The sequence below is a fragment of the Garra rufa genome, chromosome 8 (assembly GCF_049309525.1).
Source record: "Garra rufa chromosome 8, GarRuf1.0, whole genome shotgun sequence".
Lineage (NCBI taxonomy): Eukaryota > Metazoa > Chordata > Actinopteri > Cypriniformes > Cyprinidae > Garra > Garra rufa.
This window is the reverse complement of record NC_133368.1, coordinates 1,261,018-1,371,234: the sequence shown is the minus strand read 5'-3', so window position 1 is coordinate 1,371,234 and position 110,217 is coordinate 1,261,018. Positions and strand designations below refer to the sequence as shown.

The 110,217-nt window shown below is 38.7% G+C and overlaps 3 protein-coding genes and 1 long non-coding RNA gene across 5 annotated transcripts in view; 2 read left to right on the top strand and 2 right to left on the bottom strand.

The window, feature by feature from the left end:
• The first annotated feature begins 17,255 nt into the window (after positions 1 to 17,255).
• Positions 17,256 to 75,633, top strand: map4k4 (mitogen-activated protein kinase kinase kinase kinase 4). The gene is made up of 27 exons (XM_073845673.1): positions 17,256 to 17,616; positions 17,873 to 17,938; positions 37,935 to 37,991; positions 38,455 to 38,580; positions 42,143 to 42,253; positions 42,340 to 42,430; positions 44,932 to 45,062; positions 45,168 to 45,222; positions 48,798 to 48,876; positions 48,955 to 49,130; positions 49,215 to 49,287; positions 52,173 to 52,383; positions 52,567 to 52,728; positions 54,323 to 54,409; positions 54,972 to 55,121; positions 56,032 to 56,210; positions 58,370 to 58,478; positions 60,786 to 61,016; positions 64,154 to 64,259; positions 65,248 to 65,415; positions 67,601 to 67,744; positions 69,264 to 69,398; positions 69,519 to 69,619; positions 71,258 to 71,407; positions 71,502 to 71,661; positions 72,756 to 72,895; positions 73,615 to 75,633. The coding sequence occupies exons 1-27, from the start codon at positions 17,560 to 17,562 to the stop codon at positions 73,696 to 73,698; spliced, it is 3,339 nt and encodes a 1,112-aa protein (XP_073701774.1). The 5' UTR covers positions 17,256 to 17,559; the 3' UTR covers positions 73,699 to 75,633.
• A 10,858-nt stretch (positions 75,634 to 86,491) lies between these two features.
• On the bottom strand, positions 86,492 to 87,559 carry LOC141340300 (uncharacterized). Of its 2 annotated transcripts, none has more exons than XR_012356550.1 (4): positions 87,335 to 87,559; positions 87,173 to 87,238; positions 86,934 to 87,095; positions 86,492 to 86,848 (listed from the first exon to the last, which is right to left on the bottom strand). It is a non-coding gene; the product is annotated as an uncharacterized lncRNA (long non-coding RNA). The 2 variants fall into 2 exon arrangements; XR_012356551.1 differs by having other exon boundaries at positions 87,173 to 87,231; positions 87,335 to 87,558.
• Positions 87,560 to 93,117: 5,558 nt separating this feature from the next.
• On the top strand, positions 93,118 to 101,125 carry LOC141340800 (interleukin-1 receptor type 2). The gene is made up of 10 exons (XM_073845892.1): positions 93,118 to 93,135; positions 93,341 to 93,407; positions 96,291 to 96,555; positions 97,989 to 98,154; positions 98,238 to 98,415; positions 98,492 to 98,554; positions 98,675 to 98,740; positions 98,885 to 99,020; positions 99,903 to 100,036; positions 100,851 to 101,125. Exons 1-10 carry the CDS (start codon positions 93,118 to 93,120, stop codon positions 100,988 to 100,990), a joined length of 1,233 nt encoding a protein of 410 aa, XP_073701993.1. The 3' UTR covers positions 100,991 to 101,125.
• Positions 101,126 to 105,415: 4,290 nt separating this feature from the next.
• LOC141340327 (guanylate-binding protein 4-like) overlaps positions 105,416 to 110,217 on the bottom strand; it is a 14,174-nt gene continuing 9,372 nt past the window's right edge. The window contains exons 7-10 of the mRNA XM_073845257.1: positions 107,589 to 107,869; positions 107,138 to 107,350; positions 106,535 to 106,637; positions 105,416 to 106,281 (exon numbers count right to left, since the gene is read on the bottom strand). Coding sequence (XP_073701358.1) covers positions 105,785 to 106,281; positions 106,535 to 106,637; positions 107,138 to 107,350; positions 107,589 to 107,869 — 1,094 coding nt within the window. The 3' untranslated portion in view covers positions 105,416 to 105,784. The remainder of the gene's footprint in view (positions 106,282 to 106,534; positions 106,638 to 107,137; positions 107,351 to 107,588; positions 107,870 to 110,217) is intronic.

Here is a 110,217-nt window from a genome sequence, read left to right as displayed (position 1 = left end):
TGATCTATCCTGAAACTTTCATAATCTAAACATGCACTATTTTCCATAAAATATATGCTTCAAGAGTAATGCAACAGTTATTTATCATTTTAAGCAGATATATCAATTGATAGTTCGATCTTTGTAATGAAATGAATACACACTCAACTCAGATGTAATGTGTAAGTTGCATTTTGAAATAGTAATACTTTGATGTTAAGTTGTGTCATTTTGAACAGGTGATTTAAGTTCAATGAACAAATTATCTTTGGCTTATGTGTATTGTATCCAAGCATTTGAAAAATGTGTTAATGTGTTAAGACATTACGGTTCTGTTATTAGTGCAAAAACGATTGTAAAAAACTGTAAGTAAATTAAAATTTGTAAATTGACTAATCTAAAAATTATTTTAAGTTGACAACTTTTTGAAACAATTTTTTTTTTTTTTTTAAGGTTTTTTTTTTTTTTTTTTTTAAATGTGCTGGAAAATGTTAAAAAAAGTACTGATACACAGACTGAAATCATTTCACCAAGTTTCACCTACTTTTTGTTTTGTCTTCACGTGACATGATAGTCAGCCTGGATGAAGCTCTGAACATATTCTCCCAATAATACCCCAAAAGAGTGGAACTGAGCAGTGCTCTCATTCAGTAAGTGTCAAGACAGATACAGCAAGTCAACTCAGTGAACAGTGAACTCAGGCTGTGTGTTCAGACTGAAAAAGGTGGTACATGATCTTGGTAAGCAATTTAAGCAAAAAATACAAAATATGCAACATACCCGTTCTTAAGTGTAGGATAATTCAGGTTGTTGCTGTTATTATTAGATGAACCAAAATGTACCTTTACAAACAATGTTAAGTGTAAACTCTTGGCACCAACATTTTCACTAAACAGTTACACAAGCTAAATAGTGCTTGTTTTGTTCATGAGTAATCTGAATTACTGTGACAGAAACTTTAGTGAACACCTCTAGTGAAAGTCGCTATGTTTAGTCCTTGCTTACTAAAGGTGCCAAGTCTTTAGTTTCAGTTCGTTAATTATTTTCACTTCCCTATGTTTTCACAGGTCGTGTACCCAAGTACTGCTGGTACATTACTGCTGACCACATGAAGCTGAATGTTGTGCTTTTGTCTTCTGTCTGAAAGTTAGTTGAACTTGTCCCACAGACACCATCTAGTGGCAAGAACATTGAGTATGTTTCTGGAGTTTTCTTTGAGTTTCCAGGGCCTTCAACTCACTGTCTCATTTCAGTGTAACACTTTTGCTGTTTATATGCAGGATTTCAAGTGTGTTGTTTGCATGCTAGTGGTTCCAACATAGAAATCATCTTGCTCTACTGCCTCTATTGTTTTGGTGGAGACTTACGCACATTTTTGCCAAATGTTGTTTTTTTGCGTGTTGCGTGCTTTGCATGTTTGTCCATAATTTGGCTACATTTTACATTCATACTAGTAACCACTCATTGAACATTTCATGTTTGCTTTGTGGAGACTTTCCATTGCATGTGGTCTGCTGTACTATTTTGCTTCCTCGTTTGTTTGTGTTTTTGTACTTCAGCTTGTTTTTGCTTTTGATTATTAAAGTTTTGACTGCTTGGAAATATCGAAAAGAAGACGAATAATGATCAAATCCTGGATGAAGAGTTAACTTGGTTTGACTGATACACCCCAGTCATTTTTCTTCATCTTTTTTTATTAAAGGGGTCATCGGATGCCCATTTTCCACAAGTTCATATGATTCTTTAGGGTCTCAAGGAAACGTATCTAATATACTTTGGTTAAAAAATTCTCAATAGTAGTGTAAAAAAAGACCTTTTTACCTTGCCGAAATCAGTTCTGCAAAAAAATCTACTCATTTTATTGCATGAACCTTTAAATGCAAATGAGCTCTGCTCGCCCCGCCCCTCTCTGCTGAGGGATTACGAGCCGTAATGTTTACTTTAGCCTCGTTTATCGGCGAAACTTGTCAACAAGCACATTATTAAGAAAGGCCATTTGCATAGATGCATAAAAAACCCTTATCCTGACTTCTGCAGTGGGTGAAGCTGCACCAGGAACGATTCACACGAAGATAGACGCATATGTAGATCGGGATCGGCGCTTTCCTTTTATAAATGAAAGTAACGTCGTGTCTGTACGCTGGAAGTAGAAAAATATTGACCACACAGTAAAAATATCAAAGCCAACAATAAATAATGAATGTTATTTCACAAAGTAGAATCATTAAATGGCATCCTTCCTATAGGAAACATAACTCATCATCTGATGAAGCTCAGATACAGAGAACAGGAATTGTTCTCATGCATTTCCTGTCTCTTATAGAGTCTTAAACCAGACCAGATTGCAGCACAGCTCAACTTTGACTAAGATTCAATAAGTGTTATCACCTAATGAACATAAAGACCACACCTGAAACACCTTTTCAATAACATTCCTTCCCCCTAGACTGCAAACTGTGGGCTTCGGCTCACTCTGGTGTATTTTTGACTCCTGTCTGAAGGTGATTTTGTTCCTTTGTTCCTGGTTTCCCATTTCCTGTTCAGCTCTTGTGTTTAGTTCCTGTTTCCTTAGTTGCTAGGTTACTAGGCCTGTTGTCAGATGTTTGTGTCATTACTGATCGAGTTCCTGTGTCTTGTTTGTTTGGAGTACATCACAGGTGTCAAACTCAGTTCCTGTAGGCCCACAGCCCTTCGGAGTTTAGATTCAACCCTAGTTAAACATACCTGATCCACCACACCGCTCTCAGGTCAGTTCATGTGTCTTCCTGCTATTGAGCTGATGATCTGAATCAGGTGTATTAAACAAGGGAGGCATGCAAAATATGGCACTACATGACTTGAATTAAGAACCACTATTGTAGAATGGCTGCATGGAGCGACGGTGTTCATCAACAACATGTTACTTTTGCAGGTCTGATTGAATTTTTGCATCTTCTAAAGGCTAAAGACACAAGGGAAAAATGTGCTTAAGTGTATGATTGCAGACAAATATATACATTTGTATTAAATGTTTATGGAGCAACAGATTTTGTGTGAAAATACAAAAAGTAATTTATTTTGATTAAAAATCATATAAATGTATGAGGTGGCAAGGGGGGCTTTTACCCCACACATGGGGTAAAAGGCACACAGTACAAATACTTTAGCTAAAATAATGTTTTTTTAAATAATGAATTAAAATTGGTTCAAAACAATCAGCAAAGTTCGAATTATTTTCTGCTTATTTCGATAAGTAAAATAATAATTTTTTGTTCAAAATACGTTAAAATAAAACATTTTAAAATACACACTGTAAAAAGTTTTCACCAGATTCAACTTAAAAACCTAAGTTCAGTAGCTGCCTTAAAATTTTAAGTTACATCAGCTTAAAACTACAAATCATTTTAACTCAAATAAAACAAAATGAGTTGAAATGACTTAAGTTGATTTAACTTAAAACTTTAAGGCAACTGCTAAACTTAAGTTTTTACGTTGAAACTGGTGAAAACTTTTTACAGTGCAGAAACAAAATCATTTTAAAATGTGAAGATTGTGAAAGCATTGAAGGAGATCACATTGTAATTTAATTTAGATTTATAGAAGTAGCAACAAATGATATTTTATTATATATGATTAATAGCATGTTTTTAAATATGATGGTTTCATTCTGAACATGGTGATTATCTTTAAGATGGACACCCAACATAATATATGATATTTACCATCTGAATCCAACAATGGTATGTCAACAAATGGAAAAGTCAGCTTTCTATTAATGATCATGTTAATTATTGTGCCTTTTAGCCCCAACGGCAGGGGTGTTTTTTTACCCCAAATACCATACTTTTACATATTCTTTTTATCAAACTGTTGCTTTAATTATCTTAAAAACCGAAAATCATTATGATGACCTTTGTCTCAAGAAATGTAGTGATTCTCGTTTGCTACTTAAATCTACAACATTTTTTAAAACATCAAATATTAGCTAAAGTAAGCACAGAGTCAACTTTGCGCTGCTGCCCACAATTGCGTCAAGTCAACATTGCATGTGTATCTTGAAAAGTGGATGTTATGGAAAGTGCTACAAACATGTTTCTGCCATCTAGTGGTTTAGAGGAAAATAATATCAAAGGAGACTTTTACCCTACTAGTTACTTCTCCCAAATAGCAACTGAGTTACTAACTGAATTGCATCATTATAAAAGTAACTAATTACCAGAGGTGGGTAGTAACAAATTACATTTACTTCGTTACATTTACTTGAGTAAATTTTTGGGGTAACTAGTACTTTTAGAGTATATTTAAAGATAGGTACTTTTACTCTTACTCAAGTACATTTATAGTGAAAAAACTTTACTTTTACTTCGCTACATTTGATGGCGTTCCTCTGTTACTGTCGTCAGAAACGTGTCGTTGGAATTTTCATTTCATGTCTGATAAAACTGTGTTAATGCTGCTGTGTATACAGCTGTTACTATGGAAACCGTAATATTTCAGCGCTCCTAAAGCGCCCCCTCCTGACAGAGAGTTAATTTTTAATTTCCAATACATTTTTTCAGCTGTTTATGGTCAAATGATTGCAATTATCGACCCATGTTTTTATGCAGCAAACACAGAGTTGTAAATGTAAAAAGTTAAGGTGCCTTCTAAAAATATAAACAAGTACAGTAATATTTTAAATAAATATAATACATTTTATACTCAATTTATCCCTTTTAATGTTATAAAGGATGAAATGCCATAGTGTAACATATTTTGTTTTTGTGTGAAACTGTATCTGAATGTTAAATCATGCCATTTTATGGCTTAATATTCTACTTTACATTGTCCAATCCCATTACTGTTTATTTTAATTTTGCAGATCTTAAAAATGGTTATGAATTGCTTTAAATTAAAATTTAAAAATTCTGCAGATACACTAAATGAAATAAATATAATGAAATAAAATTACTTCATTGATATTTGTTTATATTTGTGTATTAAAAACATTTTTTAATTAGACTCTTATCTGATTTTCTATATTACAAAAAAAAAAGTTTTTTTTATTTTATTTGGGCTAGTTAAATTAATTTTCAGGCTACCAAAATCTGAAGAGTACCTGCCCGAAGGGCTACCAGAAATTTAAAATTTTGCGAGCCGTGTATATATATACACAAACGAGCAGAGGAAGTCCATACATGGGCAACGGAAGAAACCAATGCAACAGAACAACGGGGGAAGACAATAGGAAAAACCAAAACATTCAGTCCATGGGGGAAGAAACACTAGGAGACATGTAGCATAAACCAGCAAAGGACCAGCATAAACCAGCTAAGGACCAGCATAAACCAGCAAAGGACCAGCAAAAACCAGCAAAGGGCCAGCAAAAACCAGCAAAGGACCAGCATAAACCAGCAAAGGACCAGCAAAAACCAGCAAAGGACCAGCAAAAACCAGCAAAGGGCCAGCTAAAACCAGCAAAGGACCAGCATAAACCAGCTAAGGACCAGCATAAACCAGCAAAGGACCAGCAAAAACCAGCAAAGGGCCAGCAAAGGGCCAGCAAAAACCAGCAAAGGACCAGCATAAACCAGCAAAGGACCAGCATAAACCAGCTAAGGACCAGCATAAACCAGCAAAGGACCAGCAAAAACCAGCAAAGGGTCAGCAAAGGGCCAGCAAAAACCAGCAAAGGACCAGCATAAACCAGCAAAGGACCAGCATAAACCAGCTAAGGACCAGCATAAACCAGCAAAGGACCAGCATAAACCAGCAAAGGACCAGCAAAGGACCAGCAAAAACCAGCAAAGGACCAGCATAAACCAGCAAAGGACCAGCATAAACCAGCTAAGGACCAGCATAAACCAGCAAAGGACCAGCAAAAACCAGCAAAGGACCAGCATAAACCAGCAAAGGACCAGCATAAACCAGCAAAGGACCAGCAAAAACCAGCAAAGGACCAGCATAAACCAGCAAAGGACCAGCAAAAACCAGCAAAGGACCAGCAAAAACCAGCAAAGGACCAGCATAAACCAGCAAAGGACCAGCATAAACCAGCAAAGTGTTAGGAAGCAGACGGGACAACAGAGGAAAGTGAACTGATATTAAAGTTTGAGCAGCAGAGCAGAATGGCGTGGATAAACTTGAAGAAAGGTGAGTATGACAGGCGTGGAGATGTGAAGACGTGGTGATCAGGTATGCAAGGCTGATGGATGTTTCCGTTACAGGGTAGAACTTCGAGGATGATGTTGGCTTACGGCACACACCACTGCGGGCAGACGGTGGTGGACAGATGGCGAATACTCGGAAGACTGGAACTTGGAAGACAGGAACTCGGAAGACTGGAACTTGGAAGACTGGAACAGGATAGAGATCAGGTTAGTAAATTCAGGTAATCGTATTTTGAATAGCGAACCTCTTGAAGAGAGACACTACAGTCCGCTTCGTTTCGACGAGCCCGGACCATGAATGGTGTGTGGCGTGGGTTCTTATAGTGAGGAGGATGATTGCGGACAGGTGCGCGGGTGATTGGGTCCAGGTGACGGTGATTTGTGAAGATGAGTTGCGTGAGGAACGGCTGATACGTGACATATGGCCCCCCTCCCGGAACGGCGCGTCCTCGCGCCGAAATGGATACACCAGCGGAGGGAGGGTGGGGGTTCAGGAGGCGGGTGAGGAGCAGGTGACGAACTGGAGATGGACATATGAACTGGGACGTGAGGCCAGGGTCGAGTGGAAGGAGGAAGGAGCCAGAGTGTAGTCATAAGTAGGAGGAGCCGGATGATGGTCCAGAGCCCAGCCAGGAAGACACCCCAGGGCGGAGTCGAGGGAGGGAGGAGCCATGGTGGAGAACTGGCCCACGACACCCTGGGGACGAGCGACGGAGACGAAGTTTCTGGGGAGGATGAGCCAGGAGTAGCCGAGCAGACGGAGAGCCAGGGTGACACCGCAGGTATGGAGGGCCAAGGTGATGCAGCCGGCTCAGGGGACCGAGGCAGAGCTGGGGCTCCGGAAGACCGCAGTGACACCGGAGCGACAGAGGACATAGGCGGAGCTGGAGGGAAGGAGGAGCCTGACGGAGCCAGAGGGACGGAATGACGAGGTGAAGCCGGAGGAGTGGAGTCCTGAGGCGACGGATGGTCAACGACTGACCAAGGCGGAGCCGGAGAGACGAGGGAGCCCGGTGGAGCTGGTGGGATGACGAGCCACGGTGGAGATGAGGGAGCCAGGAGCCAAGGCGGAGCCGAAGGGTCGGAGGACCGAGGTGGAGTCCAGGACTCGGAGGATGTAGGCAGGGACTGGGGAATGATCCGCCTTGGCGCAGCTGGAGCCTGGATGTCCCACGATGGCACCACACTCCTAGGTGGCGCTGCCTGAGGGTGAGCTGTGGGACAGACGGGCGGCAGCGGAGACAGGGCTGGAGGACTGGCTGGCTTGCGTGGAGGCGGGAGAGGGAGGCTGGGTGGGAACTTTGGAGACCTTGGAGCATTTGACGGAACCAGCGGAGATTCTGGAGAACTGGACGAGACCGGAGAAGACTCTGGATGACTGGACGGAACCATCGGAGACTCTGGAAGACTGGATGAGACTGGCGGAGATTCTGGACGGCTGGGCGGAACCAGCGGGGACTCAGGACGGCTGGGCGGAACCAGCGGGAACTCAGGACGGCTGGGCGGAACCAGCGGGAACTCAGGACGGCTGGGCGGAACCAGCGGGGACTCAGGAGGGTAGGACATTATTTCTCCAAACCAGTCAATTAAATCTGCTTCAAATATCTCCAATAATTCCTCATAATATCCTCCACAGCGCAGTCTCAGCTCACCCTCAGGGTTAGGAGTGTGGGCGGGGCTTTCCTCCAAGCCCTCGATCTCCACGAGTACTCCCACGGTGACGCTAGCCGGCTCACACACCTGGTCAGTCGCGACGTCCTCTGTCGCTTTAAATACGGCAGATCTTTGCGCTGCGGCTGCGGCGGGCTCTGGCTGGTGCTCCGTGCTGTAGGGTGATAGCTGCTGGCTGGGCTCTGGATCGGGGTTGCACATGCTGCTTTCTGTTTTCACGGTACGGGCTTCTGTTAGGAAGCAGACGGGACAACAGAGGAAAGTGAACTGATATTAAAGTTTGAGCAGCAGAGCAGAATGGCGTGGATAAACTTGAAGAAAGGTGAGTATGACAGGCGTGGAGATGTGAAGACGTGGTGATCAGGTATGCAAGGCTGATGGATGTTTCCGTTACAGGGTAGAACTTCGAGGATGATGTTGGCTTACGGCACACACCACTGCGGGCTGTCGGTGGTGGACAGCTTACGGCACACACCACTGCGGGCAGACGGTGGTGGACAGATGGCGAATACTCGGAAGACTGGAACTTGGAAGACAGGAACTCGGAAGACTGGAACTTGGAAGACTGGAACAGGATAGAGATCAGGTTAGTAACTTCAGGTAATCGTATTTTGAATAGCGAACCTCTTGAAGAGAGACACTACAGTCCGCTTCGTTTCGACGAGCCCGGACCATGAATGGTGTGTGGCGTGGGTTCTTATAGTGAGGAGGATGATTGCGGACAGGTGCGCGGGTGATTGGGTCCAGGTGACGGTGATTTGTGAAGATGAGTTGCGTGAGGAACGGCTGATACGTGACACAAAGGACCAGCAAAAACCAGCAAAGGACCAGCATAAACCAGCAAAGGACCAGCAAAAACCAGCAAAGGACCAGCATAAACCAGCAAAGGACCAGCATAAACCAGCTAAGGACCAGCATAAACCAGCAAAGGACCAGCATAAACCAGCAAAGGACCAGCATAAACCAGCAAAGGACCAGCATAAACCAGCAAAGGACCAGCATAAACCAGCAAAGGACCAGCAAAAACCAGCAAAGGACCAGCATAAACCAGCAAAGGACCAGCATAAACCAGCAAAGGACCAGCATAAACCAGCAAAGGACCAGCAAAAACCAGCAAAGGACCAGCATAAACCAGCAAAGGACCAGCATAAACCAGCAAAGGACCAGCAAAAACCAGCAAAGGACCAGCATAAACCAGCAAAGGACCAGCATAAACCAGCAAAGGACCAGCAAAAACCAGCAAAGGACCAGCAAAAACCAGCAAAGGACCAGCATAAACCAGCAAAGTACCAGCATAAACCAGCAAAGGGCCAGCATAAACCAGCAAAGGACCAGCATAAACCAGCAAAGGACCAGCAAAACCAGCAAAGGACCAGCATAAACCAGCAAAGGACCAGCATAAACCAGCAAAGGGCCAGCAAAAACCAGCAAAGGACCAGCATAAACCAGCAAAGGACCAGCATAAACCAGCAAAGGACCAGCATAAACCAGCAAAGGACCAGCAAAAACCAGCAAAGGACCAGCATAAACCAGCAAAGGGCCAGCATAAACCAGCAAAGGACCAGCATAAACCAGCAAAGGACCAGCAAAAACCAGCAAAGGACCAGCATAAACCAGCAAAGGACCAGCATAAACCAGCAAAGGACCAGCATAAACCAGCAAAGGACCAGCAAAAACCAGCAAAGGACCAGCAAAAACCAGCAAAGGACCAGCAAAAACCAGCAAAGGACCAGCATAAACCAGCAAAGGGCCAGCATAAACCAGCAAAGGACCAGCATAAACCAGCAAAGGACCAGCAAAAACCAGCAAAGGACCAGCATAAACCAGCAAAGGACCAGCATAAACCAGCAAAGGACCAGCATAAACCAGCAAAGGACCAGCAAAAACCAGCAAAGGACCAGCAAAAACCAGCAAAGGACCAGCATTAACCAGCAAAGGACCAGCATAAACCAGCTAAGGACCAGCATCCCAGCACCAAAACATACCTAACCAGCATATGCTGTTTTTTTCAGCTCTCTAGTTAGAGACTCTAGTTAGAGCGCACACTATGTGTAGTTAAATACATAAACATTGCAGGCTGATGAGAAAAGAAACCCCAGCATCCACCTGAGCAAAATAGCACAATTTAAAGCGATAGTTAATGCAAAAATGAAGTTATTAAAAAATGTCTTGGCTCTTCCAAGCCTTAAGGTGCGTTCACACCGGACGCGAATGAAGCGGCAAGCGCGAGTGATTTACATGTTAAGTCAATGCAAAGACGCGAATAGCCATCCTGCGGCGCGAAACGCGCGAATGAGGCGGCGCGAAACGCGCGAATAGCGCGAATGGCGCGGCGCGCATTGAGCGTTCAAGCGAATCGCGCGAAACGCGCGAGTTCAAAAATCTGAACTTCGGCGGAATTCCGCGCGGCGTTAACCAATCAGGAGCTTGCTCTAGTAGTGACGGAGGCAGAAATCCGAAACAACAATGGCGGACAAAATCACCATCATAAAAAGGATCTTGCTAAGAATAAAGTGAGTGAAGAGGTCGGACAATCTGGTTAGTTTTAAAAAACGCTCTTTACTCAATTTGACCTACATATACATACATATTGAGACTACAAGCAAGCTAAAGCTGGCAAATTGAGCTCATTCATCTATTTTACAACTACTTTCCCGCTGACGAGTGGCAGAAGCCCCTCCCTTGACGCGAATTCGCGTCTGTTGTGAAGAAATTGTCACGCGCGAATGACGCGAATTTTACCGCGCGAATGGCGCGAGTAAACTCAAATGTTCAAGCGTTCAACTACGCGCGAATAGCGCGTTTTTTCCGCGCAAGTCGCGTCCGGTGTGAACGCACCTTTACAGCTGCTCCATGTGGATGATATGGTGATGTTTCATGACAGAAGTTATTTAGTGGTCATATTTTGTATTTAAATTGTCTCTCTTGAAACTCTGCAGTGTATACACGTCTGTTGGACCTCCTAGCATCATGAAAAATAAAACTTATATTCAAATTCTGAATAGTACGGTGCCCGCCAGGGGACACCTTCGGTTCACTTATGTTTGTCGTGGCCACGACATAATATCACGTTCCCACGAGTTAATATGATGTTCCCACGAATTAATATCTCGTGGCCACAACATAATATCATGTTCCCACGAGTTTATATGTCGTGGCCACGACAAACATAAGTGAACCGAAGGTGTCCCCTGGCGGGCACCGTAGAATAGATTATTTACAGTAAGCAAACGATTAGCACTCCCTTTATCACAAGCTGTTAGTCACTACAGTTCCAGTGCCACTGTACAATGCTACACTGCAACTTGTGTTGTAAATAGAAAAAACTGTTCTGTTAAAAAGGTAATTAAAGATCATTCTGCTTTGCCATGGGTGTTTCAACATCCCTAGCTTTCACCAAGATTGACACAATGGACCATTCACTTACTAGATTTTGAGTTGACTGTTAAATATGGGACAGTGTAATGTTATTGTCCAGACACTTTGAACTCAGTGTGACCTTAGCGATGTTAATCAAAGCCATGAAATCCAGAGTAAATCCAGCAAATTTACCAATAGAGTCATTTTATGCAAATGTCCATTTTTTTATCCCTAGCCTTTACAGAAATACACTTTAGGTTTGCAATTTCTTAATATTTTAAAATTAAACAATATGTTGTTTGAACAATTACACCTTCTTGAGCCATCACTGTGGCAATATTTATTTTTAAAATAAATACATAGAATTCCAAGCACCACAAAACCACTCGTCCCCGCAGCCATATACAGAGCGAGAGGGCTTTATTTTGAGCTCAAAAACAGTTTTTTTTTACCATTTAGAATGCAATAATGTATTTATAACTATCAAATATATGATATAAATGGCACACAAAAAAACTAAATGCTGAATAAATATTTTAAAATATATAATAAAAGTAGTGGTCCCTTGGAGTTGTGTGACTAGTGTTACCGTTTAACAAAAATGTTTTATTTTGAAATAAAAATCACACTGATGACTTCACTTGACTTCATTCTTCCTTCTCCTAAAGAGATCTATGAAGAAAGACCCACGATAAATCCACTGGCTCTCCATATGAAGCTTTGGGTTGAACTCCCTTATGACCTGCTTTATTTTTAGAAAATTGTAAAAACTAGTTTCCTTGCAGCAGCCATTCTGTAAAGTGCATTTTTCGCGAAAATTGTCACTGGTGTCACCTTCCTTATGGGTAAATAAATACACAAAAAAGATAAAAAAATATTAAGCTTCATTTGCATGGTTATTCATAAAGCCAAAATGTAATCTAATAATGTGGTTTAAGTTTAAATATTAGAAAAATAAATATGTTTTAATTCACCTTCCCATTCCAAAAGTGGACATTTCTGTAGAAAGGCCCAGTACAACAATCCCACCTTTCTGCCACACAGTGTGATGATTCTGAAACACAAGAGCTCAACCAGAAGAAGAACTGTGATCCCACACGACTATGTTCGAGAAAACAGACCGTTGTTCCAGGACGCTTTCCAAAGAGCGTCAAACTGACTTGGGAGTTGTGGATAATTACTGGGTAGAGCTGTTCCCTTTATGAGTTGCTGAGGCTCCAAAAATAGTGCAGATCTTAGTGGCAGAAATATTCCCAAGATGGGGAACACCTGCCTATCTCGTGTTAAACTGTGGAGCACAGTTTATGTCTCATTACGTTAAAAAGGGAGTAACTCAGAAACTTTCCATCCACATCCAACAAATTTCCACAGCACTGTATTTACATCGCAATCTGATTGGCTGATAAGAGTACGGTATTAGAGCAGTATCAGAACTCCAACAGCCGTCACAGTTTGCAATCGTATCACTCCGCTTGCGGTACTTCTTACAGCGAGTGTGATGGCAGACGCCCAAGTCCAGTATCATTTTATAAATATTGCTGTTTTTGTGTCACGGAATGTAGTTTTAAGAGGTATTCAAACAAGAACGTACTTGTTTATAGTTCAAATATGCAGTTTGTTAATCAGATAAAGTGTATTTGTAAATTAGCTTTGACATTTTTGGGCATGAGAGCTCCAGATGTTCAGCAGCCATTCAACGCTCATGAGAGCCTCATCTGCCTGACAGCAAACTTAATACGGCCAGATCTTCTGGAACTTACCGCTGGCTCTAATGTCTCTCTAGTAGTTAAACATGAGACATAATTTACTACGGGTAAAGCTAACAGTAGTCTTTGGTCTCATTAATCTATTATTTGTTCCAGAGAAGATAGTTTTGGCAAAATCTCATCATGCTTATGAAAATTCAGTGCTGTATATCAGAGCGCTGCCTTTGTACTTTTGACTAGCAACTTTTGTAATGGCTGTTGTTGTTTATTAAATATTTTTACCCATCTGATGTGTTTGTTGCCAAAAAGCTATTTTTTTTATATTTTTTTGTAATCTGACCATAGAAGCCAGTCCTGTCTGGAGTCCCAATTATGTCTGACAAGTGAATATGCTGGAGTGAAGAAGATTTTTCTTGAAACCCTCTGGAACAACATGTGGTGATGTAGAGGCTGTTTGATCGTTTTATTTTAGGCTTTCTGACCCCAACACTCAACAATTCCTTGCAATTCTCCAACTGTGATCCAAACTCTCCTCCTTATGGTGCATTAGGATGATACAGACACATGTCCTCTTCTAGGCAGATTTGCAACATCTTTAGTTGATTGTAATTTCTTAATTATTGCCCTGATGGTGGCATTTAATGCTTTAGCTCTTTTCTTACAGCCACTTTCTATTTTGTGAAGCTCAACAAACTTGTTCTGCACATCAGAACTACATTCTTTGGTTTTACTTCTAGTGATGGATGATTAAGGGAATTTGGCTTTTGTGTTCCTCATATTTATGATCCTGTGGAACAGAAAGTCATGGCTGGACAATTGTAGCCACCCTGGTGTGCCAAAAGAAACTGTAATATTAATGTGAGTACACTTCAGAGATATTTTACTTAGACAAATTCCTAGGGGTGCCAATAATTGTGGCCAATGCAAACTAGAGAAAACTAGACTAGACACATTTTTTGAATAAAAGATCTAAAGGAGAAAAGTTGCAGATTTATTTTCACAGCCACTTTTGCTAATATTTACCAAAGGTGCCAATATTAGTGGAGGGCACTGTAAGGTACATATACAAAATATTATATTATTGTGTAATTACTATAGAATATATAATGACGCAGTTTACATCACCTTCATAAACTGAATAAAAACTGAAAAAAGCAAAAGCACATTGATGCTCATTCTAGTTTGACACTTGTATTTTATTGTAAAGAGATTTCGGTAACACTTTACAATAAGCTTCATTAGTTAAACATTAGTTAATGTACTAACTAACATGAACTAACCATGAGCAATACATTTGTTACTGTATTTACTGATCTATATTAACATTAGTTAACGGAAATACAGTTGTTCATTGCTCATGTTAGCTCACACTGCATGATTTTAATAATGCATTAGTAAATGTTGAAATTAACATTAACAAAGATTAATAAATGCTGTATAAGTGCAGTTCATTATTAGTTCATGTTAACGAATGTGGTTAACTAATGTTAACTAAAGAACCTTATTGTAAAGTGTTTCCGAGATTTCTGAGGCATATCCTGCACTCTGTCCCAGACGATGTGATCTGACACTCCTGTTAATTGACTTTCAGGTAAGTGATGATTTATGAACAAATGTTTCAAACACACTGAGATCAATCTAAGAATAAATCTAAGATCAATCTAAAAATCACTGTGTCAGCATCTACGGGTGCGGTGTTTATGCAAGTGGTACATGGTGAAAAAAATAGCCTTTAGGACAATATAACGTTGCAAACAAATGAATAATAATAAATGCGCTCAGGCAGTTTGCCGTGGCTTGCCTGGAACGCTACAAAGTCGTGGTTTGAAGTCGTGATTTACGAGCTCAAAAACCTGCCTGGGACGCAGCATAAGTGGGACACAGGATTTCTTAGAGAGAGAAAGGGCGTGGCCTCACAATGAAAGGAGACGTGACGTCAGCAGAGGTCACTCATTGTGTCCAAATGAAAAAGGAAAAAACAAACGTTGAGGATTTTTCCGCCTCATTTCAGAAGAGCAGCGCACACCACTGCTCTGCATGTAAACAATGCTTGTGTCACCATACTCTCTAGGATTCAGAGGAGACGAATGGTTGAATAAGGGTTTTTGTTTTTTTTTTGCGTACAGAAGTAGAATAGATAGAATTACGGTTGGTTGAACCACTGATGTCACACAGACTATTTAATGATGCCCTTACTACGTGATTCTGTGGACCCTTCAGGGTCAGAAAGCTCTCAGATTTCATCAAAAAATATCTTTTGTGTCCAGAGATGAACGAAAGCCTTACGGGTTTGGAACAACATATAGGAGGGTAATTAATGGCAAAAAAAAAAAATTATTTTTGGGTGAACTAACCGTTTAAAGGAACACTCCACTTTTTTTGGAAATAGGCTCATTCTCCAACTTGAGTTAATAAGTTGAGTTTTACCGTTTTGAAATCCATTCAGCCGTTCTCCTGTTCTGGCGATATCAGGCAGATATCAAGCAGGCAGAGTATTATCAGAAATGAGTTCCCAGCTAGTTTAGCATTTGCACATGTGCTGCGTGATATTACTGCTCCTGCTTCGGCCATATTACGGCAGCAAACTTCCTTGACTATTACGCCGGAATGGAAGTGCAGTTCCTAATCTTATCAGCCTAGAAAATCGCAGCTTTACATTTCCACCGGTCTTAGTACACGATATAACTACAGAAGAGTCAAGTTTTAAATAGGACAAATATGGAAACTCGTTAATCATTTTTGAACGTGATGCTATTGGTCTAATAGGATTCAATGATCTATGCTAAGCTATGCTAAAAGTGATATCGCCAGAACAGGAGAACGGCTGAATGGATTTCAAAACGGTAAAACTCAACTTATTAACTCAAGTTGGAGAATGAGCCTATTTCCAAAAAAAGTGGAGTGTTCCTTTAAAGCTGTGACAATAGAGTATATGAAGCACCCAACACTCCACACCTAATTTGTTTTGAGTTAATTAAGCAGTGTCTAGCCATCAATAGTGCACTTTTTCATACTGAACTTTAAGTGTAAACACACTATTGACATTATTTAGACTAATAACCAGCATAGTGCATAAGTATGTGAGCTGGGATGCACTTATAGTTTGAAAGAAATACTATGTGCCAGTTTTGATTGTTTATGTTGTTAAGGGTGTGTTCAGTGAAGCATTATAGCCATGCTTTACTGTAAATAAACGCACAGCTATTGACCAATCAGCATCAAGAAACATCTTTTTATAATGTATATTAATGAATTCATCTTTGTGTTTTTCACAATGTTTTTTTTGTTTTAATCAGTATAATGAGATAAAATATATCAATAAGGGTTAAATTTGGAGTTCGAATGAAACCAGATCTTTTTATAAAATCTTGGAGCCCATTTCTGGAATACTTTAAGGATGCAGGTTTTGGATAATTTTTTTTTTTTTGTCTGTTGTTCCTTATCTTTTTTTCCTCTGCTTGTTTAGATGATTATTTGTATGTTTATATTATTGTGATTATATGTTCATATGAATGTGGGCATTTAATATACCCACTTATTTGTGTATGTTTTATTTAATTTTTTCCCCCATTTTTTTGTTTTGTAATAATTTGATTGACAATTGTGCCTTGAGATGCTTGTGTATTATCTTGAAAAAAAAAAAAAAAAAAGATATCAATACGATATGATGTCCTACTTATTTAAAGGAGTATTTCAATTTCAGAGCAAATATTTACAGATAATGTACTCACCCCCTTGTCATCCAAGATGTTCATGTCTGTCTTTCTTCAGTCGTAAAGAAATGGTGTTTTTTTGAGGAAAACATGCCAGGATTTCTCTCCATATAATGGACTTCTATGGTGCCCCTGAGTTTGAACTTCCAAAATGGAGCTTCAAAGGGCTCTAAACGATCACAGACAAGTAAGAACGGTCTTATCCAGCAAAATATTTGGTTATTTTCTAAAAACATTTACAATTTATATACTTTTCAATCTCTACACTGAGTACACACAGAGCTAGACAAGATGAGCATTTGTGGTTAAAAAGTATATATATATATATATATATATATATATATATATATATATATATATAATGTTTTTAACACATCACAATCGTTTGGCTAGATAAGACCCTTTTCTCCCTCATCTGTGATCGTTTAGAGTCATTTGAAGCTGTATTTTGGAAGTTCAAACTCAGGGGCACCATAGAAGTCCATTATATGGAGAGAAATCCTGAAATGTTTTCCTCAAAAAACATAATTTCCTTACGACTGAAGAAAGAAAGACATGAACATCTTGGATGACAAGGGGCTGAGTACATTATCTGTAAATTTTTGTTCTGAAAGTGAACTACTCCTTTAAGTAAATGTTTTTGTATTACAGTAAATGCATTATTGTGATGTATATATATATATATATGTGTGTGTGTGTGTGTGTGTCATGTATTGTGTTTTTTGGAGTGTCTGCTCGAACAGAGTCCCACCCCTCTCTCTCTCTCTCTCTGCCCACTCCTCCGCCATGGACTGACCCAGACTCAGCTGCACTTCATCACCACCGCCATCATCATCATCATCGTCATCGCGAACAATAGAGCGACCGCTGCAGGGCCTGCGCTCTCTCTCAGGATTATCGACACAAATCTAACGATGATCAGCGGCGTCGAGCGCGCGCCACACGATTGAAACGGACGGGAATAAACACGGCATCGCTTTAGACTCGAACAATCGGTGAAAGATGGCGAACGACTCTCCTGCTAAGAGCCTGGTGGACATAGACCTCGCCTCTCTGCGCGTAAGTGCATCCTCTGGCCGCTCTTCTGCGGGTGTTCAGCGGTGTTTGGGGCTCGCTCGTGCGGTCAGGGCTGTGTCCGAGCTCCAGTGTGTATTGTCTCGGCGGCCCTTTGTCTGTTGGCCGCTCCTCTCGCGGAAAGCGGAAAATACAGCGAGCGGCTCAGCACTTTATCAGCACTCATAAACATTCAATACAACTCTCAGAGCATTGAAGTCTGTCTTATTAACCTCTATGATGGACATTTGTGTGATTTCAGGACCCTGCTGGCATTTTTGAGCTGGTGGAAGTGGTCGGCAATGGCACCTACGGACAAGTATACAAGGTCGGTGTCGTTTAACATCATAATGAACCTTACATCATCCTCAATGCTACTCCATTGTTGTTTTACACCAGAATAGCCGTTTGTATTAAACTATATTAGCGGTTTGATCAGAGACATTGAGCCCTGCTGATGGGTGTGATCTGCTGCGCATGCGCAGATGCACTCAATGCGACAAAAAACGACATTGATTATAAACTGGCTTTGAAGCAGCATCACGAGCAGTGTTTCACACACACATATAAACGAGTCCAGCTGTGTCATGGACATTACTACACTGCTGAGCCTGAAGACATGCTACTGTAATAGAGCTGTTTCTGTTCTGTTCTGACAGAGGTTCAGCCATGATTGTTAGCATCTATCTTTTAGCTCTTTTTTTTTTCTTAATCTGACTGCCAAAGGTTGGTTACGTTTTGATCTTGCACAATACTGAGTAAAGTGTTATAGATAATAAGCGGATATCAGTCATATCGCATGCATTTTTCCCTACGGATGCTCCTCATTAGAGTCATTATGGGCCTCAGCCTGATATGAAGCTGCCGCTTGAAGAAAGAAGTGCACTGATGGTGATTTTGTTCAGAAAAACCTACATCACTGCTTTCATTCTTACAGTTTGAAGTCGCCACAGAGTCATTCTTCTCTTTCTGAATCATTTAGTTAATTCGATTTAACCATAGTGCTGTCGGTGCCCAGCTTTAAAGTGATAGTTTGCCCAAAAATGAACAGTTTGCCATCATTTACTCTCCCGCATATCGTGCCAGAAGCGTAAGACTTTGACTTTATTTAGAGCTTTTATTGAAGCCTCAAAGATTTCTATCCATTGAAAGTCCGTGCAATCAAAATGGTCAAGCTTCAAAAAGTACATATGTGACCCTGGACTCAATAAATAAGCTTTCTATTGATATATTGTTTGTTAAAATAGGACAATATTTGGCTGAGATACATCTGTTTGAAAATCTGGAATCTGAGGGTGCAAATAAATCAAAATATTGAGAAAATCACCTTTAAAGTTGTCCAAATTAAGCTCTTAACGATGCATATTACTAATCAAAAATTACATTTTGATATGTTTATAGTAGGAATTTTACAAAATATCTTCATGGAACGTGGTCTTAATTTCCTAATGATTTTTGGCATAAAAGAAAAATCGATCATTTTGACCCATACAATGTATTTTTGGCTATTGCTACAAATATACCCCAGTGACTTAAGACTGGTTTTGTGCTCCAGGGTCACATATGCGATCATGGACCACAAAACCAGTCATAAGGGTCATAAAAGCTGGATAAATAAGCTTTCCATTGATGAATGGTTTGTTAGGATAAGACACTATTTGGTTGAAAAACAACTGTTTGAAAATCTGCAATCTGAGTGTGCAAAAACATCAAAATCTTGAGAAAATCGCCTTTGAAGTTGTGCAAATTAAGTTCTTGGCAATGCATATTGCTAATCAAAAATTAAGTTTTGATATATTTATGGTAGGAAGTTTACAAAATATCTTTATGAAACATGATCTTAATATCCTAATGATTTTTGGCATAAAGAAAAATAATTTTGACCCTCATCCATGTATGTGTTGTTGGCTATTGCTACAAATATACCCGTGTGACTTAAGACTACAACGTTTTGTGGTCCAGGATCACTTATAGACGTTGTCCGCTTGCTGTGATCAACACATGTAGTTTAGGCTTTTATTGACATACATGTAGCTGACGAAGCGTGATGAACAGGAACTGTGGCGTGTGGTTTAATGCATGAGAAGTGCTGAGGACTGTGTGACTGCTGCAGGTGTTCAACAGAAATGAAGAGAAGAGCTCTGGAGTCTGTCAGCCACAGAAACTCCCATCAGAGTTCAATTAAAACTGAAAATCAAACGCTCAGATGCGTTAGACTTCATTTCTTTAAAGCGTGACTCAAAGAGCTGGTGCTCTGTTTACTAGGTGTAGTGTACTGTAACTACTCTATGCCATCTATATGTTTTAGTTTGTTTTGAACCATAGTATGTACTGTTGTTGTCTCATGACTTCATCATGTTCAGCATGAGCGCCCCCAGCTATCATCTCACAAATGCATTAGTTTACGTTAAAACAGCGAATTGACTTTCAGCGGTCGGATCCAATCATGACTCGAGAGAAGGAGATGGTAATAATTGCGTCTGACGCTACTGTGCTTCACTGGATTTTACAGCAGGAAGAGCAGAGACACGTCATCCCATAATGCACCACACTCGCCACAGCCACACATTAGCTTGAGAGCGAACACAGAGACATGATGGGACAGAGGTGTGGTCCTGAGAGAGCAGACAGTAATAGATTGGGTCAAACGCAGCAGCGCTGCTCTGGGACAGACCGCAGATATTCAGAGAGATTTCAAATGCATGCAAGACTTTTGGGCCTGAAATAACGAGGGATGTAACTATATCAAAACCTCACTGTGTGATAATATCTCAATATGACGTCCGCAATACAATATTTATTGTGATAAAAAAAAAAAAAAGACAAATGAAGACTTGGAAAAAAATGAAAAAGTTTTATATGGTAAAGTTAAATTCTTCTGTCTAATGCACAATGAAAGATCACAATTAAAGGAGTAGTCCACTTTCAGAACGAGAATTTGCAGATAATGTAGGCACCCCCTCGTCATCCAAGATGTTCATGACTTTTTTTCTTCAGTCGTAAAGAATGGTGTTTTTTTTTTTTGAGGAAAACATGTCAGGATTTCTCTCCATATAATGGACTTCTATGGTGCCCCTGAGTTTGAACTTCCAAAATGCAGCTTTAAATGGCTCTAAACCATCACAGCTGAGCAAAAAAAGAGTCTTATCTAGTGAAACGATGGGTTATTTTCTTAAAGAAATTACAATTTATACAAATTTTAACCTTAAATTTGCATCTTGTCTAGCTCAACAAGACAAGAGTTTGAGATTAAAATGTATTTAAGTTGTAAATGTTTTTTGAAAATAACCAATCATTTTGCTAGAAAAGACCATTCTTCTTCAGTTGGGATCATTTAGAGTCTTTTGAAGCTGCATTTTGGAAGTTCAAACTCGGGGCACCATAGAAGTCCATTATATGGAGAGAAATCCTGACATGTTTTCCTCAAAAAACACCATTTCTTTACGACTGAAGAAAGAAAGACATGAACATCTCGGATGACAAGGGGGTGAGTACACTATCTGCAAATTCTTGTTCTGAAAGTGAACTGCTCCTTTAAGAGCTCCAACCCATGTTCTTAACTAAGAAAATTTGGGAATTGACTTGTACCTGAGTTTTAAAGGGGACTCAGCCCTCGTTTTATTTGTGGTTTTCTGTCTCTGACGCTACAGTAGGCAAATTACAGTACTTCTTTCTTAGTTTCTACACTTGAAAGAGGTGTTTTGAACTTGGACTGCAGTAACGTCACCCATTTAAACCACTCGCTGTCAGCAACTCATACTGCACTTCTAAACTTTCATTTTGATGGAAAACTCCAGCTTTAAGCGAAAGCAGGCTCACAAAAACACATCTCACTACAAATCTAGTGAAATGCTGTAATCATCTGGCGTGAAGCATAGCTGGTGGCCACTGCGTTCCCAGCAGATGCAATAAAGGAATTCACTGCGTTCATTCACTGTGAACAGAGCCGTTCTGAGGCGGGAAAAACACCGGATCATGAGCTGATCGCCTGAATGAAGTGCCTGCTTTGCTTTGAAACGACTTGATGAAGGGATTAAGATGTACTGGGCTTTCGGTTTTACTTTGTTCAAAGACCTTTTATGTTAGAATAAGAAGTTTAAATATATTTTAGAAATTATTGTCACGTGACCACGATAATATCAAGACAGTTTTGCTATCAGAATGTCACAAAATTGAAAACACCCTTACATCCCTAGAAATGATCTGACGTGTTTAGCTTCTGTCACCTAATGGCTTTCTATGTGTGTGTTTCAGTGTGTGTCCACTTTTGTCCTGCTGTTTGTAATGAGTTTTTAGTTGTTATTTTATTACTGCCTGTTCACACGAGAGTGTTTGCTTTAGTCAGGCTAGTATCAGTTTTGTCTGGGATGTTAATGTTGGCATCTTAACAAGCTTACATCTAGATAGAACTGAGATGTCCATTGTGATGGTGAACTGAATTGCTGATGTTGTCCAGCTCTAGCCTGTGTTTATCTTTCAGAGCCCTTGAGAAAGCAGCAGTCGTGACCTATAGTGACATCTTCACTGACACTGACGGACAAAATCTGAATCTTGGGCATATCTGACTCAAACACAGTTTCATTTCTCCAGGCAAAAGCCACAGAATCAGATTTAAAAATCAATCCATGCCACATTCAGAAGTGGTACAAATGAAGATTATTGTGGTCCACACTCTCAGATTGTAGTTCAGGTGGTTTTCCTGTGTGTGTGTGTGTGTGTGAGTGTGTGTGTGTGTGTGTGTGTGTGTGTGTGTGTGTGTGTGTGTGTGTGTGTGTGTGTGTGTGTGTGTGTGTGTGTGTGTGTGTGTGTGTGTGTGTGTGTGTGTGTGTGTGAGTGTGTGAGTGTGTGTGTGTGTGTGTGTGTGTGTGTGTGTGTGTGTGTGTGTTCACCCGTTTGCAGCGGGGGCCGATATAGGAGAAATGTTGGGTGTCCTCATCCTGATATCATAAGGGAGCAATTCCTCCCATTCAGACCTGAGATTCTCGCACCGTTTTCCTCATGTCAGTGTGATCAGCAGGATGAGAGGCCATGAACCAAAGGAAGTGGTTATCTGCTGGTTCTGATGAGCGGTAGTCATTTGGGAGCACTAAGGGACTGTTTCCACCTGTTCACATGCGTTTTCTCTGATCGGATGGCTATATGATTGTGAAAAGATCAGGTGTAAATGATCACTCAAAGCAGATCCAGATGTGATCTGGGACACATTCCAGATGAAACTGGACAAATGTCAATGCATCTGGTTGTTGAAACCACATATGTCGATTTTACTCCTCCTAAAGTATTAAAATAATTAATGTGTTCTATAGACTTCATGACATGTTATAGTCAGATTTGACAGCGCTAATGCAATATACATATGTGTTCACGCTTGTTGACGTGAACTCTGTTAAACTTGTGTTTAGTTGGTACAGAAAAATGCTTCCTTCCGATGCATAAAACGTCCTGTGTTCCTTTTGGCAAATGAATGACGCTGCATTTTGATTCACTTCCATAACTATGTTTCATCATTGTATTTTTATAACCATTCAACTTTGGGTAAAACAAAGTGCTCATCCCTGGCACTTTTTACTCAGCCATAACTGTACAACGACTGAACAACAATAGAGAAGTTAAAGGGTTAGTTCACCCAAAAATGAAAATTAGCCCATTATTTACTCACCCTCCAGGCATCCTAGGATATGACTTTCAGATGAAAACAACCAGAGATATATTAAAAATTATCCTGGCACTCCCAAGCTCTATCACGGAAATGGGTGGGTGTTTCTGTTCATCAGTCCAAAACAAGTCCAATAAAGTGCATCCATCTATAATAAGAAATAAGAAGTGCCTCAAATGGCTCTGGGGTGTGAATAAATGCCTCCTGTAGTGAATCCATGCATTTTTGTAAGAAAAATATCCATATTTACACCATATTAGTCACTTTAATCTAGCTTGCGCCAACAGTTGTACACAGAAGCAGCTCCGCGCAGAGGATTTCGATATAAGCCAAGAGGAGACTTTGCTTCCTTTGCTCCTGTAAACAAACGTTGGTTTTCAGGAGACTCCTTGGCGCATACGCGAAGCCAACGTCCGACGTCATCCTCCCAGAATGGCTTTCATGTACAACAGTTTGCGCAAGCTAGATTAAAGTGATTATTATGTTTTAAATATGGATGTTTTTCTTCCAAAAACGCATGGATTTGCTACAGAAGACCTTTATTCACCCCCGGAGCCATTTGAGGCACTTTTTACTATGGATAGTTGCACTTTATTGGACTTGTTTTGGACTGATAAACAGAAATACTCACCCATTGCCACGATAGAGCTTGGGAGAGCCAGGATAATTTTTTAAATATAGCTCTGATTGCATTCGTCTGAAAGAAGGAAGTCATATGCACCCAGGATGCCTGGAGGGTGAGTAAATAATGGGCTAATTTTCATTTGTGGGTGAACTAACCATTTAATTTAGCTGGTTACTGCGTTTATAAATTCAGTAATGTTCTTCAACATTAGATATATTGGTTGGCCATTTTCAGAAGAGAGTGGACACACTATGAATATTTATTGTTGGGCATATGGGTTTATTAGTCTTTTTTTTGCAGTATACTGGAGCCAACCCTGAGAAGTCCAGAATATTCCACTGCTTTCTGGATAAAACAAACGACTAAATCTGAAGTGTTTTAGAATCCAGAGGAGTCTGTTTTACGTGCAAATTACTCTGAATTTACTTGTATATTGATGCAAGTTTCAGGAACGAGGCCCATTAAGTGACCAGGTGTAAACAGGCGCTCAAGGTTTTATGTGTTCATAGTTGCCCTAAAGGCATGTCAGTTCCTGAAAGGTGTGCTGAAGCGTGGGCTGCTCTGCATTAGTGAGTTCTCTGGAGGATTGAGAGCCGAATCATCTGAAGAGCCTCCTGCAGTGTAAACAGCACTGGAAATCTGGAGTGGACACGCTGTGTCGCCTGTTAAGGGCTAGTGCTCTGGATCACCTCCTCTAATCTAATATCATGTGCGACTGTACACAAAACAGAACGTGATGCGCACAGGACAGATTTAAACATGAGAGGGGGAAAACAATTGATCGTTTTGTCGTGCGCTTCCAGTCAAAAGTTTGTGAACAGTAGGATTTTTAATGTTTTTTAAAGAAGTCTCTCCTGCTCACCAAGCCTGCATTTATTTGATCCAAACTACAGTAAAGAAACGACACAATTTAGAAATAATAAGTGGTTTTCTAGTTGAATAGATTTTCAATTTTAATTTATTTCGGTGATCTCAAAGCAGATCTTTTTCAGCATCATTACTACAGTCTTTAGTGTCCCATGATCCTTCAGAAATCATTCTAATATGATGCTTTGCTGCTCAAGAAACATTTATTATTGTTATGTTGAAAACAGCTGGCTAGAATGTTTTTTCAGGTTTCTTTGATGAAGAGAAAATAATCTTTTGTAACATTATAAATGTCTTTATCATCACTTTTGATCAATTTAAAGCATCCTTGCTAAATAAAAGTATTAATTTCTATCATTTCTTCCCCCCAAAAAATAAAGCTTTTTTTTGGCATAGTGCAGGGGTTCTCAACTTTGGCCATTTCCATCCATTTTCCTGAGTTTAGCTCCAACTTTGATCAAACTCACCTGCCTGGAAATTACTAGCAAAGCCACTAGAAGGTAATCCTGATACCATTAGACAAAAAAAGCGTAACGGTTAAAGCTAATGCTTCTGATCTGGCAGTATGTGGAAAAGAAGACAGCTTTATAGAGGAAACGGCTTATCATTGAATAAATCGACAGCCTATCTGCTAATCTTCAACATGTTTTACACTAAACAATAGGCTACTTTTGGATTGAACTATATTTAGAGTTTACCATGCTGTTTCATAAGAGACAGATGGGATTCAGCTTAATGCACTTCTCATTCATTTCTATGGTATCCATAAACGGCGACTGAGTGTTGTCAAAGACTGTAGAATACTCAAGACATGTCACTGGTATAGTTTTGAATGGGGAAAATGCAATGTCATTATGGCCGTGAAGCCCCACCTTCTTAATGAAGGAGCTTGTGTGCACTGGCTGATTTAGCCTAAAAATAAGCTTTTTTTAACGCTATTGAAGGACAAGGAACCATATTTATGAGGCAGTTTTTAGATTTCATTGGTGATTTCAAATAAGAAATTTGGTGAGGAAAACTTTGATTCCCCATTCAAAGAGATTGCGTTTCAAAGATGGCCGCCAAGTGACATGAGTTGCGTGAACACTTTGGTGTTGTGCAACTCTGAAATCAGTGACGTCAAGGCTGTAATGTGATTGGTTATTTAGGGACACGTGATCCAAGTTAGCCGTTAGACTTTCTCCAATAGTATACAGACCCTCTCATCTCCCTATAATAATGCTGCATTCAGGTCCTCCTGGGACGTTAGTACTTACGAGTTGACAAGTCTTCAATACAACATCACTTTGGTCGGAACAAGATGGTGATTTACCTTTTCTACAGAAAATTAAAAAAAAAATTTTTTAAACTGCATCTACAAAATGACAAATAAAGAATGTGCATCATTGTGTTTTAGCTGTTTTCTGTTTTTGTTCAGTTTAAGAAGGTGATGTAAACTGAACAAAATAATGATTTTATTCATTTCAGTACATTTACCACCGTGTATTTATTGTCTTTGGCTGCGTCCATTGCATCTGACACGTTTGTTTCACTGACTCGGAAACTCTGGGCTTAAAGACAATTTTGAGTTTCCCACTCGTATCCGACATGACTTGAACACACCATAAGACAATCTCTGTTTCTAGTGGTCCTGAAGACCTCGATTAACTTGTTGAGGTGTGTTTGATTAGGGTTGGAGCTAAACTCGTGGGCCAGAGTTGAGAACCACTGGTATAGTGTATTATGTTACAACAGCTTTTTATTTTATGTGATGCTTGGATCATGTTGGATATTTCTATTCATCAAAGAATCCTAAAAAAAATGTACTCATCTGTTTTAAATATACTGATGATGATAATAATATTAAATGTTTTTGAGCATCAAAGCATCATATTAGAATGATTTCTGAAGGATCATGTGACACTGGAGACTGGAGTAATGATGCTGAAAATTCAGCTTTGAAACCACAGGAATAAATTACATTTTAAAATATATTCAAATAGAGAGCAGTTATTTTAAATATTAAAATTTTGATTTTTTTTTTTTCTGTACTTGGGATCGATTAAATGCAAGTTTTGGTTTGGTTTTCTTTTAAAAAAACATTAAAAATCTTACTGTTCAGAATCTTTTGACTGGTCGTGTACATGTGTTTGCAGTGCTCTGGCAAACCACAGTAGAGACAGAAGCAGTGATTCACAGTAATGAACTCACACATTTCACAACAGTTACACTCATTTGTAACGAGAAGCTTTGAAGTGAGAGTCCACCCAACAACAAACACAATTCTGTCATCATTTGCTCTCCCTCAAGTTGGTCCAAACCTGCAGGTGTATCTTGGCAAACATACGACAACCACTGGCTTCCATAGTGTTTTCTTTCTATGCTGTGAAAGTCAGTGGCTCCCGTCAACTGTTTGGTCACGAGCGTTCTTCAGAATATCATCTTTTGTGCACTGCAAAAAATAAAGAGTTGAGAAAACGTAAAAAAAAATAAGACAACTTGAGAATTTAAGTTCTCTCAACACTAGTATTTTAGTTGTTCTCAGTAACGATACCTCGTTTAACCAATCTACATTTGTTCATGCAATGCTGATTGTCTTATTTTGCCAACAGAAACATTATTATCTGAAACAACAATTTCTCCCATTGAGGGAATTTATTTTTTTCTGTTTTCTGGATTTAAAAAGTGTGTAAAAAGTCACCACGTGATCTATTTTGTGTTCATTTGCAAAATGACAAACAGTGATTATAGTTGTAGGAACCTAATGGATGCTTTAGTCTAACATGCAGACAACATTCCCCCAGTTTGACAGATACAGTTTAAGCCTAGTCTAGACTAAAACGTAAGTCTGAGCTGTTTCAACTGAAATACAATTGCACTGATTGATTGAAAATATACCAGTGCCTTTGTTTTGTCTTAAGATGCACACCAGTAATGTTTTTTTTTCTAAGCACCTTTATAAAAATGACTTAAAAGTCCTAATTGAACTATGGCCTAATCCTGGCTTAGTCTAAGCCCTGTCTGTGAAACCGGGCCGTAGTCTTTGTTTGTAAAACATCTTACACGACTAAGATATCCAGAAAATGGATATAAGTGTAGGCCTCAAAGCTATAACAAAACTAACAATATGAAACTCTTTGTTCAGTCAAACCGTGTTTGACTAGTTGGGACAACATTTGGGGTAATTGTGTTGGTCTGACAGGAGTTTTTATGTAGTTTTAAGAAAATAATATTTTTTTAGTATTTACCCAGCAAACAGAACGTTCCCATATGGTTCCCATTTGGTTATTTGTTTTGGGAACCCAATGAGAACATTCCCAGAACATTTCCATTTGGTTATTTTTAGTAGTCATAACCATGTAAACTAATTAAAACTTTGCAGATGACTCTGATTATTCTAATGCTGAAATGTATATTTATATTTTATCATAAACTATTTTTTGCAAAATTTCACTTCCGAAATAAGCTTTTAATAAAGTATAGACATCAAAGTGGTGTAATCGCGTTATAACGGTTATATAATTCCAATTATATAGCTAAAAATAAGACAAGGTTGAGCGTAGTCTGACAATCAGATCATAAACACTGGGTTTAATAAACTAATCGAAGAGAAAGTGATGTTGACCGAGACGGGAAGCACGTCATTGTTAGTTCAGTGGTAAGAAACGGATGTAATGTTATCCTAGTTAAACTTAAATAAATGTTATTCATATTAATGTCTGTAAAATAAAATACGTATTTTTAAAAAAGTCATTGTTTTTATGTTGCTTAAATAAACATAAACTCAGGGTTATTATATGGTACTTCTAATAGTAACGAATAAGAAATCTAACATAGTAAAGGATAATTCAGTCCTTCTTCTGTGCCGTTTACTCCGGGATGACGTACAGAAACCTTCAGAGAACTTTCAGGGAACCTTCTAGGAACATAAATAAAGTTTTCCCTATTGGTTAGCCAGGAAAGTTTTCTTAACGTAAATAGAACGTTCCCCTAACCTAAAGGCATCATTCTATTTACTTTAACATTAACGTTCCTGGCTAACCAATTGGAAACGTCCTGGGAACCAAAAACTAACGTTCCCAGAACGTTCTAGAAACCAAAAATTGTTAGCTGGGTGAGACTCAAAATGTTTTGTAAAGTGGAAAATACGCAGTTGCATTATTGTACAGTGTGTTAAACAGAAGAAATACACAGACAGGGCTGAAAAGGGCTGTAGTTTTATACTGAAATATCAATAATATTCATAATTCTTTTTAAATAATGACAAATAAAAAAATCACTTAATTGTTAAACTATACTCAAAAGATGTCATGGCTGAAGCTCTGCCAGTCCTTGTATACTATAATTCTGTATTAAAAAGATTGAAATATTAGCATAATTTCTTGAATTGGCTCCAGAGAGGGGTTGAGCTGATAAAACAGTGCTCTAGTTCATTTCCTCTTGTGTTTGGTGACATGTTGTCATTTAACTTTTATGCCATAAAAGCTGCATTCATACCAGGATGAATCTGAAAAAGCATGAAAAGGCAGCAGCCGTCTTATGTGTTTTCTTTCTTCATCCTGAATGCACTATTCTTTATTAGAAGAAGCTTGATGTCCCATCACATCCACTGCTGTATGAGAGGAGGCCTGCGGACACGCTCTGCACACGCAAAATGGAGCTCTCGCTCGCTCACTCTCTCTCTCTCTCTCTCTCTCTCTCTCTAACCCATGTTCGCTCATCCTCATCTTAAAGAGACAGTTCAGACAAAAATGTAAATTGTGATACACAGATGAAATATCTCTCAGAACATGGTCATTCAGGTTTGGAGTGGCACTGGGAATAAATAATGGCAGATGTGTGTTTGGACAGATGATGAGATGTGAAGGTGTTGCTGTTCGTCCAGCAGGATTGTGAACAATGGCTTCTTGTGGAGCTGCTCATGTCAGCAGCGAACATCTGCCCTCTGACTAAACGCACTGTGTTTTCTCTCCAGTGTGTGTCTGGACTGTTTTCCTTTGTGTCGGCCAATCAGGCGTCAGTTTTAGGTCACGTGTCCAGATCCGCTGCAGACACACACATGCAGCTCTAGGTGGCGCTGAAACACTGAAACCTGATTAAACGTCCAGCATGGATGTGAACACTGAACACATGACTACATGTGAAACGCTCTCTTTAGTCCATTAGCACTCCTCAGTGTCAATCTTTCAGAAGTGAAAGCCAACATGAACGTGAAAGCTCTTCCTCAGGTTATTTGAGACGGACTGGATGCTGTTCTCTCTCCTGTAGTCAACAGAGCGTGATGCTGTGGTGTGTTTGAGTCCAGCACTGCTGTTGTGGCGTCTCATGTTAGATAGAAGCTCGTTCATGTATTATTATATATGATTCACAGCCCCCAGAGAGCTGCTGGTCATGTGACCTCAGCGTGAGGCTCTGATTGGCTGTGAGTGTGTAACCGGGCAGACTCGCACATGCAGCAGAGCACAACTCTCACAGACAGAGAGCCAACGCAAAACTGTCTGTAGAAACAGTCGAGTCTTACTCTGTATCTCTCATATGCCTGGCTCACATTAGTTCTGTTATTAGGTTGTCTGGAGAAATCCAACCTACTGATCTGCTGCTTAAGCTTTTTATTCTTCTTCTACTTAGACTACATTTCTGAATGCTGCTACTAGAGCTTTCAATCTAGAACCACCAAACTTGGTCCAGCTCTTCAGACTGATCTCACTTGGAGTGCTTTATCTTTTCAAACTGATCCAATTTATAGTTTTCATCAAATTGAAGATTAAAAATCAGAAAAATCCCATAGACTTACATTGAGGGAATGTTCAAACGAGCCAACACTATTCAAACTCCAACTGTCAAAATTCAAACTCCAACTGTCAAAATTCAAACTCCAACTGTCAAAATTCAAATTTAAACTGCCATTCTATCTAATATTTCTAATCTATTTAACTATCTTGCCTAGCCTAGCAACTACAATCATGCTAGTAGCTTGATAATCATGCTAGTAACATGCTTATCATATTAGAAACATGCTAGTAACTTGTCAGTCATGCTTATGTCATGCTAGTAACTTGTCAGTCATGCTAATGTCATGCAAGTAACTTGTCAGTCATGCTAATGACATGCTAGTAACTTGCTAATCATGCTAGCAACTTGTTGATCATGCTAGCAACTGGCTAATCCGGCTAGAAACTTGTTAATAACATGATAGTAACCTGCTAATCATGCTAGCAATTTGCTAATCATGCTAGAAACTTGTTAATGACATGCTAGTAACTTGCTTATCATGCTAGCAACTTGCTAATCCGGCTAGAAACTTGTTAATGACAAGCTAGTAACTTGCTTATCATGCTAGCAACTTGCAAATCATGCTAGAAACTTGTTAATGACATGCTAGTAACTTGCTAATCATGCTAGCAACTTGCTAATCATGTAGAAAGATGTTAATGACATGCTAGTAACTTGATAATCAAGATAGCAATTTGCTAATCATGTTAGAAACTTGTTAATGACATGCTAGTAAATTGTTAACCATGCTAGCAACTTGCTAATCATGCTAGAAAGATGTGAATGACATGCTAGTAACTTGCTAATCATGCTAGCAATTTGCTAATCATGCTAGAAACTTGTTAATGACATGCTAGTAACTTGCTTATAATGCTAGCAACTTGCTAATCTGGCTAGAAACTTGTTAATGACATGCTAGTAACTTGGTAATCATGCTAGCAGCTTGCTAATCATGTTAGAAAGATGTTAATGACATGCTAGTAACTTGCCAATCATGATAGCAATTTGCTAATCATGTTAGAAACTTGTTAATGACATGTTATTTACTTGCTAATCATGCTAGCAACTTGCTAATAATGCTAGTAACTTGCTAATCATGCTATAAACATATTAAACATGCTAGAAAAATATTAGAATCATGCTTACTACATTCTTATCATGCTAGCAACATGCTAATAATCTAATCTATCTATATAACGTTCGAAAACTTCAAGCTTTTACAGCTGCTTTAAACTTTCAAGCCAGGCTTTCTCAAGCCAACCTTTTTTATCCAGTTAGTTGTGATATTTAGTAAAGCTGATCATGTGCGCATGAGGAAAGCTCCTCTTCCCGGTCTGTGACAGAGAGCAGCACTTTCTTTACTCCGTTTCCTCACTCTTACTGCCACAACATCCCATAATGATAATCACGTCTCAATATCACGTCCTGATGATGAAATTCAGCTTGGAGATTCATATGTTCATATGTTCGTACGTCACACAGTTTCGTGTGAATGTGTAATGACAGAGATGTCTTGGATATGCAGCTTCAGAAAGAGCCTCTTACTGTCTTTTGAAGTTTGAGTTTTTATGGAATAGGGGCTTGAAAGGGACAGTTTGCCCAAAATGACAATCCTCCCTCATGTTGTTCTGTTTTGTGTTCTCATTTACTCACATAGCAAAAGAGAAGCTCCACAATAGTGTTTTTTTTTCACTATTGATTAATAATAGCAAAAGATCCGATCGTAATGCTCTTTATTTGAGCTTGTGAAGGTTCTGCAGGATGCTCTTGAGTTCGAATCTTTCTCAGAGTCTGAATCCGGCAAAATATACTCTAAGCAGATGAAACCCGCTGCTATGGTAACTGGCGTTTCCAGAACACGCTCTGAGCGGTTCACCAATCACAACGCACACACACTGAGCCAGCTAACCAATCAGAGCACAGTCAGTGTTTTCGGAAGGAGGTGAAACTCAACAGTGTTTGAGACAGACTGGAGAGAGAGCTGCAGCCATAATACAAAATATGTGAAAATACTGTCATTCTGGGACACTCAGGAATGGAGACTATCCTAGCACACACCAAAACCACACCAAGACTTCATTGGACCCCTTTAAATTAGGGTTTTATTGATGAGTGATGTGAGAGCCATCGAGGTCCGTTCTGACGACTCATGTTTGGGTCAACTGACCTTTCAAGATGCCATGATATAGCCTGATACAACAGCAAACAGTGGAGTACAGTTGTAGTTCCTGAGGGTAAACTGGGGCTGAATGTTGAGTTAGGGACAGCTGGGGGATAAGGCTAGCGGAGCACTGTGTAGAAGACATTTGAGGCGGTGAAGCTGTGGTTATGGGGTTGGTTTATGGTGGTGCTGTGAATGGAGGAGAGATTTGAAGTATTTCCACTTCTACACAGCCTTATGACATTGTGTACAAATGAAATGCTTTTGCTGCTCTTTTAAATCTTCAAATACTTGAACTAAGGTTGCAGCCTATGATTATCTAACTAGTAACTGATTATTTAACTACTTTTTCCTGTAAGAGTGGGTGTGGCCATTTTATGAGTCAGGCTTCTGGTGTCATGCATCCAGCTATTTTTAGCTGTACAAAACGGCTCATTTGGCTGCTTGATATTGCAAATTGGTGTGTCTTACCATATTATTTTAAAGTATTATCTTATTTTGAACACACTGGCTTAGAGCTGCACAATTAATCGTTAAAAGATCTTGATCTCGATTCGACCCCCCTCACGATCTTAATCCAGCATTTATACGATTCAGCCAATTATATTTGATTTATATTTGGCAAAACTTTTGCTGGCCTAATTACTGCACAGACTGCTGTGAGCTGATGCAGTGACAGGTTTGCCGTTCTCTCCTACATTACATAACCATTTAAACCTCATCTTCAGCGCACATTCTGTCAGATGCAATTCATGGCGCCTCTGTCTCAATGTGCTGTTCAACGCGGCATTCATTCACATCAGATGATCATTCAGCGGCAGAGATCCACTCACAGGGGCATAATTTCCACTGGGGACACTTTTCAAAATCCCGTTGGTGTCCACCCACTTTCAAATGGTTTTGTTAAAGTAATCTCTTATACTGTAGAATGGACGTTCAGCGCCGTCGAGAGTTTCGCGCGGTCGTTAAAACGAAACCGAAAGTAAAACCCGGACGCGCTTTCAAAAGCAATTTTAATACTCCACGTTTAGAGAACGACTCCCCAATGCGCTCAAATTAAGCTACATGAAATATCTAGGCTGTTATTAGTATGTGGGCTATAAGTTGTTTAGTTGTGTAGATAGCTCTGTATCATATGCTTGGAAAGTTCGGTCTCTATTAGCACTTTGAATATTGAAGGAGAACTTTGATGGTGCCAGATTTATGGACCGGCAGAACAATGGATCCATATATGAGCATGACGATCCATTAACCCCTCAACTGTTACTGCCATTTCTGAACAGAGACGTGAAAATGAAGAATTGAATCTTAAATCTTTATAATTCATGGACAAGAACGTTTAGTAATATGATTTTGATGTACCATGTTAATGCAATGTCTGATTTTAAAATGGCATTCCAAAGGATGAATTTAGAAATGGTAAGTTTTCATCTGATATATCATTTCTTAGTATTTCTAATGTGTAATAGGGGAAAAGGCAACAAGAAAGTCTGTTTGTGAAAAAGGTCAGAACTCCTGTTATGAAGGAGATTTTTGAGGTGCACTCTTGTCATAAATGAATCTATGAAACTCTTGTCGTAAATAATTTTCCTACATAATTTGTAACACAAAAAAATATCAGTTCTGTCATCATTTAACCACCCTCGATTTTTTTTGAGAATAAAACTTATTTTGAAGAGTGTGGCTAACCAAACAGTGGTTGGTCTCCAGTTACATCCATAGTGTTTGGTTTATTTTCCTCCACTATCAGAGTCAGTGGGAACCAGCTATTGTACTGTTATCCACATTCTCCAAAGTGTATTCTTCTGTGTTTAGCACAAGAAAAACAAATAGAGATTTGGTAAAAAAGAGATGAGTCATTTTTGGGTGAACTGTCTCTTTAAGAGCTGCACGCATCTAATAAATCTACAGCCGTGCATCCCTTTTTCTCGTGAAGGAGTTGTTCACTTTCAGAACCAGAATTTGCAGATAATGTACTCAACCCCTTGTCATCCGAGATGTTCATGTCTTTCTTTCTTTCAGTCATAAAGAAATTGTGTTTTTGAGGAAAACATTTCAGGATTTCTCTCCATATAATGGACTTCAATGGTGGCCCTGAGTTTGAACTTCCAAAATGCAGCTTTGAATGGCTCTAAATGATCACAGCTGAGGAAGAAGGGTCTTATCTAGAGAACTAGACAAGATGAGCATTTGAGGTTAAAAAGTCTATAAATTGTAAACGTTTTTAGAAAATAACCAATCGTTTCTAGATAACACTAGATAAGACTCTTCTCCCTCGGCTGTGATCGTTTAGAGCCCTTTAAAGCTGCATTTTGGAAGTTCAAACTCAGGGCCACCATAGAAGTCCATTATATGGAGAGAAATCCTCAAAAGTGTTCCTCCAAAAACATAATTTCCTTACGACTGAAGAAAGAAAGACATGAACATCTTGGATGACAAGGGGCATTTTTGTTCTGAAAGTGAACTACACCTTTAATTGTTTGCTTTGACTGTAGACATAACCGTCTGTGTTCATATGTAATCGTTGTGTGTTTTCGACAGTATTAGCGAATCAGACGCCAAAGATAGCTTACTCCAGTAATCAGGTGCTGTTTGCAGGCGTTTAGCATGCGCTATAGGTTTACACGCTCATGAAGAGCATGCCAGAACAGCGCACGGACAAAATAATGTTATTTAACCGGCAAGGCTTTAAAGCACATGCAAATAATGTAATAAGTTGTGCAGTATATTGAGACAAAGGCACACTGTAGCTCAATACTAGCATATTTATCTAAAAGCAGATCGTGGAGGTATTTTAATCGTCCACAGTCAAAAGTTGTCATCACCCAGAGGCGTATTTGCTCATTGAGGAATAAGGTGGATGGCCTTAGTAATCCTGAATCCATTGATGAGCTTGTTCAGGTGTTTTGACTGGGGTTGGAGCGGCTCTCTGGGACCAATAATTGATGAAGGCCAGTTGAATTGACTGTGAATGCTGACTGAATGTGGGATTGTCTTCTTCCATAAGCATCAGTGCTTTTGTGCTGCTGCTGTTGTATTTGACATTTATACTCTCACCTCGCTATCTTCCATCTCATGGACTCTGCTGGCTCAGACGTGCGTTGGGTTTAGTCAAAGTCAAAAGTTTGATGGTCTGTCCATTTTAAATGGTCCTTGTCCACTTCCAGATTAGTGCAGATCAGCCCTTACTTTCTAGCATCAGTTTCCTGTTTACATTTAGTGCTTTGGGTATTAGAAAAGTGCAGAATGAATCAAAAGTATTAGGGATGCACCGAATGTTCGGCAACTGAAATTAGTGAATAAGCAAAAAGGCTGAATAAATCTCAGCAAACAATGATGTGACGCCATCAAACAGAGGCGCGCACTAATGCAGCTGGTTACTTTCTGGTTATGTAGTGGCTTCCCTTTTCCCCATTTGAAGAAACATTCTGGGCTCTTGGGTTTTGATGCCAAAAGAGACTTTATTGTCAGAGACAACAAGGCTGAGAGGACTCTGCAGAGCAATCTCCCGAACCCTTGTTCGTATCCTCTTTTCTACAGTTTTCTTCTAGGCCTGTTCTATACATTTCATACATATGGCCATGGAAAGAGGCCTTCTCTTGGTTAGTGATTAGTTCACATTTTGACCAATAAAACCCCTCAACAGTTACTGTATGACGACTGAAATCATCCGTTAGTCAATAATCTCCAGAACGTTCTGTTGTCTAATACACCAGACACCAATTGTGTTTATTCTGACAGCAGCTCCTTAGCCAGGGTTCAAAGCCCAAAGATGACAATCATTCACAAATCTGCTGCTGCCAGCAAACAGTAGGACTGAGCTCTTCTTGCGGGTTTACCACTAAACAAAAGACAACATTCAGAAATGAAAGTATTGGCATTTTACTGTTGTTCTGTCAAATAAAATAAAAAACTAAGACAAAAATAATGATAGCAATCATTCCAACAGCTCTATTAATTACATAATTACATTAATTGCATTTATTTGCACATTAAAACACATGCCTGATTCAAGAAGGGGCTCTTAAAAACGGCCAACGAATATCGTTTTACCAACTTATTAATTTTAAGGTCATTTGTGGTTGATGGTAGGCTAGAATGTCTACTAGCATGTTAGAAATGTTTTGTTTGTAAATTGTTGTTGTGTAAGTTGTTTTTTTGCAAAGCAAGACAAAACTGTAAAAAGCAGATGTTGGCTATTTAATTTATGTAGTGGTTAGGCTTGCCACGATAGACGGTGTTGACGGTGTTACCGGTTTTAAGACGCAACACCGGTGACATCTCTTTTCCACCGTGACACCGTCCCCACATTTATTTTTTTTATGTATGCCTATTCGTTTTTTTTATTAAATATTTATTTGAATTAAATGGAAAATATAATTATAAATTTACTCAAGACGAGAGCATGCACTATAATTAAAAACTGAACATAGCTACAATGCGTCATATTAAATTTTTTTTATTACGTGAGGAGAACGAGGAGTCGAATTTACAGAAAGAGAATGGCGGATGATTTAGTGTCAAAACGCAATGCAAAAGCGCCTGTTTGGCAATAAAGAGCTCTTTTCCTCGTTTGTTCTGCTTTTAAATAGCTTATACAGCTTATAACGGTTTTGCCGGTATTGGAAATTCGGCGTCAATTGTTTGAATGGACGACAACGAAACTACTAAAAAAAAAACTTTGAACCCAAAATATTGCCAAACGGGCGCTTTTGCATAGCATTTTGACACTAAATCGTCCGCCATTCTCTTTCTGTAAATTCGACTCCTCTCGTTCTCCTCACGTGATAAATGAAATATGACGCATTGTAGCTATGTTCAGTTTTTAATTAAAGTGCATGCTCTCGTCTTCGTTCCTAGGAACCCCCACCCCCACGGTGATACCGGTATTACCGGTGTTGTCACATGTCAATTAACCGGTGGGGAAATTTCCCCATCGTCACAACCCTAGTAGTGGTGAAAAAAAATTGACAAAATACATGGGGAAAAAGACGAAAAAAACATGTTTGGTATCCGGCCTTCAGTCAAGTGTTTAATTTTGGTTCAGCTTCGCCCAAGAATTTCCATTTGGGTGCATCCCCTAAAATGTATTATTATTATTATGATTCAGTGTCATTAATCTCATACGAACCCTGCTTTTATCCGTCTCCATGTTCGTGTAGTTGGATCTCTGTCAAAGTTGAGAAACACAGCGGTGCATTAGCGTGTGTATCATGTGACAGTGATCACTTCCTCTAACTGATCTGCTCTGTGTTTCCCATCAGGGTCGACATGTCAAAACCGGACAGTTGGCAGCCATCAAAGTCATGGACGTGACTGAAGTAAGTGACCACGGGTCATAGAGAGCAACGCTGCGAAAAATGCTTTTCTTACTTTGATTTTTTTGTCTTGTTTCCAGCCAAAATATCAAAAAAATCAAGAAGGGTTTTCTAGACCAGTAAAAACTATTGTCTTGTTTTCAGAAAAACCAAGTCCAAATTAAGTGTGTTTTTGCATGAAACAAGCTAAATAATCTGCCAATGGGGCAAGAAAAATAATCTTGTTTTCTGTTTGAAATTGCTAAATAATTTGCTTCTTCTAAGCAAAACTCGCTTAATTTTGACTTGTTTTTTCTTTTGGAAACAAGACAAAAAATGGAAGTAAGAAAAGCATGTTTTGCAGTGTGTTTTCCACATCAGCGTGTTGAACAAAATGTCAGGAAAGGCACTATTTGAGTCCATATGAACAACAGGAGCTGGAGTGGTGCACATCTGTACTCAGAGTGCTTTATGTGTGTGTGTTCAGGATGAAGAGGAGGAGATTAAGCTGGAGATTAACATGCTGAAGAAATACTCTCATCACAGAAACATCGCCACGTATTACGGCGCCTTCATCAAGAAGAGTCCTCCAGGACACGACGACCAGCTGTGGGTCAGTCTGACGCTCACACACACACACACACACACATGCACACACACTTCATGGGTCACGCTTCACCTGCTCACCCACAGCAACAAATGCTGGCTAGATCAGATTCTACTCTTTAATAGCCGCATTCAGTGTAGTGACCATCTCTGACCTCCTTCCTGTCTACATTGTGTCCAACATTTAAACGTTCTGTCTTTTGCCTATGGTTTTACCAGAAAAAACAGTTCAAACAGTAACAAGTAATAAAATAGGAACAAACGAGAATCAATTAGCAATAGCATAAATATTAATATTACCAAACAAATGTCAGGTACAGAAATTGAAATCAAAAGTTTGAAAACACTGCATAGTTTTCTTTTCATAAATGAAATATTGATTAATCCTCATTCAATTTCTAAAAGATATTCAGTCAGGTAATGATTTTCTTTTGGGCTTTGATTAACATGAATGACAGGCGGCACGTTTATTAGACGCTGTCTCTTTAACACCGAACACAGATCTAAAAATACTCTCTTTCTCATCGGTTTACCTTCACTCAAGACCAAAAACGCTGTGTTTATGAGGATACGCTGACTTCGCTTCTTGTCTAATATATTTCTGTCCTATCCTAAAAAAGGCAGAAATGCCCCCAAAAAGTCTTAAAAAAGACTTTCAGCAAATGCTAAAAACAATATACAATTATGAAGCATTGAACAAATGATCAAACATGTAGAAGGCGACATGAAAACATTGTTTACAAAATTACACAAGACAGACATGAGCTTGCAAACATTTTTTAGATTACAAGTTTTCTAAATGTTAGGTTTAAATATGCAAATGAGCCACTATTCAATGAAATAAAATAAAATTGCACTAATTAGCACAAACAATGGATAAAGCCAGTTTCAAAGCTCTATTTTTTTGACATATTAGAGTCAAATGTTTATACTGAGGGGATTTGGGGTATGTCATTTTGCCACTCCATAATCATATCCAAATATACTTAGAACAGATAGAAAACCATGTTTTTTTTATTTATTTTATTTTTTTTACCATTTTTGGGTGAAAAAAATGTATAAAATCAAGCAAATTCTACAAGAATACTTCTGTAAAAACCTTCAGGATATAGACAGGAATAAAAATGTCAAGTGGTGTGTGTAAGTGCTGCTGAAGTGGAGATTTATGGCTCAGTGTAGGAGAAAAAAAACTCATTTTGAGAAAACAGCCTTAAAAATATGGATTGAAATTGAAATCTAATAGATAAAGAAATAGATAAAGTGCAATAAAAGAAACACTTAACAGTGTCCAAAGAAGCCCAAAATCTCAAATTTGACAGGTGCATGAAAAAACTGTTTTTGCCTGCAGTGTCTCCCCTTAAGACTGATATTAAAGCTGATTTTTTATCAGCTGCATTTAAAGCTCTGTTGTAGGGAAGATAAAACACATGCAAAACACGTGCATTTTTAGAAAGGAAGAAAGTAATTAGTGCTAATGGATGTTAATGAAATCTATAGCTGGAACCAGTCATTAGGAAATGAATTTAGTCGGTCCAGTTTTTCCAGCTTAATGCGTTGTTAGTGAATTCCTACTGGACTGATTCAGTTATGATCAGAAGACATGAACCCGTTCTCATAAAATCTGCTGTATTATTTGATTTTTAAAAACATTTTTGAGCTAAATGTCAAAATTGTCTTGTGGTGTGACCGTCTCGAGCATGGTTCAATAACAACTTTCATAAATTTAAAAGAAAATCATAAAAACGTTAATAATTGTACAAGTGTCTATTTCAGTAAATAGCAATTATTTTTTCGTTCATATGTTTCTGAAAGCGTAGGAACTTGATACATTTTGTCTTTAAAGCCATGTCCTCTGGTGTGACACCATATCCTTTAAAATCGGCCAAGTCCACAGAAAACTTTGACCCCGTTCTTGACCATGTGACTGAAGCCCATGTGCATATGGTAAATGTTTCTCTCAGAATTGTTCAAAAATGTAACTTTTTTGAACCACTATAACAGTGTTACGTTTTGTTGTCTTTTGGTCTGACACCCACAAATTATATTTTTGAATTAAAAACTGTATATTAATCTACATAATCATATAAAGTTACGCTAATGTGCCTTACTAAACACTAATGACAATTTAGCTCGGTCACAAAAAGCTGAAACGTCCTTTGGTGTGACAGAAAATGTCCACAATTAAGATAAATCTCTCTTATGCTGTTTGTATATTATTAAAGAGTTTTTTTTTTGCCATTTTTATTGTCATACCATAGGACAAATTAATGGTACAATTAAGGAAAAAGGTAAAAATTAAAAAAAAAAGTTTGTGACCCTTTATATTTCCTCAAAGATCAGACTTCACACTACATAAATATATGCATTTCTTGTAATTTTTTTTATTATTATTAATTTTTGTTTTTACAAAAAAAATCATTTTTACTGGCTAACTATTCTGTGTTTTTTTGTTTTGTTTGTTTTTTGAGCCAAATCTCAGAATTGTCATATGGTGCGACTGTCTCAAGCATGGTTGAAAAAATAACTTTTATAAATTAAAAAAGAAAAGCATAAAAATGAATACCTCTGACATAATTGTAATAATATTCAACTTTTTTGGAACCACTATAACAGTGTTACGTTTTGTTGTCTTTTGGTGTGACACCCCTAAATTAATTTTTATATTTATATATATTATATTTTTAAAAACTGTATATTAAACTACATGATCATGAGAAATTACGTGCTTTGCTAAACACTAATGACAATTAAGCTTGGGCTTGCAAGGTCATTAGTTGACACAAAAAGCTGAAACGTCCTTTGGTGTGACAGAAAATGTCAGAAAATACACGTGAGCTGTCACGCCAGAGGACAAGTCTCTTTAAGAAGCATTATAAATAAATAAGATGCCTGTTTTTCTTTTTTGATCATTTTCAGTGTTCCTGAATGCAGTAAGGACAATACTTCAATTCATTCTGGTGTTTTTGCAGAAAACTTGTACTGTTGTAAAATGTCATGAAAATGTGAATTTTCTTTCAAGATTTAACTTTCTGTCTCCTTTGACATTTTCAAAATGAAACAGAAAGACTTTAATAGCTACCATTTCTTTCCTTTAGTGTGACATAATGTCTTATGGTGTGACACACAAGTGTTTTAGCTCAAATAAACAGTAATGCAGTAGGGGAGATATAATCATCACTGCGTTTTAAAATATCATTTTCAACAGTTTTGAAGTTTCTTGTTGTCAGATTTTGTCTTGAAGTTGTCCAACAAAATTGAATTACAATTTCATATGAAATAAATAGCACTATATGAAAAAAATATATTTCTCATGCTATTTTTATATTAAGAGTTGTTGTTGTTTTTTTGTTGTTGTTTCTATGTCACTACTTAGGACAAATCTATGGTACAGTTAATTAAAACTGTTAAAAAAGAATGAAAGAATTGATAAAGATAGTGATGCTTCATATTTTCACACTACATAAATATATGCATTTCTTCTTCAAACGAAAACAAAAAAAGCATTTTTTAGTGCCTATTTCAACTAGCCATATACATGTGTGCAGTAAAGCTGTGTGTTTGTGTTGCAGCTGGTGATGGAGTTTTGTGGAGCTGGCTCGATCACAGACCTTGTGAAAAACACTAAAGGGAATACACTGAAAGAAGACTGGATCGCGTACATCTCCAGAGAAATCCTCAGGGTACGGCGCACTCACACACACTGATATCAGAGCTGATGTTTGCGTCTCTCTCTCTCTCTCTCACACGCGTGTGCTCTCTCTCTCAGGGTCTGGCCCACCTGCACGCCCATCACGTCATCCACAGAGACATTAAGGGCCAAAACGTGCTTCTGACTGAGAACGCAGAGGTCAAGTTAGGTGAGAGGTCCACCTGCTGTCTGTGCACCTGACACACTTCTCAGTGCTCTGACATTGTTCACTGTGTTGGAAAACTTGACTCCTTCAGCTTTGAATCATGTGTTAGACAAGCTGACAATACTCTCCCTTCAACAAAATCAGTTACTATTCCTAGTTACTTATCGATTCTCAGTTTTCACAGTCGTGTAAATCTGTGACAGTCCACATCTAATGCAGTTCAGAGGTGTTTTGCCCCAGCGTACAGTAATAATGATTCCCGTATGAAATGTTTAACCCTCTGGTTGTGTTCGGGTCAAATTTACCCGGAGAACTTACTGACTTGGTGCATACAAGGTATAAGTACTTCTCAGCATTGTTTTTTAATTTTTTTTTTAATTTTCGTAATTTATTAATTATTTCAGCCAGTCACATTTGTGGTGTTCCCGGGTCAAAAATGACCCGACTCCAAACAACTGCTTATAAATCTCTCATTATGCTTTATAATAACCAGATACTGGATTCAGTCTTTTTGTCAACTGGTTTTCTTTCATTTAGGACTGGTTTTGTGTTTCTATTTGCATCTGATTAATCATAGGCCTTGTTTTTTAAATAGAAAAAAATAATTTTTATGAATAATTTTCACAATATTAAACAAAACATTTGCACTGTTTATTGCACTAGTGTCCTTTAATGTTTAATCAGGACGTTTGCTTTTAAATGCTTTTATTTTGTACAAAATTGCAAAAGGTCACACTTGTGGTGTTCCCGGGTCAAAAATGACCCGACTCCAGACAACTGCTTATAAAACTCTCATTTTTTTTTTTTAATTATCAACAAATATTGGACTCATTCTTATCAACTTGTTTACTTTCATTTAGGACTGGTTTTGTGTTTCTATTTGCATCTGATTAATCATAGGCCTCATTTATCTGAAAGTAGGCACCTTGTTTTTGAGTGAAAGAAAAGCATTTTTATGAATAATTTTCACAATATTAAACAAAAAAAAATAAAAAAATTTGCACTGTTTATTGCACTAGTGTGCTTTAATGTTTAATCAGGACGTTTGCTTTTAAATGCTTTTATTTTGTACAAAATTGCAAAAAGTCACACTTGTGGTGTTCCCGGGTCAAAAATGACCCGACTCCAGACAACTGCTTATAAATCTCTCATTATTCTATATTATCACCAAATATTGGATTCAGTCTTTTTGTCAGCTTGTTTTCTTTCATTCAGGATTGTTTTTTTGTTTCTGTTTGAATCTGATTAATCGTAGGCCTCATTTATTTGAAAGTAAGCGCTTCTTTTTTTGAGTGAAAAAAGTATTTTTATAAATATTAATCACAATATGAGATTCAGGACGTTTGCTTTTAAATGCTTTTATTTTGACCAAAAATGCACAAAGTCAAACTTGACAAAAATGGCCATTGAGAGTGAATGGGGAAGATAACATAAAACCTTTTTTTTTAAATGCTTTTATTTTCTGAAAAGGGGTAAAAAAATATAATTTTTAGTTTAATATTGTGAAAATTATTCATTAAAAATGCTTTCAAGGTGCTTACTTTCGGATAAATGAGGCTTATAGTTAACCAGATGCAAATAGAAAGACAACACCAGTCCTAAATGAAAGAGAACCAGTTGACAAAAAGATTGAATCCAGTATTTGGTGATAATGCAGCATAATGAGAGACTTATAAGCAAGTGCATGTTTGAGCGGGATCCTCCAGAAGTGTGAGAGGGATCCTCCACAAGCAGAGGGTTAAAGGAAGGAGTGTCAAGTTATCTAAGGACAGCAGAGCCTGCATCAGTGCCAGCAGAATAACCTTCAGTCCTGTGTATTCTCTTGCCATCTTGCCACCTCTCATATGTGCAGGTTCTGTTCATACGCGAGAGGCGTGTTCCACATGAACATGGACACGCAAGTCACTGTTGAGGTGATAAATGTTAATGTCTTCTTCTGATGGAGAGGCCATCACTAAATATCAAGAATAAAAAATAAGGAAATCAGCAAGTATTATTTGCATCACATATGCACACTCACCTCAGGCTCATGGTTCATCTTTCCACATCGATTCGAAAAGTGTGTAAAAATAAGCTTTTTGTTTGTTTATTTAATCGTTTAGTTTGAAAGTGTCCACTCCAGCAAAATGAGCACAGATGAGCCCACAGCACCACCTAGTGTCCAACCAGCGCTAAAACTCAAAATCATGACGTCACGTCTAGTGGATACTCAGTTTGGCCTTAAAGAACAGGATTTGCCAGCTGGATTTGATGATCTCCACAAACAAATGAATACCCAGAGTAGCGAGTAGACTGAACACACACACATAACTGAAGCTGTAGTCGTTGTAATGGGATTAACTGCTCACAGAGATGTAGTGTAGTTCAGCCTGAGAGTGGCGCTCTAATGTTGATCGTGGCTGAAGCGCACTGATGGCTTCTGATGTTTAATGGCGCAGGTCTTTGTTAAAGGAGTGTTTCTGCAGTGTGCGGCGTTTCAGCCGGTTTCTCTTGTTCCTCCGCAGTGGACTTTGGCGTCAGCGCTCAGCTGGATCGAACCGTGGGCCGCAGGAACACCTTCATCGGGACGCCGTACTGGATGGCCCCCGAGGTCATCGCCTGTGACGAAAACCCAGACGCCACTTACGACTACAGGGTAATAACCTCACAGACTCACGGGCCTCTTGAGCTCATGTCCAGTGCAGTGTGTGGAGTCGTTTAGACACGCAGTGCTGAGTCTTTATGTGTGAATGTGTTTCAGAGTGATCTGTGGTCGTGTGGGATCACCGCCATAGAGATGGCCGAAGGCGCTCCTCGTGAGTACTGCTCTTCACACATCCAATATGTCTTCAATTCACCATTAGTCCAATTTACAGAAAATTTATACATTTGAAGGAAACCTTCTGGTGAAAACTGAAAACACAAAGCTGTTTTTATCCTTACTGGGTCATTCAGTGTCAACTCAACCAGAGCTCCCCGGCTCAAATTTTTGATTTTGCTAATATCTATATCTATACAGGCTTCTCGAAAGTGCTTGAATTTCAGATATATGGATTCAAATCCTGGAAAGTACTTAAAAACAAACATAGGTCCCTGAAAGTGCTTGAATTAAATTGTAAATACATTTTTTTTATGGTGCTATTTCAAAAATGATCGTATGTATGCACTGCTGTCAAAAACAGAATGATTGTGGGGGTGGCGAGAAAAAACACTTGGGCAGCCTTGAGCCCTCTGTGGGACAGTTTTCTTAAAGGGGTCATCGGATGGCCATGCTCCACAAGTTCATATGATTCTGTAGGGTCTTAAAGAAAAGTCTCTAATATACTTTGGTTAAAAATTCTCAATAGTACAGTCGTGGCCAAAAGTTTTGAGAATTACATAAATATTGGAAATTGGAAAAGTTGCTGCTTAAGTTTTTATAATAGCAATTTGCATATACTCCAGAATGTTATGAAGAGCGATCAGATGAATTGCATAGTCCTTCTTTGCCATGAAAATTAACTCAATCCCGAAAAAAACTTTCCACTGCATTGTTAAGAAGGCTTCAGGGCATTCAAGAAAGTCCAGCAAGCGGCAGGATGGTCTCCTAAAGAGGATTGAGCTGTGGGATCGGAGTGCCACCAGTGCAGAGCTTGCTCAGGAATGGCAGCAGGCAGGTGTGAGCGCATCTGAACACACAGTGAAGCCAAGACTTTTGGAAGATGGCCTGGTGTCAAGAAGGCAGCAAAGAAGCCACTTCTCTCCAAAAAAAACATCTGGGACAGATTGATCTTCTGCAAAAAGTATGTTGAATGGACTGCTGAGGACTGGGGCAAAGTCATATTCTCCGATGAAGCCTCTTTCCGATTGTTTGGGGCATCTGGAAAAAGGCTTGTCCAGAGAAGGAAAGGTGAGCGCTAGCATCAGTCCTGTGTCATGCCAACAGTAAAGCATCCTGAGACCATTCATGTGTGGGGTTGCTTCTCATCCAAGGGAGTGGGCTCACTCACAATTTTGCCCAAAAACACAGCCATGAGTAAAGAATGGTACCAAAACACCCTCCAACAGCAACTTCTTCCAACAATCCAACAACAGTTTGGTGAAGAACAATGCATTTTCCAGCACGATGGAGCACCGTGCCATAAGGCAAAAGTGATAACTAAGTGGCTCGGGGACCAAAACGTTGACATTTTGGGTCCATGGCCTGGAAACTCCCCAGATCTTAATCCCATTGAGAACTTGTGGTCAATCCTCAAGAGGCGGGTCGACAAACAAAACCCCACTAATTCTGACAAACTCCAAGAAGTGATTATGAAAGAATGGGTTGCTATCAGTCAGGATTTGGTCCAGAAGTTGATTGAGAGCATGCCCAGTCCAATTGCAGAGGTCCTGAAAAAGAAGGGCCAACACTGAAAATACTGACTCTCTGCATAAATGTCATGTAATTGTTGATAAAAGCCTTTGAAACGTATGAAGTGCTTGTAATTATATTTCAGTACATCACAGAAACAACTGAAACAAAGATCTAAAAGCAGTTGAGCAGCAAACTTTGTGAAAACTAATATTTGTGTCATTCTCAAAACGTTTGGCCACGACTGTAGTGTAAAAAACACCCTTTTACCTTGTTAAAATCAGCTCTGCGAAATTTCATCTTATTTTGTTGTACGGACCCTTTAAATGCAAATGAGCTCTGCTTGCCCCGCCCCTCTCTGCTGTGGGATTATGAGCCGTAATGTTTACTTCAGCAGCATTTAGCCTCGTTTAGCTGCATTTAAGCCACGTTTATCAGCGAAACTTGCCAACAAGCACATTATTAAGAAAGGCATTTTTAATGTAAATGTTGTGTTAGTGAAATGTTCAGTACAGTAAGCACTTTCATGATGCCACATATGCTGGGGGTCTGAATTTGATAGGTGCTTAATATAAAATAAATGGTGCTTAAAAAAGTCCTTAGAAGTCCTTGAATCTGGTGTTCATGAAGGAGTGGGAACCCTGTGTATAGTGATGCAAGCCAAAATATTAAATGCCATGGATGAATATTTACAGATTAATCCAGTATTTTGTAGAGAGAGGTCAAAATGGTTACGGGGGGTAAATGACTTTAGAAAGATGACAGCATCATTATCTTATTTTTAAACACAGATTGGTAGCTCTATTAGTAAAATCAGTTGACTTTAGCAATCTTTGTCACATTGTGTGCCAATGGTGACCATTTAAAAATGGGGAAACAGCACTTTTCAACTTTTTCTCCAAAGTTTGCATGCCTGTAACTCAAGAAGTATTAAAGATATTTGAATGTCCTTTTAGATATTGGGTCTTAACAAACTTTCCTTTTGCCATCTTTATCTTTATGATCTTTTTAGTGCTCTATGAGATTCGGTTCCAGAGATATTGGAACTTCAATATGGCTCCAGGAGTAAATCATTAAAATGTCCACATTTTCAGTGATCAAACACCAAATGTGGGCCAGTTTGAACAAATATGATACTGATGTCTGAAGAACAGTTAATGTTGAAACTAGATATGTATCTCATTTCTTTCTGTCAAGACAACTGCATTGAACACACCATAAATATTCTTTTTCCAAAGTTTGCATGTCTGTAACTCAAGAAGTATTAAGGATATCACAATATGATTTTAGATTCTAGTTGTTAACAAACTTTTCTTTTGGGATATTAATTTTCAAGGCCCTACATCATTCAGTCCCTGAGATATGGGGATCTCGACGAGGCTCCATGTCCAGATTGTTGAATGCTACCAATTTCAGTGGTTATAGGCACGCAAATATGGAAACATGAATATTTATGGCACTCAGACAGGTATGTTTAATGCAGTTGCCTTGACAACATAATGTTTCAACATTATTTGTTATTCAGACGTTCCTCTTTAAAAGACCACTGAAAATGGCTACATTGTAACGATTTAAATGATTAAATATGAAGATGCCAAAAGGAAAGTTTACTAAGAACCTACATCTAAAAGGTCATTAAGATTTCTTTAATACTTCTTGAGAAAAACTTGAAAAGTGCTGTTTCCCCATTTTTGAATGTCAGCACTGGCACATAATGCAACAAAGATTGCTGAAGCCAACAGGTTTTACTAACAGACATACCCATCTCTGTGTAAAAATCATATTATGATGCTGCCATCTTTCTGAAGTCATTTCCCACCCCCTGTAACTTGACTCTGAATCTGAGGCGAAAATTGCCATTTTGACCTCCCTCTACAAAATAGTGCATTACTCCGTAATTATTCATCAATGATATTTAATGTTTTGGCTTTCATCGCTATACATGTCTGTCTTTCCTTAGAAAAAAAGTATTAGCATAATCAAAAATTTTGACCAAGGAAGTTTTTTGAAATTTGGTCGATGATTGTGTTTGATTTGAGCGTGTGTGTTGGTGTTTTGCAGCGTTGTGCGATATGCATCCCATGCGAGCGCTCTTTCTCATACCCAGAAATCCTCCGCCCAGACTCAAGTCCAAGAAATGGTCAGTACCTTCATCTGGGCTGTTGTGGGTGAAAGATTGCACAGACATGTTGAGGACACGCTCTGCTGTTCTCCACAGGTCTAAGAAGTTCTTCAGCTTCATCGAGGGCTGTCTGGTGAAGAACTACACCCAGCGGCCGCCCACCGATCAGCTGCTGAAGCACCCCTTCATCAGAGACCAGCCCAACGAGAGGCAGGTGCGCATCCAGCTCAAGGACCACCTGGACCGCTGCCGCAAGAAACGAGGAGAGAAAGGTACGGCCGCACCGCAGCACGCCGACCGCACAGATACCGCTCGATACGTTCAGTGTGAGTGACTGTGAATGTGTTCTGACGCAGATGAGACCGAGTATGAGTACAGCGGCAGTGAGGAAGAGGAGGAGGAGGCTCAGGAGCAGGAGGGAGAGCCCAGGTATAACTCACACACACATCTTGATATTTAAGACCTAGAAAACCCTTGAAAAAATAGGTACTGAAACAGTGATAGAATTTTTGAAAGACAGTGTGTCTATGAAATAAGTGTTGCGTTTTGTTAGTAAGCACATATCTCCTTTCATGCAAAATTCACGCAATTCAAAAAACATCATATCCTCATCGCTTATTTCTGGTAATGTCAGAAAACAGTACTGACAGTGTCGAGTAAACATGCCTGAAGACGCAAAAAGAGGAATAGAACATCTCAAAACCAAATCAATTGAGTCATTTACGCTGGAACCGCTCTAAATGAATCAAACTTGTGACTTGGATCATTCATTTCAAGCGATTCACTAACAAAAACCACAACAAATTCAAAGAGCCATTCGCTTGTAACGATTTTAACAAACAGCTATAGGTGAAACTGAGCTTTTTAAACTCTGAATCAGTTAAACCATTGCATCACGTTGATTCACTATTTTAAAGTGCTTCAATCTGATCGCATTTCGCCAATGATTTGTTTCAGATTAGAACTTTAAACCACATATCATTTGATTTAAGTTACAACTTTGTGTATCACGAATTATTTGATTCAGGGCAGGACTTCGGAGCGTGTATTGTGAAGCATTTGATTTAGAGCGGGTTTGTGAATCATTTAGCCAATTTAATTATTCAAAGCAAAAGATTTGCTAAATGTGTTTTGAAGTCCTGATATATATCAAATTCAGATTGAGACTTTAGAGCGTGGATCGAGTATCATTTAATTTAGATTAGAACTTCGGAGCGTGGATCACGAATCATGAATCATTTGATTCAGATCGGAACTTTGGAGCATGAATCACGAATCATTTGATTCAGATCGGGACTTAGGTGTTGGTTTGTGAATCATTTGATTCAGATCGGAACTTTGGAGCATGAATCACGAATCATTTGATTCAGATCGGGACTTCAGAGTGTGAATCACGAATCATTTGATTCAGATCGGGACTTAGGTGTTGGTTTGTGAATCATTTGATTCAGATCGGGACTTTGGTGTGGGTTTGCAAATCATTTGATTCAGATCGGAACTTTGGAGCATGAATCACGAATCATTTGATTCAGATCGGGACTTCAGAGTGTGAATCACGAATCATTTGATTCAGATCGGAACTTTGGAGCATGAATCATGAATCATTTGATTCAGATCGGAACTTTGGAGCATGAATCACGAATCATTTGATTCAGATCGGGACTTCAGAGTGTGAATCACGAATCATTTGATTCAGATCGGGACTTAGGTGTTGGTTTGTGAATCATTTGATTCAGATCGGAACTTTGGAGCATGAATCACGAATCATTTGATTCAGATCGGGACTTCAGAGCGTGAATCGCGAATCATTTGATTCAGATCGGGACTTAGGTGTTGGTTTGTGAATCATTTGATTCAGATCGGAACTTTGGAGCATGAATCACGAATCATTTGATTCAGATCGGGACTTCAGAGTGTGAATCACGAATCATTTGATTCAGATCGGGACTTAGGTGTTGGTTTGTGAATCATTTGATTCAGATCGGAACTTTGGAGCATGAATCACGAATCATTTGATTCAGATCGGGACTTCGGAGTGTGAATCACGAATCATTTGATTCAGATCGGGACTTCGGAGTGTGAATCACGAATCATTTGATTCAGATCGGGACTTAGGTGTTGGTTTGTGAATCATTTGATTCAGATCGGAACTTTGGAGCATGAATCACGAATCATTTGATTCAAATCGGGACTTCAGAGTGTGAATCACGAATCATTTGATTCAGATCGGGACTTAGGTGTTGGTTTGTGAATCATTTGATTCAGATCGGAACTTTGGAGCATGAATCACGAATCATTTGATTCAGATCGGGACTTCAGAGTGTGAATCATGAATCATTTGATTCAGATCGGGACTTAGGTGTTGGTTTGTGAATCATTTGATTCAGATCGAAACTTTGGAGCATGAATCACGAATCATTTGATTCAGATCGGGACTTAGGTGTTGGTTTGTGAATCATTTGATTCAGATCGGAACTTTGGAGCATGAATCACGAATCATTTGATTCAGATCGGGACTTAGGTGCGGGTTTGGTGTAGCTTCGGAAAAAATTAGTTTCTGATCAGGAGTTCGGAGCAATTTCGCAAATCTTTTTTTTTTCAGATTTTTTTCTTAAACAGTAGAAAACATCAAACCATTAATGCAGTACAGTTTTAAAAAACAAAAGCAAATAAAGAAAGTATACACATACAAATCGTTTAAGCAAATAAACAGTGGTCATACTATAGTAAAAGTGTAGTATACGTTTTAATACTTTATTAGTAACACTTTGCATGTGCTTCACTTTATTTTTGTATTTTATTAATGTATTTTTATTTACCTATTTCCCTTTCTTAAGAGTTTGAAATGGAAGACATTGTTTGATAAATGAGATCTGATTGAAGTCCTTGAAAATTAAAAAGTAGTGCTTGAAAAGTCATAAAAAAGGCCTGGGATTTCATTTTACAGAACCCTGCACACACAATGTGAATATCAGGAATTGTCCACCGGCCAGTAGTTATACTCTTTCAAATGTATTGTGTTTGTATTTATTGATGAAACCGTTTGATAGCATGAGCCTTGTTTAAACATGTCTGATGCACACACCTCTGGCCAGACTACTCAATGAAAGTAGTTTACTTTGAAATGTGTGGAAAAGACTTGCCCCATAGAAACACGTGAAATCAGGGAATAGAAATAGTTTGTTTTTTAATGTTCAGTTTTTCATTGGCTAGAAGTTGCTTGTTGTGAGAGACAGGAAGTGTCATATATCTGATTTCATTCTCTGAGCTTGTATCTGTTAAACATGAGCACATGTCCTGTGTGTGTGCCGCAGCTCTATCGTGAATGTGCCGGGCGAGTCGACTCTGCGGCGGGACTTCATCCGTCTGCAGCAGGAGAATAAGGAGCGCTCGGAGGCCCTGAGACGCCAGCAGCTCCTCCAGGAACAGCAGCTCCGCGAGCAGGAGGAGTACAAGCGGCAGCTGCTGGCCGAGAGACAGAAGCGCATCGAGCAGCAGAAAGAGCAGAGGAGGCGGCTGGAGGAGGTGTGCATCACCAAACGCCTGCACGCTGTTCTTATAGACCACTTATAGACTTGTTTTGACTAAAATGTCAAGTGTTTCTGTCTCTTAGTACTTTTATTATGAAACATAACAGCTGACACAGTTAGTGAGCTCAAAGAAAACGAAACCGTGATGATGATTGTGCGTTGGCCTCGTGTCCCACAGCAACAGAGACGAGAGCGAGAGATGAGGAGGCAGCAGGAGCGAGAGCAGAGGAGGAGAGAGCAGGAGGAGAAGAGGCGTCTGGAGGAGATGGAGAGGAGGCGCAAAGAGGAGGAGGAGCGCCGAAGGGCAGAGGAGGAGAAGAGGAGGGCCGACCGCGAGCAGGTGATTGTGATGTGTCTGTGTCAGCAGAGGAAGAGGAGGTTGTTCGCTCAGTCAAAACCTCAGTCAAGAGCCTCAGAAATGATTTCCTATCTGTAATCTGTCTGACGGTGTCTACACTCATAGTGGACATTTCCTGCCAGGGTTTGATTGCGCAAATCTAATTGATTCTGATTTGCACACTCTTGATTCAGTTCAGTATCGATTTGCTTGTATAAATTACAAGCGCATGTTATTTTTCTCAAAGAGCAAAATCTCTGAAGTAAAGCTATGAACTCTGTCAATTGATACATTACAGTAATAATATGTGACCCTGGACCACAAAACCAGTTTTAAGGAGCACGGGTATATGTGTACCAATAGACGACAATACATTGTATGGGTCAAAATTATGCATTTTACTTTTATGCCAAAAATCATTCGGATATTAAGTAAAGATCATGTTGCATGAAGATATTTAGTAAATTTAATACAGTAAATATATCAAAACAATTTTTGATTACTAAAATGCATTGCTAAGAACTTCATTTGGACAAATTTAAAGGCGATTTTCTCAGTATTTAGATGTTTTTGCACCCTCAGATTGCAGATTTTCAAATAGTTGTGTCTCCATACATCAATGGAAATCTTATTCAGCTTTCAGAAAAAGTATAAATTGACCCTAATGACTGGTTTTGTGGTCCAGGGTCACGTGTATTAAATGCAGACATTAACAGCAGATTCTAAATCCAACAGCTGTTTATTTTTTTAGATATATTAAACACTTGAGTTGAGTGAAAACATTTATTATGCACATTTTTTTATATATATAAAATTTTCAGTGATATAGTTATGTTTCTCCTCTTATTTTGTTGCTGAAATATAAGTAGTTAAACATTGACTGTCATTTAAACTTTGTGACAGATGTATTCACAATTTCTGATTAGTTATGATAATGTCTATATTCATTATGACACGACAGAGTAGAGGAGTGTTTAGCAAAATACTTTTATTTTTGCTGTTTGATGTGGGAACATCTCAATTTATTCCATGGTCTGTCTGGATACTGGATTCTGATTGGCTGGCAGGAGTGCAGTAAAACCGTTTAACGCACAGGAAGTTCCAAATCAGTTTAATCACTGCTCTAAACGAATGCACTGCTTTAATTGATGCACACTAACACACACATCACACAGAGAGCGAGAGAGAGATCACACACACACACACAGTTGTTGTCAACACTCCCTCTATCTCTCGATCAATAGTTAATTGAAATGAATGCTATAATTCATTCAAATAAAATGTGATCTCACGGCACTGTTTCATGTGTGTGACTGATTTGAAGCGGGCAGAATGCAAAAGTTAATGAGCCGTAACTGATGAAAATAACCACCATTTTTACCAATTCAGTCAAACACTTTTAACTTGACTCTAACTTGGGAGGGCAGTTTTATGCCTCCATGTTGTGCATTTAAAATTCTTTAATGCATGGCAAACCGTTGTTTATCCCTTCTGTATTATGTGTTTTTATGCTTTTGCATTCAAAAGATAATTTTATGTAAAACAAAAGTTCATTGTGAAGTCCACAGTAAGGAGCGCTGGTGTGTGTGTTTGACAGGAGTACATCCGCCGGCAGCTGGAGGAGGAGCAGAGACACCTGGAGATCCTGCAGCAGCAGCTGCTACACGAGCAGGCCATGCTACTGGTGAGAGACGTCCTGCACCACTCTCATGAGCAGTGTCTCACAGATCACTCACACATTCCTGCACTCAACAAGAGCTGCTTTATAAAGACGCCATGAACGGACCTGTTACGGAGCAGTCTGGCGACATGACAAAGAACGTCGATCCTGATTGGTCCTCTTGTTTGCATTCGAAGTGCTGATTGGCTCACAGATTGAACCTTATAGAACCAAGTTAGAGTTCGACTCTGTAGATAAAACCTGTTTTCTTAATAAAACGTCCTAAAATGTACACAACTTAAAAAAAAAAACCATTACATAATGTAAATAAGTTGTCACAGAATAAGAATATGTGAATAACTCAATTTTGACAAAAATGTCCGATAGAACCTTATAATTCCAAGGCGAGGAAATGAACTCCGCTGGTGTCTCTCTACAGCACAAGCTCTGCTGAAAGCGTTTAGTTCTCAGATGTTTAGAGCTGCATGATGTAGGGTTTCTCAGTTCGAGATGAACGGATGTCAGCATTAAGCGAGTCCATCATGGTGTCGATTGAGCGTGTGAGCTGTAACGGTGTTGTGTGCAGGTGGACGAGCGTCACCGGAGGAACGTGCAGGGCTCTCCTCAGGCCGCAGTCATGCAGAAGCAGCCTCCCCCCGTGCCGCCGCGCTCTGAGCCCTTCTCCAACGGCAGCAGCGCCGTCGAACAGAGCCACCGGCCCGCCGCCGACCCGCAGGTACACCTCACAGCCCACCCCATTTCATCTGAACAATATCACAAATACAACTGCAGCCCGTCACCCTTTAAATAAATACCCAATTTAGTGAAATAAAATCAGCTCTTAACCCATTCTGTGTAAGTTTTGAAGATACAGTGCAAACATAGAAACCAAAGACAAGCAAAGCACCAGTCCAGATGAAGAAGGTGTTTGGTTTTGTCTAGAGGTGCTCCAATCGGGATTTTTTTAAGCTGATCACAGGAAGCGGTATCTGCCCATCCGATCACCGAGACCGATCTTTTTCAAGAAGTCAAAGAGTGTCGATCTCCGAATGCGAATGAATGGACTCCATAGGACGAAATATTAGGCTTATATGAGGCTCTTTTTACAACTAGAAGGTTAATATTGTTTTTCACTTGCGACAAAACAACGAATTAGCCGTGCATTTATATGGAAATATGCTTTAGGAGCTATCCATCCTCGCACTCGGAGATCGACACCCTTCTTGACTGGCAAGACGGCCGCGAGCGGAAACTCAAAACAGTGAAAGTGAGTTGTTCAAAAACTTTCTTTTTAGTAAACTCTGTGTACTCAAACAATGTTCTCAATGCTGGAGTTCATGTGTAGAGACCCAGGCCATACTTCGAGCAAAGTTTCATGGTGTGTCGAGTCTTCTTAGTGTTGGAAAAATATAGATTTTGATGCGCTCAAAGATATGCCCCTAGTTCCCCATTTACCGGCCACTGACCACAAAACTAAATCACGGTCAGTCTAAAAAACGCCTCATTTGTCGTAATTATGCTTTTAGATATAAGTTTGTCTCGTTTACAGTAAAAAAACAGCCCAGGTTGCATTTTGGCAACAGTTATCCTTTAAGGGTAAATGAGCTGAAATCACGGTTTAGTGTAACGGAGAGTAATGTCGGCAGGATTTGACGGCCCTGGCTAAGGAGCTGCGTGCCGTGGAGGACGTGCGGCCTCAGCACAAAGCCACAGACTACTCCTCCTCCAGCGACGACTCCGGCACCACTGACGATGAAGACGACGAGGAGGTGGATCAGGACGCGGGAGAGGAGTCGACGTCCGGCCCGGAGGACTCCCGCGGAGGGTAGGCATATCTTTGATCATCACAGACGACCTTCAGCTCACTGCCCAGAGACGTGCCGCAGATGTGGGTCAGTCTTTAGAAATGCCTGGTTTCATGCAATATTTAAAGGAACACTCCACTTTTTTTGGAAATAGGCTCATTCTCCAACTCCCCCCGAGTTACTAAGTTTACTTTTACCGTTTTGAAATCCATTCAGCCGTTCTCCTGTTCTGGTGATATCACTTTTAGCATAGCTTAGCATAGATCATTGAATCCTATTAGACCAATAGCATCGCGTACTAAGATCGTCGGAAAATGTAAAGATGAGATTTTCTAGGCCGATAAGATTAGGAACTACACTCTCATTCCGGCGTAATAGTCAAGGAAGTTTGCTGCCGTAATAAGGCTGAAGCAGGAGCAGTAATACCACGCAGCACATGTGCAAATGCTAAACTAGCTGGGAACTCATTTCAGGTGCTACGTGATATTACTCCGCCTGCTTCGGCCATATTACGGCAGCAAACTTCCTTGACTATTACGCCGGAATGGAAGTGTAGTTCCTAATCTTATCGGCCTAGAAAATCGCAGCTTTACATTTCCACCGGTCTTAGTACACAATATAACTACAGAAGAGTCAAGTTTTAAACAGGACAAATATGGAAACCCGTTGGTCATTTTTGAACACGATGCTATTGGTCTAATAGGATTCAATGATCTATGCTAAGCTATGCTAAAAGTGATATCACCAGAACAGGAGAACGGCTGAATGGATTTCAAAACGGTAAAACTCAACTTATTAACTCAAGTTGGAGAATGAGCCTATTTCCAAAAAAAGTGGAGTGTTCCTTTAATGACCAGTGATGATTAGTGTTGTTTTTGGCGGCCGGTTTTAATCTTAGTTTTAGTCTAGTCTTTGTGTGAAGCTGTCATTTTAGTTTTTATTAGTTTTAGTCACGTTCACACTCTTTTTAGTCGAGTCAAGTTTTAGTCAACTACAAACCTGAGCATTTTAGTCTTATTTTAGTCAGAATTACCCATGACTATTTTCGTCTAGATTTGGTTGATGCAAACTGATGACATTTAGTCTAGTTTTAGTCAATGAAAATTGTATTTAAGTGTCTTTTAGTATAAGTACCTAGTAGTACAGACGAAACCAACATTTTATTTTAGGCAAACCATTTCAAACAAGGTTATCTTATATTATTGTTACCTTATAGACACAAGAATACCAATTACCATTACAACATTTATTTTACCAACCAAACTTTTTTTTTTTAATTTAGAGCTACAATAACATACTAAAAAGCAGTGATGTGACACTCGACACCGAAGCTTTGAAGCTTGTATCAAAAATTAATAATAGTATTAGTCAACTTAACAGTATTCTTCATTTACATTAATCATATATGCCTACATGAACCATGCTTATACTTTTAAAAGTTTATTTACAGATTAATTCATTTATACCTTGTGTAAGTAAAATTACTTCTTTTTTTTCTCCTCTTTTTTTCGTAGCACAAATAGATTTATTTTATGAAACTGTCCAAAAATCGCTCGGACATCTTGGACGCAAAAGCAACTTTTTCCACCTTTGACCACAAGATGTCATTAGCGTGCAACGAGTCGAAAAGCTTTGACTAATGAACCCTTTTACAATACAGCTGAGGTACTTTCCCATCACTACTAAAAAGTGCAAATAAAATGTGTGTCGTTTCTTCTTTTTCTTCCAAAGACGAACCACAGCTGACAGAAATACTGCAAAATAATAATAATAATAACGTGACTAAACAAAACAAAGCAACGTTGTTACATTACATTTCGTCTCGTTTTGGTCGACGGAAATGAAGAGACATTTTAGCGTGGTTTTTATTTTGTAAACCACATTTAGTCTTGTTTTTATTCGTCAACGATATTGCATTATACATTTAATTATAGTCATCGTCACATGATCAGCATTTAGGTCTCGTCTCATTTTCGTCACGTGATAAAGGTTCGTTGACGACGATATTTAGTCATAATTTTCGGTGACGGAAGCAATGCTAGTGTTAAATGAAAACAATGCAGTCGCCTTCATGTTGTTCCCAGTCAATGAAACACAAGAAGAAGGATGTAGATGTAGAGTAGAAAGAGATCGCATGTGTTCACCTCATCTAAACAGCAGATCATTCTCTGATCCACAGCTCGTCCAGACTCAGTAATGGTGAGGCGGAAGCAGCGAAGACCATGGTTGTCCAAGACGAAGACGCCTCCTCTACGCCGTGCAAAGACAGCACGCTGGTCATGCGACAGGTGACACACACACACCTGATGAACACCGCTTCATGACCGCTGCATATCTGCACTTTATAACAGGTGTCTGTACCTGACATCTGCACAGTATGTATCTGGACCCATATTCACAAAACATCTTAAGGCTAAAAGTAATGCCAGTTTAGGAGAAAATCTTAAAAATAATGGCCGTCTAAGTCCTAAATTTAGGACTCCTAAATTTTACTCTAAGGTCGTGTTCACACTTGGCCCCTATGGAGGAAACAATGTTTTCAAAAAAGTCCTGAGCGTTTTTTTTTAAACGGCATCGCCGGCGTCTTTTTCAGCAGCCCAGAGCGTCTTTTTAAATTGAAAAAATGTGAACTTTTCTGAAGAAAACGCCCTACGTCAAGCGCTTTTTTGACAGCTGACCAATGACAAGCGAGTAGCGGGACCTGTAGTTTCCATAACGACAAGACAAAACAGGAAAGGTGCCGTTATATAGACTTTTTTTATTGTTGTGAACCGGATTCGCCTCCGCGTTAACTTCACAAACCGACCTGCGGCGTTGCTGGCTTCTTGAGCCGCACATCGACACATACAGTAGCACCGTTGCGCTTCGGGTGTCCTTTTTTCGAGCCCCGGCACTGTAATGTTGTACATTCCCTGAACTACGTTTTTGCAGCTATTAATGTGTTTAAATGAAAACGAAAAGAGGCGGTGGTTGATATCATATTTCATCTTATTGTAAATCCATACAGTGAAGCAGTGAAGATAACTGGAGTAGAAAAGGCGAGCTGACTGACGTTATCAAGTACACTGCTGTTCCATTCGCAGAATTACAGGACTTGCATCCTCACGTTTGCGTACTAGGTATTGAGAAACGGCCATAGGCTACTGTTGCTGCTGTTGTTATAGCAACAAAAAGAAGCCCTCTGCTGCAAGGCTGACAGGATTTTTTGTAACTAAAAAAACGCGCTTGTCAAAAAAGACGCCAATTGTGAACACGGCATAAGAGCATTTTAGCACTTCAACTAGCTCCTAAATCTGTGAAACGTTAGGAGTAGTGAAGAGGACTCCTAAGTCACCAAGACCAAATCACAAACTAGGCCTATCCTCTCTGCTGGAAAAAACAGTCATCACAGAAATTATAACTGTTTCCACTAGAAATACCATTGCAGATATTACAAACCACCAACTTTTAAACCATTAAAATCATTAATAATTGGTTTCCTGTACTGTTTGGGACATATTCCATCAGGATTTAGTGGTTTTAACAAGCCACCAATAGAAGGTGACCAATTATGAGTAGAGATTAACAGACACCATTATAGTTACCATTAAAACCAATACAATGTCTATTATAACCAGGAAAAACATTAAAAACATTTGTGATGGTTTCCATTTTATTTCTATTTTTAGCCAGGCTATAATGGCTGTTGCCGGCAATCTGCCTCATAAAGCAGGAACATGTTGCATTTATTGGCACACATATGTTTTCCTACGCATCTTTTTTGGTTTGGGGCTTATCCATACTCCAGATTTTCCTTTGATTATATTCTTGTTTTCATTAACAGGTTTTTTAAACCTTTATTTGAAAATGGCAGCATAATATTGCCCTAATAATACAATACAATATATAATAATACAATGCTTCTATGAGTAAATCTCTGACAGAGACCCCTCCCCTGTCAGCCAATCACGGTGTGCATAGTTAATGAGCATGCTGACATCATCCACAGGAACGAGGTCAACCCCGCCTTTACTCTCGGCTTAAGACGTAGTAAAAGTTGGTCTCAGCAGCTTTGGGAATAGGTTTTTTGAGAGAAAACTCTTAGCTAAAAACATTTACTGCTATTTAGAGATCACAGATCAAATGTTTTGTGAATACGGCCCTGATGTATGTATCGATACTGGCATCTGATTACATTTGTTGAGCCTAAAGCCTTCCGTACCCCAGCCTCAGAGCTGTACCAAATGCACTTAGTGCAGGTAAAGACACCTAAGTGTAAACTGGGGTCGTGTATTGATGGAATCAACAGCTCTGGCCAGTTTCTCAGTTTCTCATCTCATCCCATCTCATGTAACAGCAGAAGTACAATGCAGTGCCATAGTGCTCACATAGAGTATGCAGACACACAAATGTTGGACATTTATTATTTGTGTTTGTGTTGTTCTGTTCATTCTGTCTGGCCATTGTTCCTGTTCTTTTGTTTCTGTGATTTATGAATGTTTTATTCATGCCAAAAATCATATTAGAATGTTTTATAAAGAATGGCAATTGCATGTTTACCCCAGCAAAAGAGACCATCAGCGTTGCACATGCATGGACCCATTTACCTTTCTCAGTTCCAGAGAGCAGGGCCTGTGACAGTGTTGGGTTCAGGCTGGAAAGAGGCTCCTAGTCCCAGTCCTGTAGAGCTTGTGCAGAGGAACTGCATTAGGGGTCGAAACCCCCTGCTGCCCGACCTGCTCCAGCAGAGTCAGCGCTCTCCCCCTTCCTCCTCCTCCTCCTCCTCTCCCAGCAGCCCTGCCCTGTCCCCCCTCAGTCCCTCGGACAGGGCCCCGTGCCCAGCGGAGGTACGTCTGCCGTGAGCCGCAGCGACGGCCCTCAGCCCTGGCTCCAGTGCAGTAGAACTGCGGCGTAGTGTTTCTCTGGTGTTTTGATGGTGGGAGGTTTCAGCTGTCTGTTAATGAGACCGCCTTCTATGCTACTAATTCTTCAGCACACTTCTAACTGATTAACCAGCATTAACTGCTCAATAACACTGAACTAATGAGCCAGACAAACATGATAACACATGCTCAAGCAGAACGGCTGAGATGACGCACGCACATGTCTAGCAAAAGTTATTATTTGAACATCTGAATAAAGAAATAGAAGAAGCTAAGACTTAAACATAAATTTAAGCAATAAGGTACGAGAGGCCGTGCTGTATCGTGAATAAATCACGGCTGAAGGGCGTTGTTAGGCACGACGCAAAGCACAATAAAAATATTAATATTAAAAATATATATTAATTTATATACATTAGGTTGTACGTTTTCATAAAGTAAAATCATTAACTGCCTTCCGCTGTACAAAGTAGTCCCTAACTGCTAAAGCTTTGTTTACGTTGCTAAGGGTGGTTGCTAAGGAGGTTCAATGATACACAGAACGTTGAGTGAAGCGGTCATAGCAGTGCTGTATCATGAATACGACACAGCTGCTGACCAATCAGAATTGAGGAATGGCCAATCAACAGAAGCAGTAGAATTCGCCAATTTGAGGTGGATATGACCACTTGACCGTGACCTTTTTTATTATTCCAGTGCGTTCCTTGAGGTTTGCTTTTGTTAGTTAGATATATAAGACCAGGAAAGTCTATTATTTGTAAAAACTGATTTTCTTAAAGGAGTAGTTCACTTTCGAGAACAAAAATGTACAGATAATGTACTCATCCCCTTGTCATCCAAGATGTTCATGTCTTTCTTTTTTCAGTCGTAAGGAAATTGTTTTTTTGAGGAAAACATGTCAGGATTTCTCTCCATATAATGGACTTCAATGGTGCCCTGAGTTTGAACTTCCACAATGGAGCTTCAAAGGGCTCTAAACGATCACAGACGAGGAAATAAGGGTCTTATCTAGCTAAATTATTGCTATTTTCTTAAAAAAAAATGACAATTTATATACTTTTTAACCTCAAATGCTCATCTTGTCTAGCTCTGAAGTATATAAATTGTAAATGTTTTTAGAAAATAACCAATCGTTTCACTAGATAAGACTCTTCTCCCTCATCTGTGATCGTTTAGAGCTCTTTGAAGCTGCATTTTGGAAGTTCAAACTCGGAGCACCATAGAAGTCCATTATATGGAGAGAAATCCTGACATGTTTTACTCAAAAAACACCATTCCTTTACGACTGAAGAAAGACAGACATGAACATCTTGGATGACAAGGGGGTGAGTACATTATCATTTCTGAGTACATTTTTGCTCTGGAAGTGAACTACTCCTTTAGCTTAGCTAAAACACATTTGAAACAGTACAGATATACAGTGGGCTGCCACGTTTTTCAACAAAAGTTTCTTGGGGTCCTGCTGTCAAAACAAACGCTTCACAGAGATCATTACTGACTCCCTAATGTCAGGACTGGGTCCAGCAGTGATCTGGCCATATCCAGTGTAGTCAGTGTCATGGATTATAATGTGTGCCGCAGTGTAGACATGCTCAACTGACCACAAACAGCACAAGATCTTCCCAGCGATCTGAATCGTTGTGCAGCCGCAGTGAGCTTTAGATGGCCGTTAACCTGAGGAGCTCTTCAGCCTCGCTCATCCTCCACACGATGAGGGAAAGTGGGCGTCGAAGCTCTGTAATGAAGGTACAGTGGGTGTCGAAGTGTCCTGACAAGGTAAAGCGAACGTTAAAATGTTAAAATGCTCGTTTCTGACTGGGTCTAGGTGATATTTGAGTTGACATTAGCTTTTTGAATACGTACAAAGGCAAGGATGGAAACCTAATTGACTGTTTGGATGTCACTTACGCTTCGTGCAGATCTAGTATGTTACATTAAATTACGTAACGCATACATTTCTTCAATTTCTGTCACCTTTCCCCTTACATATGTGACCCTGGACCACAAAACCAGTCATAAGGTTACATTTGACAAAACTGAGATGTACACATCATATGAAAGCTCAGTAAATAAGCTTTCTATTGATGTATGGTTTGTTAGGATAGGACAATATTTGGCCGAGATACATCTATTTGACAATCTGGAATCTGAGGGTGCAAAAAATCAAAATACTGAGAAAATCACCTTTAAAGTTGTCCAAATTACGTTCTTAACAATGCATATTACTAATCAAAAATTACATTTTGATATATTTATAGTAGGAGTTTTACACAAAATCTTCATGGAACATGATCTTTACTTAATATCCTAATGATTTTTGGCATAAAAGAAAAATCAATAATTTTGACCCATACAATGTATTTTTGGCCACTGCTACAAATATACCCCAGCGACTTAAGACTGGTTTTGTGCTCCAGGGTCACATATTTCATATGACAGTACAATAAAGTTAATAAAACCATCGGTATTGATGAGGAACATAGGTGTTTATTTATATTTAAACTATTATTAAGTTATTACGAAACATTCTCATAGTACTAAGCACTATTGGACTATTAAGTACTTTTATTTATTGTAGTATTTTATTATCATTATTTATTAACACCTTTTGGTGATGTGACCCCATCTGTACAGGTTGCATGATATTTAAAAAGCAATAACACTCATTAGATTCATTTTTATTTTATTTTATTTTTTTGGTTTGAAAACCAGAAAGGTTCAAACAACATAGCAAAGTATGAGGGAGGGTTTCTCCTTAACTCATGAGAAGGAACTGTTGATAATGTCAAAGGTCATGTAACTGAGCTCCAGAAACCAAGAATTGATTTCCTCAGAGGAGTTTGCTTGCATCAATTTCTTCCGCTTTTCTCTCTCTTTCCTAGAGTTGTAATGCTCATTTTTTCCATCAGTCAATTCATCTTTTTTTCCACCAACCACCATCAAGTCATTCAGCATGTTTTGTCATCTGTGTTTAGTTTTAGCTGTTAGATTGTTAGTCTTAAGCTTATTACAATTAATAAATTAAAGAGCGCTTGCATTTTCAGTGCTTTAACTGTTCATTTTTGGTATTTTCCCGTTCTTTGCTCATGATACTGTCACAGACTCCCACCGTGCCGAAGCACAAGTCTTCCTCGTCTTTCACACCCTTCATTGACCCACGTCTCCTCCAGGTCTCTCCGTCCACCGGCAGCGCGCTCAATAATGCTGGTAAGTGTGTGATGCTGCAGCTCCCTGTTTGGCCACAAGAGGACAGTGTCTTTGCTGGAGCCTCCTCCAACCCAGCCTCTAGTTTAGCTGCTTTTGAGAACACTTGATACAGTATTTTTTGTGGTAATCAACACTATGCCACAGAATATTTCTTGATTTTTTTCCCACATCAGTCTACATTCCCTACTCCATAATGGCAAATCAAAAAATAGGTTTCTAACATTTGTGCAAATTTATTAGAAATAAAAAGCTGAAAAGATCCCATTGCATAAGTATTCATACCCTTTTCTGGGACACTCATTCATATTGCTTCTAGATGTTCCTACACTTGGAGTGGAGTTAAACTGTGGCAAATTCATTTGAATGAGTCTGATTTAGAAAGACACACACCTCTCAGAAAAGGTCTAACAGCTGAAAATGCATATCAGAGCAAAAACCAAGATAACTGCCTGTAGAGCTCAGTGACAGACTTGTGTTAAGGCGATGATCTAGAGAAGAGTTCAGAAACAAATCTGCTGCATTGAAGGTTGACAGAAGCATTCTCCATAATGGAAGACGACTGGAACAACTAGGACTCTAGAAAATGTCTGACAGAGATGGAGAGGTGAAAAGGTGAGGCGAAGAATGGCAGATAATTGCCAAATGCAGATGTGCAAAGATGCTCACATCAGACCCAAAAACACTTGAGGCTGTAAAGCTGCTTCAACTATGGACTGAGTTAAGGGGATGAATACTTATGCAACATACTTATTTCAGTGTTTTATTTTTAATACATTTGGAAAATGTGCACTCCATACACCATAATAATGACAGAGCAACAACCAGATTTGTAAATTTTATACTGTAAGTCAGCAAGAAATTCTAAACAGTAACTTTGTTTTTTTTTCCATTGTGAAGGTGCTTTGAAATGATGTGTGCTGTGAAAAGCGCTATATAAATGAATGTGGCCTGACTTGATTTGCGTAAATGTTGTCTCCGGTTTTGTCAGGTTACAGTAACGACGCTCGACTGCAGGAGGCTCTGCGGCAGGACGCGTCCCGTAAGGGATCGGTGGTCAACGTCAATCCTGTCAACACACGGCCCCAGAACGACACTCCAGAGATCCGCAAGTACAAGAAGAGGTTCAACTCTGAGATCCTGTGCGCTGCTCTCTGGGGTGAGTGATATTAAACTACAGAGACAGAGAGTGTGTCATGATTCCTGACCCAAAGTGCACAACACCACAGTCGATGTCTATTCTGATATGCCAGTGCACGTTTGCATTGATTTCTTACGTGTGCAAAGCATTACTTTGATTAGAGCTGACGCTGCCTCTCAAGCCTGAAGTGGTGAAGGGAAAAGCAGTGAAAGAAGTGCAGCTCAGTCTTCAATCACAGCCGTTTACTAGATGACACTACAAGCTTTCATCTTCTAAAGTCACAGAAAAATCTGTCAAAAGATTACACACACTGTACAGAATCTGCTACGTTTTACCAAAATAAGAGGAATCATACAAAATGCATGTTATTTTTTTTATTTAGTACTGACCTGAATAAAATATTTCACATAAATGATGTTTACATATAGTCTGCAAGAGAAGATAATAGCTGAATTTATAAAAATGACCGTGTTCAAAAGTTTACATACACTTGATTCGTAATACTGTGTTGTTTCCTGAATGATCCACAGCTGTGTTTTTGTTTAGTGACAGTTGTTCTTGAGTCCCTTGTTTGCCCTCAACAGTTCAACTTCCTGCTGTTCTTCAGAAAAATCCTTCAGCTCCCACAAATTATTTGGTTTTTCAGCATTATTCAGGGCTCTACGGGGCACCATGTGCGACTGACCCGATCAGTATATTTGTGTTTGCGCTCAGCGGCGCTTCAAAGGTTTCTACGTGTTTTTGCAACGTTGAGTAATGCATCACAGACATTTCTCACCAATCCTTTCAGAAACAAAGTGTAGAGAGAGTGTGAATAAGAGACTGATTGTGCTGTGGAGAGAGCTTCATTGATTATAATAGAGCTTTGTGAAATCGCGAACTAAGATGAGTGACAGCTTTTAATAATTTTTAAGAGTTTGTCAATCAGATGTTGATTTACTACAGCAGTTAAATAAATAAAAGCTATTATTAAGTGACTTACATTGCCTGATTTTGCTCTATTTTGTCGTCAAAAGTGATCTGAAACAAGTCACAACTGAGCCGCTGCGCATCTCCACTCAAACACAGCGGTGTTTCGTTTACGAATGAATGTGTGTTTTTAAACGAATCTAGTGAAATGATTAAATTTTCGCATTCATATAGACATTCACTTGCTTTATTCCTGAATGAACCAGCCGTTTGAACGAGTCAAATGAATGATATGATTCAGTATTAAATCAGTGTCTTAGATCGTTTCAGTTATTTCAATCTTTAATATTCTGTATTCAAAATGTTATATTTAAAACATCTCAACATGAATTTATGCAATTTTGATCGCACTCATGCCACTTTTGAGTCTCATTAAACATATGAACATGTGAAAACAAAATTCCCCTGTAAATGACTTTAAGGAGTCAAGTTTAAACCCTTTAAATCAGATTTTTGGATTATGGTTCAGAATGTGCTCCTGAAATTTTGACTGTGCTCCTAAATAATAAACATGTGCTCCTAACGAGAAAAGTAAGCGTAAAGCCCTGATTTTTGTGTATTTGAACCCGACAATGACTGTGTGATTTTGAGATCCATCTTTTCACACTGAGGACAACTGAGGGACTCATATACAGCTATTACATAAGGTTCAAACACTCACTGATGCTCCAGAAGGAAAAACATGCGTCGAAAGCCAGGGGTGAAAACTTTTGGAATTTGACGATCAGGCCAAATTTAAGTTATTTTGTTTTTATGGGAAACATGTAAGTATCTTCTGTAGCTTCTGAAGGGCAGCACTAAATGATATGAAAAAATGATATTTTGGCAAAATAAGAAAAATGTGCTCCATCTCCATTCTGTTCAAAAGTTTTCACCCCCGGCTCTTAATGCATGGTTTTTCCTGCTTAAAATCTCTAAAATCATACATCTAAAAAAAAAATGCTGAAAAACCAAAGAATTTGTGGGAGCTGAAGGATTTTTCTGAAGAACAGCAAACAGTTGAACTGTTCAGGACTCATGAACAACTATCACTAAACAAAAAACAAACAAAAAAGTGTAGCTGTGTATCATTCAGGTAACAATCTGTAGGTGGTCTGAATGCTTTGGTGTGATTCGTGGACACTGGACCAGCGCTGAGTTTCAGTGGTTTTGGACATGCCAGTGTGATCGGGACATCCGGAGAAGCAGAGGACTGTTTGAAGTGGTGTTTCCCTTTCTTCCTGTCTCGTCTCAGGTGTGAATCTGTTGGTCGGGACGGAGAGCGGCCTCATGCTGCTGGATCGCAGCGGTCAGGGGAAAGTCTACCCGCTCATAAGCCGCAGACGCTTCCAGCAGATGGAAGTTCTGGAGGGACTCAATGTGCTGGTGACGATATCAGGTAAGGCCCGGCTGCTGTAACAGGCGTGATCTCTGGAGACTGAGGAGCACAGGAGGCAGAGAGGAGGTTTCAGCCTGTTGGTGTGACAGCAGACGTGTTTCAGCATCACCGTTATGTAACATCCTCTCGTGTGATCTGCTTCTCTTGTATACATACACAGTAAAGTTCCTGTTTTTTCCTCTGTTTCTGTCTGTCTCTGTGGTCAGGTCTCAGACATGACACGGAAACTATGATCAGTTCAAAACTGAGAAATTGTGCAAATGCTGTTTTAATATTGCGCTGACACACGCTGTAGTTTATCATGTTTAGACATGGTGAAATGTTCCATTACACACACAGACGCTTTTGAAACAGCTGTGGCGTTTAAGAAACTTTCATAACACTCAATGCAAATCAACCCCCGATATCCGCTCAAAATATTTGGCGAAAGTTGTGAAATAGTGCCAATAAGCTGTCGTTCATCATTTACAATGAACTCTAAAACTGCATTCTCCCAAATGTTGAAATGTCAAACCGAAGTTGTTGTGTTAGTTACATCTGTCTGGCTTAATAAACGTAAGAAATGTATAGAAATAATCTAGGTAGTAGTTCACTTTAAGAACAAAAATTCGCAGGTTTTGTACTCATCCCCTTGTCTTCCAGAATGTTAATGTCTTTCTTTCTTCAGTCGTAAGGAAATTGTTTTTCTTTTTTTTTTTTTTTTGAGGAAAACATGTCAGGATTTCTCTCCATATAATGGACTTCTATGGTGCCCCCGAGTTTGAACTTCTTAAATGTAGCTTTAAATGCGGCTTCAAACGATCCCAGCCGAGGAAGAAGGGTCTTATCTAGTGAAACGATGGGTTATTTTCTAAAAAAAAATTACAATTGATATACTTTTTAAACCTCAATTTGGTCGTCTTGTCTAGCACGGCAAGACGAGTGTTTGAGATTAAAAAGTGTAAAAGTTGTAATGTTTTTATAAATAACCAATCGTTTCACTTGATAAGACCCTTCTTCCTCGGCTGGGATCATTTAGAGCCCTTTGAAGCTGCGTTTAAACTGAACTTCCAAAATTCAAACTCGGGGGCACCATAGAAGTCCATTATATGGAGAGAAAAAACACCATTTCTTTGCGACTGAAGAAAGCGACATGAACATCTTGGATGACAAGGGGGTGAGTACATTATCTGTACATTTTTGTTCTGAAAGTGAGCTACTCCTTTAAGTACTCAGTACTTAAATGTATAATTACACTGTTTTAAAGATACCTTAAAGTAAAGTGTAACCATAATTATACTGCTAATTCTTAGTAAATGGTTGCTTTTCTTTTCTTTTAATTGGGAAGGGTTTCTAAATGATATTTTCCCACACATTTCATAAGCTCTTTAGAGTAAATAAACTAATACAGCATAGCACCATGTACTGTACAACGAGCACATGTATCCCAGCATACGCCATTGATTTGGATGTTCTGTAAGTTTGGTCCGGACCAAAAGACCAAGAGAACTGAACTGCAATATTTTTTATTTTTTTGTAGGGAAGAAGAATAAATTGCGGGTGTACTATCTGTCCTGGCTGAGGAACAAGATCCTCCACAATGACCCTGAGGTGGAGAAGAAGCAGGGCTGGACCACCGTAGGGGATCTAGAGGGCTGTGTGCACTACAAAGTTGGTATGTGTCCATATCTGAATGATTCTGTGCAGCTTCATGATCTCTGCTCCTTTATCCGGCATTGATCTGGTCATTTGCTGTGCGGTACTTGAACTGACGTGTGGTTTGTTTCGTCTGTAGTGAAGTACGAGAGGATCAAGTTCTTGGTTCTGGCTCTGAAGAATTCAGTAGAGGTGTACGCGTGGGCTCCCAAACCGTACCATAAATTCATGGCTTTCAAGGTGAATAACCTAATATGACCGTGAGCGTTTCAAACCTTGCAGAAGCTGCTCTTGTCAACCTTGGGCTGGTCTTGAGTGACTCGCAGTGTTGACTTCTCCAGTTCATGAAGCGTAGGAGAGCATTAACATCAGGTCGTTTCCCTGCAAAAGGATTCATTGTTTTTGACTTTTTGAGTGACAAAAAGCATGCTTTCATCTGCATAAAAATGCAGGCTGTCCAAATAGGTGCATTTGTACGTTTTTAGCATTCACACAACAACTTACTGACTAAATTTCGCAGCAGATAAATGATAAAAACACTGGACAAAAACTGACATTAAACTGAGCGTTTAACGGCAGATTAAACTGCAGTGCTTAATAACAAACAGAACGTTATCATTCGCTGGTCTGGATGCTTATGTAGTTATCGTTTCTGGTGTGAATGGGCTTTATATGAGCAATATCACACGAGTAGACATGAGATATGGCTATATATCGGCACATATGGCATTTATACAACAATTTGAAAGCACAAGAGTGTAAATGCATAAAAAACAACAGCAGAGTGTCTTTAAAAGTCCTCTTTTCTGCCGACCTACTTCCTTCCACCACGGATACAAATCTCAGTTTGACGGTTGATCAGCTGAGCTCCAGCCTCTGTTGCTAATTCTAAAACGTCACTTTAGAGCTAGTAACGATGAACGATAAATTCTTCATTGAAAACCTACTGTATTGTGTCGACTAAGAGTCTGAGTCATCGTGATCACCTGCATCTGATACAGCGTTTGTTCTTCATATTCACTATGTAGTTTGAATGTCTGCAGAGGAAAGCGTTATCTTTATCATAACATTAATATCCTTAATATTATCTGTTAAGGGTGATTTCATTGCATTTGTTAGCTGCGGAACTAAAAATAACTTCTGTTTCTAATTTTCAGTATAAAAGTTTTTGCTGCTGACTCGTAAAACAGTCTCTTGTCGCCATCTAATGGCACTAAACACTTTTTAAATACTAGTATTGTTTCTATAACAATTAAAATTTAATTCACAGCAACAGCCATTATAAAAGCTGCTAGGCAATTTAGTCAAAAGTACACCGGCAGCGCTCTGATATACAGCATTGAATTTACATAAACATGGTGACATTTTGCCCAAACTATCTTCTCTGGAACAAATAATAGATTAATGAGACCAAAGACTGCCGTTAGATTCACCCAAAACAAATTATATCTCATATTTAACCACTAGAGAGACATCAGAGCCAGCGGTAAGTTCCAGAAGATCTCTCGTGCGGGTTCATGAGTGCAGAACGATCCAGAGCTCTCATTTCCAAAAACGTCAATTCAAATTTTCAAATAGACATTATCTTTATTTACAAACTTCATATTTGAACTATAAATAAGTACATTTTCGCCTGAAAACCTCTTAAAACTACATTCTTTGACACAAAAACAGTAATATTTATAAAATGATACTGGATTTACTGCTCTAATATTACACTCTTATCACCCAAATAGATTCGAGGACTTGAAAGAACTGTTGTGTAAAACTAAAATAAAAAAAAACTAAAATAATTATAAAGCTGATATTTATTGTGATCTTGAAGACTCCCAGTGAATGAATGAATGAAAAATCTGAGTTTTCCTCTTTGTGCGTTAGTCGTTTGGTGATCTGGTGCACAAGCCGCTGCTGGTTGACCTCACAGTTGAAGAAGGCCAAAGGTTAAAGGTCATCTATGGGTCCTACTCTGGCTTCCATGCCGTGGATGTGGACTCGGGAGCCGTCTATGACATTTATCTGCCAACTCACGTATGTGCTGAGCACTCATTGAAGCTTATCGATGTCAGTTTGTGCGGCGGTGTTTTCCTGACCCTTCATCGTCATCTCTCTTGGTTGTTTTCAGATTCAGACCAGTATTCAGTCACATGCCATCATCATCCTGCCAAACACTGATGGCATAGAGCTGCTGGTGTGTTATGAAGACGAGGGCGTGTATGTCAACACCTACGGCCGCATCACCAAAGACGTGGTGCTGCAGTGGGGCGAGATGCCCACGTCTGTCGGTATGTTAATGACGCCTCTATTCAATCATTACTGTGTCATAATATTTCATTGATCAATATCTCTTAGTATGTTTGCATGCAGTTATATTCAAGCTGAGGCAGTCTTTGCATAGTTGATGCATTATTGAATACTTGAAGCAGTAAATGCACGTCACGTATCAGTCACTTTAGTTTGCTCTTGAGTGTTGTTTGCATTGAATCCCTGCCTTTTGCTGTGATTGAAAGCCTGACTTTTGATAACGAGTGATTAAATATACAGGGCAAATGGCCAAAAATGATTTTTAGGGGTCCAAGAACTAGGTGCTGGAAACACCTATTGTTTGTACTGATTTTTTTCTTATTATTTCTGCCATGAAAGTTCATGGGCATGAGAGACCATTGATTATAGAGACTCCAGACTTGGGTGGATGGTCGCAAACGTGCACATCTACTCGGTCGCAGACACACTGTCCAACTTTGGGAATTTTTTATTTAAGTATTTATTCAAACTATTTTTGTGACTTTTAGACGTCTTGTGCCCCACTGATGACAATGATTCATAGCTCCATCACAGTATCTTAGTGTGATGCTGCTGCCATGAAGCAGCAAGTGGCCGGCAGAAAGTTTTGATGCCACATGTCTGTTCCCCCACAACCTCCCCTGGGCATCTAGAGTCTCTCAAGTGTTTCCCAGGTAGTCTGGCCTTAAGGAGGGGTTCAGGTGAGCCTCCTCATAAGTCCTACAACAGGGCTATTGAGCTACTCCTGGGGTGTACCGTGCCATGTTTCCACTGTCTCTTCTGAGGCTTGTTCAGGCCTCTTCTGTGCCTCCACTTAAAATGTGCGTGGTCCTAACAGCTCAACCGTATCTTGAGCACTGCCGCTGCTTCTGTTTTTATTTGAGAAATGTACGAAAAAATTCTACTCAACCCATTTGTGCTTATGTTTTTTCATTTGCAATATCTGCTAAATGAAAAGCAGTAAGGCATTACATCGGTTAGTTGTCCCAATCAACAACGAGACTGAGAGAGACTCAATTTAGCCTAGTCAGTGTGTATTTGTGAACACACAGTTCTATATATTTCTCACCTGTATTCTGTGTCTTTTATCCTGCAGCTTATATTCGTTCTAACCAGATCATGGGCTGGGGAGAGAAGGCTATTGAGATCCGCTCCGTGGAAACAGGCCACTTGGATGGAGTTTTCATGCACAAAAGAGCACAGAGGCTCAAGTTTCTGTGTGAGAGAAATGACAAGGTGCGTTTTGGATCTTCTTTTAGTGTTTCTGCTGTACAAGCAGTTCCGGTCCTGAATATTTATGATATTTGTATTATTGTCTTGAATTACCGCAATAAGAATGAGATTATTTTTGCGTTAACAAAGATGAAAGGTGTGTTATTTCCATGTTTAACAGTAATAACCCAGCAAGCAATAGTTATTTTTGGCAAAATAACTAGTTAGATGTATGATATTCCATCCTGTAAGCAAACTCAGCAGTGTTTACAAGGTTTAATGGTGTAATTTTTATTTTTTACTTTTATTGATGACTAGTCTAATATTGGGATATGTTTAGACGTCTATTAAATTTTCACTGACAGCCCAAATACAAACTTGTTTTAGCCCAGACCGTCTGGGCTGTGTTTTCACGGCTAATAGACGTCTTTTAGACCAAAAATTGCTTGCTGGGAAGAGTCTGATGGGAACCGTCAATTAGAATAACATCCAGACTCTTTGCAGCAGTGAGATGTTTTTGGTCAAAAACGTGTTCTCTTGTAATCGTGTAAAAAACGTTGGGTCCTAAAGTGGGCTTCGCTTTCGTTCTGCCAAATATAATTGATTCAAATCTGTCAACAGGACATGGTCTTGAGAGGTTTTGTGAGACTGACCCTGCTCCATCTATTGGAAGTTGACAGTAAACTGATCTGTGCACAGTAAGCTGCTGTTGTAACGCATCTCTGTTGACTCGTTTGCCGCAGGTTTTCTTTGCGTCTGTGCGTTCCGGAGGCTCCAGTCAGGTGTACTTCATGACGCTGGGCCGCACCTCCCTGCTCAGCTGGTAAAGCACAGCGCGGGACGACACGAGTCTGAGCTGCCGGCGGAGTTTCTCGACGTGATCAGCTGAGGCCAGGCCACACGAACGGCCAGAGCCCGCTGAAGGACTGACAAACCGACAAACACACTAATTGAAACTGCGTCCTTGTGCAGCGTGCTGCATGAGGAACGGGCTTGAGTATCTACAGTATTATTGCTAGTCTGTGTAAATGTCTTTCTCTAGAGTTTAATAAAATCTGACTCGGCTGAGAGGAACGGTGACATCCTGCTGTTGTGTCTCTCAGTCACACATAGTGTTCTGACAATGGTGAAACACAAAATGGCTTTGTTTTGTCATGTATTTTTATTTATGGCTTGTATTTATTTCTAGGTTGTTTTGTTTTTTTTTTTGGTCAATTTTTCTAAGCAGAGTAGTTCCAGTAACATGAAGGATTCCCGATGGTGTTGCCAGTGTGCTCTGTATGGAGCGTCTCATGAAGTCAGCTAACGGTCATGACGTCGACCGGAAGCGGACACCTGCAATAGCTTCAGTTTTGCTTTTGGCACATCAAACACGTGGATTTGGATTCATTAGTTTGCTCAACGCGACTGTCCTGTGGCTCTTCTCATCTGCTCTCATAGCATCTCTTATCTCCCCCTCGTCTCATCTCTACTCCTTTCATGTTTTATTGTCTCTTATCCTCTTTTTTTCTTCTGCCATATGTCTGATGACAGTGGCTTCATTCCTGTTGTTTGAATTTTGCATCAAAAAGACCAGTGAAGAAGTCTTAAGCTGTTTAACAAGCATCTCCACTGGCTTTGAGGCGTCTGCATCCAAACTTTGTGTGTCCCATCCTTATGTTTTAAGGACGTCTTTGTGAAACCATAAGTGAAAGCTTGTTCGGGCATTTTTACGCATTAGACCCGGAAAATTGAAACCGAATGGTCCGCTTTCTATGCTCTTGACGCATAGATTTTTTTGGAGATGCATGAATTTCATCGGGCGGCACCCAAAGCAGACCATCACAAACGGAGTTAGGATCCCCGTGATGAAACACTACCTTTAGTCCAATGTGAAAGACTGTCTTGGTCATGGACTATGAGTATGATGATTTGAAACTGAACTGTGTGTGATGAAAGGCAGGACTGGAATGAAGCGATTGAACCAAATGAAAGGGATGAGCGTGCACGAGTCGACACAACGTTTTTGCTGTCACTGCTCTTGTTCAGTGTTTCCTCTTCCTGTTTTTAAAGTTTACACACACACACACACACTCTTCTGATTGGCTGATGTCTGTTATGGTTACTGGAGGTATCTTCTCTGTTTAGTTCATCTCTTCCCACATACACTATAGATTTATATGTTCTATAAGTTCTATATTTATGTTACTTGTGTTAATTAGTATTAGATCATTTTAAGATTTCAACGGAGCTGTTGAACTTTCAGTCAGATTTGTGATAAGAAGAACGTGAATCATGCCAGTGGCAGAAACTAAAAGTGAAGCGTACATGTTTAGAAACAGCCACAAATTGAAAACTGCTTTGGCGCTTTTTTTTTTTAAGCTTTAACTTTGAGAATTTCTCAGTCCTTCACATAGTTAAGATTCAACTAGCGATTGTGATGTTTGAGTTATTGCCCTGATATAGTGACCTTAAATTCACCTAAAAATAGAAAAAAGGTTTAAACAAGCAAGTTTTGTAAATCTAATGTTCATTGTTGTGTTTTATTTTAAGATTCTTTTGATTTCAACCATAATTCTTTGTTGATTAATCAGTGATAATAATTCAGATGGTGTTTCCTCAGCGCTGCTTTGACTTTCTGAATCTGTTCTTGGCTGACTGGTTGTCTGTTTTCAGTCGTGGCACTGTATCGTACGTCCTCTCTCTATATGACAGGAAGTCCTGTATTTTCCTGATGGTCCTTTGTTTTTCTTTGAAAATAAATTGGGTTTACTTTAAGAAGTGATGCTTGTGTTATGTCATGTTTGGAAAGAGATTGTGTAAATTATTTTTCTTCATTCTGCTGTTCCAGTGCATGTCTGTTGTTTGTGAAGGATTTCTGAGAGTCTGGGAAAGTCTTGAAGTTGCAAAAGAGGAAGGTCGGTGTTGCACGGTGTCTCAGGCTTCTGCAGATAGAGAGAAATTCTCTGTTAATAATAGAGAAACAGCTCTGTTTAATAGCTCTAACCATAGAACTTGCAAGTGTCTTGGTGGAAGAGTGGAGTAGCATCTCACAGCAAGAACTGGCAGATGTTTCTCAGGTCATGAAGATGAGGTGCTCTGCAGCTGACAGACTCACCACATGCTACTGTCGATTACTCAACTTACTTAGCTTTCTTAGAGAACGAACATGCGTCATTTTCATTAAAAACCTTCTGAAACTCTGAATCTCTTCATTTTATTGAATCATTTCCCTCACAATTGCTCAGTTTTACAATTACTAGAAAGTGATTCATGGTCATAAGGTGAAAGTAAGATGAACTTCTAGAGAAATGCATCTCAGGGAACTCATCACTCATATATACAGCATATGCAACATTTTAACTCATGCTCGCCAGTATTTAAAAAAAAAGTTTCTAGCCACTTCCAGGATTTTCAACATTTTCACTAGATTGGCCCTTTGATATTTTGTTGTATGAATATCTCAACATGAAATATGTCAACAGAGCCTCTGCTTTTAAACACAAAACACATTTTATTCTTTTTTTTTTTGGTAATCAAACCATTAAAAAAAGCTAAGAAAACTCTGGTTCCACGGTTTCCCAAGAGGGAACCGGCTACTATAATAATAGTAATGGACACTTTGGGGACTTTCACCAGCAGGACCAGTGTCTGAAGCACATGTGAAAAAACTCTAATCCTATTGATCCACGCACCCCGTGATCTCATAGGTGGGTACCTGGTTTTATAAAAGAGGACCTGCTGAAGACGTCACCAACTTCGTTGTCTGAACGAGATATACACAGGCAGGCTGAATGCATGGCAAGGGGACGCAGCATCTCATTCCCTCTTGGGAGACCTTCTAGGGAACTTCTGCTGCATCCTCTAGTGCAGGGGTGCCCAAACTCACAGCAGAAGCTTTTAAAGGGTCTGTACCCTTTTCAAATTGTTCTGCAAGTTTGACCTGCGAATGTGAACCCCGCGATCTGAGTCTTTGCCGTGCCTCGGCGGCAGCGGGACCTGAACCGCAAGGTGAAAATGCTCATCCCCTATCCCTCGAGAAGAGAGACAAATGCAAATGGAGCTTTGGAAATACTCTCAACGAGCGCATTTAGAGCCGAACGCACAAACTCCTTACCGAGCACAGTTCACAAGTTCACCCTCACATAGAATCTGATTGAGCAAATAGTAAGCATGATTGTCATGCTGTCCTGAAGGAGGGCTTTGAGCTCAGAATATAGCCCAAACCCAGAGAACTTCCCCTGTCCCTAGTATGAATGAGAATAGATTAAGAGTGAGCAGTTAGGGTGGAGGAGGGATGAGGCTTTGCAAAGACAAAGAAGAAGACTTCAGGGGCCTCATTTATAAAACTTTCTTACGCACTGATTTGATCTTAGAGTGTTCGTACGATCAAATCCACGTCAAAGTACAGATTTATAAAAACCGTCTTTGACGTGGAAAAGTACTTATCTCCACGTCAGATTCCAGCTTGGCGTTCGACCGTTTCCTTGTGGTAATGCCTGGTATTGCAGATAGTTCAGCCTCACTATAATTTGATTTCTTGCGCTCCTTTTTACTTGCCATTGTCACAGAGTTTTTGCTTTAGGAATGAGCTCATTTTATATGTTAATTAATTAAGCAGGGGCGTTTCGACGGCGGAACATTCAGCTGCACACAATTCCACGATCGTTTGTGATTTATAACCGAATGACTGGCGTACGCATGGATTTCGTGGTACGTTCGTTTTCTCTGAATCGCTCTTACGATCAAATCAGAAAAGTTCTTAGATAAAATCAAGGATGGTTTTTACGCAAGTCTTTATAAATGAGGCCCCTGGTCTTCTGTTTTTTGGTCAGATGAATCAAAAATTGAATTGTTTGGCCACAATGATGAAGCCTTCATTTGCCGTATAAAAGGAGAAGCCTTCAACTCTAAGAACACCATCCCCACTGTCAAACATGGTGGTGGGATCCTAATGTTTTGGGGGTGTTTTTCAGTCGGTGGACCAGGGAACCTAATCACAGAAAACGGCATCATGAAAAAGGAGCAATACATCAAAATTCTCAACAACAACATCAGACAGTCTGCAGAGAAACTTGGCCTTGGGCACCAGTGGACATTTCAGCACCTAAAACACACAGCAAAAGTGGTGAAGAAATGGTTAGCAGACAAAAACAATAATGTTTTGCAGTGGCCCAGCCAGAGTCCTGACTTAAATCCAATTGAGAATCTGTGGAGGACGTAAAGATCAGGGCGATGGCAAGAAGACCCTCCAACCTGAAAGAGTTGGAGCTCATGGCTAAAGATGAATGGACAAAAATACCCAACCCGTTCTCATCAATTTGCGTATAAATAACACGACTTTACACTTTCCAATTGCGTGTAATACATACGCCAAAGTCCAATTTCGCGTGCATATGATACGCCAATCCTTCCCATTAACTTCTGTGGAGAGCAGATGCGTACAAATAGCACGCAGCATCTTCTACGGCAGTGACGTCACCTGAGAGGCTCGGTTTGCCCCGTTCACTTGATGCATATACACCTTCAAACAGGTAAGAAAGGCAACAAATTATCTTTTCTTTTGTAATGAGATCATTATTTTAATTGTTTCGCTGCTTCTGCGTCTCTGTACGTGGGGTCATGTGTTAAAATGGAAGCGCGTGCTTTTAAATTAGAACAGTCGGCTGCTGCGTTAGCACAGCTGCTAATATTAGCCTAAGCTAACTTCTAATTGTTGCTGTTTTGAAATAGATAAATAAATAAAACCGTTTTAATTATATTCACGTGGCTAATGACAGCTTTACAGATCAACCAAACCAGTGTCACGTGATAAGCGCGATCATGTAAAAGTCCGCACATTTACCATGTAGTTTTACCACTGTAAGCATAGTTTTAGTGTGGTATTTGTAGTTTAAGCACATTTACTATGGTTTTACCACTGTAAGCATAGTTTAACTGTGGTATTTTTTTTTAAAGCACAATAACCACAACATTTACCATGGTTTTACCTCAGTGTCCATAGTTTAACTGTGGTATTTGTAGTTAAAGCACAACAACCACAACATTTACCATGGTTTTACCTCAGTAGCCATAGTTTTACTGTGGTATTTGTAGTTAAAGCACAACAACCACAACATTTACCATGGTTTTACCTCAGTAGCCATAGTTTTACTGTGGTATTTGTTTTTAAAGCACAATAACCACAACATTTACCATGGTTTTACCTCAGTGTCCATAGTTTTACTGTGGTATTTGTAGTTAAAGCACAATAACAACAACATTTACCATGGTTTTACCTCAGTAGCCATAGTTTTACTGTGGTATTTGTAGTTAAAGCACAACAACCACAACATTTACCATGGTTTTACCTCAGTAGCCATAGTTTTACTGTGGTATTTGTTTTTAAAGCACAATAACCACAACATTTACCATGGTTTTACCTCAGTGTCCATAGTTTTACTGTGGTATTTGTAGTTAAAGCACAACCACCACAACATTTACCATGGTTTTACCTCAGTGTCCATAGTTTTACTGTGGTAATTGTAGTTAAAGCACAATAACAACAACATTTACCATGGTTTAACCTCAGTAGCCATAGTTTTACTGTGGTAATTGTAGTTAAAGCACAATAACAACAACATTTACCATGGTTTTACCTCAGTAACCATAGTTTTACTGTGGTATTTGTAGTTAAAGCACAATAACCACAACATTTACCATGGTTTTACCTCAGTAACCATAGTTTTACTGTGGTATTTGTAGTTAAAGCACAATAACAACAACATTTACCATGGTTTTACCTCAGTAGCCATAGTTTTACTGTGGTATTTGTTTTTAAAGCACAATAACCACAACATTTACCATGGTTTTACCTCAGTGTCCATAGTTTTACTGTGGTATTTGTAGTTAAAGCACAACCACCACAACATTTACCATGGTTTTACCTCAGTGTCCATAGTTTTACTGTGGTAATTGTAGTTAAAGCACAATAACAACAACATTTACCATGGTTTAACCTCAGTAGCCATAGTTTTACTGTGGTAATTGTAGTTAAAGCACAATAACAACAACATTTACCATGGTTTTACCTCAGTAACCATAGTTTTACTGTGGTAATTGTAGTTAAAGCACAATAACAACAACATTTACCATGGTTTTACCTCAGTAGCCATAGTTTTACTGTGGTATTTGTAGTTAAAGCACAATAACAACAACATTTACCATGGTTTTACCTCAGTAGCCATAGTTTTACTGTGGTATTTGTTTTTAAAGCACAATAACCACAACATTTACCATGGTTTTACCTCAGTGTCCATAGTTTTACTGTGGTATTTGTAGTTAAAGCACAACCACCACAACATTTACCATGGTTTTACCTCAGTGTCCATAGTTTTACTGTGGTATTTGTAGTTAAAGCACAACCACCACAACATTTACCATGGTTTAACCTCAGTAGCCATAGTTTTACTGTGGTAATTGTAGTTAAAGCACAATAACAACAACATTTACCATGGTTTTACCTCAGTAACCATAGTTTTACTGTGGTATTTGTAGTTAAAGCACAATAACAACAACATTTACCATGGTTTTACCTCAGTAGCCATAGTTTTACTGTGGTATTTGTAGTTAAAGCACAACAACCACAACATTTACCATGGTTTTACCTCAGTAGCCATAGTTTTACTGTGGTATTTGTTTTTAAAGCACAATAACCACAACATTTACCATGGTTTTACCTCAGTGTCCATAGTTTTACTGTGGTATTTGTAGTTAAAGCACAACCACCACAACATTTACCATGGTTTAACCTCAGTAGCCATAGTTTTACTGTGGTAATTGTAGTTAAAGCACAATAACAACAACATTTACCATGGTTTTACCTCAGTAGCCATAGTTTTACTGTGGTATTTGTAGTTAAAGCACAATAACAACAACATTTACCATGGTTTTACCTCAGTAGCCATAGTTTTACTGTGGTATTTGTTTTTAAAGCACAATAACCACAACATTTACCATGGTTTTACCTCAGTGTCCATAGTTTTACTGTGGTATTTGTAGTTAAAGCACAACCACCACAACATTTACCATGGTTTTACCTCAGTGTCCATAGTTTTACTGTGGTATTTGTAGTTAAAGCACAACCACCACAACATTTACCATGGTTTAACCTCAGTAGCCATAGTTTTACTGTGGTAATTGTAGTTAAAGCACAATAACAACAACATTTACCATGGTTTTACCTCAGTAACCATAGTTTTACTGTGGTATTTGTAGTTAAAGCACAATAACAACAACATTTACCATGGTTTTACCTCAGTAGCCATAGTTTTACTGTGGTATTTGTAGTTAAAGCACAACAACCACAACATTTACCATGGTTTTACCTCAGTAGCCATAGTTTTACTGTGGTATTTGTTTTTAAAGCACAATAACCACAACATTTACCATGGTTTTACCTCAGTGTCCATAGTTTTACTGTGGTATTTGTAGTTAAAGCACAACCACCACAACATTTACCATGGTTTAACCTCAGTAGCCATAGTTTTACTGTGGTAATTGTAGTTAAAGCACAATAACAACAACATTTACCATGGTTTTACCTCAGTAACCATAGTTTTACTGTGGTATTTGTAGTTAAAGCACAACCACCACAACATTTACCATGGTTTAACCTCAGTAGCCATAGTTTTACTGTGGTAATTGTAGTTAAAGCACAACCACCACAACATTTACCATGGTTTAACCTCAGTAGCCATAGTTTTACTGTGGTAATTGTAGTTAAAGCACAATAACAACAACATTTACCATGGTTTTACCTCAGTAACCATAGTTTTACTGTGATATTTGTAGTTAAAGCACAATAACAACAACATTTACCATGGTTTTACCTCAGTAACCATAGTTTTACTGTGGTATTTGTAGTTAAAGCACAATAACAACAACATTTACCATGGTTTTACCTCAGTAGCCATAGTTTTACTGTGATATTTGTAGTTAAAGCACAATAACAACAACATTTACCATGGTTTTACCTCAGTAACCATAGTTTTACTGTGGTATTTGTAGTTAAAGCACAATAACAACAACATTTACCATGGTTTTACCTCAGTAACCATAGTTTTACTGTGATATTTGTAGTTAAAGCACAATAACAACAACATTTACCATGGTTTTACCTCAGTAACCATAGTTTTACTGTGGTATTTGTAGTTAAAGCACAATAACCATAATGCTCACCGTGGTTGTACAACTGTAAATGTAGTTTTACCATTAACTGTGATTTTACGGTGTATTATTTGTAAAGCACAGGAATTACAATGCTTGCCACCTTTTATACTTAAAAACAATTATATAAATGAATTTTATAATTATTGTGAATTATTGTAAATATTGTAATTTAATATATCTTTTTTCTGTCTTGCAGTTACATCAGATCATTTACTCCAGCAGCTCTTTAAAGAAAACAACTCTTGTAAATGCCATCACTTGTTCCTATTTTTCTGAAATGTAATCAATAATTAATTTACACATAGTTTTGCTCTCTCTCTTTCAGTGGTCCATTATGACATTTTCATAATCTCATAATTTTGACCAATTCTGTCAGAAAGCTGCTAGAATAAACAGGGAACTTCAACTCAAAGCTCCCAGTGCTGATCTTGAAGAAGTTATCAAGGAGGCTGAACAAATCATTCAATGATTCAATCTTTCTCAGTAACGTTGAAGACATTTAGCTAGAACTGATTTGATGTAATGCACACATCCTTATTTAATCTGTTGATAATAACTTTCCTTACAGTCGTTCCTCTTAAATATTTTGGTTCCAGATTATTTTTAGCACATTGTCTCAACATGTATATATTTCTCTTTGTTTCAGCTGAAAGGGAAGACCAAAGGACGCCAGTCATGGGATCTGAATTGGGCCATATTGTGCATTTATGGAAAAGACCAAAGGCAAACATTTCAAAAAGGTATGTCAATGTCAGTCTGAGCATCTTGACTGAACTGTAGTGCAGTTACATTTTGCACAGCTTGCTCCACAGCCCTATCAGAAAGAACAACCAACCAAGAGTCATGTTGAACTCATTCATAATATTAACAGCATATCAGCAAATTTATATCATCTTGTACAAGCCTAGTTATGTAAAACTCTACAACTTTCACTTGTACTTTTGTCACTGGCCATTGCCTGAACTCTCATGCTAATTTTGCCATTGAAAGTAGTCAGTGTTTGTTTCATAAAGTTTATATTAAGTCCATTTTGTTCTTTCTTTATGAATTTTTACAAATTGCCACTGTCTAACAGTACATGATATCTTAAACTTAAAGCTGGTCACACCATGAACAAGGTCTATGATAATAACTATTTCAGCATCTACACCAACAGACGATAACATTCTGTTTACTGTTATACATGCTGCACTTACAGTATGTTGGTGTCTGCCATCTGTTTTTGAAAAATTGTTCATCGTGATTAATTCTTTCTTCCTGTCTTGCAGGATTTCTCACAGACTACTAAGTCCTTCTTCATCAGCTCTCCAGAAATATCAGCCCTTCCAACAGCTTCCACATCGCTTTCTCTCATGTGGCACATCTGCTCTCAGTACTTAACTGCCGTCTTCCAGTTTTTATGTGTCTACTTATTATTATTATTATTATTATTATTATTATTATTATTATTATATATATTTTTTTTATTTCTCCTCTACTCACTCCCATCTCTACTGCTGGCACTCCTGTCAATATATAGTGATTTATAACTACCACTAACAACTTACTATAAATATTATGGTTATTAATCATTCATTTGTCTTGCGTTTAGTCACAATAGAAGCAAACAATGATGAAAGGAAACAGGAAATATATCATATGAGGTAATAATTGTAAAATATTGAAGTATTGTTCTTAATAATTTTTGCCTAATTTTTTGTTAAAGGGAAGAAAATATATTTTCAGCTGGAGCCTTGAATACTATTTGGCATCTTGTAACATGTTCTGTAAACAAATTCTCTTTTATTTTTGAGTGTTGTACAATTTTATAATCAGCAGGTTTTTGTTTTTAATTTTTTTTCATAATGACTGTTTATCTGGGAAAGGTTTGACATATCAATAAACATTGGGAAATAACTACAAAATGTGTGATTTCATGATTTATTATTATTATTATTATTCCTATAGTTAAACTGGCAGATCTAAGAAGGACAATTTCCAGGAAACAGAAATGATTAACTGTTTATTTAACCACTATAAATACGCTGTAAATGTTACAAAAGCCAAATTGAATAGTAGAAAAATACTTCATGTTTAACTAATTATTATATATTTATTTTACATTTTGATTTATATGAACATTCAACTGATTATCTGTCCATTCCCCACAAGAACCCAAGATCCTGTCATAAATGACCATATATGGACAAGTAAGTTTGGTACCTCTGCTCAGCTGGGATGCCCTTGGCTTTGAAAGTTCCCGTGGCACTCGTAGAACTCGCTGTAATTGGACTATCTTTTAAACTAAATAAAAAAACGCTTGATGTTGCAAAGTCCGTTTTGCAGTTATTATTACGTCTGTAATACCCTCAGTTAACAATACAGTGTTGCTATGTTGTGAGTAATCGCCACTTTACAGAGATTCTAACCCTAACCCTAAGCATATCTTCTTTAAACTACAAATAACAGCGCCATCTTTTTTCGCGTTCCATCGATAGAATGGCAAAGGCTTCTGGGTAATGTAGTTTAGAATGTTAAATTATGAAATCGGACAAAATACAATCTTTTTTTAACAAAGCTTATCTAAACATGTTCATTGTGCAAACATCTATGGCATATTCAAGAGGCAGGCTGAAATTTGCTATTTTACCTAGACCACTTTTTAAAACACCTTTATACCACCTTTCTATATACATTTTAAAACATTATGCAGTTAACATAGCAAAAGTACTTGTCCTGCCAGTTTTCTCTTTGTCATCATAATAAGACACTGATTTAAAGCCATTTGAAATGTTATTTTATTTTGCTCTTCCAGGGCACTACTGGGCCCCTGGAGATGGAAGGGCAGTTAAAATGTGCACAAATCTCTTCTCCTCATTGACAACACACTGTGCTGAGTCACATTTTTGAGATTGTCTTTTCAGCAACTTGCCAATATGTAAGTTGCAAGTCATGGTTATTTTAGTATAAGAATTAGACAGTTCCCATTTGAAAGGGGCTCCACTGATTTCATTAGACCAGGAGCAAGAATTCAGTGATGATGCTAAATGAAGACACAAATGTAAAAAAACAAAACAATACATATTGTGATCCTTCATTGTACTATCACACACTTTCAATGTGTCTTTCAGTAAAACAAGGTACAGACAGTGTGTATTTATGGTGCAAAAGCCATATGGATTTGAATGCACCTTCTGGTGGCACTTGGACACTGTTAGTCCACTCAAAGGAAGATGCAGCTTGGTGGAAAGGCCGTACAGGGCAATGCTGCTCAAGGACCGAGGGAGCCCCAGCCATCTCCTGAGGAACTGGCTTATCGACATTTCTAGGGCCTCGACTGTTGATGTTGGTACCTCGTAGACTAACAGGGGCCAGAGTATTCTTGGCAGGACTCCATGCTGGTAGATCCAGGCTTTGAATTTTCCGGGAAGGTCAGATCTGTCAATCGCTGTGAGCCAGGTGGTCAGGTTGCACTTAGTTTGTTTTATGGCCTTCAGGGAGCTATCAAAGATCTTCCCCAGGTTCTTGACTGGTTTTCATTCACAGATGGAATCATGGTCTCTCCCAGGGCAAAGCGGAAACGGTCGGACACTTTACCCTTCTTTAGGACCAGAGACCTGGGCTTGGCAGGCTTGAAGCTCATCCTTGCCCAGGAGATACAATTCATGCAATGCAAACAATCATAATGTAAAACACCTAATTTATTCTTTCTCTGGTGTGAAACATCAGTAACGTACATGCACATCTTGCTTATAATACAGGATTAGATTCACATCTATGTATTGAGTATTGATCTTTCCCTGGTCCATCACCCTCAGTTGTGCATGAAGTGTCTGTAGCAATATGGTCCATGCAGTCTCTTCTAATTCATCTTTCAGCCTTGCCTTCAGGTAACTGAATGTCTTTAATATGACCAAATGTTCATGCCTTAATTAAAACACTCATGATAGTTAGGTGTATTGTTTACAAAATTAAATGGTGTTTTCACCAAACACCATCCCTAATACAGAATACTCAAACATACTTTTTTATTCCAACATCATGTGCAATACTTTACTGGAGAATACATCATAAAGACAACTAAAGTGGATTATAAAGACAAATGATATTCAAGAGAAATAAACATGGGTTATGTCATGGGTCAAATTTCTTGAGCATCATAGAATCACATTAAGTTTCCTGCTCATCATCTGAGCTCTCCTGATTTTCTTCTTCTAACTTGTTTATCCATAAACTTCTTCCATGTCATAAACAATTTGCAGTTGTTATCCAGCACACTACAGTACAAGTGATGAACAAAAGAAATGACCAGTTCAAATCACTTTATTGTCACAATACCATAATCACATGTGTACAAGTGAAATTATTTGTGCAAACTGCAGCAGTACAGTATGGATGAAAAATATTAAATATATAACACACATACACAGTATATATATATAAAGGATTCAGTACATGCAGAGAACAATATATGGTGAAAAAGTATGCTATAGTGAGCACAAAATGAAAACAATGATACAAATAATGATAAGAATGGTATGAATTAGTGCAAACAGAATGTCAGGGTGCAGAATAACAGTGAGTCAGAGTCCAGACAGTGTAACTGTTAGAGTGCAGTACATGATGTGGTGTGTGGTGTTACTGGTACGAGTTCAGTTCAGTCTGTGGAAAGAATTTGTCTCGCAGTCTGCTGGTGTAGGTTCTGCAATAACTTCTGCCTGATGGTAACAATGAGAGCGATCCATGCAGTTGGCTGGAGTCTCTGATGGTCCTCTGTGCTTTCCTCACACACCACCTGATCTAGATGTCCTGGAGGGACAAAACATGTATAGAATGTTGTAAATCATTAAACAATATACAGAATTAGAATTTATAGTTTTTGCATTGGACTTACCATTGATTCTTGTTGGAGGTATGGGCCAAAAGAATCCCTCCACAACTCTTGTTGCTCTTTTTTGCGCCGCAACATCTGAGCGGTCACAGTAGAGCTGTCCGTCTTCACAGCAGATACCTGATGGCCGTCGAATTAATCTCTTCATCAACTGGCTTCATCCTCCTTCAAACAAACAGACAAATAAATAAGTCAACAGAGAAATAGTGTTGGTGATTACAGGTGCTGGTGTCAGTACTCACCATATTCTGTCATTTCCCGCCCAAATTCCAGATATGATGCCACAGTTGATTTGCTAATTCTAGGAGCTCGAAAAAAAGATGTGTTTGTGAAAAACAATAATGTTATCTTTTGAGAGATCAACATCAAATGCATATAACTACATTGCTTGATTACATACATACCAGTGGAAATCTGCCTTTTCTAATTGGGCACAAGAAGACCATGTTCTTTCCTCATTCATCAGGACTGGTTTGACTGGCTTGCTGTGACTGATTTTCTATGCGTTTTTGGTCTCCAGCTGTAAAACAAGAAAATATTTATTGACCCCATGTTTAATTATTGTTGTTTAAACACAAAATAAGCAGTTATAATTATATACTTCAAGCTCAAGTTCCCTGCAGACTCCTGAGTTCATCTGTACACATAAGATTCAGAGTCTGAGAAAACACCATCATGCAAACTCTCAGTTTCTACCTTACAACAGAGCACAAAAGAATGTGTAAGTGAGGAAGTAAAGGAATAAGAGGAAGAAACATTTTGAAGAATTTTGTCTGCAAGTTTAACAGAGTGAGAGGAAAGCAGCATTAGAATTTTTTTCTTTAATAGCAAGCTAATATGAATTCTTTAAATATGATTACCTGCTGACGATTTAGTTGTAGGCAGTTTAAAGGCCTCTTCACACCAAGGATGAGTCCACACCGCAGCTATTTGACACAGAGAAACAATATGGTTGGAATCTCTTCCAGAACAAATTTTTCCAGATGATGAAAAATAAAAACATTGACAGCCAATCAAAATCCACCATACTGTGAATAGTCTGAGCATGTATATGAAGACAACATCACTGCAGCACACGCTTATAATAAGCAGAATGTTATTTTATTTCAGTATGAAAAATAAAAGGTTAAAATACTTATCATTGTAGTTCTTGCTCTAGATGTGAACAGCTTCAAGTGATCTGATTTGGCCAAATTAACTGAAGTCAGTGATGGGAGTGAGTGTTGACTGTAGAGGAGAAATTAAAAAATAAGTATACATGCAAAAACTGGAAGACGGCAATAAAAGTACTGTGAGCAGATGAGAGAGAAAGAGTGGAAGCTTTTGGAAGGGCTGATATTGTGGAGAGCTGATGAAGAATGACTGCAAGACAGAAAGAAAGATGTGATCACATGATGAACAACAAACACATTGAAAACAATGGCAGACAACAGCATACTGTAAGTGCAGTATGTATAACATTAATCAGAATGTAATCGTCTGTTGGTGTAGATGCTACAGTTCAGTCAAGATGCTCAGACTGACATTGACATACCTTTGGAAATGTTTGCCTTTGGTCTTTTCCATAAATGCACAATATGGCCCAATTCAGATCCCATGACTGGCGTCCTTTGGTCTTCCCTTTCAGCTGAAACAAAGAGAAATATATACATGTTGAGACAATGTGCTAAAAATAATCTGGAACCAAAATATTTAAGAGGAACGACTGTAAGGAAAGTTATTATCAACAGATTAAATAAGGATGTGTGCATTACATCAAATCAGTTCTAGCTAAATGTCTTCAACGTTACTGTGAAAGATTGAATCATTGAATGATTTGTTCAGACTCCTTGATAACTTCTTCAAGATCAGCACTGGGAGCTTTGAGTTGAAGTTCCCTGTTAATTCTAGCAGCTTTCTGACAGAACTGGTCAAAATTATGAGATTATGAAAATGTCATAATGGACCACAGAGAGAGAGAGAGCAAAACTATGTGTAAATTAATTATTGATTACATTTCAGAAAAATAGGAACAAGTGATGGCATTTACAAGAGTTGTTTTCTTTAAAGAGCTGCTGGAGTAAATGATCTGATGTAACTGCAAGACAGAAAAAAGATATATTAAATTACAATATTTACAATAATTCACAATAATTATAAAATTCATTTATATAATTAAATAATAATAAAAAAAGTATAAAAGGTGTAATTACTGTGCTTTATAAATAGTATACCATAAAATCACAGTTAATGGTAAAACTATGCTTACAGTGGTAAAACCATGGTAAACGTTGTGGTTGTTGTGCTTCAACTACAAATACCACAGTAAAACTATGGTTACTGAGGTAAAACTACGGTAAGTGTTGTGTTTATTGTGCTTTAAAAACATACCACAGAAAAAAATGGACACTGAGGTAAAACTACGGTAAGTGTTGTGTTTATTGTGCTTTAAAAACAAATACCACAGTAAAACTATGGTTACTGAGGTAAAACCATGGTAAATGTTGTGGTTATTGTGCTTTAACTACAAATACCACAGTAAACTATGCTGACAGTTGTAAAACCATGGTAAATGTTGGCTTTAAAAACCAAATACAACAGTAAAAATATGGTTACTGAGGTAAAACCATGGTAAATGTTGTGGTTGTTGTGCTTTAAGAACAAATACCACAGTAAAACTATGCTTACAGTGGTAAAAACATGGTAAATGTTGTGGTTGTTGTGCTTTAAAAACAAATACCACAGTAAAACTATGCTTACAGTGGTAAAAACATGGTAAATGTTGTGGTTGTTGTGCTTTAAAAACAAATACCACAAGTAAAACTATGCTTACAGTGGTAAAAACATGGTAAATGTTGTGGTTGTTGTGCTTTAAGAACAAATACCACAGTAAAACTATGCTTACAGTGGTAAAAACATGGTAAATGTTGTGGTTGTTGTGCTTTTAAAACAAATACCACAGTAAAACTATGCTGACAGTGGTAAAACCATGGTAAATGTTGGGCTTTAACAACAAATACCACAGTAAAACTATGCTTACAGTGGTAAAACCATGGTAAATGTTGGGCTTTAACAACAAATACCACAGTAAAACTATGCTTACAGTGGTAAAACCATGGTAAATGTTGGGCTTTAACAACAAATACCACAGTAAAACTATGGTTAATGAGGTAAAACCATGGTAAACGATGTGACTTGTGCATTGGCTACACAAAATATGGTCAAGCAACAGTTACTATGGTAAAACTATGGTAAATGTGCGGACTTTTACATGATCGCGCTTATCACGTGACACTGGTTTGGTTGATCTGTAAAGCTGTCATTAGCCACGTGAATATAATTAAAACGGTTTTATTTATTTATCTATTTCAAAACAGCAACAATTAGAAGTTAGCTTAGGCTAATATTAGCAGCTGTGCTAACGCAGCAGCCGACTGTTCTAATTTAAACGCACACGCTTCCATTTTAACACATGACCCCACGTACAGAGACGCAGAAGCAGCGAAACAATTAAAATAATGATCTCATTACAAAAGAAAAGATAATTTGTTGCCTTTCTTACCTGTTTGAAGGTGTATATGCATCTAGTGAACGGGGCAAACCGAGCCTCTCAGGTGACGTCACTGCCGTAGAAGATGCTGCGTGCTATTTGTACGCATCTGCTCTCCACAGAAGTTAATGGGAAGGATTGGCGTATCATATGCACGCGAAATTGGACTTTGGCGTATGTATTACACGCAATTGGAAAGTGTAAAGTCGTGTTATTTATACGCAAATTGATGAGAACGGGTTGAAAATACCAGTGGAGACATGCAAAAAGCTGGTCAGCTATTATAAGCATTATTTAATTGCTGTAATAGCCAATAAAGGCATTGAGAAGGGTATGAATAATTTTGGACATGCCACTTTTTGTCCAAATGTAAATAAAAGCTAAGAAATATTTTTTTTTTTTCCACAATGATGCCTCTTGTACATTGTCTTATCTCTTGGGAGAAGCCTGTGTCATTTCCAGTCAAAAAAAAAAAACTTTCTGGTTGAATAAAATAAACTTTAAGTCAGAATTTGTCAGCGGTATGAATAATTTTGGGCTTGACTGTATGTATACGTATATATACATATTGAGCTAAGATGATTAGCTGACTTCCACCTGTGCCGAATTGGTTGATTATCTGATCGTGCTCCTCCCGATGTTTGTAATAAAACATAGTATTGTGTGTCCTCGAGTGTCAGAAACCTCCAGCACGGAGGCACACACACTGTCTAAAATGTTCACTTGCCCAGGTTTCTCACACACTCTCAAAGAGTTTTTTCACACGTGCTTCAGACAGGAGGCTGTCCCTAAAGTGTCCGCTGGAGCACAGAGTTCCCTAGAAGGGGAATCACATTTTTGTAAGTCTATGTCCGAATCAGGTTAAGATTGATGATCAAAACAAAGATGGAGTAGATCGCTTCCATCAAGATGTTTGATAATGGCGATATTATTCTGCTTCTTCACAGTCAGACTTTCTGTGCTCTTCAGAAGATGACTTGCGTGTTAGATGCAGTATGTAACGGAGGTCAGCGGTAGGTGCTGTGCAGGTAAACCTCACTCCTCTGATCTCAAGAGGCGCATTAGCAACAGACGCTAGTGGCTATAGACTTTATGCCTCCTTGTTAGTGCGCCCGCCTCCTATGCCAGAGACCCAGGTTCAAGATCTGCTCTAAACAGGTGCAAGTAGGACCTGGGTGTAGGGGTTACATTGGTGCCGTGACCCGGATGGGAGTGAGGTTTAGGGGGTGAGTGTAACGTAGGTCAGCGGTAGGTGCTCTGCAGGTAAACCTCACTCCTCTGATCTCAAGAAGCGCATTAGCAACAGAGACCCAGGTTCGAGATCTGCGAGTAGGACCCGGGTGTAGGGTTTACATGTGTACACACACACACACACACACACACACACACACAGACAGACATTTATTTGTGAACTATTACAGCACTAGTTCATTAGGACACTCTGATGTAGTCTTTCAGTTCATCAAATGTCAAAGAGTCACAGTGTGGCTGAATTAAGAAGCAAATGATGCTTGCACAGTCATGACTAATTTGAGTAAATGTGAATACTTAGTGGTCAAAACTAACCACAGAAATGGGGCAAGAAGACAGTGACCTTTCGTTTGCAAGAAATCCCAGCACATGCAATCTCCAGTCTCTTGAGTATCCAAGAATATATGACATTCATTCATGTAAGGTTACAACATCTCAAAATAACTGATGACAGGACAAGTGACTAATGCCATGTGTGTTCATGAATAATCTTTAACCGAGAGTGCTATTGTTAAAAATGACTGAACATGACTAATTTATGTAACTGTTACTTAAAGTACTACCACCATCACGCTTCAGCTTCAGTCACCGTACATCTCACCACGTTTGTGTGCATCGGCACTGTGTATGTGTATATATGTAGTCTATAGAATATATACAGTAGTAGTTGCATTTAACCGTGTTTATCCATAGTTTTAGGATAACGGATGACATTTGAAGTTACAGACAATTCTGGTGTACATATATATGTGTGTGTGTGTGTGTGTGTATATATATATATATATATACACACACACACACATACATATTACATATATATATATATAATAGCGGTCTGTAGGGGAACTGCCAATGTGTCATCAGTTTCCTCTTTTTTTCCAAAATGTACAAACGCAGGCATTTGTTTTAGAACATCATGATTGCGTCAAACAGATCACGCAAAGCACACAAACACATGAATAACAGATACACTTTGTGCTCAAACCACCCCAGATTTAAATGTCTAGTACACTATTCAGAAATCTAGCTTACTATATGATCAACTACACAATGTGTGATCTGTTGAACAGTTCTGTATGTTTGGTTGCACACAATTCTTCATGTGTCCGAACATAACATGTTCACGCTGTTGCAGATTGACTGCATCCTCTCCAGCAAACTCCCAGCAGTCAGTTTGGGTGTGAAGCTCGGTGTGTTCCTCTGCATGTGCTGTTCAGAGGTGAGCTGGACCGCTGCTCTGATGTGGAAATGTGGAGTTTCCGTGTACTGATGAGGAAGCGTGGTGTGAATGGGATCAGGGTTTCCCCCGTAACCTGTCCATAAGAGACACAGAAACACAGAGAACTGCTGAACGCTGCTCATGTCCTTAGGTCTCTACTTCTTTCAGCAAACCTCATCATCATCATCATGATCATCAACAGACAGGTGAGAGCCAGAGCATTGAAATTAACGTATTAGTTAATAATGCAGAGCTGTGTTGAGTTCAGAGACACATTTGATGATTGTAGAGTTGTCTGATTTCACTTACTCTATTCTCATTTGTTAGGGTATTTAGGACAGCAGAGATGCTTCAGATTCTGTAGATGGTAATGATGTTTATGTATGTTCTGATGTCCGCTCTTTCCTGTAGTGTCTCAGCACATGGATTGTCATGTTTTCCATGAGATTATTCCTGACCTCTGCACTGCATCTGAAGGGTAAGGATGAGTTTATGCAACACTACAGAATATTATACCATATCCGTATATAAAGTCCATGCACAGGGCCACTTTGTAGAGGGGTTGAGATTTTACTGAACTGTCCTTGAAATTTCTTGAAACTTAAAGACTGCTAGATCATTTTATCACATTCTATTAAAAAAATTAATTGCATTCTGTTGCTGTTTTAGTGTAAATTGTGACCTGCGATGTCTGATTTACAGCTCATAAAAATGCAGTTTGGCCATGTTTAACATCCGAAGCTGCTTGAACTGTGTAGATAGGGAGCAAATGTTGTCATGATCATTCAATCACAGCTGATCGTCTGTACAATCAAAATATCAGCAATCAACAATGACAAAGGATCATTTACTTTAGAAGAAAAAACGATATCTTCCAAAAAAAACCATCAAAAACATTTGATCAAAGAAATAATTTTTCAATCTAGTTTTTGCAGAATGATATATTTTAAGATCAATCAGTGCAAGTTTCTTTCAGTCGAAACAGCTCAGACTTACATTGTAGTTTGGGACTAAGCAAAAAATGCTTTTCTTACTTAGATTTTTGTCTTGTTTCCAGCCAAAATATCTAAAAATTCTTAAATCAAGAAGGATTTTCTAAACAAGTAAAAATGATTGCCTTGTTTTCAGAGCAAGTCAAAAATAAGTGAGTTTTTGCTTTAAACAATCAAAATAATCTTCCAATGGTGTAAGCAAAATAATCTTATTTCAAGCAGAAAACTGTATTATTTTGCTTTCCCAATTGGCAGATTATTTGTACTTCATTTTTTCTAAATACAAGACAATACTTGTCTAGAAAATCCTTCTTGATTTAAGAATTTTTGGATATTTTGGCTGGAAACAAGACAAAAAAAAAAACTAAGCAAGAAAAGCATTTTTGCATAGTTTTATTCTGGTAGACTATTTATAATATCAGTCTTAATAGGCCTACTGATCAGTCATGTTTTGTTGCTCATGACTGTCTTCAGGTCTTCATCACACCTTTTAAAGTTACACCAGATGCATGATGGATTTTTCAGATGAACGGTAGCATCTTTGATTCAGCTACAAGATGTTGTGTTTTGCATTGTTTGCTGTTGAACTAACTGACTGTTGAAAGTACTATGTCAAAATAACTGAAGCGAGATCATACTGATCAAAACGAATGTCACAGAGCACAGGATGAGCTCCCTCTGCTGGCCTCACTGACACCTCTACCAGCAAAAACTAGCTTTCTCAGCAGCAGTTCCATCAAGAAACTGAGCAGGATTAACCCTCATTATCTTCAGTGGGCGACCAGAGCTGCTGCCAACATAAGATGAATATTAGCACTGCTGTTCAAGGACTTTTCCTGGAGTACAACCATGACTCTTGAAATTGAACTGCTTTTGGAATTTTGGAACTGAAGATTCTTTTAGTCCTCTGCACGATCTGACTTGTGTTACAGCCTGGAATTAAACCACATCATGCTATCTTGCTTAGTTGGGGACACCTAAATTCCAGCGATATATTTGACATGATTGCACAGATACTGATTAAATTGTTCGACTACAGAACTATTTCTATTTTAGATTTCTATTTAGAGTCTATTTAGATTTTAGAGTTGTGTTATAGCACCATGGCCTCACCGCAAAGAGAGTCTCAATTCTGAATGCTGGCTGATCCAAGAGCAGATGGAGTGTGAAGTGCCCATGTTGTCATGGACTGACCATCTGTCCAGGGCGTTTCCCTTCGGTCTGAGACTATAGGACCTTACGGAAGACAAGAGGTTTGGAGAATGGATAAATAGATGCAAGGATTACCTACTACAGTACCTTACCAAAACACCACCACAGTACCTGACAGGAGATAAATCACATTTTCCACTTTACTCCCAAAGGACATGGCTGCTAAAAGTATCGAAATTGAAGAATGAACAGGTGTGAAGTCATTTCAGAGGAAATACACTGCAAAAAAATGCTTTTCTAGCTTAGATTTTTTGTCTCGTTTCCAGCCAAAATATCTAAAAATTCTTAAATCCGGAAGCATTTTCTAGACGAGTAAAAAATTATTGTCTTGGATTCAGAAAAAACAAGTCAAAATTAAGTGCATTTTTGCTTAAAACAAGCAAAATAATCTGGCAATGGGGTAAGCAAAATAATATTGTTTTGTCTGTTTGAAACAAGATTTTTTTTGCTTACCCCGTTGGCAGATTATTTTGCTTGTTCTAGGCAAAAACTCGCTTAATTTTGACTTGTTTTTTCTGAAAACAAGAAAATGATTTTTACTCGTCTAGAAAATCCTTCTTGATTTAAGAATTTTTAGATATTTTGGCTGGAAACGAGACAAAAAATCTAAGCTAGAAAAGCATTTTTTTGCAGTGTAGGTCAAAATGAAGTTCATTTTTTGGCAATTGAAATGACTTGCCAAAGCAAACTTTTTGGGAGAAGTAGCACTGGCCTTTCCTGAGGTGGAAATCTGCTCTGGTTCAATTCTTCCGTTCAGTCTGTCGAGGTCAGATATTCGCGTGAATGAACACAATGGAGAACTGTTCATAACTCTGAATAATGCAGACATTGTTTAAAGCAGAAACTTGTAACCCTAATCAAAAGCGATGTTGACATGATGATTTTCATGAGTAATACTGCAAAGCTGTTTGCTTTAAAGCAATCCATTGTATAAAGTGCTGTATAAATGTGATGTGAATTGACTAAAGACCAGATTTATTAGAACTGCTGGTTTCTCAAGCTGTCGTTTTGTCTTGTTTGTGTTGCTATTGACAGGAAAGTGTAAAGCACATATACATCTGAAAAGCCTAATACAGAATGTCCTGAATCAGTGAACTGATTTTGATACCATGTTGCCGTATTGGTTGATTAATAAGCTCTTGTGGTTGTTGGTTCAGACAGTTGTGTGGTTGTGAGTCCAGAGATCCCGGATTATCGAGTTCAAGGCGAAGCGGTTATCATCAGATTCCCTTTTCTTGAAGATGCAATTAATTACAGGGAATTGCGAGTGGACAACAGCTCGACCTTCCACATCCATCACACCAACCTGAGGAACGAGAGCCGTGCGAGGAGCGGCCGTGATCGGGTGATGCCGACCGAGCGCAAGATCCTGCTCCTCCCGTCTCACCCGTCAGACTCTGGAACCTACACCTACATCTTCAGGTCAGATCGCCATTCTCCTTCCCTTCCTGTTTGCTAGTGCAACTAATACTAACATTATCTTTACTCACAAATGTATTTTACCATTTAGATAACATAGATTGTTTTTAATATATAATATTACATACTACTGTAGACTAAATAGAAATGTCCATCATTTCAAAATATGAACCCGATGTGTACTTGACACCACTCTTGCACTTAAAGAATGGCTTACATTTATACGAGTTATCTCATATCTCAGTGTTTTGATGTTATTAATGCAGGTAATAAACATGGCTAGATTTAGTTTAGTTCATGTGCCAAAGATGGAACCAATAGGCAAGTTCAATCCTCCTGCAAACTAGCAAGGAAGTGCCCATGTGTTCCAGCAACTAGATCCCATCTGAAGAGTTTCTAAGAGTCAATGGGAGCATAGTGTCACACCACAGAGCATCTCTTAAAGGAGTAGTTCATTTTTAGAACATAAATGTACAGATAGTGTAGTCACCCCCTTGTCAACCAAGATGTTCATGTCTTTCTTTCTTCAGTCGTAAAGAAATTGTTTTTTGAGGACAACATTTCTCTCCATATAGTGGACTTCTATGGTGCCCCTGAGATAATTTATATACTTTTTAATCTCTACATTGAGCATTTAAGGTTAAAAAGTATATAAATTGTAATTTTTTTAGAAAATATTGCTGGATAAGACCCTTCTTTCCTTGGCTGGGATCGTTTAGAGCCCTTTGAAGCTGCATTTTGGAAGTTCAAACTCGGGGCACCATAGAAGTCCATTATATGGAGAGAAATCCTGAAATGTTTTCCTCAAAAAACATAATTTCCTTACGACTGAAGAAAGAAAGACATGAACATCTTGGATGACAAGGGGCTGAGTACATTATCTGTACATTTTTGTTCTGAAAGTGAACTACTCCTTTAAACCAGAAACCGCTGATAGACTTGTGTCAAAGAATAGAGAAATGCCAAGACAGTGCATTAGCATTACTATCTGTGGGAGAAAGTGCAACGTGCAATATCGTAGAAGTCCTGCCCTCTTAAAAGCCAATCGCTAATTAACAAAGTCATGCCATTGTGTTTTAAAGCTGTGCATGTGCAGTCTCTGGAGCAGCATGAAATAATAGCTTTTTTAAACACTTTTGAATTTAAGAAACATTTATATATATATATATATATATATATATATATATATATATATATATATATATATATATATATATTATTGTCATGGTCTAGGGCTTATTTTTTAATAACTAGTTAATTGCAAATTCAAAGTATACCATCTACACATCTACTCTACTTTTAACAACACTGTGTTGACATGCATATGTGCTCCATAGGATCCCATAAATGTGCCTTAAAACTAAACTACAACGGGGAAGTTCTTAGGACTTATAATGTTGGTCTAACTGGAGTTAGTAATGCGTTTTTTCATTTAGGAGCGACACATTCTGCCTCACTGGGAGTATTACAGTAATGATCTATGAGGCAGAGGAGCCGAACATGACTGTAATGCCCTACAGCGCACGAGCAGGAGAAGACACACAGATCATTTGTCCCCATTTGAAATACTTCAAACGGTCAGAGAATCCAAAGTGGTACAAGGTAGGTCACTGCACAGTGTTAAACATATAGATAAATATTTAATTCGAAAGGACAAAATGTTTCTAAAATGTATTCATTTACAGGACTTTCAGAGCACAGCTCTCCCTATTGGCACAGGACAGTATTCCATCAAGAAAGACGTAATTCTGGCCATCAAAAACATCTCTGTGAAAGATGAGGGCTTCTACACTTGTAGGCTAAGTGTGATTTTCAACAATAACCAGTATAATGTGAGCAGGACCTGGAGAGTTCAAGTGTCAGGTAAATTGGTTCTGCTGCTGCTTCTCTTTCTTTCTAAAACTGTCAGATAGTTGAGTAAATGATGATCTTTTTTCAGTCCCAGTAACAGATGCTCCTGCACCAGAAGCGGTCACCTTTAACACTCTAAGCGCTTTCACATGCAAGTATAAGAGAGGCTTTTTGAAAAATTATATCAGAATTGAACCAACATATTGGTCTAAAACTGATTAAAGTACATTTGAATTCAGCTCCCTGGTAATTTAACAATGTTTTCTTACAGCATCAAGTCATTCATTCCCTTACATTGTCTTTCCTGCAAATGGATCCTTTACTGAAAGCCATGTAGGTGAGTCTACACTGCTAACAATATTGTTTTACAGAGGTTTATTGTCAGATTTTTAGATGTGTCTATATGTCAGTCATTATGTATGATAGTATTCTGAAACACTAGATAAAATGTACTGTACTTAATAGTGCTGTTTACTTACAGGCTCACATTTGGTGATCCAGTGCATGGTGTCTGTTGGAAACCAATGGGCTCAGTCCACAGATGTGACATGGCTGGTTAATGACCAGCCAGTTGAAAACTCTCACCTGGGTGGACGTGCATTTCAGACAGATAAGAGGTAACCTTGATTCCTGCTTCAATCCATTCAAAAATGTTGTGGAAAAAGGACAAAGGTGATAGCCAACAGTCCAGAGCACATGGGTGAACGGTCTAGGCACCTTGGTGAGAATGCTCTATGTGGCTAATTGAGGCTTCCTCTTGAGGGGGCTAATTATTTGAGACCTCAGGCAGGCTGGGTGCTTTGGTTTCCCCAACAATTACATGCAGATTAGGTGAACTGAAAACTAGTCCCGAGGTGTGAGTGAGAGTATGAAGTGAAAGTGTGTCATCCCTGAGATGGACTAGCATCCAACATCCAACCTGTTGCCCAAGATGCCAGGATAGGCTCCAGCATTCAGCAACAAAGTCATTTCAACGGATACTTTATTGAAAATCAGAAAACACTAACTCCAGCTGGTAGAGGCTGATGGGAAGGTCAGGGCCAGGAAAGCAGTCTGAAAAGGGCAGATAGTCCGAAGAGTAAAGCCAAGGGCAAGGTCAGAGTCAGGCAGGAAGTTGACAAGCAGAGATCAGTCTAAACCGACAAACTAGAACCAAGGGACTTGACTGAGGCAAGAGAGCAGAGCGGACTGAATATAAGGAGGAACAGGCAGGCAGACAAACCTCAGGCAGGGAAACACAGGATTGGGCAGAGTGCTCTAGTGCACACAGATCAGAAAAAACAAGACAACAAGGTTAGGAATAACAAGACAATAATTCACTAGAGAAAAGCAGGTGAAAGAAAACTGTCAGGGATCAGCTGTGTGTGGCTGTCACATGGAATAAAAGAAAAAAAAACAACAACGGAAGAACTGGAAAAGAATCGGAGAGACAGATCAAACCAAAACCAATACCTTCATCCAATACTCACCACTAACACACACAGATATTGTATTTTCAGGATCTCAGGCAACCATCTGGAGGTGCAGCTGGTTATCTTTGAGCTTTTGGTAGAGGACAGTGGAACAGAACTGAAGTGCATATGTCGAAACCAAGACCAGAAACAGGAAGTTGTGACTAAAATCATACTGAAAGGTGGGTACCTGTTGATCAAAGGGGCTACAGTATGCTTCTTTTCTTAAAGTGCTCATTTGAAATCATTTAAACTCACACATTCACTCACACAAATGTCACTCACTTTAAGATATCAGCTGCATTCACAACACCATCACTATCCGAGATAACAACACATGATGTTTTACTTGGAGCTATTCTATGTCTTTGGACGTCTTTGGGGGTAGTGCCTAAATGAATCTGGTAGCGGTCAGGTGATACATAGGTCATATGCTGTGTTCATGCCCTATCGTAATTACCGTAATTTCGAGATGACAACACGTGACATTCTATTCAGAGCTGTTCACGTTCTCGGACTCGGAATTATGCTTTTCTAAACAGAGCTAACCTTGGTCAGGTGGTAAAGCGCTCATGTGGTTCAAGTCGTAGCTCTCAGAAGACTCCCAGTTCATAAGTTGTAATTATGAGTTCTCATGGACGTGAACGCTTTTTACAAGTTGGAATCTCATAATAACGGGAATTCCGATGTGGTGTGAATGCACCTATAGCTCTCAGAACATTCCCATCTTACAAATGGCAGGTCACGTTAGTCAAGCTCGCATCAGATGACACTCAGCTGCTGAAAGGACCTTATAATATATATCTGAGTAGAACATAAGCACAACATGAACACTCCATTTGCACTGAGTGCAGCTAGTCTAGCCATTTTCTGCACTAGAAGTGCCAACTAATGGAACTACAAAAATAAAAGAATGTTTTCAAACACTTTTTGCAAATGTCAATTTGCAACATGTTAAATTTGTCTGTTTTTATTTCTTTCTCATCCTCTCTGTAGACTCAGAGTCTTTGTGGTTGGTGGTAGCTGCTGCATCTTCCTGTTTTATACTAGTGGTGTGTGTCTTTGCATATCATTTATGCCAGAGGTCACAGAAACAAAAGGACTATGTTCTGGCTCGACAGACAAGCCTCATTTGAAGTTGGCTTCCACTTCACATCTTCAACAGTGCAACTGTCTTCATTATGTTTTTAGTTACTTTGAAGTTTTGTTGAACTGTTTTTGCTTGAACTTTGTTCTGTTTTCCCAGATCTTGACTCACAGTTCTCTCTCTAATTGTTTTCGGGTTTCTTGCAACTATTACTCCCACAAACATGCTTCTGTGTTTTTAGTTCTTGTTCTGTATGCATATTGGCAAGACTTGGTTTCTTGTTCCCTTGTATTTTGCTTTAAAATAAAGCTGCACTTTGTTAATTTGTCATCTTTTTTGTAAAAAAACACATTCTTAAGACTTTGGGAGTCAAAAAAACATATACAAACAAAACCAAAATAAACTCTGCATTGAGGTCTTAAGACACAAAACAATTGGTCTGTGCAAGAAACTGAAACTTTTGATCAGGCTCAACACTCAACGCTTCGCAAAGCAAGGAGGGTGATCTGGTGAGACACCTCACTTAATGCTATCAGAGAACCAGGGTTTCAAGCATACGTTCTGGTGTCCCACTATGGGATATTCTAACTCCTGTATTGCCAGATAGCCTGTCTCCAGTCTCCTGCCAACCAAAATAAAGTGTACCTAATAGGGCTGGTTAAGTCTATATTCATGAGTCCATGCTCAAAACAGCATGTGCAAACATTTGAGCTGTAACATCCAGTTTATAGAACCTTGCAAATGTGCGGTGATGTTGGAGATGTTGTGCGGTGAGGACCAGCTCGCCACCTCACAGATATCCTGTATCATGATCCCCCAAAGAGAGCCCGACGTTGACATATGGTATAGATGTTAAAATCAGTAATGGTGTAATCAAACAGATGATGAACACTAATAGTAATGATTATGTGTTGCAATCAAACTTGTAGAAAAATGTGTGGTGCTGTATGTTGTTTCAAGGCTGGCATCATCGGCGGTCCTCTGGGGGGTTGGCATCATCTCTTCTTCTGAATCCAGGCTGAATCTTGTGTAATTCCTAGTGGAAACAGAGAAACAAATAGAGAAATAATTAGTGTAGCTGCTGTTCCAACCAAGTAAAAATTATATGTTTTGCCCAAGCTGAATAATGTTGATGTGCATTTGATCTAAAGGATAAAGGAAGATCTAAAGGATAAACTACGCAGATTTACAGATTTATTTTTTTTGTATTTTCACAGTCACCTTTGCTCATATTTACTAAGGGTGCCAATATTAGTGGAGGGCACTGTATATATGAGGACTCGTGCAGCACATACAACAGGTGGGGGGGCGGCAGTGCGCGCATGAGATGTGACATCTTATGCAGACTGGGGCAATATACTTTAACAAAAACTCATTTTAAGAACATAACAATAAAGCATGCACCTGGATAACACAAACAAATATATATGAGGACTCGTGCAGCATATTAAATTTAGAGCTCAAACTTGATTTTTACCCCTATTTTGAAGTTACTGTACTCTGCTTTTGCAGTGTCTGCAAAAAGTAAGAAGCTACACCAAGGCAAAAGGCAGTAACTTCAGCATCATCATTATTTGATTGCTGATCACCATTTACAAAATTGTTATAGTAACACCTGTATAAAATCTAGTGGTCATAGGCTATTATTGCATATAGTAATATGACTGTATTAATTTTTTGACCATAACAAGCAGACTTAAAGTTAAACATGTTAGTGGATATCATTTTGCAACCAATTTATTTGCTATGCTCAGTAATGTAAGAGAATGCTAGACATAGCATAACTGCTTCGTTACCACTTAAACATTATGTTATTAAAAATTACCTTGTGATTGTCTCTTCTCATCATCATTCTTCTTTTTTTCCCTTTTTTCTGCACCTGAAGTATAGATTCATTTCATTCTCATGGACGGTCCAATTACCAAAATAAATCAAATTCCAGCAAATGTGCAGGTGGCAGGCAATGAGGCAAAGCAGGCCACGTATATATCAGTGACAGCAGCGCGCTAACTGCACTTTGCAACATAATGACTAGAAACACCAGGACTTTAAAACAACACAATAAAACCAGGAAAACTCAGTCTGTTAAAAGCATACAGTCCATTGCACCATACCCTAAAATAGTCCAAGTGCTGAAAAAAGTGATAATCTGATTAAAGTGATTCTGGAAAGGTAAGTCCACATAAGAGAAACTCCTCAATCCAGGTGTGTGAACCTGTTTGTTTGGCATGCTGCTCACTTTATATAGTTCCTGCTTCCTGTCATGTCCAACCATGCATTTCTTAAACACATACATAATTAAAATGTTAAGAGGAATAAAATGGACTAAAAACATGTAAAACACTTAAAGCTCTATTATACATAAAATCATTGCAATAAAAAGAGCAGTAAAACGTGTTTCTTGTGTGATCTCTAACAGCTGTACTGAAGGCACTGCTGCTGACGGGACACTGAACACAGTCCGAGCCACTCTTGACAGTCGTGGTAGCCTGGTCTCCTGTTGTTTCCACCAGCGCTACAATTGTTTTTTTTTTGTTTTTTATCACCATTGATGGATGTCTAAATTAAAAATAAAGAGAAGCAAAACAGGCCCAGTTGCCCGATGCCCGGCCAGCCCTAAAGGCGTAAATAGTTGGGGCTCGGGCAGAAACGCAGGGCTCTAATACATCTTAAAAGTGGAACATGGAAATATCATGGATGTACTGACAATTTATTTTTTTTAAATTCTGTATTGTTTCCTAATAGTTTCCTAATAAAATCAGCAATGGTGATGGTTGATTGAGCCTTATAAAGTGGCGCTCAAAGTTAAAATAATTTTAATACCTTGTTTCATTATTATTATTATTATTATTTCCTTTATTTAGCCAGGAGATCACATTGAGACAGTATTATCTCTTCTTCCAGTGAGACCTGGTCAAAACGGCAGCACATAAAGTTTCACAAAGACGATCACAAAACACAATACCACCAAAATTACTAAATCAGATCATAAAAAACAATTACATGTATCCTTTAAGACATTATACATTATTCATTGACAAATGAATCACCATTTTTTAACATATTAGTTGAATGAACGGACAGAGTCCTACTGTTACTGCTTAATAATAATAATAATAATAATAATAATAATAATAATAATAATAGAGCGTTAATATGTGCAAGTGATACAAGTGATGACAAGTGATATTGTGTCAGTACTGTGTCCTGTTTCGTCATGTTTTCCCCCCTCTGTTTCTAGTACATTTGGTTTAGTCCTTGTTTCACCCCTTTGGTTTTGTATTAGTTGGTTCAGTCTATGCCCATATTTGTACTTCCCATCGTTATCTCGTTTATAGCCACTCCCCTGTCTAAGTGTTTAAATAGTCTTCAGTTCCTCACTCCCCTCCTCCGGTGTTAACGTCTCATGGTGTTTGTCTGCTCCTCGGGGTTTGGTTTTCTAGTTTCCACGTGTTTTTCTACTCCCTGCCTTTTGTTTGTTTTGTTCATAATAAATCAGTGTTTAGTTTTATATCCCGTCTCCTCGTGTGTTCTCCTGGCTCCTCGTCTCTCACGCACATTGTGACATATTGTACCGGTGGGCAGAATTTTCTGATGAACCTGGACTTGTGTAAAATAAGAAGCAAACAACCTGACTCTCACTTACACAATATCCTGACTTTGTCAGTAAGTCAACTGCAGCCCAATCACAAACAAAATGCACAAAATGCAACTAACACCTTAAAAGAGGCCGAACCTGACCTCTTGTTCCATGACAATTAAAGACAAATCATCTCATAACGCTAGTTTTATTGCCCAAAGGAATGCAGACAGAGCAACGCTCACTACATTTACCCATAGGAAAGATTAAGGTGTTTACATGAAGGTGTTTTTTCTTTCTAATCCAATTGCTAATGGGTTATTTGGTTGCATGTAAATGTAGCCAGTGATACTCAGAAGCTAAGTTAGGTCAACTGGAATATATTGACCAAATTTTATAGATATATCTGTGGCAAACACTTTATGCTGTAAATTGTTAACCTCTTTGTAAAACAGTAAAGTAAATATTTTGATAAAAAAATGACAGGATTACAAACATTTTTGTCAAATCTGAAAAACTGGTGGCAGTCCATTAGCTGATCGGAAGAGTTGGATGGAGGTATGGGCTAAAGAAATAGACTTGAGGTACTTCTTAATACCCTAACTGATGCTTCCTCCTTTCCTCGCTCCACTGTATTTAAGCCTATTACCCATACACCAAACAAAGTCTGCTATGAGGAAGGATGTATAACTTGTCTAATAGCACCATGATGAAGCAAGATTTTATTTCATTGCATCCTAGTTAGGACACAAGGAAGCAAGGAAAGAGAATGAAGACGCATAAGTCCAGTCCATATGTGGAAGGAACCTTGGTGTAGTGGCTTCCTATTAAACATTTAGCCACTTCTGTGTGGGACAGTAAAACTGAAGCTGCTCCAAAGACTGTTTGATCAGGACTTGTGTTTATTGTAACAAAAGCATACATACTTCAAAAAATAAGACAAAACTGTGAAGTGAAAGATAGTTTAAGATGGCTACCAACAGTAAATGCTAAAAAGGGGTGGAATTAATCTAATATTTCTTATACCATAAGGGGATTATCGAACATAGATATGAATATGCAATCAAATCAACATATACTATAGAAAAACATTAAACAACAATACCGGACATTTCAACTGGCTTCCGATGATATCCTATAGAACCCTGATTGGCAGCCTCCATCAATAGTAATTTCATTTATATAAAATTAATCTAAAATGTAAATTGCTTTTGTGAAAAGTGTCTTCCAGATAGTTGGCTTCAGCAGGTGTGGATAGCTGCTTTAAGTGGGACATGGGCCACCGGCAAGGCTGCTGACACCAACGAGTAGCAGACGTAAGACTAAATTGGGAAAATCAGATGAAGGCTTCGGCATGCTCATGATTGCCTCCATCTGCTCGCTGTGTTGCCTCTTCATCAGATTCACTGTCTCAGTGTGTCTTTTGTTCATGTTTGATATCATCTTTTTAAACAGTTTGTCACTTTCCTTCTCTGCATTTTTATTCTTCCTCCTGAAGTCCTCAATCTCATCAGACATCCTGTCAGCCTTCTCCTTAAAGCCCTTCTCCAACAAAGCAGCCTGCTCCCTCAGTTTGCTGTCCATGGCACGCTCGGCCTCCTCTCTCTGAAGCCTCATCTCCTCGCCCATCTTCTTCTTCATCTGTATCATCGTCTCTTCATTACCCCTTCTCTCTGCTTCCATCTTCTCTTCTAGTTGTCGCTGCTTCTCTTCCTTGGTGTTTATTTCTTGAGCCAGGAGAATGGCCTTCTCTCTTTCCTCTGGAAGAAGACAATCAGGCAAATGTAATAAAGCTTATTGGTAGTTCGAATATAGCCTAAGAGATACACGTCCTGAACTCATAACAGAAGACTTCTTCCTGATCCAAATGATGCATAATGCATGCAGTGCTGTTTAATCACCTCTCTAGCAAAACTATTTTATTCAGGTGAGAAGACAATTAAGAGCATTTTTCTTCATAACAGAGTAACACCAAACATAACTAACTAACAATTGCATGCTAAAAACTCTCACCCATAATTTTTTTCTCCTTCTCCGTCAGTTTATTGTCAGCCTGCAGGATTGCATTAGACTCCACCGACTTCTTCTTCAGAAACTCTTCAAGTGTGTCTTCTGCCTGTGGACACCACGTACATGATGTAAATCGCTACCACATATTTATGACAAGTACTATCAAAAAATTCCTACTACTAATGCTAGGGCTAACTACGCATTGGGCATGAGTGTAATGGAATCTGGTTTTACATCACACCTTACACTTTTTTTGTCACATACAACACTTCAGCAGAACAAGAAATTTCCTCTTGCAGTTCTAGGTGCTTTTGTCCAAATCAACCTACAAATTGACAAATGGTGGAGTCTACACATAGAAGTGTCCATGTCCCAGCCACCAGGAAGCAAGCTGGTAGTTACTGTCTTGCTCAAAGCTACTTCAATATTTGTGTAGAAGGATTCAATCCAGGAACAATATTACTACCAGATGGTTTTTCTACCCTTAATCTTGATTCTGCAAACACATATTCTAGGAAAACATTGATAAGCCTCTTATGGGCTGAAATGATCTAAAAATCTAGGAGGCCTAGTTTGTAGCAGTAATTGTCAAACACTGATAATCACCTTGACTCCTTTATTGGCTTGGATTTTATATTTCTTCACAATATCTTCAAGGTCCTGGGAGAAGAGAACATAACCACCAGGTATGGCATAGAATCCCTTCTTGAGCTTCTCTGTCATTGTTCCAGAGAGGGATGACAGAATATTCTCACATCTTTTCTTTGAAGCCTCTTCATTTTGACACAAGTATCCTTGAAAGAGTTTATTAATGCCTTCCTGCAGCATCACACACATCACATCACATATTAGAGACAGTAAACACAATTTAGAGGCTACGACAACTAAAAAATTACTTTGAATCTGAATCACAAGCTGAATGTGATGGTGCCTTCAGATTTTTTTGTTAAATGGTTAAAATAACAGAGACCTATTGCTCATTACAGCCAACATTACAGACAAAAAAACAAAACAATAACAATGAAATTGTGTATAATTATTATTTAATGGTCATCACCTCTAGAGATTTCAGGTATGTCCCCTCGCTGTCCTTAAAGGAACGCTTCATTAAGACCTGTGTTGCAATCCTGCTGAGGCACTGGTGTTCAGATGATACTTCCTTCAGTTCCAGAGGGAAGGAGTTCTTCAGCTTCTCCATTCCATTTTGGTACACCTCAAGCCCTTCCTTCACCGCAGCCTCATTCTCAATCATTGCCATGGCGATCACAGCATTCTCCAGAAATGGAACTTCCCCGCTGGAAATCGTGTCTACATACGTCTTCGCAAAGTGACCCAGGACTTCAGGGAAAGAAAAGGTTCAAACAAAAGACTGTTAACTTGGCATTTGTAGTATAGTAATATGCAGTTCAGGAATTTATATATATATATATATATATATATATATATATATATACATATATATATATATATTAGGGCTGTCCCCGAATAGTCAAAGATTCGATGCATCGATATGCGGAGCCTGATTCGACCACCGATCTCACAGTCGAATCTTCGCGGGTGAAACGAGCATCATACCATTTTGCCAATATGGGGGTGCTCAATGTCTAATTGCACACAGAACTACTGGTTTTGTACGGTTATATTAAGTTATATAATCCCTTGAATTGACTGGCAGGACAGCTGTTTTGGTCGTTGCTTAGCAACATAAAAAAACCGCAGCACACTGCTCTTTCATTAAAAGTCACCAAAAAAGGCAGTGCTGTGCGCCTCGTGTTTTTAGAACTAAAAGACGCGTTCTGTGTTTTTATTTAAACCTAAATAAGTTTGCCTGTCAGTTGGCAGGCAGTTTTGGTCGCTTATAAAATAAAATAAAAATAGTTTTACCCTCCTGCTGACTATAGTGTCGTGCCCCTCCAAACCCATTCACACACGCACATAAGCCTAGATGATTCGACTATCGGTCGACTATAGAAAGATTCGAAAATTCTGATTCGACTATGAAAATTCATAGTTGGGGACAGCCCTAATATATATATATATATATATATATATATATATATATATATATATATAATATATGTGTGTGTGTGTGTGTGTGTGTGTGTGTGTGTGTGTGATACTCAAATAATGCAATATATTTTAACGGGGAATATTCAGCATTTTGCTTACATTATGTCTCTCAGTATAAAATTATTAAACCACAAAGATATAAGGACATTCAATTTAGAAACCAGTCTGTCTTCCAACTGGTATGGGGTAACATACACTGCCTGGACAAAAAAAAGTTGCCATCTGGATGTAAATAAGCAAATAATTGTGATTTAATGAATCATTATTGCAGTGAACCATATATTTCTTGCATGTTGTTAGTTTTGAAAAATTTTAACCATGACCAAAGACATACATATGTCCATATTCCAGCATAATAAAGCCAAGACTCATCAGTGTCATGATTCCGGTCTGTGTTTCCTTGTCTTGGTTTTGTGGCCAATTATTTTGAAGTGTTATTGTTCCCAATTGTTTCTGTTTTCCCTTGTTCCTTTGCCCATCTTGTTTGTTTCCATTGTGATTGATTAGCTCCTTTCCCTGTTTCCTCATTATCCTGTCTATTTAAACACCTGTGTTTGCCAAAATAAACTCTTGGCTACATCTGGATCCTCTGATTCTCCTTCATTCGACCACACATAATAGAACACCAGACCACTGTGGATCCAGCAGTGAGAATCATGCATCTCCATCGAGAGGATCATCGTTTGGAGGATTATGTCCAGGATTTTGTTGAGTTAGTTAATATGGCTACAATGGAATGACATTTCCTAGCTGGATATTGGAATTTTAAATCAACCTAGTGTTGCAGCTAAGTGGCTCTTCTTTTATTGTCAGAGTTGCAGAGGAGTCACTGCTGGTCTTCCAAAGTTTTGTCCTGTCTGTTGCACCCAGATTGTCGAGGCCAGTTCTTTGGTATCCCAGACTGGCAGCAAGCATGGAGGATCCACCACTGGTGTCAGTAGGCACAGCTGGTATCGCCAAACCTGGTTACTGTAACCCTCCTGTCCCTGAATTGATTCCCCTTTTTAAAGCACTTCCCAAAATAGGAGACACTTTATGGTGTATCTGGGCTGTGTATAGAGCCGGCCCAAGGCATAAGCGAACTAAGCGGCTGCTTAGGGCCCCGTGGCCACCAGGGGGCCCCCAAGAGTACATTAAATAACTAAGTTTATATATATATATATATATGTATATATATATATATATATATATATATATATATATATATATATATATATATATATATATATATATATATTTATATATAATATTTCAATGGATATCATATTGGTAATGAAATCCATTAATCAATTAAAAAAAATGCAATATTATTTTAACTGGATGCTGCAGGATGCAGGTTGAAGTAGGCTATTACAGCCATACAATGCCTGACTGAGGTAACTTAAATTCATTGAAGAAGCAGCGTCACTGCAGCAAAACAATTAATAATGTCCCAAAAAAGGATACATCTCTCTGGTGCAGAGAAAGAAAACGGAAGAAATCAGAGGAAGAGAAAAAACAGCAAGATAAATGTAAGTTAAAAACTGAGTATAAACTAAACGAGGCTAAATTGCAATCTAACGTTAGCTGGCTAGTTAATAAAGCAAACAAGAAAGTTAATGTTTTATTTAACATCC

Coding starts and splice junctions, on each gene's coding strand:
- map4k4 (XM_073845673.1), top strand. CDS start 17,560: ATGGCGAACGACTCTCCTGCTAAGAGCCTGGTGGACATAGACCTCGCC. Junction 42,431..44,931: donor GAACGCAGAGGTCAAGTTAG/GTGAGAGGTCCA, acceptor GTTCCTCCGCAG/TGGACTTTGGCGTCAGCGCT. Junction 61,017..64,153: donor GGGCCCCGTGCCCAGCGGAG/GTACGTCTGCCG, acceptor ATACTGTCACAG/ACTCCCACCGTGCCGAAGCA.
- LOC141340800 (XM_073845892.1), top strand. Junction 93,408..96,290: donor CTCTGCACTGCATCTGAAGG/GTAAGGATGAGT, acceptor TTGTTGGTTCAG/ACAGTTGTGTGGTTGTGAGT. Junction 96,556..97,988: donor ACCTACACCTACATCTTCAG/GTCAGATCGCCA, acceptor TTTTTCATTTAG/GAGCGACACATTCTGCCTCA.